Source organism: Chenopodium album, chromosome 5, assembly GCF_948465745.1.
Source record: "Chenopodium album chromosome 5, dcCheAlbu1.1, whole genome shotgun sequence".
Classification (NCBI taxonomy): Eukaryota; Viridiplantae; Streptophyta; class Magnoliopsida; order Caryophyllales; family Amaranthaceae; genus Chenopodium; species Chenopodium album.
In genome coordinates this window covers 16,861,383-17,005,561 of record NC_137838.1, presented here as the reverse complement: position 1 = coordinate 17,005,561, position 144,179 = coordinate 16,861,383, and the positions used below count along the sequence as shown (strand labels likewise).

The window sequence follows — 144,179 nt, the reverse complement described above, 5'->3', positions numbered from 1 at the left end:
ACAGCAAAAATAACAAAAAATATATATATAAATACCCCCGTGACACGGGGTTTCATCCCGTCTGACGGGGGAGGTTACCGTGTCACGGCAAAAGAGCCACGTGGCACGGTAGCTCTGCGCATTGTCAGCGAATATTCCTGGTGTTTTTGACCAGTTGAATTATTTTTCGAGGTTTTTGGACAGTTATTTTTCGCTGGAATTACGCGGAAAATTCTAATTGATACTTAAAGGGGACTAAAATTACCATTTTACCCCTAGCAAGCATCAAAGTCTATTTTTTGGTATTTTAAGCACCTAATATGGTCGGATAATCGACTTAAAGGTGTGAATCATCTGCGGCCCACGTTCGGGGATAATTGAACCATCATACACTTGCAAATTTCAGCAATCGTCGGCTTTCCTCAAGCTTGGAAAGCGTTATCGGTGGATTTTTCTTCTTGTATAGAAAACCGCCAAGTCGACTTTCCTTAAGCATGGAAAGCGTTATCGGTGGATTTTTCTTCAAGTATAGAAGACCACCAAGTCGGCTTTCCTCAGGCTTGGAAAGCGTTATCGGTGGATTTTTCTTCAAGTATAGAAAACCGCCAAGTCGGCTTTCCTCAAGCATGGAAAGCGTTATCGGTGGATAGAAAACCGCCAAGTCGGCTTTCCTCAAGCATGGAAAGCGTTATCGGTGGATTTTTTCTTCAAGTATAGAAAACCGCCAAATTCCTTTGTCGGCTTTCCTCAAGCATGGAAGGCATTATCGGTGGAATTCTTCAAGCATAGAATGACACCAAATTCATACGTCGACTTTCCTCAAGCATGGAAAGTGTCATCCGGTAGGTTTCTTCAGGCTTAGAAAACTACCAAGCTCTTCAGTCGGCTTTTCTCAAGCAGGGAAAGCGTTTCAACAAATGTCACTCGGTGGATTCCTTCAAGCTTAGGAAGCTGCCAAATTCGTTTGTCACCGATACACTGGTGCCAGATACGTATTCTATACTTTTACTCTTTTATCTGTAGAACTAACATTTTTCTGCAGGTATCGGTGTATACAGAATGGTTTAGGATCGCATAACGTCTTAAATCATTCTCCGTCCCTATCGGCTACTTTGAGTGTCGTTTTTCGAAACTGACGTTTCTACAAACTCAACCAAAGTGGGGGCTTCTGTAGACACCTAAAAATATCTCCCCAAAACCAAACCTGATGATGAATAACCTTTCACCGCCACTATTTGTCGGGTTCAGTATTTAATCCCGAGAGTGCTTAAAAAATCGTATTTGATTTAAATTCATATTTTTGAACAGTCCATGGATTAGTCTTGATGTTTGGTAAAAGCATAGTTTTTTATTTCAGCCCAAACTTATTATTTAATTTTAGCCCAAACCTTTTTATTTTATTGTTTTATTATTTATTTTTGGCCCAAACCTTTTGTTTATTTTTATTTAATTATTTTCTTATTTTAGCCCAAATAATAATAAGTCATAAAAGGCCCGAAATTATCAATCGGCACTTAAAATGCCGAATGAAATTAGGGTTAAAAATGTATTTAGACGGAAAAGTGGGCTGGAAATTCCCGCGCCACGGTAGACAGCCACCGTGTCACGGGAATCCTTCCCGTCTGACGGTGGGATTTCCCGTGACACGGGAAGTCTGCCGTGACACGGGACATTCCGTGTCTTTTCCGCGTAAACCTTTAACGCGTTTTCTATCCCGTTTTTTGAAAATTTCTCGCGTCACACTAAAAATGTACCGTGACACGGGAAAGTGTGTCGTCTGACGGTGGGACGTCCCGTGTCACGGTACAGTTTGTCGTGTCACGGGATACTTTTTTAGGGTTTTTATCATTTTAGGGTTCCGTGTGCTCCCTCAGCACATTTTTCCTATAAATACCCCCTCATTTCTGATGTACGGGGCATCAACGAATTAACTCTCTGATTTATTTTTCTCTCTTCTATGCTTTAGCCTAAAACACTAGCCTACCCTTCTTATTTCAAAATTCCTTCTTCAAGTGCTCAAAGGAGTCCATACTTTACTCGTGGTTCCATCCTTAAGCCAAGGCGTGAAAGGTAGAACTGTTTGAGGGTTTGGCCCCAAATCAACTCTACTTTATTTGATTTAATTTAATTGTTGTTTTATTATTTCCTTGAAGTTACTAACTCGTTTATTATTTTGTAGTTGCAAACAAATAGAATCAAAGTAAGAATTATGTTCCTTTTATTTCTATTATTTTCTAACGATTTTATGTTGTTGGAATTGCTAAATTGTTTCCAGTATTAATGGTAATTCTATTATATTTTTTATGATCACCATATTTCATGTTAAAGGGAATATGTAATTGAAAATCACGCCTAATAAGATAATTTGAACAACCGGTTTAGGTTCCTTTTTAATCTTGTTAATTAATTCAAGTGATCACAATATTTTAGAATTATGTGTTGCATTAATATTAAACCAATTTAGCTTAATGATAGTTTGGAGCAAATTGAATCTTTGTTTGTATGCCTTTGAGATCACAGGAATCACTTTTCACTATAAGAATCGAGTAGAGGCTAATACGGGCGAATGTGACTCCAAGACTCACTTCGTACCATCATCCCCGATCCTCCTTTCGTGGTTCCGAACCATATGGAGTTAGTAATCTCATGGATTATGAGTGGGGTGTAACCTTCACGGGTCAATTGTTGTTGCCTATCGTTGTCCCTTATTCGTGGTTGCCTTTTATGATCCGTGAACGGTTTACAAGTTCCTTAAAAACTTGTTGGCGGCTCCCTACTTTATTTGTCCCTAATTGTATTATGTCAATTCCCACTTCCTATGAGTGCCAAGCATATTCACAACATGATTTTAACGTAGGCGCACTTCGAACGACGCCTACAATAAGTGTTCTAAACGGAGATTTAGCAAAGAGAAGTGGTAAATTCCCGAGCACTTAGTTAAATCACCTTTATTTTCTTGTTTAAAAGGACTTTAATTAATTAATTAGTGTTGTTTGATCACCTTTAACATAATTAATTAATCAATTCCACATAGTATCTTGTGTTAAATAAATATTAGAATTGAATTAATTAATTGTTGTTTTATCACTTAAGACAAGGCGAATCTTGTTTATTTATTGTTCTTTCACGAATATTATTAAAAAAGAATAAACGAATTTTGCAATGTAATTCCTACGTGATTAATGCTTGTAAATAAAATCAACTAACATAATTTTAGGTATCACATTGCATATATTGTTTGGTGATGAAATTGTGAAAAAGGAAGAGCTAGTAGAGGCCGTATTAGGGTTAGAATAGCGATTCCTCCCGAAAAGGAACGTTATTTTAGTACCCATGCTCCTGAACTCATTTCTGGTTTATGTAGACCAATTTGGGCATGGTTAAACTTATGATTCGTGCTAATTATTTCATGAGCTCCACATGGAAGAAAGGCATGAACGAGGTTTATGAGTTTTCCTAAAACTCATTGGCGACTCCTACTTGTTTCTTACAAAAAAGCGTGATGAGAGTATCATTTTTAATTCAAGGTCTCCCAAACAGTCAGGAATTCAAATCCTAATACACTCTAACAAGTGTAAAGTCTTAGTGTAGACACCTAAAAATGTCTCCCCAAAACCAAACCCGATGATGAACAACCTTTCACCGCCACTATTGGTCGGGTTTAGTATTTAATCCCGAGAGTGCTTAAAAAATCGTATTTGATTAAATTCGTATTTTTGAACAGTCCATGGATTAGCCTTGATGTTTGGTAAAAGTACAGTTTTAATTTCAGCCCAAATTTATTATTTAATTTTAGCCCAAACCTTTTTTATTGTTTTATTATTTATTTTTGGCCCAAACCTTTTATTTATTTTTATTTAATTATTTTAGCCCAAATAATAATAAGTCAGAAAAAGCCCGAAATTGTCAATCGGCACTTAAAATGCCGAATGAAATTAGGGTTAAAAATGTATTAAGACGGAAAAAACGGGCTGGAATTTCCCGCGCCACGGCAGGTACCTACCGTGTCACGGGAATCCTTCTCGTCTGACGGTGGGATTTCCCGTGACACGGGATGTCTGCCGTGACACGGGACATTCCGTGTCTTTTCCGCTTAAACCCTTAACACGTTTTCTATCCCATTTTCTTAAAATTTCCCGCATCACGCCAAAAATGTACCGTGACACGGGAAAGTGTACCGTCTGACGGTGGGTCTTCCCGTGTCACGGTACAGTTTGCCGTGTCATGGGATACTTTTTTAGGATTTTTATCATTTTAGGGTTCTTTGTGCTCCCTCAGCACATTTTCCCTATAACTACCCCCTCATTTCTGATGTACGGGGCACCGAGTAATTCTCTGATTTATTCTTCTTTCTTCTATGCTTTAGCCTAAACACTAGCCTACCCTTTTCACTTCAAAATTCCTTCTTCAAGTACTCAAAGGAATCCATACTTTACTCGTGGTTCCATCCTTAAGCAAAGGCGTGAAAGGTTGAATTGTTTTAGGGTTTGGCCCCAAAATCAACTCTATTTTATTTAATTTAATTTAATTATCGTTTTATTATTTCCTTGAAGTTACTAACTCGTTTATTATTTTGTAGTTGTAAACAAACAGAATCAAAGTAAGAGTCATGCTCCTTTTATTTTTATTATTTTTCTAACGATTTTATGTTGTTGGAATTGTGATTAAATTGGTTTTAATATTAATGTTGTTCTATTATTTTTATGATCACCATATTGCATGTTTAAAGGGAATATGTAATTGAAAATCACGCCGAATAAGATAATTTGGACAACCGGTTTAGGATCCTTTTTAATCTTGTTAATTAATTCAAGTGATCACCAATATTTTAGAATTATGTGTGCATTAATATTCAACCAATTTAGTTAAATAATAGTTTGGAGCGAATTGAATTATTGTTTGTATGCCTTTGAGATCACAGGAATGCTTTTCACTATAAGAATCGAGTAGAGGCCAATACGGGCGAATGTGACTCCATGACTCACTTCGTACCATCATCCCCGATCCTCCTTTCGTGGTTCCGAACCATATGGAGTTAGTAATCTCATGGATTATGAATGAGGTGTAACCTTCACGGGTCAATCGTTGTTGCCTTCGTTGTCCCTTATTCGTGGTTGCCTGTTATGATCCGTGAACGGTTTACAAGTTCCTTAAAAACTTGTTGGCGGCTCTCTACTTTCCTTGTCCCTAATCGTGTCCCTTATTGTATATGTCAATTCCCACTTCCTATGAGTGCCAAGCATATTCACCACATGCTTTTTATGTAGGCGCACTTCGAGCGACGCCTACAATTTGGCGACTCCACTGGAGAGGATTCTTGATTATTTATCGATTTGAGTGATCGGTATTTAATTAAGATGAGTGGATGAGACTTGAAAGATTCTTGAAAAAATATTCCTGTGATTAATTTGACATTTTTGCATCTGCATAGACGTCTTAACGTCGCATTCATGTTTGTCTCGTAAGAAAAATTGGATAACTTGGTTGCGCGCGAAGGAAAACAGGGCACCAGTCAGATCTTCTGACTGCCGTGCCACGGCAAAATCTGCCGTGTCACGGTACAGTGCACCTTCTGACGGTGCACAGTACCGTGACATGGGAATTTTTGTCGTGTCACGGCAGTCCTAAAATCAGTCCGGTGGCTTATTTTCTTTCCTCACAGTCGACTTCCTTCGATTTTTCTGAAAAAACGTATGTGTTCTACATGCGTCTTAGCCCCGGGGGATTTAAGCTCTATCGACCCAATAACGCTCATGGCAATAAGGGTTCATCCGAGTTATTAAATCCACCCAAACCATGGAGTCGAGTTCGATTTCATCACGAACTCGCGGCGCCGCCCGTTGGCATACACCCTCAAGGGAGGCTACCTTGCTAACGCGTCCAAACTCTTAACCATGGTACCCTTTTGACACCCAAAGCTTGACCAATAGTTGAACATAGATCTTGACTCTAGGTTGCGAACTTTTTTTACATCATCGTGCCTAAATGCTATGTGGTTGTTTGGTGCTAACCTTCATGTGTTTGCTCTTTTGTTTAACCCATGACCGAGGGTTTTTATTCTCACATAGTAATTAGTACGAACCTAAAATCAGTTAAAATCTGGAAAAATCACAAAACTGACCTGGAACTGCGCACCGTGTCACGGCATGTTCTGCCACGCCACAGTGAACAGTGCCGTGACACGGGGTTGTCTACCGTCTGACGGTAGACTGCACCGTGTCACGACAGTCTGCACCGTGACACGGTGCCCAGGAAAGCGTCCTGTCAGTCTTTTTTTTTTTTTGTGCGAATGCTGTGTCCTGTTTGGTGTCATGTCTAGCTATACGGTCAAAACACGCGTCTATAACCTCACTTAATCACTCACATATCGTGTTCACACACTTTTTTTTTCTTTAAGTCGTGCACCACTTTTTGACCGTATTTTAGGGAAATCTTGTTTTTGTGTCATTTTTTTTCGGAGTAAGTCGGATGGTATCCTCCCATATTTTTTTTTTACAAAAAAAATAAAAGTAGAATTTCAAAATTATCGATTTTTTTTAATAAATTTTTTTTTTTAATCCGGATGGGTTAAGGTTAAGTTTGGTCATTAAAGGTTTGTTTGTTTCGGTGTCACAGCACTTGGTCAAGAATCAGGGGTAGATTGTTACGGTTCGAGTCCATACCTCAACAACCTCTTATACCAAAGAGGCGTACAAGGAAACCACCTCAATCATCTCCACAAGATCCATCTCTAGTCTACTTTCAACCAATGGCCACTAAAGAAGACATCGAGAACCTCAACAGGACAATTGAAAGATTGTCTGACATGATGCAGACACTCACCACTAGAGTCAGCACGGTAGAACAAGACAATCAAAACAATGTCACTACTACTGCAATGGACAAGATTAAGGAACAGATGAGCAAGATTTCTGAAGAGTTCACTTATGTGGAAATCCCTGTCACCTCTTCGTCCTTAAGAGAGAAGCTTCCTGAGAATCTTTCCACTGCTGACATTCCCAAATTCAAGCCTACTGATAATCCACTTTTCCATTTGAAGGCTTTTTCTGCAACTATGGCTCTTAAGGGAGTAGATGTGACACTCTTCCCTGCAGTGTTCCCTCTTTCCTTAGAGCATGCCTGTCAACAGTGGTTCTATTCTTTGGAATCCAAACATGTCACGACCTGGGAGGATGTTGCTGAAAGATTTATGAATTGTTACAAGTGTAACATCCAGGCCAAGACTTCTGAACGTGAACTCTCCATTCTCAAACAGAAAGAGAATGAAGGCTTCACCACTTACTTAAGCAGGTGGAGGGAAACAGCTGCGCTCCTGGTGGATCCCCCTAAGGAGAAAGAAATGGTTCGCTTGTTCATTGCCAATATGACTCATAAGTACAAGCAACACTTGAAGTTTCTGCCTCTGAGTACCTTTGAAGCTGTATACGATATTGGAATCAATATCGAGGATGAACTAATGAAGTCTATTGGTAGCAACAATAACAACAACACTTGGAAAAACAAGAAGAACGATACTCCTTCTTCTTCGTCTTCCAAGCCCAATAATGCTACCAACAATATCAATAGCAATGATGTACTAACCCTTAATGCTCCTCCTCAAAGATTCCAAAGGCAAAGGAGGGTTTACACGCCTTTGGGAATGACTTATGATGCTGCTTATGACCGTTTGCATGGTCAAGGACTGATTATGCCAATCGGACCATTTCCAGAACCTCGGCAAGAGAATAGGACCGCTAGCTATGACCCCAATGCTTATTGCAAGTTTCATCAAGGCAAGGGTTATAATACTGAGAAGTGTTGGAGGCTGAAGGACGCAATCCAAGACATGATCGATGCTAATCAACTTCATGTCCTTCCAGGGGGCAAGAAGCCTAACATTCAAACAGGTCCTCTTTTTGATGCTTTAGCTATCATGGGAGATGAAGTCTCCTTTGATCCGTCGATACTCATTCAACCTGTGAATGAAACTCTGCTGGAAGTTGTATTTATCTCAAGTACTAAAGAAGTGAATGGAATTTGGGATAGTGATGATGAAGACGTCTATCTCAAGGATATAGCCTGTTCATCTCTTGGCACAAGTGCATATGTTTGGGGGGACTTTGAGGTCAAGGTTCTCACCAGAAGTGGACGGTTGCAACAACCTAATCCACCTCCACCTCCACCACAATCACATCCGATAGTTGATCCCATCGACCCTGTGAACAGCGATGTGGTCAAACAACTGCAAAAGACCAAGGTGGAGATGAATGTATGGAAGCTTTTGGCCACTTCCCACGAGCATCGAAAGGCTATGATGAATGCTCTGGTGAAGATAGGAGTTGATGATGACATGACTCCTCAAGGACTGGTCAACTTTCTCACTACTGAGTTGCCAAGTACTAGCAATTTGATTTCGTTTTCTGATAAGGATCTGCCCCCGGAAGGGGACCAACATAATAAGGCCTTACACCTCACTGTGGTGTGTAGGCAGATGAATGTTCCTATGAGCCTGGTTGATAATGGCTCTGCAATCAATGTGTGCCCACTCCGTACTACAAATAAGCTGGAAATAAAGAATGAAGAATTGACTCCCTCCACTCAAGGGATTCGCGCTTATGATAATACTCGCCGTCAAGCCGTGGGTACTATCATACTGAATATAACTACTGGGGCCATTGAACGTCGTACCAAATTTCAGGTGGTGGACATTGCATTAAGGCCTCTTTCAATCTGTTGTTAGGACGCCCTTGGCTTCATGAGCTAAAGACGATTCCGTCATCGCTACACCAGAAAGTGAAAGCCATAGTTGGAGGGGTTCCGATTACTATTGATGCTTCTCCTATGCGCATTCAAGTTATTGATACTCCTATCGTCCATGTTGAACATGACGAAGAAGATGGAGATCTTTGGGGGTTTTCACTTGATGATGTTCTCGTGATTGAAGAAGAGGAAAAGTGCCATCTCGACTTCGATCCCTATTCAAACACCAATATCAATGCCATTCTGAAGAAGCAAGGTCATTTCCCTGGAATGACCCTTGGACTCAAGAAGAAAATGGCTGAATCTTGGGGCCATCCTGGTGCACTCAAGAAAGATACTTTTGGCTTGGGATTCAAGCCAACAAAAGAAGATCTGAAACAAGCTTTACTGAAGATGAAGGCTCGCAATAATGCTCGAATCACAAAGACGGAAATGGCCATGGATCCATATCCGTTCACCCTCAATGGCCAGTACATCAAAGAAGGGGAAGACTTCCCATGCTATGAATTACCTGAGCCATTCGTTCATGATGGGATCCGTGAACCAGGATTCGAGGTGTTCCTCGATTGTGACTTCATTGATGAAGACGAAGGGCTCTTCACAACCGAGAAGCCAGCTAGCCCGAACTCTGATGATCTCGGAATCAACCTCCTTTTTGGAATGGAGAAAAATGAGTCCAAACCGGTTCGTAATGATAACTCCGAGATCGTTCAAGCTGTCATAGCAAACAAGGATTTTGACCCCTCCGAGTTAATCGTCCAAGCTGACAACATTTCAAGGGGATGGCGCAAGACATTGAGGATCACTACGCCAATTGGAGAGAAGTTGGAAATAACCGCTAGCAAGGGTCCTATGTTTGATGAGTCTGAGTCGTCTGGGTCTGAGTCCGAGTCTGAGTCTAAGTCTGTAGACGAGTCCTTAGAGTCTGAGGCCGACCCTCTTTCTGCTATAGAGTTCAATCCTGAGTCCCTTGTTGAGTCCTCTCTTTCTAGTCCTAAAAATTCCGGTGAGGTCGCAGCCGCCTTGCCCCTCTTGATGTATTAGTCAATGAATTCAATAAAATGAGTACCTTTGCTTACGATGCGTGTCATTTCCCTAGCCCTGATCAATATTGCTTTGCTAATGATAAAAATGACAAAGAAATAATAAAAGCAATGGAAGAACATGAAAATAAAACAGCAGTTATCGAAGATACAGAAACAGCTAACATTTCCAATGATACGACTGTTAAAGAAGTAAAAATTGGATTAACACTAAGTCAAGATGAACGCAAAGAGCTAATTAACTTACTTTGTGAATTTGTTGATGTATTTGCTTGGTCATACCAAGACATGCCAGGAATTGACAGGGATATAGCTCAGCATACGATACCACTCATTCCAGGTATGAAGCCTATCAAACAAAAGCTACGCCGTATGAAACTCGATGTGGCTCTCAAAATTAAGGAAGAAATCAAGAAACAGTTGGCCGCAGGTTTCATCAGAGTATCCAAATATCCAGAATGGATAGCAAATGTGGTTCCAGTTCCAAAGAAAGATGGAAAGGTCAGAATGTGTGTTGATTACAGGGATCTCAATAAAGCGAGCCCAAAAGATGGGTTCCCTCTACCTCACATTGACATTCTGGTCGATAATACAGCAAACCATGCATTCCTGTCATTCATGGATGGTTACACCGGATATAACCAGGTATTGATGGCCGAAGAAGACATGGAGAAAACCACATTCATCCCGCAATAGGGTACATATTGCTATACGGTAATGCCATTCGGGTTGAAAAACGCGGGTGCCACCTACCAAAGAGCAGCTACAGCATTGTTACATGACATGAGGCACAAAGAGGTGGAGGTCAATGTCGATGATATGATCGTTAAGTCTAAAGATTGCCCAGGCCATATTATTGCACTTCCCAAGTTCTTTGAAAGACTCCGCAAGTACAACATGAGATTAAATCCAGCAAAATGTGCATTCGGAGTCACGTCAGGCAAATTACTTGGATACATGATCAGTTCTCGAGGGATTGAAATAGATCCTACAAAAGTAAAGGCGATTATGGCCATGCCACCACCCAAAAATGAGAAAGAGATCCGAGGTTTCATTGGAAGGTTGCAGTATATAAGTAGGTTCATATCAAAGCTAACAGCAATACGTGAACCTATATTCAAGAAGCTCAAGAAAAATGTCCCAGTCACATGGGATGACGATTTCCAAAAGGCTTTCGACAAAATCAAAGAGTATTTGGCAAACCCACCCGTGCTAGCGCCAGCAATACCTGACTTTCCTCTTCGACTCTACCTTACGGTCACAAGAGAAACGATGGGGGCAATGCTAGCACAAGAGATCGAAAGCAAGGAGAATGCAATCTATTACTTGAGCAAGAAACTTCAAGGATATGAGATGCGATACACATCGCTTGAGAAGTTGTGTCTCGCACTTGTATGGGTCGCACAGAAACTAAGACATTACATGCTGACTCATACAGTGCATGTCGTGTCCAAGATGGATCCTCTCAAATACTTGTTCGAAAAAGCAACACTCAATGGCAGATTATCAAGGTGGATAGTCAATCTTGCTCAGTTTGACTTGAGATTTGTGCCACAAAAAGCCATCAAAGGTTCTGCGGTTTCTGACTTCTTAGCAGACTTTCCACTAGAAGAAGATGAGTACGATTTCCCTGACGAAGATTTACTCATGACCGAAGATGATAGTTGGATGCTCTATTTCGATGGAGCTTCAAACCAAAAAGGATGTGGTGTAGAAGTCTTGCTCGTATCACCCAATGAAGAGCACATCCCAATTTCCATGAAGCTCGACTTTGATGTCACCAACAATGCCGCAGAATATGAAGCATGCATTTTGGGGTTAGAAACAGCTGTCGCCTTGGGAATTAAGAAACTCATAATCTATGGTGATTCTTCACTCATCATTAACCAAATCTCCAAGAGATGGAAAGTGAGAAGTGAAAGTCTCGCTATGTATCAAGCTCATTTAGAAACTCTCACGGAGCAACTAGATGAAGTGGAATATACGTATTTGCCAAGAGAAGAAAACCAATTCGCCGACGCACTAGCTAAATTAGCATCAATGGTGCAAATTCCAACTGATACAATCAGAATGCCATTGACCATAGAAAGAAGATATGAGCCGGCTTATGTTCACGCACTGGACAATGAACAAGAACCACAAGAAGAAGATGAAGAGTCATGGTATACAGACATCCTTAATTATGTGACAAGAGGAGAATACCCTCCTAATACTGATAAAAGGTCACGCCGTGCTTTGAGGCTCCTGGCCTCGCAGTATGTGCTCATCAGGGGAGAACTCCGCAAGAGAACTGCAATGGGAAGAAATCTCTTATGCATAGCCAAGAAAGAAGCACATAAAACCATGGAAAACCTTCATGTCGGTATATGTGGAACACACATGAATGCAAAGATGTTAGTCCAAAAGATTCAACGACAAGGTTACTGTTGGACTACTATGGAGAGAGATTGTCACGACTACGTCAAGAAATGTATGAAGTGTCAAGTCTACGCAAATTTACAGCATGTTCCACCTTCGCTTCTCTACACATATACTTCTCCATGGCCTTTCTCCACTTGGGGCATCGACATCATTGGAAAAATAACACCACCACGACAAGGGGGGCATGAATTCATTCTCGTTGCAATCGACTATTTCACCAAATGGGTCGAAGCGGCCTCATATGCTAAGCTGACAGCGAAACATGTAGCTCAATTCATTGAGAGAAATATCATATGGGGTACCACATGAGATGATCAGTGACAATGGAACACATTTCCAAGCCGAATACACGGAATTATTACAGAAATATCATATCAACCATCACCGATCATCACCTTACAGACCACAAACAAATGGTGCAGTCGAATCAGCCAACAAAAATGTAAAAACTATCATCGAAAAGATGACAGAAAATTACAAGGATTGGCCAAGTAAGCTACATTTCGCCTTTTGGGGTTATCGAACCTCTGTTCGTATATCAACGGGGGCTACACCTTTCTCTTTGGTTTATGGAGTTGAAGCTGTACAACCAATCGAACTCGAAATCCCTTCTCTTCGAATAGCATTGGAATGCCAACTAGATGAAGTCGACTAGATTAGAGCAAGATACGATGAACTGGTCTTACTTGATGAAAAACGCTTGGCAGCTTTGCATCATGTCCAAACCTACCAACAGCGTATGGCGCGACATTTTAACAAAAAAGTCAAGACCAGGAATATCAAAGAGGGTGACCTAGTGCACAAGGCACTTCGTAAACATGTGTTAGATCCAAGAGGAAAATTCAGACCGAATTGGTCAGGCCCGTACATTGTTAAAGTCATCCTGTCTGGCGGAGCGGCACAATTAGTAGACATGGACGGTAACGGCTTCCACAATTTAACCAACTTGGATCAACTCAAGAAATTCTATGCCTAGTCGCATGGGTTCATGACCCAATAGAGCTACGTTTGGCCTGATTCCTTTTTAGGATACGTAGGCAACCCCTTAAAGGGGCCCGACCACTTTAAAAAAATAAAAATCCTCCCTCTGTTGATCAAATATGCGCGTCAGTTCAGCATTGCGTCACACCATAAAAAAAATAAATAAAAAAAGGGAAATTGCCGCGACACGGGACATTCCACCGTGTCACGGTACTGTTCACCGTGGCACGGTGGCCCTGAGCGTAAAAAAAGGGGGGGAAATTGCCGCGACACGGGACATACCACCGTGTCACGGTACTGTTCACCGTGGCACGGTGGCCCTGAGCATAAAAAAAAAAAAAAAAAAAAAAAAAAGGAATTGCCGTGACTGCGGAATTTGTACCGTGTCACGGGATTTTTCACCGTGACACGGTGGAATTTCAGGTTTTCCGTTTTTTTTTAGTGACGCATTCGTTGCGAATTCATTATTTGTTCGAGATTTTTTTTATTTTCGTTCTTCGATTGCGTCCGACTCCTTGACTCGGATAAATAAAAAAATAAAAATCATTGTATTTTTTTATTTTGAAGGCTGAAATAAATATGCTATTACAATTATTGGCATCATATGCCTTATTTTAAATAAAAATTATAAATCATAAAAAGCAAAGCACTATTGATCTAATCTCTCTTCACTTTAGGAACATCCTTCTCTTGGTCAATTAGGTCGGCCTTCACCATTAATGTGTCTTTCGTAGCCCGAACCGTCACACCCCTAGTCGAACTTTCACCCATTTCACCTTTCTTGAATTTCTTCGGTTGTTTCTCCCTATAGACCATCTTTTCTTTACCCTTTCCTTTCACATAATTCTTCTTTCTTGGCATTATAAGAGTCTTAAACTCAATCCCTTGTGTTCTCGGATCTAGACGATCTTTAGGAGGAGCTCTCTTATTTCCAAGACGACTCTTCACATCAGACTTGCGTGACCCGAATCGTTCCCTCCAACTTCTAGGGTTCAACCATGCCTTGTATGCACTAGATAAAGGAGGAGGAGCTTGGTCACTTGCAGAAACGGTCCACAAAGGTCTTCCAACCCAATAAGTCTCGTACTTATGAACGTTACTTTCATGCAACAATACTTCACGAGGACTATCGTTATAGCGTGGAACTACTTGTTCAAGTCCATACTGCCGCATCAGTCGAGAAGGGCAATAAAAGGCCAGTTTTGAGATACTAGGAACACGGCAATATGGAGTATAATTCGTGCCAACCATCCTAGTAAGCCTCCACCAAGGCACCACCCAACGAATGAAATTCCCTCTTTGCAAAGAAATTTTTACAATCTTCATACGACATGTTCGCAGAGTAATTCTTTTTCCTGCAGACTAGATCGTTAGGGCTATATTTTTCAACATCGTCGGGGGCTTCAAATAATTCTAAACGCTCCATCAACCAAATCTGCAAAAAAAAAAAAAAAAAACAAAAAAACAAAAAAAAAAAATTGCAGATTCCCGTGACATGGCAGGTTTCACCGTGTCACGGTAGACATCCACCGTGACACGGTGCCTGTTTTGTGTCACGGGGGCTACTCGGAGCGTATTTTTACCTGCAACAGTACCAGAGAGCCCTTCCTGATGGCTTTCCGATCAGCTTTTGCTTCGTCAAGGCCACGCAATGTTTCTCCAAGGCACGTCGGCATAAGAGATCTTCCAGATTCGACATGTTCAAGCACAGACGCTAGACAAGCATGTCCTACCCTACCGTTTGCAAATAAAAGCTTGCTAAACATGCAAAAAATATATGCCCTTCTACGATATACATGATAAGACTCAGAGATAGGGCGATTAAAATATAAATTTGCAAGTTTTTCTAAGTCTACCTCATTACCACAAACAATTCTATTTAAATCTGGATCTGTTAGATTCAAATGGCGTTCAAAATCTTGGTAATAATATTTACGTAGGGTAGGCATGGCAATAAGATTTCTAGCAGGAAATCCAAAGATTGCACCGAATTCCTCCGGCAGGGGACAGATTTCATCATAATAAAATTTAAAACAGTGTGTTTCTGGACTCCAATAATCTAATGCTGCCCTAAGAAAATCATGTTCAATAGCTACATGTCGCAGGGCTAGAAAACCCCTGACATGAAATAATTCTAACTCTCTTTTTTCAGCATTGGTCAAAGAATAAGACCAGTCGCGCAATGTATTATCAAAATTCTGAGACATGATTATTGAAATATGAAATTCTAAATTATTTTTTGTTTCGTAATTATGCATATCATGAATATACTGGTCTTATTTTATAGCAAAAGTGCTCGACACTGCCCAGAAATTATCTTTTCGTACGCGTAAAACACACCGTTGATTAACACGCGTACCGTGACACGGGAAGTCCCACCGTGTCACGGGAACTTTTGCCGCGACACAGCAAGTTCTGCCGTGACACGGTGCACAGTGCCGTGTCACGGCACCTCACGCGTTTTCCTTTTTCATCTTTTCCCGTATCTATCCGGATTTTTTATAGTATTATATCTTCACCGTTTATTTTTCAGTTTTCTGAGAGTTTTATTTCTAATAAAATTCTCAACTTTTTTATCTCTATTATTATTTTTTTTCATTATTATTATCTTTATTTTATTTTAATATTTTGTTTCTTTATCATTTTATTTATTTTTGCTTGTCTTTTTATTTCTTTTTTCTCTTGGAGGTAATTTTATTTATTTATTTATTCATCACTTTAATATTTTATTTCTTTATCATTTTATTTCTTTTTCTTTTGGGGAAGGTAATTTTATTTATTTATCTTTTTATTTATTTTTGCTTGTCTTTTTATTTCTTTTTCTTTCAGGGAAGGTCGGTACCCTCCATTACTCCATTTACTTTTTTGTCGCGTCATTAATAAATACACGATCACACACAATGAGTCTCAAGCACACACTAACACACAATAATAAATACATAAACTATGAATAATGTATAAAAGAGTCATCATAAATAAACATGTCAAGTGTCATCATAGTATATACAAATAAAAACCCTCGGTCAAAAGTCTCTAGAGCCAGAATCAGTATCATCTCCACCCTGCGCATATGGGAACGGTGAGCCGAAGAGTCCCTCCATCATCCGAGTACGGGGAGTAGTGTCCCTACTAGTCCCTGTGACCCCAGCAGTAGTCAAACTCAAGGCAGGACCCATCCATCCGGAAAACAATGTAGACTGGCCCAAAGACACGGGAATCGTCGGTGAAGGCATCGTCCCATACATCGGAACTGAGAACAAGCCCGACACCGGTGGAGGAATCCCGGACAATGGAGCTAAAAATGAACCAGGATCCAAGGGAGTCAAAACAGACCCAAGCTCAGGCTGTGGAGGCTAAGAAAACGACTGCCGCTGCCCCTAACTCTAGCCCGAAAAGCGCTGGGAAGACTGAGGCTGCTGCCACTGAGCCTTCTGAAACGGCTGAGTAGTCTGAGGCTCTCGCTGAGAATGAGAACACCGGTGAACCTCGGGAGATCGTCTACCACGACCAAGCTCCTCCTCGTCCGAGCCTCTGTGCCTCGAGCACGAGCGGGACCTCCGTTGCTCCTAAAAGATACAAAATCAAAAGGTGTCAACAATGCAAAATAAAACAAATGGTAGAAGTAAAAATGAATGATACCTCAAGAACGTCGCTAGAGCTCCGACAACTCGCACCACGCCGAAGCTTGATGATGCAATACTTCAGGGCGTCCACCAGCTTCATGAGTCCCATCATCTCCGGGCGATTAGGCTGAGGATAAAACAAAGAAAAGTCAGTAATAAGCGGTGTTAAAAGGATGAACAATGCATCAAAAAAAACTTACCGGCTTAAAGACCTCGGGCAGAGATTCTTGTGCCTGTCTGTAACCCTCTGGCGCGTCAGCGATATAGTCCTCGGTGATACCAATCGGCCCTGGATAGCGGACAGACTGAGGAGGAATCTCGATCCTCCCCACAGGGCGAATAGTCGTCTGAAAATATGATCGAATAATCAAGTTATTCGACTATTTAAAACAGAGACTAGTAACGAAGATCCTCAAAAGAAATCATACCTCAAGAAGACGGGGTGGAGGAGCAAGAGAGGGAAGCAAATCCCGCGCATAGTCACTCTCCATGTGTACAAGCTCCTGCCATGGAAAAGTATAGCGCTCTCCCCTGTTGATCAACTCTCTGATCAAGCGTGAGTCCAGCATCGACTCTGATGGAGATGAGGGCACCACAAAACGATCGCCGCTATGCTGACGAACGACTCGCTCCCCCAAATACCAGACAAAGCGTCCGGTACCAACCAAAATGGTGCGGTGCGCGGAAAGACGCAAGGCCTCAGGTAGATCAGTCATCCGGGCCCAAGGACGTTACTGGACATCAATGGCAACCTGAAAACCATAAAAAGTTGGCGTGAAACGACGGAAACAACGTCAAAAGGAAAATAATAGGCAACAAAAGTAATCCTTACGCCAACAGAAGAGGTGCCTCGGCGTAGTAGCCCACACAGTGCAGGGATGGACTCCACCCGCGACTCTCCTCGATCACGCCAGCTGGCCCCGAAAGGGAAATCATGGACCTCTCCACGACGCCGGCGAGGAGCCAAGCCTGGGAAGTACTCGTAGAACCATAGCTGCGATGAAAAGTAATCTTTAGCACATGAGTCGAATAAGTTAAAGTGAAACAAAAAGGGAAAAGGTCATCACCTCTACGACTCTCCACAGACCATAGACGATGATGGGAGACTCGTCATTCAGCTGCCGACAGCCATGACGTAGCGATAAGAGAAGATCAGCGTATCCAAGGCTGGCCCAGCTATAGGATCCTATCTCATGGATCCTGACCAAAGCGGGGAGGTAGCAAAGGAGTACGCGTGAACTCCTATCAGGAGAAAGGGTCATAGAGATCAGGATCAGGATAAAGATCCGCACTCGCTGCTCAGCCGACGTATCCTCCATGTCGAAGCCACGAGCTAAAACTTAAGCCAGCTCCGATTGTCCGTTCCTAGGACCACCTCGAGACACTGGTCGAGTCCTGATATGCTGAACGATCGGACCCAATAAATCAGTTGCCTCAGCCGATCCCCAAGATAGATCAGACATCTGAGCTACAGCCCGATCGGTGAAGCGCAGCCCGCTAATCATACTAAAGTCTAGAGTAAAATCATACACATACATACATATACAAGTAAAATCATGGCAAGAATTTCAACATAAAACCTCAAAATTAAAAATCCCCAAATTGATTTTAAGGGTATTTCATGAAATTACTTAAAGCAAATTTGAGATAAAAATTAAGAGGAACTTACATAGATCCTTGTAGAGAGTCGAAAATGGGGAAAGTAGCAGAAAATTAGAGCAAAATTGGTGAAAATTTGAGCTCCAAAAGCTCAAAAAATTTCGAAAATCCGTGCAGCCGCCGTGACACGGTTGCGCTTGACCGCAGCTCGGTGGAAGGATGACGTGTCACGGTGAGTCTGTCTGTGTCACGGTGAGCATGAGAGGAGGCGGAGCTCCGGCAGTAAACAGCAACGGCAGTAGGCAGCAGCGAATAACAGCAGCAGCAAGTCGCGAAAATAAAAAAAAATAAAAAAAAAAAAAGATAAAGAAAAAAACAGAACCGACGTGTCACGGTTGTTGTTCCCGCATCACGGTGAGGCCGGACGACCGTCGGTTGTCTTAACCGAGGCGCGGCGATTTGTGTGAGCAAGAAGATAAAAATGGAGGAGATAGAGAGAGAAGATGAACAAGGAAATGGCGAAATGGTGAAAGAAGTGAAGCAGAAGTTTGAATTTAAAGCCAAAAAAGTAACCGTTACGCACCCCGTTCACCGTGCCACGGTTACCGTTATCGTGTAACGGTACACTGATGACGTGGCACGTTGGGATTCGTCGATAAAAAGCATAATGATTCACGCGTTGACCAATTCAAACAGCAAAAAAAATATATATATGTAAAATATTCCCGTGACACGGGATTTCATCCCGTCTGACGGGAGAAGTTACCGTGTCACGGCAAAAAAGTGACGTGGCACGGCAGCTCTGCACATTGTCAACGAATATTCCTGGCGTTTTTGACCAGTTTGAATGATTTTTCGAGGTTATTGGGCGGTTATTTTTCGCTGGAATTACGCGGAAAATTCTAACTGATACTTAAAGGGGACTAAAATTACCATTTTGCCCCTAGCAAGCATCAAAGTCTATTTTTCGGCATTTTAAGCACTTAATATGGTCGGATAATCGACTTAAAGGTGTGAATCATCTGCGGCCCACGTTCGGGGATAATCGAACCATCATACACTTATAAATTTCAACAATTGTCGGCTTTCCTTAGGCTTGGAAAGCATTATCGGTGGATTTTTCTTCAAGTATAGAAAACCGCCAAGTCGGCTTTCCTCAGGCTTGGAAAGCATTATCGGTGGATTTTTCTTCAAGTATAGAAAATCTCCAAGTCGGCTTTCCTCAGGCTTGGAAAGCATTATCGGTGGATTTTTCTTCAAGTATAGAAAACCGCCAAGTCGGCTTTCCTAAGGCATGGAAAGCATTATCGGTGGATTTTTCTTCAAGTATAGAAAACCGCCAAATTCCTCAAGCATGGAAGGCATTATTGGTGGATTTCTTCAAGCATAAAATGACACTAAATTCATTCGTCGACTTTCCTCAAGCATGGAAAGTGTTATCCGGTAGGTTTCTTCAGGCTTAGAAAACTACCAAACTCTTCAGTCGGCTTTCCTCAAGCATGGAAAGTGTTTCAACAAATGTCACTCGGTGGATTCCTTCAAGCTTAGGAAGCTGCCAAATCCGTTTGTCACCAATACACTGGTGTCAGATACGTATTCTATCCTTTTACCCTTTTATCTGTAGAACTAACATTTTTCTGCAGGTATCCGCGTATACAGAGTGATTTAGGATCGCAGAACGTCTTAAATCATTCTCCGTCCCTATCGGTTACTTTGACTATCGTTTTCGAAACTGACGTTTCTACAAACTCAGTCAAAGTGGGGGCTTCTGTAGACACCTAAAAATGTCTCCCCAAAACCAAACCCGATGATGAACAACCTTTCACCGCCACTATTGGTCGGGTTCAGTATTTAATCCCGAGAGTGCTTAAAAAATCGTATTTGATTAAATTCGTATTTTTGAACAGTCCATGGATTAGCCTTGATGTTTGGTAAAAGCATAGTTTTAATTTCAGCCCAAACTTATTATTTAATTTTAGCCCAAACCTTTTTTATTGTTTTATTATTTATTTTTGGCCCAAACCTTTTATTTATTTTTATTTAATTATTTTCTTATTTTAGCCCAAATAATAATAAGTCTGAAAAAGCCTGAAATTATCAGTCGGCACTTAAAATGCCGAATGAAATTAGGGTTAAAAATGTATTTAGACGGAAAAAACGGGCTGGAATTTCCCGCGCCACGGAAGGTACCTACTGTGTCACGAGAATCCTTCCCGTCTGACGGTGGGATTTCCCGTGACACGGGACATTCCGTGTCTTTTCCGCGTAAACCCTTAACGCGTTTTCTATCCCGTTTTCTGAAAATTTCCCGCGTCACGCCAAAAATGTACCGTGACACGGGAAAGTGTACCGTCTGACGGTGGGTCTTCCCGTGTCACGGTACAATTTGTCGTGTCACGGGATACTTTTTTAGGGTTTTTATCATTTTAGGGTTCCGTGTGCTCCCTCAGCACATTTTCCCTATAAATACCCCCTCATTTCTGATGTACGGGGCACCGAGTAATTCTCTAATTTATTCTTCTCTCTTCTATGCTTAAGCCTAAACACTAGGCTACCCTTTTCACTTCAAAATTCCTTCTTCAAGTACTCAAAGGAGTCCATACTTTACTCGTGGTTCTATCCTTAATCCAAGGCGTGAAAGGTAGAATTGTTTGAGGGTTTGGCCCCAAAATCAACTCTATTTTATTAAATTTAATTTAATTATCGTTTTATTATTTACTTGAAGTTACTAACTCGTTTATTATTTTGTAGTTGTAAACAAACAGAATCAAAGTAAGAGTCATGCTCCTTTTATTTTTATTATTTTTCTAACGATTTTATGTTGTTGGAATTGTGATTAAATTGGTTTTAATATTAATGTTGTTCTATTATTTTTATGATCACCATATTGCATGTTTAAAGGGAATATGTAATTGAAAATCACGCCGAATAAGATAATTTGGACAGCCGGTTTAGGATCCTTTTTAATCTTGTTAATTAATTCAAGTGATCACCAATATTTTAGAATTATGTGTGCATTAATATTCAACCAATTTAGTTAAATAATAGTTTGGAGCGAATTGAATTATTGTTTGTATGCCTTTGAGATCACAGGAATGCTTTTCACTATAAGAATCGAGTAGAGGCCAATACGGGCGAATGTGACTCCATGACTCACTTCGTACCATCATCCCCAATCCTCCTTTCGTGGTTCCGAACCATATGGAGTTAGTAATCTTATGGATTATGAATGGGGTGTAACCTTCACGGGTCAATCGTTGTTGCCTTCGTTGTCCCTTATTCGTGGTTGCCTTTTATGATCCGTGTACGGTTTACAAGTTCCTTAAAAACTTGTTGGCGGCTCCCTACTTTCCTTGTCCCTAATCGTGTCCCTTATTGTATATGTCAATTCCCACTTCCTATGAGTGCCAAGCATATTCACCACATGCTTTTTACGTAGGCGCACTTTGAGCAATACCTACACTTAGGCTTTTAAATGGCCATGGGCATTTAAGAAGAGTACCCCTTACGATGGGATCACCCTCCTTACAGTGGCGACTCTGCTGAGGACTTAGAGGTTACAAGGTTAGTTCGTAGTTATGGTTCAAGGTTTCCAACACTAGGTTTCCTATGGATTGTAACGATAACTAACTAGGATACTCTCTGGTTAGAGAGAGAGACTCGAACGCATAATATCTTCCTTTTTCACAAAAGTAAAAATCATACAAGCAACATTGCATCGATCATGCATAAGCATAGCACACTTTAACAATTAGGGATTGGCTCATTGATTAGGGGCTGCCAACACTAGGCTTCTATCCCAAAATCAATAACAATCATCCCACCCATATCGTCAACAAAATGTTGAGAGGGCGATGCCATAAGTCAACACGTTGAGTGATTGATTTATGCATCGTTTCTTAAGATATGGTACCTTTGGACACCCAAGCCTTGACCTTAGAATGGCATTGTATGCTTTGACGGTTCCTTTTATGTGCTTATGTGACTACATGAATTTGTGCTTCGTGTCTAATCTAACTAATTCCAACTTGTTACATAGAGATTTAATAATAAAAAATTCGCAAAAACTATGGTTCGACAAAAAAATAAATAAATAAATAATTGTTATCGTTCTTTTAGCGTTTTCGGAAAAAAAAAACAAACAAAAAAATTGTCGAACCTACCAGGTAGCACGCGCAACTGTCAAAGTTGCGCGCGGCACCTCCGCGCAACACTGTGTCTTGCGCGCGCCCACTGTTCAATTCAACGTTGACTTTGACTCGTTACGAGCAATATCATACGGAGAAAACGATACTACCGCTTCAAGGTTGATTTAAGAGTATAATTTATTTACCTTTTCTATGGTTTAAAAGGAAAATCCCGAGAACTTTACTTGGGATGATTGACTCACACAAAAAAAAAAAAAAAAAAAAAAGAGAGAGAGAGAGAGAGAAAGAGAAATAGAACGAAAAAAAAAGAGAAATAGCGTTCTTAAAAAAAAATAAAAAGAGAGAGTATGATACAAAAAAAAAAATATTATTCTCAAAAAAAAAAAAAAAAAAAGAGAAAAGATAGTGAATGATAAACCAAGAAAATGATTTAATTATTTCTTGGATTTTACATTCGGAGGCCATCATTCTTTTTAAGCAAATAGTAAAATATTATCCTTTAAAGATGAGCAATATGAGAATCATAATTGAAAAAAAATTATATAGATCTCTATTGCAATCTAAGTGATCAACAAATGCCATAGTATATTTGGTCATTTTAAGGAGTATGTTCGGGTTGATTAATATTCCTAAAATTTGATCAGCATTTTTCAATCCAACTTTCTTGACTTTCTCTTTTACCTTTTTCGAAAACAATTCATTTAAAGTAAAATCCTTAGATGACTACCTTGTTGAAGTCAACACAAATCATGACATTCAATTAATGATTGTTCGTGAATTTTTTGACATTCTTCATCAACAAACTTGCTTAAAGTGAATTCGTATTACAAGGATTAAAAAAAGAAATAAAGCAATCATTTTGACTTTGGTTCATTGTTTGAATGCTTGGCAGAAAAGGTTTAAGTGAACGCGCTCAATTTCTCGTGACACACATTACTAGATCATCTTCCACATTCGCATACTAGTCTAATCATGGGTGACAAAGCAGCATTGGAGAAACTTAGAGAGGAACTCCAAAACCTAAAGGCCCTACGAGAAGTAGAAGCCCAAATGAAGGCTCATAAAAAAGCAGAAAAGGCTAAAATAAAAGCAAAAAAAGAAAAAGAAGACATTCTACAAGAAAAGGCAAGAGCCGAAAGAGTAGAGGCCTTGGTGAAACTTGTCCTTCGAGATAACTCAGGAAATAAGTATTTCATTTATGAGCTTGCACCACAACCTAGTGGCAAGACTCTCCCAGAAAAGTTCTTGACTACGGATTTGCCAACCTTTAAGGTTGCAGACAATCCTAGGACTCACTTAATGAGCATTATTGGAATTATGGCATTAGAAGGGGTTGAGCCAAGCCTATATACATGTACTTTTCCTCTTTCATTGGACCCAACTGCTAGATCATGGTTTTATAACCTTGATGCAAAACAAACTTCCACTTGGAGTGACGTTGTAAAAGCGTTTTTAACCCAATATGGAGATAAAATCGAGCTCACACCTACCTTGCGCGATCTCAAATTGCTTAAGCAAGGGGAAGAAGAAGGCTTCATTGTCTTCTTTTCCAGGTGGCAATCAAAGGTTGCTCTTATTCCACAAAGACCTCCAGATCATGAACTTGTCCCAAATTTCATAGAAAATATGTCTCCACCATACAAGTGCCATTTACAATACCTTTGTTTAGACACATTTCAAAAAGTCTATACTGTGGGAACATAAATTGAAAGGGACTTGATAAATGAAACCATGAATCATATAGATAAACTTGATTTTTAGAGAAGATTTCACCTACGTCGGAAACGGACAAAGCTCGAAGACGCAATCTCAAGAAGTTGTCAACAATTCAAGATGTAGCACCCTAGGTCTTGTTTTGTTTCTTTACTTTGTTTTATGATAGACTAGGGGATTCATGCTGTCGAATCTACTTATTTTGTACTCTCATTAATTAATGAATAAAAAATATATTTTCAAGTACGTCTATCTTGTACGTATAAGTAGGCAATATCAAAAGCAGGTCCGTTTCTTAGATTTTGGTGGCCTAAGGGCGAATAAATAAACGAGGCCCTAATAGGTTAATGTATTAAGAAAAAAAATCGGGTGTGCAAAAAAAAAAAATTATACAACACTCTATTTAATGCAATTTTTTAAATGAGTACATAATAATAATTTCTATATCAATATGCTCTAACGTAATAGAAATTAAATAATTATATCACCTTATCCCGCTAGTTAAAGCCAAAATCCATCAATGATTTAAAAATCAATCATGAATTCCCAATTACACTACTCAATTCAACAATGTATGTAGATTTAGTAATACCTACAATTTCGTACAAGTAATTTTTAATGACACAGATTAGACATTAAGATATACAGTAATTTTTTTTTTGTTCCACTTGGTTCACCCTTTGGGCTAATCCGGATTCGGGATCAGTTCTGGGTGTTAGATCCAGTAATTGAATAATAGATACAAGTACTTAATTCATAAAATAAAAATATACGAACAATTATAAAAAATTTAAAACACATAATTGTACTAAAAAAAACAGAATATTTTTATAATAATTAAGCTTTATCATAATTCAAATAAAAATTGAAATAATCATCAATCATAACAATAGTAAAATTGAAAGTTTAGTGTTGCGGATAGTTTTAATTTCTTTTCTCTTCTCTTTGTTTTTGAAAACCTATTTTAAGAAAACAGCCAATCCAGTTTGGTTGGTCCATGATATGGGTCCAATAGTAGTGTAGTTGGATAGGGGTTGAAAAGACCTTTCCAACGATATATTATAAGCCCAATTCCGATGAATATTGAGGAAGTTATGGCCAAATTACTAAACTAGGCCCGGTTTGAGCCTTATATGCGGCCCAATGATCTGGCCTAATATGGATTTGTCATTCCTAATGCAATTAGGAATGGTTTTAGTCTTCTAGATTCTTCTAGAAGGTTCTTTTCATACCTAATTCAATTAGCATTGATAAATTGACTTTTGTTGACTTTTTAGAGTTTTAATCAGAATAAAAGAATGTTTTTGAGGAAAATACGATTTTATCCTCCTGTACGGAAATTTCTATCTGATTTTAGAAAACGCGTCAATAATGAAGTTAGCGCCAAACGCCAACATTAGCGCCTGACGCTAAGCTTGGCGCCTGGCGCTAATGTCAGCGTCTGACGCTAACCTCGTTTTACGCGTCAGAACTCTGTTTTGATTTTCTATCTTTTTGGCTGATTTTCTCTATAAATAGCCTCCTAAAAACTTCGTTTTCATTCACCAACTCTCATCAAGAAATTCTTGATTACTCTTTCTCTCTCTCTTTTCTAAACTAGCCTTTTCTCAAATACAAAATTCCGCATTCGCAAGACTTAGATACACCTAGCCATATTCGAAGTTGCCTTCGCCCTAGACGTGAAAGGTTTAATTTTTGAGGGTTTGGTCCCAAATCTATCTTTCAATAATTTAATTTAATTGTTTTGTTTATTATTTTCCTTGAAGTTACTAACTTGTGTATTTTGTTATTAGAAAAAGGTATGAGATATCCAAGTAAGTACTTTAATAGTTTTTATTGATATTATGATATAGAAATCATGCTTAGATTGTTATTTTAATTCCTAGTATCATGTCTAGGGTAACTTTAATACCAAGTATGATTAAAAGTATGATGCTTCCTATGTTCTTTCCTAATATTCATGTTAGTATCATGTTAGGGCTATATATTTGATCTTTATTGTTTAGTGACATGTTAGGGTTTGTTATTAATCTTGTTAGTATCATGCCTAGGATCGTGTTATTATTATGCTTTAACATGATTATTTTAATTTTTATGATTGTTATTATGATTATGATTATAATTATTGTTATAATTATTGTGATTATTATTATGTTGCTTGATATTTATTGTTATTGCTTGATCACACCTTTTATGCATGTTTAAAGGGAATTTGTACTTGTAATCACGCTTAATAAGATAATTAATAATCTTGTTTAGGGTTAATTTGATTATAATTCAAGTGATCACCAATAATAGATTTATTTGTGCATTAATATTCAACCAACATAGATTAAACAGGTTTAGGGTTAATCCTATTGATTGCATGTTAGTCAGAAAGCGCACATGAATACGATCAGAATAAAGTAGAGGCCTATTATTAGGGCATGTTCAATCTCTTTTAGGTTGGATTTGTACCTTCATCCCCAAACTACCAGTCATGGTTCAAGACCTGTTAGAGTTGACGATCTCTTGGATCATTAAGGGGTGTAACCTTCACCTCGTGAACGGTTTACAAGTTCCTAAAAAACTTGTTGGCGACTCTTTTGCTCTATCTTCTTTCCCTTTGGACGCCACCGTACTTTAGTGTATGATCACAGTGGGGTTCAAGCTAGGTATTAACGCTTGAAATATTCCCTACAAGTATAAAATATATTCCTGCCAAATTATTATCATAGTATAAAATATCTTCCAGCCACTAAAAATCCTCCTGCCATAAACTAAACTGAAAAAGAATCGAACCAGTTATAAACTAAACCGAAAAAGAACCGAACCAATTATAAACTGAACCGAAAAGGAACCAAACTAGTTATAAACTAAACCGAAAAAGAATCGGGATAAAAACCGTTTAAACCGAAGCGTTAACAAACTGCAACCCGTTCGCACCGAACCGTTTACTACCCGGACTGTTTACAACCCGAACCGAATTAAAACCGCTCAAGAATAAACCGAAACCGAATCGAACCGATAACTATTTAAAACGAACAGGAACCGACCCGCGAGACACTTAAACGGATTTTTAACCGACCCGATTTAATACCGAACCGATTTCAAACCGAACCGAACCCGAACTGTCAAATCGTTTGACAGTGCTATGAAAAATCAAAAAAATAAAGGTAATGATAAAATAAATTAATTTCATAGATAAAAAAAATATTATACGTGAAAAATTAAATTTAGTGGGTGAATTTATTTAGGATTATCTACTTTCCAAAATTGAAGGAGCTATTTTCTAGGAGATGATTAAATGTGATTGAAGTTTCAAGGGAATTAATTAATATTTGTGCTTATAAATTTACAATGTACGTACATAATTTAATTGTTTTTTTTATTGTTTTTGTTTTTTCTATTTGGGACTTGCATTAACATATGTGGGCTTCAAAATTTGGGGACCTAGGCGGGCGCCCCGGCTGCCCTGGTCCAAATAAGGCCTTGATCAAAAGGCATACATACTCAACACTTTAAGAATCTTGATGAGCTTTGGCTTACAAGATGTATTGAATGGAAAGAGGCCTATCTTAGGCTCACAAAGAAAGGGTATGATGATTTCACCAACACAGGAGGCAACTTGAAACTCCATAAATATAATCCCATGTTCTTAACCTCAGAGAAAATCCATCTTTTTGGCAGCCCTTTTGAGCCTCGTCAATTGAGCCTTAGTTATTCAACCTACATTATTCCATACCTTGGGATGGGAATGGTGCAAAAATACAAATAGGAAATTGGGGGAACGAAACATAAGAGGGGGACACAAAGTTAGTCTAAACCCAAAAGGAAAGATCAAATGCAAAAGAAAAAAAAATCGTTCTAAACCCAAAACAAAACATGTCAAAAAAAAAAAAAAAAAAGAAAAAGAAAAAAAAAAGATAGAGAGAGAGAGACAGGATAGATGACAAGGAAAAGTTACCTAATGTAGGAAGTTGCCACACAAAGAAGAAAGGTTTAAATTTGAGAAGCACCAAAAGTAAGGGATTTTGGGAGTATACTTGAGCCTGTCCAATGTTCATAACCCCAAGCCTAGCCATGTTACGACCTTGGATAGGCTCTCCTTGAGGTAGACCATAATCATATACCAAAATCATCATTCCATCAAAATATGGCCAATCTTAGGCCTTTGCACATATGGACCTACTATTAAGTAGTCATGCCCATATATAAAATGTATGAAGTGTTGAGTTATGATTACAAGATCATATAAAAAAATTTCAAATGATTTGGATGATTTGATAACCATTATCTTGATTACATCATGTTAGTAAAGCAATCGAATCAAATTAAAATCGATGTTTTCCATATCCTTTGCCAAAGAAAAATAAGATGACTATCACTCTAAAAAAAAAAAACAATCATCTTATTTTCTTTTAATAATAGGGCTATTTATTTCCAAGGTAATTCAAGTTCTATATACATTGCCTAGAAAGAAAAAGAGTTAATACAATAAATTGATTTGATATGTCGACAACCTCGACGTGAACTTTAGATGTCTTTTACAACTCTTGAGAATTGGTCTTTTCACTTGTCATGAGCAACTAAAATGTCCGCCTACGTGGGATATCTCCATCTTCTCTAAGCGAAGAATATTGATTGAACATGATCGCTACATGAAAAAATAATCGTTATCGCTATCACACGTATACCTCACTGCCAAGTCATCATGATGATTCAAATATTTAGTCAATAATCCTTGCTTTTCGAAAACATGTCTAATTCTCTTTCTTTATTCTTCTATAGGAGAGTTGGATTCCCTTTCCTTTTTATACAAATCTGTCTTTTTTGTTCATTTCTTTTTTAGGGGGTAAGTCGGGATGATCCCTCCCATTTGGCAACTAAAATACTCGAAAAATAGTAAAAAAATTTTGCTCTTTGCATCAAACTGGGGGCTAAAAAGCCTTGACATCCCCACTTCTCTCAATTTACAGATTTGAACACACTATTTATGCTGAAAAATCAATGGCATGCAAACCTAATTATGAACCATCTTAATAACTTTAAATGACAAAGGGAAGAATACCACTTCCTATTATTTGACCAAGATAATTAATTATGTTACTTGATCAAACAATTCATGATAAACATATGCAATATTCCACAAATTAAAAATACAAACCTTGGGGCTTCAAATAAACATGAGAAATATCCCCTAGCATGTTTATACATGAATTCCAAAAGCCACCTAAGGTTACACTTGGGGCTACAAAAATATAGGTCTCACCTCAACTTTCATTTTGAAATGAGACCATATTCTGGAAAGTGATTCGAATGAGTTTATAAATTATTCTAAAACTCCATCAAACCTAAGTTTGGTAAATATTCATTTTCAAACTACGACACCTTTTAATTGGAAGAACTTCACTTTCAATTATCAAAGTATAATGATGACAAACACTAAAAAGGGAGAGATGGCAAAATTGGATATACAAAAATTTGCTCACATTTTCATATCTTTGTTGAAATAAGTTGCAAATTACAACTTACCTTCATCAATCTTGGACAAAAAAGTCACACTCAATTACGAGCTAGACTTTTCTTTCCATTTTAGGTCCAGTTTTGAAAATAATATGATTATTTTTTTTGCCTGCAAGAAAAAGTTGCTTTTCAAAACAAACTTTCATTGGACCCTTTTCAAATTTTGAATTCTAGTTAAAAACATGTTTCTAATAAAAATAGTATTCAAAATTTCCTTTCTGAAATTTTGTTTTCTCAAATAAATAAATTTTTAGATTCTCAATGACTGTTTGGATAATACATGTATATACGTAAATATTTCCAAAATGAGTGAATTAAGATTCGACTTCTTTTTTACTCGAACTTGTTCTCGATTAGTTCTCCCGCGAATATTGGCTAAGGGATGGTAAACGAACCACCTACAAGACCAAAATCAAAGATTGATAACAACAAAGAAAATATTTGATGTTCTAAATCAACTTTGAGAATAAAATCACCGCAATGATCTTTACAAACGTCTAGACATTAGGTAAGATTACTAAACCTTGAACACAATTGTTTTTGGTTTGTAAACAAACAAAGAACTAACTTGCTTTTTTGAACATGACTTTAACTAAAATGCAAAAGCCATGTCATTATCCTAAATATCTAAAAAAAAACAAAAATAGGATATATACATAGGACCATCCCAATATCATGATTATATGGATGACCTAAACATTAGCAAGTCATTAGAAATACCCCAAAATGGGGGCTCCAAGACTTGTGAAATAGCAAGAATGCGCATAACCCGACACGTGGGGGCTCCAATATCAACAAAAAACAAAATGATATATTCATGCCACTCGAGCTACTTTCGAGAATCGCCTAAAGTACAAAGGGTTTACGTAGATCTCGAGCCTTACAATTTTCAAATGTATCACAATGATTTAATAATCATGTTGTTCCTTTGAAACCTAAGTTTGCAATTGAACTTGGCCGTTAAACAGGTTACATAGTCGAGCCATTTTCAAGTTCAACTTCAAAAACTAATCTTAGTGCATAATTGTTGTTTCAATACTTCAATTTACTCTAGAGATTAGAGAGTATGACTAATATAGAGCAAAAGAAACAAAATCATGATACATACTTGCTCATATAAAAGTTTAGTACTCAATCATTCATCATGAAAATTGTATCAAGACACTTTATTAACATAAGACAGACAATTTCATGAGTTAGAATGCAAACAAAAGACTCCTAAATTCTAAATTAAGGAGTCTGCATTTTAAATTATTCTCCATTGTTGTACACATTGGAATTTCGCAAGGAGGATAACATCTACTTTCTCGAGATTCAAAACAGTGACAAAATTTGAATTTAAAAGAAAGAATTCAAAAGTAGCAAGAATAGACGAAAAATTTGAACAACATTTCATTTTTTTTCCCCTTACTTGTTCTAATGAATGACCAATATTACTAGACATAGCAAATTTCTTAGTTAAAACTATGAAAGGTCAAAAAACGATTTAAACACACTAGTTTAATAGTTTCCAAGATCCTAATTGTTATCATAATTAGACGAAACACAGGATTTCTAGACCCATCTCAAGCAACACTAAAGGGTCTAGTTATTAAAAACAAACAAGTCATCGAAGTCACCCAACACTGGGGGCTACAACATTCGAAAACATAAAATGGGGGCTCAAAAGCCCGAAGTATAGCCAAACTATTCCAGTTCGATGATCTCTTCAAGAATTTCCTAGTTCATTCATAAAACCAATTTTTCAACTTACGCATGAAAAAATATATGAGTCGCAAGAACAAATTCATGCTATTATAAAATTTCAAAATTTTCATTTATAATTTTAATGCATAATTGTTGTTCTAAACACTTCAATTTACATTAAAAATAACAAGTATAGTCTATGTGAGCAAAACAAAAGAGAAATAAAGTACAAGCACAAAGCCAAAATTAGAACAAAAAAAACACATATATGCTTGACATGCTCATAAAGGATCAATACTTTATCACTTCACATGAAATTTGTTGCAATATATTGCTTAAACATGTCACAATGACAAACAAACAAATTAATGAAAATAAGTCAAATAAAAAACCCCCAAATTCAAAATTTGGGGTTTAAAGGTTCGAAAATCACCCAAATTCAACCAAGAATGAACGAATTATGGCAAATATGAATAAGGGACGAGATCTACTTCCTTTAGCTTCGAAAAACAAGAAAATCTGAGCTCTTTAGAGAGAGAAAGAAGCGAAAATCGTGAAGGTAGGAGAGAGAAAGCGAAATGAAAAATCGCGCTCAACGATTCTCTTTTTGCTGACTTAAATGTCGCGCGCAACTGAATTAGTTACGCGTGACAAACCAGCGCAACTCAGAACGATGCGCGCGCCTGGCCAGCGCGACCTACTGAGTTGCGCGCAAATACTGGTCACTGAAATGACAGAAATCTTGATTTTGATCTGTTTCGTCATTTTTTAACGGTTTTTGCTCGTTATTAAACGTAATGGCGAGCAAATTATCAAAATCTTTTTAAATTGCATTGTATATTGTAGTTTTTTTCTTCTTTGTTAGTTTTTTGCATCATTCTTGCATGTACATCGTGCTTTGTGTCTTCCCCAAGCATAAGTTTTGAACGTTTTTCGTAAGAGTGCCTTAAGACGTTCCGTGGTGGTGCTTTACGTAAAAGCACCCATAGACAGGTTTGTCATTTTACTGTACTAACGTTACAAATGTCCGGGTTTTCTTCTTTTTTCACGTCCGAAGCAAAAAGGAAGGCGTTTTCATGCAGCATAAAAATGCAAATGGCGTATTGTACGGCGTAGGTGTTGCGTAAAATTTCACTCAGCCCAAGCTTTGCGAGATCTACCTCTTAGGACTAAAAGGTAGAGAATTATTGTAGGCGTTAGCTCAACGAGTCAAAAGGCGCGCCAAACCTTCAAGAACAGGCACTTCTTGAATGGATACGGTGGTTAGTGCACTTACTAACTTACAGGACAGTTAGGGTGTCGAATTTATCCCCTGTATAAAGAAGCGACGAGACGATGTCGCACCTATGTAGTCACGTGCCCCAAGTCCTGAGACACGTGTACTCATCTTATGGATAAAACTGATGAGAGAGTTACTGACTTTCTTCCCTCTCACTGAATTTCGATATATGCCTCCAGTCCTGAGACATGTACTTCTATCTTGTGGACTTCCAGCTCGAATACCGAACCATTTTGGCTCTAATACCGAAAACCCTTTTTCATCTTTTACTTTGTTAAAGTCAGGCTAAAGTTTCAATGACATATCGAGGGACTTTAGACCAACGATGACACGATTGAGAGGAAATCCTCCCCTTTTATCCTTTTAAAACCAATCTCTTCTCATGACCTGACATCACCCAGAATACTTTTACTTGTAAGAGCGTTCTACAAATGCAAAGGATCAATCTAGATTCTTTAGTGCGTTAAGACTATAAAGGACTTTTTCTAGCCTTAATAGCTACTCGTTTCAAAAACTTAGCGAACCAAGGATTGCTTCAACATCCTAAAACATTACTGAAAGATTCTATATCCTTAGAGAACTTCGCAGAATGAGTCTCGGATTTATTTCCTTGACTACTTTGATCATCGTCTATTCTAGACTCGATCAAAGTGGAGGCTAATTGTACACATGTACTTTTGGCCTCCTGTCCCGACAAGAAGTGCAATGACGATAAATAAAACTATCTTCGTGATGGATCGAAGTGAAGAATACTTATGGATAACTGATTAAGCCACAAAACACAAAAGACTAGCCTCAGTTAAAGAAAAAGCCAAAACAAAGGTCCAATCAACTAAACCCGATCATAATTAGGCTTAAGCCCGTGCTTAAACCCTAATAATGACGAATTTAGAAGCGCCTAAGTTAAAACTTAGTGCTGCCATAGAAAAAGCCGCGCGCATCTCACAAAGTCGCGCAAGGTAGCCGCGCGCAACTAATTCAGTTGCGCTGCGGAAGATTCAGAATTATTCGAAATTATACGGAAAATATAAAATCGAATCTTACCATAAAGCCGCGCGCAAAACAATTAGTTGCGCTGCACATAGCAGCGCAACTCTATAACTTGCGCAGGGATGCCGCGCGCAACTTCATCTGTTGCGTGCGACACCTGCTACGGCAGAATGCTCGAAACCCTAAACCTAATCACTCCCTATAAATACGAGCTTAAACCAAGGCTTCAGCAGACGGAAATTAACCTAAAAACTCTGCCGAAATAACTTGTGAACTTCTGCAACCTAGCCCTCTTGTCCTAAACACTCACCCTTTCGATATCTTTTTTCTACAGTGGAGGTTTCCCAACAAGAAGGAGTCCATAAGTGTTCTAAACGGAGATCTAGCAAAGAGAAGTGGTAAATTCCCGAGCACTTAGTTAAATCACCTTTATTTTCTTGTTTAAAAGGACTTTAATTAATTAATTAGTGTTGTTTGATCACCTTTAACATAATTAATTAATCAATTCCACATAGTATCTTGCGTTAAATAAAGATTAGAATTGAATTAATTAATTGTTGTTTTATCACTTAAGACAAGGCGAATCTTGTTTATTTATTGTTCTTTCACGAATATTATTAAATAAGAATAAATGATTTTTGCAATGTAATTCCTACGTGATTAATGCTTGTAAATAAAATCAACTAACATAGTTTTAAGTATCACGTTGCATATATTGTTTGGTAATGAAATTGTGAAAAAGGAAGAGCTAGTAGAGGTCGTACTAGGGCTAGGATGACGATTCCCCTCTAAAAGGAACGTTATCTTAGTACCCTCGCTCCGGAACTCATTTCTGCTTTATGTAGACCAATTTGGGCATGGTTAAACTTATGACTCGTGCTAATTATTCCATGAACTCCACATGGAAGAAAGGCATGAACGAGGTTTATGAGTTTTCCTAAAACTCATTGGCGACTCCTACTTGTTTCTTACAAAAAAGCGTGATGAGAGTATCATTTCTAATTCAAGGTCTCCCAAACAGTCAGGAATTCAAATCCTAATACACCATAACAAGTGTAAAGTCTTAGGCTTTTAAATGGCCATGGGCATTTAAGGAGAGTACCCCTTACGATGGGATCACCCTCCTTACAATTATTATTATTATTATTATATCTCAAAAACAAAAGTCATACAACCTACAATAAATTAGTGGGAAGCCGAGATACAATCTGGGCCCCTACTCCTCTAGCTATAGTAAAGCCTACCCTAGTGAAAATATGAGTTGCAGCACAAGCACCAATGTCTTGCGTCGTCGAGAACCTCTGAATCCGCTTCAGCAATGCAACAGCCTCCTTCTCTAATTCCCCAAGCGAAGAAAAGGAGAAGGGAATGAAACCATATCTAATGACCAGACAACGAGCTTCATACTTAACTCGCTTCCGATTAGCCGCATCAGCCACAACCTGTCCCAGAACAAAATCAGATAGCCTTGTCTGTATCAAAGGAGAAGACCTTGTGAAGTTGACACATACATCACGACCACAATCCCAAGAATAAAGTAACAAATTGGCAGGTCTAAGGGCCCCGTCATTCCCTCCAGATAATCCTATGTAAACTTCCTTTCTTGCTAAAATCCCATATCTGTATAAAATATCAACAAAAATATCCCGAACAACATTGTGCCGATGTTTAATACCCACAATACCAGCACATGACACCGCATGGTCGCCAAATACATCCCCCGTAAAAACCCGAGAGCACGCAGAGCACGGTGTCGAGATAGAGAGCAATGGAACACCCATCCGATAACACATCACACCGATATGTATTAGCGTTCATCGTCTGACCCAATCCAGAAATAGGGACTGCTCGAAGCCAAGCAGAGGCGTGATCACCCTATTGTGACTTCCACAATGTCGATTGCCGAGGAGACAAAGAAAAGGTGGATTCTACAGAAGCGGTAACCTTTGTGAAATATATATCTGCCAATTTCTTCGTGAGTTTCGGGGCACCGACCTCATAAGGATTACCTAAAATGTTAGACCCAACCGCTACAGTAAACAGACTCAACGCATCCTCAAAAGCCTGACCCAGACCAACAATACCAGAACGACGCAGAAGTTGCGTCTGCAACCCAGTAGACTGCAAAAGAGAAGCAAGAAAAGCATAATGACAAACATCACCTACAAAATAAACACCAAGCCCGCCAAACGCAAAAGGTAAGGTGGCCATCCGCCACTGTCAATCACCAAACCCGGGCCTCGAAGCAATAACAATACGCTCCAAGGAAGATCGAAGAGCCTCATCAAATACGTGTTGAGCCGCCTCAAAAGCACTTGGAGGACAAGTACGCAAGGCAAAGTAGAGTTTAGAAACTCCAATCAATGCCCTAAGTAACAATAGCTCACACTGAGGATCATCCAGCATAGCAACCTTATCCATAAGCGCAATGGTCTTGGTCACCCTCTGCATCACAATCTCGCCACTAAACTTGGAATCGGAACTAACGGGACCACTAAGAAGCTTAACACCATGCAAAGGTCGAGCAATAAAAGGTGGAAAAACATCCACAAGCCTGCTTCGAGGGTCTTTTGTAGGCCAAAAAACTTCAGTATTTTCCACGTTGAGATGCAATCCAAAATGAGGCCCTTCCTCCATAATCAACTGTAGAACCTTCCCTACCACCAAAGTGTCGCCGATAATAGTGCCGTCGTCAAAATAACACGCCTGAAGATATACCTCAAAAGCATTTCTGATTTTACACACAAGAGGTTGTAAAACCAAAGAAAAAAGAAGAGGACCAAGGGGATCATCCTGCTACACCTCCTGAGACGACCATAAGGTGTGGTCCCCATAATATAATCTGGCTGGATTAGAGTAGCAGAATTCAACCCACCGCGAAATACCCGGACAATGACGACGAATTATTATTATTATTATTATTATTATTATTATTATTATTATTATTATTATTATTATTATTATTATTATTATTCATCCTTAACAATGTAATGAATAATAGTGAATGAATTTTTTTGGGAGAGAATTTGATTAAATGTGTGATGTGTAGAAGAATATTTTGAGAAACAAACTAAATCAAAGAAAGATTAATTTTTGTAATGAATTTTATAGTGCTGTAAGGATGTATGAGTAGAAAAATGTTATAAATTTCATAGAGAACGTAAAACAAAATGGATTGAAAGTTGATATATGTAGCAAAAGAACTAACTAGTTTTGGTTAAAAGGTTTTTTTTTAATTATTAGAAGTTATTTTTAATTTAAGTTGAATATATAGTTGAAAGGGTTATCAATGTTCATTGGTTGACTACCATATCAAGCTATAAGAGTCTATTCTATTCACCTTTTTTTCACTAATTTCAGGTGTAATAAGTTCTATTTAATTAGAAAAAAATAAGTTCTAACAAGGGTTATCCAAGTACAAATTACAACTATATATCAAATTCCTATTTCTTCTCTTCACAACACGTTGTTAGTGCTCTTACATTCTTATTAGCCGTAAGTAAATATTTAATGACACAAAATTGTTGATGTTAATGTGACACAATTGCTGAGACAATCACTTTTAATGTGGTGGTAAACTCTTTACCACCTCGTTAACAGTGGTGATACAAACTTAATGTGAACATACATGCATTATGCTGCACTTTGATTTATTTCCTTGTTATTATTCATTTATTGCAATATGAAATCAAAATCATGACTCATTATTTATGGCATTGATGCATTAATTTGATATCATATTAATTATATGTGATATGTTACCATTTTAATTATGTGATATGTTACCATATATTACATTATTATGTTAGTTACCATATATTATATTATTATATTAATTACCATATATTATATTATTATGTTAATTACCATATTATTATGTTAATTACCATATTATTTTGGCATGTTACTATATCAATTTGATATTATTGCTAGGAGGTTGATGAAAATTTATTAATTATATGTGATATGTTACCATATTATGTGAAAATTTATTAATTATTCATTAACCTCCTAGCAATAATATCAAATTGATATAGTAACATGCCAAAATAATATGGTAATTAACATAATAATATAATATATATGTAACTAATATAATAATATAATATATGGTAACTAATATAATAATGTAGTATATGGTAACTAACATATTAATATAATATATGGTAACATATCACATAATATAGAAACATATCACATATAATTAATATGGTATCAAATTAATGCATCAATGTCATTAATAATGAATCATGATTTTGATTTCGTATTGCAATAAATGAATAATAACAAGGAAATAAATCAAAGTGCATCATAATGCATGTATGTTCACATTAAGTTTGTATCACCACTATTAACGAGGTGGTAAAGAGTTTACCACCACATTAAAAGTGATTATCTCAGCAATTGTGTCACATTAGCATCAATAATTTTGTGTCATCAATTATGTACTAACGACTAGTAAGAATGTAAGAGCACTAACAACGTGTTGTGAAGAGAAGAAATAGGAATTTGATATATAGTTGTAATTTATATTTGGATAACCCTTGTTAGAACTTATTTTTTCTAATTAAACAGAACTTATTACACCTGAAATAAGTAAAAAAAAAAAGGTGAACATAATAGGCTCTTATAGCTTGATATGGTAGTCAACCAATGAACATAGATAACTCTTTCAAACTATACTTTCAACTTAAATTAAAAATAACTTCTAATAATTAAAAAAAAAAACCTTTTAACCAAAACTAGTTAGTTCTTTTTCAATATATATCAACTTTTAATCCATTTTGTTTTACATTCTCTATGAAATTCATAACATTTTTCTACTCATACATCCTTACACCATTCATTACAAAAATTAATCTGTCTTTGATTTAGTTTGTTTCTCAAAATATTCTTCCACACACCACACATTTAATCAAATTCCCTCCTCCCAAAAAAATTAATTCATCATTATTCATTACATTGTTAAGGATGAATAATAATAATAATAATAATAATAATAATAATAATAATAATAATAATAATAATAATAATAATAATAATAATAATAATAATAATAATAATAATAATAATAATGGTGATGGTAAAAGTTCATTTTTTAATGAACATGAAAACATGTCTAATTTTGAACCAATTACTTTTGGTGATCTAGATATAATTTTAAATGACGACTTTATAGTTGATTTGGAGCGAAATATTCGACTTGCTTTTTATGTTGCAATCCAAGTGCTTCTACGACAAAAGAAGCAACGGAAACTAAATTAAATGATACAATGACTACTAAAACACTATCTTATAATTGAAAAAAACAAAAAGAGATAAGACTCGTGCCATGTTTAATTTACTTCATTTTATTTTAATTTATTTCAGATCAGATTAGAAAAAATAAGTTCAAATTATATCAGAAAAAATAAGCTTTGACTTACTTTATCGTTTTATGTGTGGTTTTTTCTATCGCTAAATATTTTTAATTTTGTAATTCATAAATTATAAAAAAAAATTACGTACAAATAAAATATACATTATTAAGAATCTAACAAATTTCAACTAAAAATATTTTAGATTATCGTAGTAAAAATTTGGTCAAATTAGACAATTAGATCAAATCAACCAGATTAGATCATATCAGAGTAGATCGGATCAGATCTGAACATATTAGTTTAGATCAGTTCAAATAAGCAAAAATAAGGTAACCTAAACAAATAAAAAAAAAATAAAAAAATAAAAAAATAAAAAAAAAAACCTTAGTCTTTACACCTCTTGAGATCACAAGCAAAATCACTCGTAATAAAACTTGTAAAATTTTGTCTTTTTTTAATATAAATAATAAATTACTTAAAAAGATCCTTTATGGATTTTAATTTAAAAAATGGAGCAAGTTTTCTATTACCTGGATAAGCCAATTCTTCTCTTGGATTAATCGAACTGGATGGAAAATCGAAATTCGAGCGTTTCCTTTCAATTTCTCTACCTACGAGTTGTTTCCTTTCCTTCCATGTTGATTAAAAAACTAAAAAATAAGAAAATAAAGGATGGTGCGAGGATTCCTAAAATATTATCTCGATTTTGAAAAAGAAAATGACAACCTTATAACTAAGAATTTTGACCTCCCGCTGATTTTTTTTATTGCAAAATTTGCTTGGATGAATTATAAGAGTACAAGCAGAATTACTCGTTACTCGTTATATAGCTTGTAATTGTATCCGTTATTTGATTTTTCTATCCATTTTGGTCAAGATATTTTGATGTGGAAACACCTCTAAGATTGAACCGCGTGGATAAATATGATGGGCAATAAAATAAGGTTGATTATTTCTATATCAACTGTGATCGTTGAAATCAGAATTTGGTGAAAGAATCATACTTGCACCATTTAGTTTTAGTTGCAACGTTTACAAAATGGCATGCACTATTTTATCTGAGCGGGCGAAATATAGTCATGTTTCATGTGGGTATTGTTAAATTCGTCAAAATTTTCACAATATTAAAGTATTATATTATTTTACCTATATCTATAATTAGAGATATATAACGAGTTGAAATTATGCATTGACAAGCGTGAAAGTCAAAATGTTGCTACTAAAAGAGAACATAGAAATTATGAATAATGCAACCATTTGGATTGCGAAAACAACTTTAATAAGTTAAGTTTAACAAAAATAATGTTTTCAACAATATAATTTCAAGTTTAGCAATATTAATTCACGAAGTTTTATGTGCGGCTGGCCGCACCGTACGACCAGCCACAATTTTTAGGGTTATTATGATTATAATTCGAGTGATCACCAATAATAGTTTTATTTGTGCATTAATATTCAACCAACATAGATAAACAGGTTAAGGGTTAAACCTATTGATTGCATGTTAGTCAGAAAGCGCACACGAATACGATCAGAATAAAGTAGAGGCCTATTATTAGGGCAGGTTCAATCTCTTTTAGGTTGGATTTGTACCTTCATCCCTGAACTACCAGTCATGGTTCCAGACCTATTGGAGTTTACGATCTCCTGGATCGTTAAGGGGTGTAACCTTCACCTCGTGAACGGTTTACAAGTTCCTAAAACTTGTTGGCGGCTCTTTTGCTCTATCTTCTTTCCCTTTGGACGCCACCGTACTTAAGTGTATGATCACAGTGGGGTTCAAGCTAGGGATTAACGCTTGAAATATTCCCTACAGTACCCAATCAATCAAATTTACAGCAATACTAACTTACTTTAAAACCTTCAAAATCTAAATCAAACAACACTTTAAATCCTTCCCTTTTGTTAAAATTAAAGGGTTTATATATAGTTCTTTAAACTTTCTTCATAAAAACCTTAAAATACACTCTTATACATGAAATTACAGCAAGTTTAAAGTTTAATAAAAATCTGAAAATTATTTTAAACCCCCTAATAATCTCCCTTTTTAATGGGTGATTAAACCCTCATTATAAAACATCAAAAGTAGTACTTAGAAACTATTTTCAGCACTTAAAACTTCAATAAAAACATATATTTATGCTTAATTAACTTTAAACATAATTAATTTTATTAATCAAACTCAAGGATTATATTTTAAGTATAAAAAAACTTCGTTAAAATCAAAAATTGCCCGAAAATCATATTCAGAGGCTGAATTTGGCCACGAGAGGGTGGTGCTCACTACTAACTGCCCTTCTTAAAACGTTGTTTCCACATGGAAAACACTACTTTTTTGTCAAAATCAGATGAGTTCAGAACCTGATCAGGATTAAAACGGGATTAATATTAACGAACGGAAATCTGAAAATTAAAACACGAATTTACGTGTTCAAAATAATCTTGAATTAAGTTAAACTAATCAAGTTATAATCACCAAAATTTTAAAACATCATTACCATAAAAGCCTTAAATCAATTGTTCATAAAAACCCTAAAATCATGATCTTCAATAATTAAAAACCCTAGGTTATAAAATTTACAAAATCTGAAAATTATGACATTTATAAAACCTGAAATTATAAAGTTTAATCATCAAAATACAATTTGATACTAATTAAATTAATTTCAAACAATAAAATTAAAACCCATAAATCAATAATTATAATTACACAAATTAATAAAACAAAGGAGAAAGAAAATAAGACTAACCTTTTTATGTGGAAAAATTTTAGGGATTCATGGGGGTATTTATAGGAGAGAATTGTAGGGTAAATAGGAAGATTGGGCCTCATAAAATTAAAATAATGGGTCAATTAAGTAAACAAATGGGTTAGGCTTGTTTGATTGGACATAAATTGTAGAATAAAGGTGCATAAAATAATTTGTTTAAATAATTTTCAACCCAGATTAATAATTTGAAACTTTTGAAATTAAATTCCGGAAAATAACAAATAAATATTATAAATAAAATAAAATTTCAATTATAAAATATTTTAAAAATACGGGGGATTACATACACACTACAGCAGCATTAAAGAAACTTCTGATACTTTCTCAACTGGAACCTAGAAGGCTAGAAAAACTTCAGCCTTCAAGTTTGCTTCTTCTTTTCCCCCTTTTGGCATTATCAAAAAGTCCTGCATTTCAAGTTTATTAAGCAACTAGCCACAGCCCCACAAGAAATTTATCGAGTGTGGGAAACTGAAGGCAGCACTACTAAACCCCTTTTAGTTAGTTCCACTGTCCTGCATATGTTTTCATAATTTACAAAACACGCATGTATAGGAAAAATTCCAAATATTCATAAAAACCAAAAAAGATAATCATGCTTATCCGATTACAAAACAAAATATTTATCAAATTTAAAAACATAAAATTAAACAAGTTCATGACTAAGACAACAAATAAAAAGATTCAGGCTAGGCTAGGCTAAGGATAGGCTAGGTTTATGATAGGCTAGAGAGATATAAACTGGTCAGCTCTTAAGAAACTCTAATATTTTCTTGTTATCTTCCTTTTGATGCTCAATACTAGCTTCCAGTTTGTCTTCCAGGTTTTGAATGGTCTTCTAGAACTCCACCTTCAGTTCCCTAAGACTCTTTTCCAGTCACTATACTCCTCTCTCCAGTTTCTAAATTTTTTCCATAGCCTCTTTGAGTTGTTTCTCAACAACCTCAGCTTTGTCAGTAAGCTCAGACACCTGCCCTTCAAGCACGTTTTCATCTACATCCAACTCCAAAGGTTTTTCCATGCTTGTTTGAGGGAGAGTGCTTACTGACAATCTTCTGTTTTTTCTCAATCGCTCCCCAAAAGTTGTTCCTTCCTTCCTCTTTCCACTGGCAGTGGCTTTCTTTTCTTTCTTTTCCTCCACATTCTGTACTTTCCCATTCAATACCTCTAGGCTAATACCTAGCAAGGTTTCTTCATTAATCACATTCTCTAACTTTTCATCTAGAGCACCATAGTTCCCTTTCAGAATCACCCCCAGTGCCTCAAACACAGTTGACATAATGGCCCCATAGCCTACCTTGTTCTTGCTAGGAACACAATCAGTGGCGGACCCAGTCTTGGTCCTGCTGGGTCACGTGACCTAGCAAAAAGGTGGGTCACGTGACCTAGCAAAAAAAAAAAAAAAAAAAACTTTTTAATTTTTTTTATAAAGGCACCGAAAACAAATGAGATATTAAGATTAATTCTGGAAATAATTACACATGCAAACTTATAGCAAAGTGGTTGGAGTGATAAAGTTAAGCCCAATAAGCAAGTGGTGTAGGTCTGAGGTTCGAGGACTGTTGTCTACATTTTTGTGAATTCCTTCAATCTTTTTTTGATATTATGTAATTAATTTGATTATCCTTCAATATTATTATGTTTTGTGTTGTTAAGACATTACATTAAGTGGTTTTCTTTTAATTTGTATAATTAAATTGGATATTTTTATTTTTGTAAAAATAATCTTAACTTGGGTGGTGTAGAATGGACACGTTGCAAAAACACTGAATTAATCTATTTTTGACAATATTGGATTGTTTAATTAAACTTGGGTGTAGAATGGACACGTTGCAAAAACATTGAATTAATCTATTTTTGACAATATTGGATTGTTTAATTAAACTGAAATTGTGACTTAATTTTCATAAAAAAAATTGTGTGATATAAAAAGTTTCTTTAGTCTCAAAATGCATCCTCCTTCTCCACAAAATCATCCTCTATTGCAAAATCCACCTTCGATCTGGACCGATAGATATGCGATTCGTTGATGGGTGATGATCGATAAGTAACGGTGACCCAGCACCCTAAAAATCCTAGATCCGCCACTGAACACGGGGAGCCAGATGCTGATACATGAGTGATGGAAAATTGATTTTAATCTTTTCACTTAAACAAAAGATGACAACCATGTCCATTAAACATGCTTCACCCTTCTTTTGAGTTCTGCGTAGGATTGTTTTCTTCACCAAATTAAACAACAACTTGTTCAAGGGGGTCAGATCATTGTGACTTATGGTGTTCTTCCCCCACTTACCTTCCAAAAACTCAACAATGTCACCACCTCGGAAGTTTCCTACCTTCACAGTGGACTTTCCTTTCACATATGTTTCATACCCCTCAGTAGGAGATTTCAGAATTTTGCCTAAGGTTTCCACATCAAATTCAATTTTTATTTCATTCACTTCACTAGAAATTACCCTTTGTTTCACTTGAAAGTTCTTACAGAATTCATTCATAGCAACTAGATACATGTAATTATTTGAAGCTCTAGACGTCTTCTTTTAATAAACCATTTTAAAATGCACATTTTACGTCCATATGGTACAACCTAAATTCCATATAAGCAGCAAAAACAATAAGTAAGCAAATAACCTCCAACCTGGCTACTGGAGCAAATGTTTCCTTTCTTTGACTTGAAAGAAACTCGAGTCTGTTTACCTTTGACACATGCATGACATACTTTATCATAAAGAAACTTAATACAAGGAATCCCTTCTACTAATTCCTTGGATCTAAGCTTGTCAAGCAAGGTAAAACTTGCATGACCAAATCTTTTATGCCACAGAAGAGGATCATCCTCAATAACACTAAGATATGTTAAACTACTGTTAGGAATATTGTTGAAATCCACAGTATATGTGTTCCCTTTATGAGTTCCTTCTAATATAGTGTTCCCAGTGTCATTGTGAATGATTTTTCATTTAGTAGAAGTAAAGCTAACAGAGTTACCTTTGTCACAAAATTGTGAAATACGTAAAAAGTTGTGTTTGAGACCCTCGATTAAGAATACATTATCAATAGCATGGGAACTTGACCTTTTTACCTTTCCAATAGCAACTATATCACCTTTCATGTTATCACCGAAGGTCACAGCTCCACCATAGTAGGCATCCAGTGAGAGAAAACTAGATTTATCTCCAGTCATGTGCTTTGAACAACCACTCTCGAGGTACCAAGTGTTGTTCCCCCTCACTAGAACTTGCATGAAAAATCAAACGTTAGTGTCAGGAACCCAGGTTTCATTGGGTTACTGTGTAAAAGATGTTGAATCAGATTTCCTAACCTATATATGTTTAACATGATTTTTATTCTTTAAATTGTTCTTTTCTTTCTTAGGACATTTAGCTTGCTTATGTCCAGTTTTACCACAAAAATAACAAACAATACTACTTGGTAAGTCAACTTACTTCTTTTCTTTCTGGAACTTTCTCTTATATCCTAACCCTTCAATTCTCTTGGTTTGGGCATTAACAATCCAGTCAAGGACATTGTATTTAATGGGTTGTTTACCCTTCTTAACTCTTTCAAGTTCCCCCTCAAGATTAGCTTTATCTATTTTTAATTCTTCTATATCAGATTTTAATTTTTCAAAATTTGGATACTAATCACGAAGAGGAACTTCGGAGTTTAGAGCTGCTTCACCAATTTTAAATAAAGATAGTTTCACATTCAAAAGAGTGTTATCATGTTTTAGTCTTTCAAGATTTTCCTTCAAATTTATATTGTCATAAAAAAGACTAAAAAACCTATTTAGAATATCAAATTTCATATTGTCCATCCATTCACTGTGTTCTTTGTAAGTGTCAAGTGCCTTGTCACTTTTTGCTTTAGCTCTATGGTGTTCCTTTCAATCTTCCTGAATATCTAACACAATATGTATCAAATTCTCTATAGAGAAATGTCTCAATTCATTAGAAGAATACCATACCTCATCTTCATATTCTTGTAATTTGGACTTTTCATTTGTCTTAGACATAAGACATAGCTGAGTTGTTTCTTCTGAAGGTTGATCTTCTTCTTCTTCTGAATCTGAATCTGAGTCTCCCCATACAGCCATCATAGCTTTCTTTATGTTCTCTTTCGTAAAGTAAGACTTATAAACTTTGGACTCCTTGGCTTGTTCTTTTACTTTGAACTTCCCTTTTTCAGTTTCCTTCAGTGAACAATCCCTTATAAAGTGATCTTTGGAGCCACACTTGAAATAGGTAGTGTCTTTGGAACTTACAGCCTTCTTATTCCTATCAAACTTCTTGTTGTTCATCATCTTCTTAAACCTTCTTACTAGCATTGCCATCTCTTCCTCATCAACGTCAGATTCATCTGAGTCTTGTGCCTTAAGAGCGAGGCTATTGTTCTTGGAACTTTCAGCATTGGAGCTCAAGTGAAGTTCATGAGTCATCAATGACCCAGCCAACTGTTCCATGTTGAACTTTGTAAAGTCATTAGATTCTGCATTGCAGTAACCTTGGATCTCCATCATTCATCTTGTGGTAGACTCCTCAAGATCTTTCTAGCCTGCTAATCTATAGAGATGTGCCTCCCAAGGGAACTCAGTTCATTAATTATATCGTTAAACCTAGTGAACATTTCCTCTATGGTTTTCTTAGATTGCATTTCAAACCTCTCATATCTAGACATTAATAAATCAATTTTGGAAAGTTTTACCTCATTTGTACCTTCATGAGTAACTTCCAGTAGATCCCAAATCTGTTTAGTAGTCTTGCATCCCATGACTCGGTTATGTTCATGGGGTCCAAGACCACAATGCAAATATTTGATAGCTAAAGCATTTAACTCAATTTTCTGATAATCTTCTTTATCAAAATCAGAAACAAGTTTAGGAACTACCTCTTTTTTGTCATTGGTTGTGGTTACCTCGAAATCACCAGATTCAATAACACACTAAACTTGGTAATTTTAAGCCTTTATGAATATTTCCATCCTGTTCTTCCAGTAGGCTAGGTATAAAACTTACCATTGAACATGGGTGGACATTAGGTCGAATATCCTTCTTCAAGTTTCTATTTGTAACTCATCTCTCCTCAAGAACTTACTCAGAAAAGTTATCTGCTTACACGTGAGAACCTTGCTCTAATACCAATTGTTAGCTGATACGAACAGTACAAGAGGGGGGGTGAATTGTATGTGAGTTCCTAGTGACTACTTTTTGCATAATGTAAAACATAATATTAAGGAACTCGCAAAGCACACAATATTTTACGAGGAAACCTTCTAGGGTCCAACTAGAAGTAAAACCTCAACCCTTTTAAGGGATTTCCAAACCAAACCAATTCACTATAATAGGGCAAACTCACAATTTACAAACCTATTATAATCAGACCTTTACTCACAAGTTCCATACTGAACTTTCTACACAGTAGGACCCTATCCTACCCAATCTAAGTCCCTGACTTAGATTCACTCATACTCCCTGAGTACTACTCACTCAGCTTCAACCTAGAAGCCTACACTATTGTATGCAAAGATGAATACACACACCCCCCCAAGAACCCAACCAATTACAAAATATTGACTCTAATATATGAAATGCAAGCTAAGCTTGAAACCCAAAACTAATATGACAAGGTTATAGACTTGGCAAACTTACACAATCAAGCACACTTTGATTTCTTCACACATAAACTCACACAAAATAACGAATTCGCATTTCTACAATTTATACAAGACTTGCTTGTATAGAAAGTAAGGTTTTCAAAAGATAAACGTGTTAATTTTCCAAAATCCTAAAACACGGTTTTAAGTAAATCTATTTAGAAGAAAATCTTCTAGAAAACTTATCAAAGATAAATTATCAAAAAGAATAATATCTTTTTGATAATCGGTTTTTAAGAAAGAAAATCTTTTCCTAAAAACTTATCTTTTTAAATTTTCCAAATTTTAAGAAGCTTGCCAAGCTTTTGTCAAGTTTCTAATAAATCTCATAAGTAAACCTACTTAACATATTTACAACAATTCTAAAAGATAAGAACTTAATAAAACTGAATTGCTGCACCAATACTTTGTTTGCGTAGGATACTTGGGCTTCACGCAGTCCAGGACTAAGTTCCTGCTGTCAATTTTATTCCAGTTCCAAACTAGAACTTCGCTGGCCAAGTTCTTCCAAAACTTGTTGTCTTCATCGTAGACCAAGTCAACTCCTTAACTTCCAAACTGGAACTTCGGAGGCCAAGTTCTTCCAAAACTTATTGTCTTCATCGTAGACCAAGTCAACTCCTTAACATGTTGTCTTCAGGTTCCTGTTAGGGAACTTCGTTAGTTCCTGTGAGGGAACTCTTCTTCTATCTTCCTTAACTTTCCTTGAGTTCTCCTATGAGTCTTCAAAGCTAGGCTACTCTTCCACTTCCAAAGTCAATTTCACTTGTTCTAGTCACAACACTTAGAGAACTCTTATTAGTTTGAATTTTGCTTTGTTTAAGTTCATCATCATCAAAACCTTTAAGCTTCAACAAAGCTACACTTAAATAAAAAAGGGACTAGCTGAAAATGAGAAAGTGTTTAATTATTGATAAGGTAGCTACTTATAGGAATGCCTGTTATAATTAGTTCTTTCAGATGATGAATTATATAATTGTTCAATACCTAAATTTGAGATGACATTTAGAGTACAATCTCAATTAAATTATAAATAAATAATATACAATTGTTCAATACCTATAAGGTTCTTGCCAAACAACTTTAATTACTCCGTATTACTTAAGGTTCCCTAAATTTAATTTTCATCACCTCATAATTTAAGGCTTGAAATGTGCTAATAAACAAAACGTATAGTATATGAGTTGTGTCTATCCATTTCAATTCATCAACTCATTAAATTTAAAAAAAAAACAATCTTAAGACATCTTCCCACTAATTAGAGTAGCCTAGCTAGGAAAAAAATATGACTGATTCTTTTCTCATTCTAGATGATAGTCATTTTACTATATAGAAATTCAATAAAAGTTATATTCATTGACTGAAAGCTTAGGTGCAAAAACTAAAACACTAATTTTATCGCTTATTATATTATGAATAGTTTGATATATTTCCATTTACTCCATAGGTTATATTAGATCGATTTTCTCATTTTGATGTATGTACTATAAACTTTAATAAAATGGAATAAAAAGGACTTCTCAGTAATAATAGAAGTCTCACGAATAAAATTGAGCAAACTGGTTGATTATATATTTATTATGTAAATTATTTTGTATCCTTAGACCATTTTTTTTTATGCTGTAACATGGAAAGCTAGATTCACTAAAAGAAAAGAATAAAATAACTTATGTGAAATTTGTATAAAACTAATAATTGTAATTAGCTAGCTAGATGTATAATGGTAAGAGTCTCAATATAATCCTTGAGACCAAATAAAACCTTAAAATCATACATTTCTTTTTCCATGCATCTATGATCATGAAAAGAACATCATGACTTTGTCAACATCACTTGTACTTTTAGCTTTATAATATATACTACCTCCGTTTTTATTTAGTTGACATCTTTTTTTTTATCACCCTTGTCAACGCACTATATTCACGATTGATATATCTAATTCTCAATATTTTAAAATTAAAAAAGTGGATATTAATAAAATATATACATTAAGACGATTCAAACAAGATCTTACTTGACTATGTTTTACCGTAGCTATAAACCACAAAAGCTAGTCAAAGTGTAGTTTGCGAATAGTGTAAAAGTCAAATGGTGCCAACTTAAAAAACGGAGGAAGTATTACACATGCACACTGGAAAAACAAAAATCTCATGATAAACAGGCATATAAAGCTTTGATTTGTTTTCTCATGAAAACAAAATTAAATTACACATACAACTTAAATCACAGTTTCAATAATATATTATTTTTATTATGTTCAAAAACTCCTTTATTAAATCAGCCAATATATATAGTCTTATAAATAAAACCCTATTCTTGTAATCTCACGATTTAATTGCTATCTGTATCATTGTACTCCTGATAAACAATACACTTTGCTTGAAAAGAAAATTACAAAAAATGATTACCTATTGATAAACTCCATATAAAGTATTAGAAAAGTATACGAAACATACAATATAACAAAAGTTACTAGACTTTAAAACTAACCTTCTTCATCCAATCCTTGATTTCTTCTTCTTCACCTCGATATATCGAGATGATGAAGAACCTCTTCCTTGGATTGAAACCTCTTCCATTTAGGACTACAGTAAATCTGCATAATCACGTACAATCATCTAATTATATCATTACTTGGCATAGATTAGTACATAATCATAGAAATGTGATGAAAAGGCATAATGAAATTTGAAATAATTGTGATAAAAAAAATTGTATACAAATTTACCTTAGTCAGGCACAAATTCATATTTTTAACTTTAGATAATTTATGATAAATTTCAGATAAAAGATACGGTCCATATAAACAAACTATTTTTACCAATAAATAAACAATTCAAAGTGATTATTTTACACTGATTATATATTATTTCACGTAATAATATTTTTTCTATCTTATTATTTCATGAATAATTGATTTTGCCTTGAATTTACACTTAAATTATTTTACAATGTTTGCATTGATTAGAAAAAAAATAATTAGCTAAAAAATGACAAATTATTGAATTGGACTAATACAATTACCACATTAGTAGGGTTTGCAAAACTCCGCTCAATGTACCAGTCGTGTGGCAACCAATCAGGCCAGTCTTGTGGTGGATTGACAATAACTGGTGGTTCATTTTCTTTTGGGGGAATCTGTTCTTCAACTTTATCTGTCATTTAAAATTCATGGAAAAATATCAAGCCACTATAATTAATTATAGCTACATTAATTAAAAATGTCATTATTATTTGGAGAAATCCCTCTAATTATACAAGAGAAATATATTAATTAATTACTAAATAAAACTATGTAATTACCATTAAGTTTCCTCTTGGTTCGCCTAGGCATCGGTGGTACCGGTTTCATTGCTTCTTTAGCTAGGTATTGAACAACCTCTTCCATAGAGTGAAAACTTTTGCCTTTTGGATTTGAGTAAGACTATAAAAAAGGCATGATTAAACTTAAGACAATTGCTGAAAGATTTAATTAAGCAAATAAGGATAATAAAAGTGTACAATAACTAATGGCTCCAAAATTAAATAAAAGCACTTTACGCGCCTTTTTAAAAATAAAACTAAATAAGTGTCGTTGTACTTGTACATATCCAAGCTATATACGGGTATAAATTTAACGGCTATTTATATTTGATCCATGTTTTAGCACAAATTTGAGATTCATAGCTTGGCGATGGGGTTTTGGCTAGCAAAAAGGTCCTTAATCTTAAGAATTCTAATCAAGTTTCATCAGAATTACCAATTTTCAGTAAAAGCCTAAATTTTCAAATGTGATCTACATATATTGAGGGAATTTAGACTAACAAAACGTCATTTTCTAAGAATTAATTAGAGATAATAAACTTGTTTAATGACTTTGATGTCTCCAATTAATCAAGATACATGTAAACAATTTAAAAAATGTCTTCTTTACATACAAATACAATAATTTTGTATCAATCATTATAAATAAATATAATTTTTAATACAAAAAAAGTCTTTTTTAATGGTATATAGACAGAAAGATTAGTTTTTTATGCATGAAAAAAATGATAAAATTAAACAAACGATTAAATCTAATACAAAATAAATTACAATTTAAATTAAAGAGAAAATAATTACCATTTGGTTTTCTGGAGTGTTGATGTCTCGATGAATGCACCAATCATTTGGAAGCCAATCAGGCCACCTTTGATTGTTTTGATTATAAACCAAGACATCATCCCATGAACATCTTGGTTCAGCCATTTTCTTCTCGTTGAAGCGAGTCTTTGTTTCTTACAATACTCTGTCACACTTTATGCTAGTGATATCTATTTTGCTTCAGTATTTATGTATTAGTCACGTTGATTTTATGTCTAAGAGAGATGTTGAGCTCGTAACAGTTACTAATACTACAAACCTATTTATGTTTTCTAAGAAAACGAGGGATAATTTTGACCGGGGTATATGATATGGTACAAGAAATAATGTAAGGATTTGTTGTATATGTCATATAAGGTAGAATATCATGTGAAAAAGATGTGTTCATATGCATTATTGGAGTATTTAATACAATTGATTTGAGTGTGGAAAATATCATATATGATTCGGGTAGATCATTTGAATATTTTGATTAGACTAGGTGGATTAAGTATTTTGACATTTATTGCTGGCTATATCAAATTGGCTCAGACCATTCGTATTCAAATAAATCGATACGATACTATTTCATTGGTAAAAAAGTATGAACGTGTAATTAGTTTAACTTTAAAAAAAAAAATTGACAAAGAAGAAAAAGGGACAACGTATTACTGTAGTGATTAGAAAAAGAGAATGATTAAAAATTGAAATCATGCATGGAGAAATTTAATTAGTGAAATATTTTTAAAAATTATTTAAAAAAGAGAAAAGTGTAATAAATGTAGACACATTTATTAGTGGGACCATGTATTTATCTCTATCTAGTACGGAGCAGCAATTAAAGATAGACAACTTAAATAAAGGAGGAATAACAATTCGGTCCACACTCTTTTCAAAAAAAAAAAAAAAAAAAAAAAAAAAAAAACAAAAACAATTCGGTCCATACTAAACCAATTAACGATACGTAGAATTACTATGAATAACAATTCTAGTTTATAAAGTGATACCATCTCTTCTTTTTTTCCAATGTGAGAGTGTGAGACACTCATATAAGAAACTAAAATACACCAAGTAATGATACGGAGTACGTAGAATTTTTTGAAAACAATGTACTACCTATTAAGAAAAATTTAAACATCAAGTCATTTATGTGGCCACATTTGTTTATAAGAATAATACTTATTGATTTAGAATTTTAGATGAGTAACCGGTACACACACACGGTCAATATTACGCTATGCCGTAATAACGGTTAACCTACATGGATTAAAGAAGAAATACAAGGCCACATGTTTTGTAATCCTCCAATAATTCAAATCAAAATTCAAACTCCGAAACACAGAACTCGTCAGTGTTTCCAGATACTTCTTATTTCATCCCATCAAGAAACTAATCTCATCATAAAACAGCACACAAAAAGCTAAACACAAACAAAACCCAGAAATCAGAAGAGAGAGAAAAAGATGTCGTGCTTGTTTTCCTGCTGCGCATCTCTTGCGTGCGGGTGTTGCACATCAGTAGCTTCTGGGATCACAAAGAAGTCTGCTCGTATTGCTTATTGTGGTCTCTTTGGTGCTTCTCTTGTTATTTCCTGGGTTCTTCGAGAAGTCGCTTCTCCTTTGCTGCAGAAATTCCCTTGTATGTTTTTGTCATTTTTACTGTTTAATTTCATCTGGGTATCTCTCACTTTCCTTCAATTATGTTTGAATTGCAATTTTTTTTATTAATTCGTTGGTTTTTTTGGGTTTAATTTGTTGTTGATTTTATGGGTTTTGTGCTGGAATTTGGTGTTGATTGCCCAATTTGTTGAATTGTCATTTTTTTTTTCTGTTGATTTTGCTATCTATTGTTGAAATTTGCAATCATTTTTTGATGGTCATTGATTGGGTAAAAGGGGGTAAGAAGTAGTTTATGGGAACAGAAGATTTAGTCTTGAGATGGAAAATTTTGTAGAAGAATTAGTACAATTTGGTGGGATTTAAGAAGATGATAATATTCTTCTTATGTTGCAAATAGTATAAATATGGCTGGCTAACTTAGGCATAGGGAAAGCAACATGCTAAAAAAAGGGGGTTATACCCTTAGGTAGGCTATCACAATCGGAAGAATTTGAGTTGTGCTTGAGCTGATGCAGTTTGGAACAATAGTATCTGCATTGTGACAGAAGAATGGTTTCGTGGCATGGATTTTGTATATTTGATCAGATGATCCGTTATATTGTAGGCAATAATTCTAACTGAAGCCGTCTTATAGAATTAGGTTACTTTCTGTAGGAAGTTCAAATTTTGAAAATTTCATATTATACCTGATGTATTCATTAACTGAGAACCTGAAGCAAATAAGCAAAGATTAATCTTTGGCATGATTGGGAAGTAAATTCAAATAGGGAGGGTTAGTTATGATAATCTATTAAATATGTTAAAAATGAAATTTTATCAAATACGAAGTATTTATTAGGAATGTATGGAGTATCTTTTATATATCTTGGCTGTGCCGGTGGGTTGCAGATATAGAGCTGTTTTTAGGGGTGCAGGCATAGTGATTCAGGAATTTAAAAACTTAAGAGGTGAACCCGTAATTGAAACTTAATCATGATCTTCTCCAATAGTTGACCAACTGGTGATGGGTTTCCATTAGTAGTCTTTTTGTTTTCTGGCCACCAATAATTGTGTTGAATAAAGCCTTTCCCCCTTTTGCACCCTAAACTCCTTAAGTAGGGCACTTTTCTCAAAATGCAGGCTTTGGAAACAAGACTTGTCAGAATTCAGCACACGGGTTGATGGATTTCTGGTGAACCCAAGAATGGGGTTAGTTGAAGTAGAACGTTTTTAGGGTAAAGAATGTGCCAACAGTTTTTTTGGTTGCACGGCTTGCACCTATACAAATGCACACTCTATTATGACTGTCTTCGGTGATGTGATCTTGTTAGATGCACCTCAACATATACTTTAGTTTATCAACTCTGTAAAAATTTTACTTTTTAACAACAATATATATTAATGGTTGAATTATGCATTAACAAGTTTGAAAATAAAATATTGCAAATATTAAAAACGGGGAAAGTATATGATGACATTGGAAGTCTGGAAAAAAGTAGGAACAACAAGATAGATTTTCGGGGTGTAAGCAACCACAAAATTTTTCATATTATACTTGATGAATTTACAAACTGAGAACTTGAAGCAAAGGATTAATCTTTGGCATGATTAGAAGTGAAACTTCAAATAGGGAAGGTTAGTTATGATATTTCTGTTGAATATCTTTTAAGCAAATCTTTATCAAATAAAGCAGGAATATTGATTAAGGATGTATGGAGTATCAAGAGCTCATATCAGGGGTGTAGGCATAATGATGCAGGGATTTAAAATCTTAAGAGTTGAACCTGTAGTTCTAACTCGATTCGGATCCTTTCTAATAGTTAACCAGCTGGCGGTGGGATTTTAGAAGATGATAATAGTCTTCTCATGTTGCAAATGGTATAAATATGGCTGGCTAACTTAGGCATAAGGAAAGCAACATGCTAAAAATGTGGGGTTATACCCTTAGGTAGGCTATCACAATCGGAAGAATTTGAGTTGTGCTTGAGCTAATGCAGTTTGGAACAATAGTATCTGCATTGTGACAGAAGAATGGTTTCGTGGCATGGATTTTGTATATTTGATCAGATGATTCGTTATATTGTAGGCGATAATTCTAACTGAAGCCGTCTTATAAAATTAGGTTATTTTCTGTAGGAAGTTCAAATTTTTAAAATTTTATATTACACCTGATATATTCATTAACTGAAAACTTGAAGCAAATTAGCAAGAAAATCTTTGGCATGATTGGGAAGTAAACTTCATATAGGGAAGATTAGTTATGATAATCTATTAAATATCTTAAAAATGAATTATTTTTTTTATCAAATACGGAGTATGACTTACGAAGTATTTATTAGGAATGTAGGGAGTATCTTTTATATATCTTGGCTGTGGCAGATGGGTTGCAGATATAGAGCTGTTTTCAGGGGTGGAGGCATAGTGATGCGGGAATTTTAAAACTTAAGAGGTGAACCCGTGATTCAAACTTCATTATGATCTTCTCCAATTGTTGACCGACTAGTGGTGGGTTCCCTTTGGCATTAGTAGTCTTTTTTTTTCCTGGCCACCAATGATTGGGTTGAGAAACCCTCTCCCCCTTTTGCACCCTTAAGTGGGGCATGTTTCTCAAAATGCAGGCTTTGCAAACAAGACTTTTCAGAATTCAGCACACTTGGTTGATGGATTTATGGTGAACACAAGAACGGGGTTGGTTGAAGTAGAACATTTTTAGGGTATAGACTAATGCCTCCAATTTTCTTAGTTGCACTTATACACTATTCACACACACTATTATGACTGTCATCGGTGAATGGGATCTTTTTGGATGCACCTCAACATATATTTTCAGTTTATCAACTTTGTAAAAAATTTACTTTTCAATAACTATAGTTATTAATGGTTGAATTATGCATTGATAAGTGTGAAAATAGAAATTTGCAACTATTAAAAACGGGGAAAGTATATGGTGACACTGGAATTCTGGTAGAAAGTAGGATCAACAAGATAGAAATGGCAGGTGTAAGCATTAAGCAACCACGTTCATATTATACTTGATGAATTCATTAACTGAAAACTTGAAGCAAAGGATTTATCTTCTTTGGTATGATTGAGAAGTGAAACTTTAAAGAGGGAAGGTTAGTTATGAACTTATGATATTTCAATTGAATTTATTTAAAGCAAATCGTTATCAAATTAAGCAGGAGTATAAATTAGGGATGTATGGAGTATCAAGAGCTCATACCAGGGGTGTAGGCATAATGATGTGGGGATTTAAAATCTTAAGAGTTGAACCTGAAATTCTAACTTGATTATGATCCTTTCTGATAGTTAACCAGTTGGCGAGTTCCTTTGGCACTAGTAGTCTTTTGTTTCCTGGCCACCAGTAGTTGGGATGTGGAAACCCCCTTCCCCTTTTGCGCCGTAAATGGGTCATGTTTCCCAACATCCAGGCTTTGCAAACAAGATTATTCAGAATTCAGCAATTTGTTGATGTGTTTATTGTGAATCCAAGAATGGGATTGGTTGAAGTAGAACATATGAGGGTAACCATAAAGCCTCTGTTTTTTTAGTTGCACTTCTGTTTTTTTCTACTATGACTATATTTGGTGACATAGGGAAAGACATAGTCATATGAGATCTTGTTAGATACACCTCAACATATACTTTCAGACCATCAACATTGGTAAGATTTTTTTTTTTTTTTTTTTTTAATTTTTTAATTTATGAGTAACTAAAGATTTTAATGGTTGAAGTTGTGCATTGACAAGTGTGAAAATAAAAATGCCGCAACTATATAAAAATGGAGGAAGTATTTGGTGATACTGTAATATTGGAAAAAAGTAGAAACAACAAGAAACATGTGGCAGGTGAAAACAACCACAACTATATACTTCGTATAATTTCACGCAGATCTAGGAAATGTGAAGAGTTATATCTGTATCAGCATAATCACTATAATTCGGGCAAATTGTTGGGATGTATCCATGTGCATGTTTAGGACTTAATTTTTAGCTCGAGATAGAAGATGTGAGCTAGATATAATGTCTGCATGCCTGCTGAATTAACTTTGTGTCTTACATCTGTGTCTGACACTCTGACATATCAAATTGATTTGACCTTGAAGGGATTAACAATGCTGATCATACGAAAGAGTGGTACCAAACAAGTACAGTTCTTCGGGTCAGCTTGGGGAATTTCCTGTTTTTCGTGGTGCTTGCCATAATAATGATTGGTGTGAAAGACCAGAACGATCGACGAGATTCTTGGCATCATGGAGGATGGATGGGGAAGATGATTATTTGGTTTCTACTTATTGTTCTGATGTTTTTTATGCCAAATGTCGTCGTAGATATATATGGTAAGCTCATCATGGTAAACAAACTTTTATAATATCTTTTGCCTCCTGATATATACTTGGCTGCATTTTCAAATCATTTGACTTGCAGTACATTATTTTAGCAAACTTACCGTTGCCTTTCAAGTGAAGTTTCCTAACTCTTCTAAAATATCGTCACTTACTCCCCTGATCTTAATTAAAATTGTAGGGATTGGAGATCTGTCTGAAAAAGTATTAAAACCCTGTCAACTATGAGTCGGATAAAGGACGAATTTACACATCAAAGTAGTACATTTTAGCCTAATTTACTAAACTAGGGAGTAAATTATTATATACTCAATCTTGTACTTGCAAATTAAGTAATAGTGGAATATCTACTGTGAGACTCAACCAAGTTTTTTCTTTTTAGATTTGTGTAACTCCTTGAAGTTATTATGCTCTAACATTCACCTATTTTATGGTAGCTATTTGATTATAGAGGATTTTATGGGAAACTAATACTGTAATGCTGCCGATTAAAAGGGTATTTAAGCAATTTATATATTCTTTTGTGGATAAATGAGCATGTTTGTCAGGGTATGACAAAACAAAATGGTCTTTTAAGGGGCACATCGAGTGATAACAGGGTGTAGAGTCAGCATGCATTGTTCTGTTCGTATCACAATTTTATCTTATCATTCCTCCGTACTTTGCAGGTATTCTGTCAAAATTTGGTGCAGGACTGTTTTTATTGGTTCAGGTTATTTTACTATTGGATTTCACTTACACATGGAATGATGCTTGGGTTGAGAAAGATGAGCATAAATGGTATACTATTGTAAATTAGCAACTAAAGCTGTTACTTATCTCTGATATTCTTGTCTGAAGAAAATTTTATTGATTTTTCAGGTACATGGCTTTGCTTGCAGTATCAGTAGGTTGCTATATTGCTGCTTTTACTTTATCTGGAATTTTGTTCATTTGGTTCAACCCTTCTGGCCAAGACTGTGGCCTCAATGTGTTCTTCATTGTGATGACCATGATACTTGCTTTTGCATTTGCTGTCATTGCTTTGCATCCAAAGGTGAGGCTCATGCTATCTCTCTCTGTTTAATCATAAGGCAGTTAATTTGGCCTTTTTGGCCCTTCCTTACATTGTACTTTTTATTCGCTTTGTTTAGTTTGTTATATGTTAGTTATTTGGTCAATTCTGGCATCAAAGCTTCATTTGCTAACTCAAAGGACACTATGCTGACAATTATAGGCTTGAGAGTTGAGACTGTGGCTAATTGGAGGTGGCACAGATAATATGCAAAACCATAGTATTACTTTTCTGTAAGCTTAGTAAACAGTAAGACAACTATGATCTTATTTTAGGTGTCATTTACACATTATTGGCAACAGTGAATTCTTCCAACCGATTCCATATTTAGGAAATATTGATGGAAGGAGAACCTAGCATAATATGGACTTGTGAGAGTGTAATAACAATTAATTTGATTCTAGATAACTTGTTATGTGGTGGAAGGGTGGAATCACCTGTCTTAGTCAGAATTAGCCTTGCTACGCAGGCAACTAAGTTAAAGGGTGAAGTAGAAGCTATATCTTAAATGTATTACTTCCTCTGTTACATAAAAATTGCACCATGGGGGAGAGAAAGGCAAATTGACAAAAGTGTCCTTGTACTTTTGAGGAATTACTTTTATTCATAAGTATAGGCAAGTGGGTGGGGGACGTATTACATGGGTTTTAGTACGGGTAGATTGGTAAATGCACTAGGTAAATATGAAATTCCTAATAAGGTGAACGATGCAATATTTGTGGAACAGAGGAAGTATATGAATTTTGAGACTTTGAGAGATGGTGAATATGAATATGATGTCAAAATTATATTTCGTATCACGGGGAATGCCTCTTGTTGCGGGAACCTATTAACTTAATGTATATTGATGCTTTGTACAAGTCAGGTTATTATGTGTGTTTGGGGGGGGGGGGATCGGATGCCATTTGTGTCACGTGTTATCTGAATCCGTTGAACCAAGATGCAAATCAGCTATTGACCCATATCAATGTAATTCTTTTAAATCTAAGGGCTAAAGCCAAAATAATAAGTACAATTTTGTAAACACTTTAGTTTTGAGTGATTTTATTTTAAAATTTTTTTTTCTCTTTTTTAAAGTTTGGATTAAAAGTGAAAGTTGTTAGAAGTCCCGTCAACTTATTTTAGTGAATTGTTTTATGCTGATTTAGGAAGATTCTTAATCTAATTGATATTTGTTGGACCGGTATTGACTTATAAAACTTTACTGTTTATATTTGTCTTTTTCTAGTTTTCATTTTTGTAATAACTAATAACAGTATTTGTTTGGAATCTTCTTTATACAGTTATGTGAATGGAATCTAGTACTTGCTTGATACTATATTTCCATTACATATATTTTTTTTTCAATCGCAATATTTAGGATTTTACACTATCAAACACGCGCACACACACACACACACACACACTCCTGAGTAGGTTCAAAACATTAATATTTTTAAAGAAAATTTGTGAGAAAGCACCTTATCGCAAAGTCTTATAAAATGCACACCTTGATGGGCTTTTAACTACTAAATATGTGACCCCCCCCCCCCCCCCCCCCTCCCCCCAATAATCATGTAGCCATGTAGGTAAGTCCATCAAGTATGTACAACTCACATCACCTAAACCTAGGACATTGACTTAAAGGATATTGACCCAAGTCAAATAAGGGAAAGGGAAAAAGAAAAAGTTGCCAAATGACCTGTTACAAATAATCTAATTTGAAGGATTATGTAAACACAATGCTAATTCTTACACAGTGTTTACATGTATGGGCTTTAGCCATTGTTTTAGTAGATTTGAAACTTTTGTCGGTGCTTTTGTAACATGCACTCATTTGTCAATGGATATAATGTATGATTTTTTTTTTTTTTTTAATAAAAAAAGTAGCATTTTTGTGCTATTATAATGCCTCTTAACTTCAACATTAACATCTGTAAGTGCTTTGGAAGGTCTATCTAGAAGGTCCAATAGGAGGGCAATGACCCCCCCGTCCCTTTTTTTCTCCCAAGCCTCCATTTATATACTTTTTTATATGTGCCTTGCCACATTATAAGGCTATGGAACCGTTTATAGTCACAGTTTTCAATTGTTAGCTATTGAGTGATAAGGGTTGCAGAACAATTATAGTTGATTTGAATTTTGAATTTTCTTTGACCAATCGATATTGGGTTTATGCTTTATGAAAATCCTACACATTTCACTCTACAACAGGACTTAGTGTCTTGTTTTGCATTAATTCCAGCTCCACATTTGTTCGAAACCCTTTGGATTGAAGAACTGTAGGACTTGTATCGAAATACTCAGTCTAAAAGATACCACTAAATTTCTGGTTAGATTTTTTATGTCTTCATGCATCAGGCTATTATGTTCACGTTCATCATATGTCTCACCATTGGAATTGACCATTCTGCAAATCAGAATGAAAAGGACATAGAACCTTTGTCTTGCTCATGAAAACTGAAGAGCTTGATTGCTTGCATTACACCTCTTAGTAACCCCTTATCCTTGTAGATTTATTTCTCCTGATCGCCAAGCTTACTTGTACCCTTGTGGAACCAATTTCTTTTTTAATTATCCTTGTGAATCAGTTTGAATTGTTATCTTATTCCCATAGGAGATTCCCATGGTAAGATGTACAAAAGTATTGTGCAATATTCGAGTTCATCTGAAATTAATTGGCCTTTAGTTAGGTTTGTATAATTGGATGCTTTCTCTTTCTCTCTGAACAGTGGATGTTGAATTGGCTATGATCTCTGCACAATTGGCCTTAATGGCTTGATGCCAAGATCAGCATTTATGCATAATGTGCGAAAGTTGCTTTTATCTATTTAGGATAATTTTTGCGTGGAAAGACTATTCTGATTAAGTTAATGACGTGTTGTTTAATTGTGAACAGGTGAATGGAAGCCTCTTGCCGGCCTCAGTAATCTCTGTCTACTGTGCTTATGTGTGCTATACTGGTCTTTCTAGTGAACCTCGTGATTACATTTGCAATGGCCTACATAACAAATCCAAAGCTGTTTCCACAAGCACCCTTGTCCTTGGATTGGTCACAACCGTGCTCTCAGTCTTGTACTCAGCTGTTCGCGCTGGCTCATCAAAGGCATTTCTATCACCCCCCTCATCTCCAAGAGCAGGTATAAATACCCAAATACCCAAATGTATTCACAGAAATTCAATGCTTTATGTACGAGTAAAGGTAAAATACAGTCCCTAAACTTTTGTATTTGTGCACTTTTAGTCCCTGTCAACTTTTTTGTGCACTTTTGGTCACTCAACTATAGGGGTGAGCATACCCGGGTACCCGGTTGGGTATTTTGGACCCGGACCCGGAACTGGTTACACCGGGTCCAAAAAATCTGGACCCGGAACCGGAACCGGTTATACCGGGTCCTAAATATTTGGATTTGGTATTGGATCCGGATGGAACCGGTTCCAAGACCGGGTACCCTGTGACTTTTTTTAACAATTTTTTTAAATTTTGTTCCTACTTAATTGCTTATATGCTATGTTTCTATGATAATGTAAAACCCGCAACCTGTACAATCTTAATTTATAACACACAATATTATACACATAATTATTAAAAGGAGTACACATTAAAGCTAAAAATACATATAAATTACAAATTAAAAGTTCCTCGAAAAAGTTTCATAAAATTAAAAGCTTATACAAACAACCAACTAATATAAAAGTCCACTACATAATACAAAAGTAATAATACAAGCTCCAAGCCATTTGATTAATCCAATGATGGATCCAAGCACAAACCACACTATTCTAACTCCCTGTAAAACAAAAATACAACAAAATTAGTGAGTAAAAAATTAATATAGAATAAAATTTTAATAAGAAAGAAGATAATAAAATAGACATTTACATCAATTGTTTCCTAAAATATCATCAACTTGTGTAAGCCCACTATCATCCAACTCTGTAAAAATAAAAATTATAAACACGATTAGTAAGAGACTTAATAATTTAAGAGATAAATTAAAACATCTAAGATAAATGGCAATACCTTCTTCATATTTTTCAACATCCTCTAGAAAGCGCTCAATGTCTACACTTATATTTGATGCTCTTAGCCAATCTTGAGCACAAACTAAAGCCTCCACAGTTTTGGGCCCCAAACTACTACGAAATTGATCAAGTTCACGACCCGATGTACTAAATGCGGACTCACTAGAAACCGTAGAAACCGGTATAGCCAAAATATCCTTAGCCATTGTTGCTAATACTTTGTATTTCTCACTTTTTTCCTTCCACCATTGCAAAATATCAAACATATCCCCTTCAACCCTTTTCTCTCGAACTTCTTCAAGATAATTATCCAATTCACATTTTTCAACCAAACATTCACCTTCCTCATCAAATTCATCATAAAACTTTTTCATTTGCTCATTATTTGATGAACTTGAATTTTCTTGACCATTATTATCCATACTAAAAAAATTAGAATCACGAGCACCATTCTTGAAAGAGGAAGAAGCAACAATAGCATCATAATGGTTAAACAATTTCTGGAGCATATCATACAAATCATCACACATAACATCCACCTTGGCATAGTCATTAGGATAAAGCTTTTTAAAGGAATACTTCAAAAACCTAAGCTTATACCGAGGATCTAAAACAACCGAAACTAACATCATGATATTAGTCTTACCAAGATCTCCATAATACTTATCAAACTTTTTCCTCATTTGCTTACCCATAACACGAATATCTATATTTGTAGAGGTTTCCCATTCTATTAAAGAGTTTAACACACCTAAAATCTCATGAAAATGCATGTTTGAAGTGACATACAAACTTCCCGACATCTTCTTTGTAGACTCATAAAATTGCTTCAAACACAAAGCCAACACTTTAGCATTTACCCAATCTTCTTTCGTGGGAACTCCATCCTTAAGTTCCTTACTAAAATCGGGATCATCTTCCTTAAACCTATTAAAGGCTTTTTCAAACTTCAATGTGGTTTCAAGCATGATAAATGTAGAGTTCCATCTAGTTGATACATCAAGACAAACCGAGCCCTTACAAGACACTTTAACAAGCATAGAAGAGTGTGCAAACAATTTAGCTCGAGAAGGTGAACTCCTCACATATCTAACGACACTACGAATACGAGCAATTGAAGTCTTTATACTAGATAAACCATCTTTCACAATCAAATTTAGAACATGACAAGCACATCTCATATGAAAAAGTGACCCATCTAGAAAAAGTTTCTCATGAAAATTTGTTTTCAAATATCCAATTGCCACATCATTAGAACTTGCATTATCAACGGTTAAAGACATTAATCGATCCTCAAGTCCCCATTTAAGAATGCATGCCTCAACAACTTTCCCAATTTCTTTACCTTTATGACTATCCATTAACCGAAAATTCAAAATCCTTTTATGCAACTTCCAATTATCATCAATGAAATGAACAGTCAAACAAAGATAATTAAAATTCTGAATTGAAGTCCAACAACCAGTTGTTAAAGAAACTCTTGATCTCAAACCTCTAAGAGTGTTCTTCAATTTTTCACTTTCACAAACAAATAAATTTTTCACATCTCTTGCAACCGTAAAACGTGAAGGTATATGAAATTGAGGGACAGCAACATGACAAAAGTATCTAAAACCTTCCCGTTCAACTACAGAGAATGGTTGCTCATCAACAATAACCATTTTAGCCAATGCAAGTCTACATGAATTTTGATCAAATTCCCAATTAGAGACTATTGTAGTATCGGATGGAGAAGCTCTAAAAACAGAAATGAGTTTTTGCTTCTTGTCTATATTAGCAGGGAACTTTGGACATGAATTAAGGTGCTTTTTTAGTGATGAAGTGCCATTATTAGTATTACCTGTTAAAAGTTTCTCACAATACTTGCATTTGACTTAGAACAATTTTATTTGTTTCCGGATCTCTAATATCCCAATAATGGTTCCATAGCTCTGACTTCCTCTTGTCACTAACCTTTGGTTGTTTGTTTGTTGCATTTCCATTTCCACCGACATCACTTTCATCATCCATAGGGCCTCGTTCATATTCAGATTCGCTCATTACTAGTTTGAAAAATTATAGTTAGTAACAAAAATATACAATTTTAGTAAGGTTTCCACTAGTATAGATATTCAGATTCCAAAACCTTACTCTGACCGACAATAACTAGTATAATTATAACAAGCCATAAAGTATAATTCATAAATTAGAAAATAAAATGTAGGAAAATTATATTAGTGGACATGAAAAGTTGAAAACACTTGACTAAACCTACGCACAAAGCAAATTCGTATATACTAGGCAAAATTTCTCAACTCAAATCACAAACAGATTCATCTAATCTCGTATACTATAATAATTATAACAAATTTTTGATATTAAATTTGTTCATCTAATCTCATATACTAAGCAAATTTGTATATTATTCACCTCAAATCATCAACAACAAATTTTGTTACAAATTAGAACAAACATTATTAAACGGACAAAGGTGAACAACTAAATATCAAAAAAAAAAAAAAAAAAAAAAAAAAATTAGATGAACATATTTAAACGAAAATGACTTGATAAACATAAAAAATTCAAGTAAAACAAACATAATTAAACAAAAATTACCTCGAATTCGCTTAGATAACCATGGGAGAGTGTATGACGTCGATGAACAAAGATTATACTTGAGATTTTGAGAGATCTAGGGATTAAATTTTGAAAATTGAAATAGCTAGAGAGAGGAGAGAGTGTGAAATGAAGTGATGGTGGCTGAGAAATGAACTAGGGTTTTTCCTCATATTGGACTTTTTAATAAATGGGCCAAATTTATCTAGATTCTGGGTAAGTGGGTATAAAAAAATCCTACTTAGATTTTAAAAAAACCAGTACCAGTAACCGGGTACCCGTTATTGTTGGATCCAGTACCCGGTACCGGAATTGGTTTAACCGGGTACCCAGTGGGTACCGGGTCCAAAAAATTTGGACCCGGAATTGGAACCGGTTGCTACCGGATCCTAAATTTTGGAACCGGAACTGGAACCGGTGGTACCGGGTCCGGGTCCGGACCCGCCGGGTCCTAACCGGTTCCAGTTCCAAGATCGGGTACCCGGAATTTGTGCTCACCCCTACTCAACTACCACTCTTGGTGTTTCTGACCAAATAGTTTAGGGACTTAGCCTAGTCAGCATAGTTTAGGGACCATGACTCATATTTTTTTGTTTTTCCTTTTTTTTTTTCCTTCAGAATTTATTAAAAAATTCCCAAAACACCCATTAATAATTTATTTAAAAAAAAAAACAATCCTTTATTTTTTGTCACAAACACACTAATAAAGTAATAAGCACAAACAAAAAATCAATCAAAATCCTTCAAATTTCTCGATCTAAAAATTCCCCAAAAATTTCCCAATTTCTCTCTCCTCCGATCACCATTTTTCCGATCAATTGCCGGGAATTTGAACCCTAATTCCCAAATTCAACCACCATTTTCACCCAGATCACGACAATTAATCGGGAATGGCTTCTTCGGACTCCGATTCCCGGCTGAAACAAGTGCTGGTGCCTTCTCTTGAGAGAGAAAATTGGGAAGGAGGAGAGGGAGTTAGAAGCCATGGGTGAAGGGAGGAGAGAGAAAAAAAAACAATCCTTTATTTTTAATAAAGAAAAGTATTATTTTTAATTACTTTAGATTTATAATTAAAGCTGATTTTAAAAATACTGATGCTGCGTGTTTTGGTGATGATACAATCGGCTTTGGGAGGTGGTTCGTGACTCAACTTGTTGGAATATAAATGGAGAGTTTGATGTGGAAATTGGTGAAGCTATGGCAGCTCGACATGGTCTGTCAATTGCTATTGAAGCTGGTTTCAGGCAAATTACTTTGGAGACTGATTGCTTGAAGTTAGCCCGTTCTCTTCAAAGCAGCAAATCTGATCAATCAGCTTTTGGTTTGATTATAAACTATAAAGGATATTCTTTCTCTTGCTAAGTCTTGCTCAAGGATTAATTTCACTCATGTAGGAAGGGAAGGGAATGGGGTAGCACATAAACTTGCCCATATTAGCAAGAACTACGACTCTATGCGGGTTTGGTTAGAAGAGATCCCTGTTAGTGCTATTGATGTTGTAACTTTGGATGTTTTGAACTTAAGCTAATAAACTCTTAGCATTTTCCGTAAAAAAAATAATAATAACAAAAAAAAAATAAAGTAAAAAATAATGCTGCCAAAAAAAAAGGAAAAATGACAAAGTAATTAAAAGATTATTTTTTAATAAATTCTGAAGAAAAAAAAAATGGAAAAACAAAAAAAATATGAGTCATGGTCCCTAAACTATGCTGACTAGGTTAAGTCCCTAAACTATTTGGTCAGAAACACCAAGAGTGGTGGTTGAGGGACTAAAAGTGCACAAAAAAGTTGACAGGGACTAAAAGTGCACAAATACAAAAGTTTAGGGACTGTATTTTACCTTTACTCCTTTATGTACGCATGATTAGATCTTGCAGGCTTGTAAGGATTTCTCAATCCTACAGTCACCTGGTCTTCTATGTTCTCTCATTGCTGTCTTACCCTTCTGCCGACTAGAGTAAAATTTAACTGAATTCTGACACGTTTCTTGACTATTCACCAATTCTTGAATTTGGTGTCCATTGCAGGTGCTACTACCCCTCTTCTGACCTCAGACGACCCAGAAGCTGGCGACAAAAAGGATTCGGAATCCCGTCCTGTCAGTTATTCATACACTTTCTTTCATCTGATATTTGCCCTCGCTAGCATGTACTCTGCCATGCTGCTCTCGGGATGGACCAGTTCGTCTGACAGCGCAGATCTAATTGATGTTGGTTGGGCTTCTGTCTGGGTGAAAATTTGCACAGAATGGGTGACTGCAGGACTTTACATTTGGTCTCTTTTGGCGCCTATACTGATGCCAGATCGCGAATTCTTTAGTTAATTTATGAGAATTATGTTCTTTAATTCTTATATAGCTCACCATGCCTATCAATAGCTCGATTCTCAAACTTTCATGCCAATGACTGTTTGACGTTTGGAGCTTGAGATAGGTAAGAAAGCATGTACAGTGTTTAGGTAAGGCTTGTGTAATTATGCCCTCTTAGACTTCATGTGTCAAAATTATCCAGTAGAGCAAATCTTAGATCTCGAATAACGATATTTGTATATAAATCTAGTGTGTAAGGAATGTGGTTTGCTACAAGGAATGACATTTTCTTTCCTGGGAGATTGTTAAAATTTGGCAAGATATTTTTATGGTTTGGTTCTTTAAATTTGAAAGAAAATATTTAGACAATGATAATTATTTGGGTTTACAACATCACCATATCATGTCTTTCTTCTCTATTTATTTTCTTCTATTTACACTCCGTCTTTGATTTCATTTATTAATCCTTTAGCTTGGTTGGTCATACGGACATATGGTATTATGGTCCCATTATTTTTGGTGCATACTTTTAAAAATGGAGAAGTATAATAATATTTATATGGATTACAGCAAGATATAATTGAATATTGCCATAGTTGGAACATCATTATGGATACTTGGGAGGAGTGATTCTTTTGATACGCGTTTGCTTTCGGTTTTCAAATTTTAGAAAACTTACAAAATTGATCTTTGGGTTGCATGTGAATAAAGTTTAAAAGGTTAAACTAATTTTCTGTTTATTTTAAAGAGGACCAATTAGTATCCTATATAGTTGAGAAAGCTAAGGTTCACCCATTATTAATATGACATAGAATTCATATTTCTCACCAACCATAAAGAATACCCCATAACATACTTATTAGCTGTATCCTTTCCCTGCTTTGTCTTCTTGAAAAGTTTGCTGTAAAATGGACGTTGCTACTGCACTCACTGCTGCTCAGACGTTGTTTGCGACATTGCAGTGTGCAGAAGTGCGAAAGCTATGCTCCATCTGTAATTATGAATATGAACTTCAGAAGCTGCTCGATACTGTCAAAATCATCAAGAACTGCCTCCTGGATGCCGACTCCAAGTCTCAGGAGCTCACAAAAGAAGGGAAAAACCGGGTCGAGAACCTCAAGGATGCTGTCTATGAGGCTGATGATCTGTTGGATGAATTCAACACCATTGCTCACCAGTTGAAAAGAATGCCTGGTGGTAAGATTTTCAAGAAGGTACGTCGCTTCTTTTCTTCTAGTAACCAACTGGTATTTGCTGTTAATATGTCAAAAGACATTAAGAAGCTTAGGGAGAAATTAGATAGCTTGGCCAAAAACCATAGTGATTTTGGGTTTAGTGAGCTGTATAAGCCTGTCAAGAGTAGAGAGGAAACCTGTTCTTATGTTTATGAACAGAGTATTATTGGGAGAGATGCAGATAAGGAGGCCATTGTGGATTTGTTGTTAAAAGATGACTCGGAGAATATTTCTTTTGTGACTATTGTGGGGATTGGGGGATTAGGAAAAACTGCTCTTGCCCAACTTGTGTACAATGATCTTCGGATCAAAGAGGCATTTCAAAAACTGTATTGGGTTTGTGTGTCGGAAAATTTTAGCATGAAAGATATCCTAGGTAAAATGCATAGCGAGTTGGAGATAAATAAATTCGAGGATCTATATTTAAAAATTCGAGAACAGATAGAAGGGGAAAGGTACTTACTTGTTTTGGATGATGTATGGTCTGAGAACAGTAAAGAATGGGATGTGTTGAAAGACTTCTTGATTTTAGGTAAGAAGGGAAGTAGGATCTTGATAACTAGCCGCTCCAAAAAGGTGGCTGGAGCTATTGGAAGTTATCCAATACATGAGTTAGAAGGTCTCTCAAAAGAAGATTCTTGGGAATTGTTCAAGAAAATATCTCTTGGACATAGGGAAGACGAAGCGGTCACTAGCCTAGTTAGAATCGGCAAAGATATTGTGATAAAATGTGCCAATGTTCCTCTTTCCATAAGGGTGGTTGCTAGTTTGTTGCGCGGTCAAGATATAACCGTTTGGCAGTCATATAGAAGAATTGATTTTGCTAAAATGCGTGAAGATGAAGATGACTTGATGCCAACTTTGATGTTTAGCTATTACCATCTTGATCCCGCCCTAAAAAGTTGTTTTAGCTTTTGCTCAGTCTTCCCTCAGGATTACTGCATAGATAAACAAGAGTTGATTAGTTTATGGTCAGCACATGGCTATCTTGTTCCGAGTGGAACAGATAATAGCATGGAAGATGTAGGGGAAAGATATTTTTTAATTCTATTGCATAGATGTTTTTTCCAAGATATTGAGCGTAATTACTCTGGTGGAGTTAAGTCAGTCAAAATGCATGATCTTATACATGACCTTGCCCGAAAGATAGCTGGGAAGGAGTCCTTGACATGGACTGCTTCTAGTACTCATGAAGCTGAAGGGAAAGTTCGTCATTTGTTTGTTGGTGCGAGTAACGAGTATTTGGCTAGCTGGTTAACTTCAAGTAAAACATTGCGTACCTTTTTGAAGAATGGGTGTATTCAGATGAGTGATGTGGAAACAATTATTTCAAAGGGTAGTTGTTTAAGGGTATTATATTTGCAGTCTATATTGAATATTAGGAAGTTACCAGACACACTAGGTAGATTATTACACTTGAGGTACCTTGATCTGTCAAATAATTATAAGCTGGAGATGCTCCCTAAATCGATCACCAAGCTTCACAATTTACAAACTTTAATATTGCTTAGATGTAACAATCTAAAGGAGTTGCCGGAGGACACAAGCAAACTGGTAAATCTTAGGGTGCTAGATATATATGGATGTTCGAGTTTGAATCATATGCCAGCAGGGATGGGTAAATTAACGTGTCTTCACACACTAGAAATGTTTGTATTGGGTAGGGAAGATGATGAACTCAATCAAGATAAAATTGGCAAGTCCATAGATTTGAAAGCTCTTATCAACAACCTCAGAGGTACTCTCTATGTTGGAGATCATGGGAGCTCATACAATAACATGCTACTTTTCGATTGTTTTGATGTCCATATAAAGTCTATAGAGTTAGATTGTAAGCTTCGTTCTCATCACAAAGAAGGTCAAACGTCATTGTTAGAGAGCTTGTTCTACAATCACCAAATTTACGAGACGAGGGTGAAGAAGTATGCTGGCACCGTATTGCCAAGTTTGGCGTCAGGGCTTGTAAGTATCAAATTGGTAGGATGTAATGAGTTGCAATATCTCCAATCATCTCTGAGTCAACTTTGTCATCTCAAATATCTTGAACTTGACCATTTGAATAAACTTGAGTACATAGAGAGCAATGCACCATCTTCGTCAGCACAATTATTCTTCCCATCTCTTGAGGAGTTAATATTGAATAAAATGCCAAACTTAAAGGGGTGGTGGAGAGATATAAGATGGACGGAGAAGGAAAGTGTATTCATTCCGTCATTTCCTCAGCTCCATAAATTGACTATTTACTTTTGTGAACGATTGAAATACTTTCCTCCCTGCCCACATGTAAAAGAACTAAATCTTTTTCTAGTCGATGAAGAACTGACATTTTGTTTCAGAGATCAACGCGTTCCATTCTCTTTGGAAAGGTTACATATTGATGAAGCACGCATTTTCAATTCCCTACCTAGGGAGTTTATCAGAAGTGCGGTTTGTATCAGATTGTCGACTATAGAGTTAGGAACAATTAGGGAGGGAATACAGAGCTGCTCCTCTTCTCTTCGAGATCTTCAAATTAGTTATTGCAGGGGAATGGAGAATCTGGGAATAGAGCATCTCACCAACCTGAAATCCCTCACATTAGAAAGTAATTTAGAAGGGATACCATGGGAATCTCTTCACTCCCTTTCTTCCTTGGAAATAGCTGATCAAAAGGTAGTTATACTGCCAAAGGGGATTCAGTACTTGACTTCCCTCCAATCCCTCATTTTGCATGACTGCTGTAACTTGGAGGAGCTTGGGGAATGCATCAACTACCTTACATCTCTGCAACTTCTTCAACTTTACTGGTGCCGCAAACTAAAATCGTTGCCAGAAGCAATGCGACGCCTGTCCCTCACTACCCTTAAAATAAGACTTAGCCCTCAGCTCAAGGGTAGATGCCGGAAATCAGACGGGGAAGACTGGCCCAATATATGCCATATCCCGAATCTGGATATTTCTTGACGTCTATCGTCATCAACAAGGAGTCAAGGTAAAATAACTCGTTATATCTTTTTAATTTATTTAGTTATTTAAGATGTGCAAATACGGATTTATTTAATTTGAACAAAAATTTTTTTTTCCTCTTAAAATTAGCTACATTCTTTGTAACTTATGTTAATCAATAAAATTACTTGTATGTTGGAGACAAAGTATTGGAATAAAGATATTTCCATTAACCATTCTTCCAAAAAAAAAAAAACAAATAATAAATAAATAGCATACATTTTATTGAGCTCTTTGACCAGAGCTAACATTAATATATTATTGATAAATAAAGGAAATTTTGTCAAAAACCTCATTTAAAAGCATGTTTTTGTCAAAAACCTCCTTTTAATTTATTTTTTTTATTGTAAAATCATACCTTAATCAAATTTTTTTTTACAAAATCATACCTTTAGACGGAAAACAGGGATCGTTTTCAGGCGTTGACCACCCACGTGTTCAACGGAAAACCACCCAAACCCACCAATCCACCACCACCACCTCCTACCAGCGTCTAGGGTTTCTTGTCCCCCCCGCCGGCGACGCTATCCCAGCCCCAGAACCCCGTCGACGACCCTCACTCTCCTTCCTCTTCCCACTGCAACCAGAACCCTCCTAACACGGTGGCTATCTCCGCGCAACCACATCACCACCACCTGCTCCTCTGCACCACCTATCTCTGCGCAAGCACAACAACATCAATCCCCAGAAGCCTCCATTTCCACCGCTGCAACACCGCACCAATTGCAACCCCAATCCACACCAATTAAGCCCCAAAATCCCTAGCAGCCTTCATCTCCATCGCCTAGGGTATTGTCGCCGCGAAGGGAGTGGTTGGACAGGTGGGGGTAGGCGAGTTGCGAGGGTCTGGTTGGCTCGAATTGGTGGCGATTGGAGGTGGTGCGTGCGGTAGTTGGTTCTGCGGCTGTTGTTGGTGTCGATTGATGGGGTTGTTGGTGTTTGCGTGGGTGTTGTGGGGGTGGGCGTGGTGGTTGGTCTTTGGTGGTGGGTTAATTTTGGTGGTGGTTTTCCGTTAAACATGTTGGTGGTCAACGCTTGAAAACAGGGTCAAAACCCGTTTTCCGTCATAAGGTATGATTTTGTAAAAAAAAAATTGATTAAGGTATGATTTGACAAAAAAAAAAAAAATTATAAGGAGGTTTTTCACAAAAAAAATGTTTTTAAAAGGAGGTTTTTGTAAGATAATGAAGTTGTGTGATTCTCCTCAGAGATTGCATTCTCATTGCCAGATTATATAGGTCCAATATTACAACCTAATTATGAGAGAATACATAAAGCTACTCAATAATAATTACAAGAATACAAAGGGATGAAGGAATATTAAGCATATTCACTAACACACCCCCGCAGTCATAGCGGGAGGAGGCCGAACGCATAGACTGTTTCTGAAATCCAAGAAGAGCTGTCGAGGTAAACCCTTTGTGAAAATGTCCGCGTATTGGTACGAAGAGGGGACGTGAAGCACACGAACCTGACCCGAGGCAACCTTCTCACGAACAAAAAGGATGTCCAATTCGATGTGCTTTGTTCGTTGATGTTGGACGGGATTGCTAGACAAGTACACAGCCGAGATATTATCACAGTAGACAAGGGTAGCCCGTTTAAGTGGGCAGTGAAGTTCGAGCAGCAAGTTGCGAAGCCAACAAGTTTCCGCAACAACATTAGCGACGACACGGTATTCAGCTCGGCACTGGACTTAGACAAGGTAGCTTGCCGCTTCGCTGACCAAGAAACAATGTTATCGCCAAGGTAGACGCAATAGCCTGAAGTCGACCGCCTAGTATCCGGACAACCGCCCCAATCGGCATCCGTATACGAGACAAGGCTGCTAGGAGCAGACCGGTAGAGGTGCAGTCCATGGTCGGTAGTCCCTTTGATGTACCTAATGATGCGTTAGAGGGCATTGAAATGAGGCTCACGAGGGTCATGCATGAACAAACAAATTTGCTGAACGACATATGCGATATCCGGACGTGTGAAGGTGAGGTATTGCAATGCACCTGCAAGACTACGGTACAGAGAAGAATCAGCGACCGGTTTGCCAACAAGAGCACTCAATTTGGACTTGGAATCAACTGGGGTGGAAACCGGTTTGCAATTCCCCATATTGGCACGAGTAATAATCTCCTCCGCATACTTTTATTGACTGATAAACATAACACTAGGAGACCTCGTCACGGAAATTCCCAAAAAATAATGGAGCTTACCGAGATCCGACATATCAAATTCAGATTTAAGGAGCCCAATAATCTCTGACTTTAGAGCCTCCGAAGATGTGGTAAGCACAATGTCATCAACATACAAGAGTAGGTAAGCAACATTCGGGCCATGACGGAAGATGAATAGTGAATTATCACTTTTGCTACATACAAACCCAATCCGAAGGTGATAATTAGCAAATCTTTGGTACCATGCCCTCGGAGCCTGTTTCAGTCCATACAAAGATTTTCGAAGCCGGCATACATAATGAGGAAACCGAGGGTCCACAAAACCCGGCGGTTGATGCATGAAGACAGTTTCTTTGAGATCCCCATGAAGAAACGCATTTTTGACATCAAGCTGATGAATAGGCCAATTTCTCCCCATAGCAATGCTTAAAACTATACGAATAGTCGCCGGTTTTACCACCGGACTAAAAGTTTCATCACAATCAACTCCAACCTGTTGAGACTTGCCATTTACAACAAGTCTCGCCTTGTGTCTCTCCAAGTCACCATTTTCCCTGTATTTGTGCTTAAATAGCCACATGCATCGAATAATGTTCACCCCCTCCGGTCTTGGAACAAGTTCCCAAGTTTGCTGTTTTACAAGAGCATTAAATTCCTCATTCATGGCGGCATTCCAATTCGGATCAAGTTTGGCTAATTTGGGATGTTTAGGAATAGAGGAAATAGCTTGAGCCGAGCAATTATACTTCAGATTAGGCTTAAAAATCCCATTCTTAGCACGAGTAGACATAGAATGTGTTTGAATAGGAATTGGGTTTGTTTGAGGAGTTTGGACAACATTTGTGGGAATTGATCCAAATTGGATGATAGGAGAATTGGGGGAAGTAGGCGAACTGGGCTGTTGGGGTGTGGCCTGCTGGGCCGAGCCGCGGCCCAACTGATTGGAGTGTGAGGGCGAATTTTGTGGGGAAGTAGGTGGGGTTTGTTGTGGTGAATCTGGGCCGGCAGTGGTGGGCTGACCTGCTGGGCCAAGGTGAGCATGGATTAGAAGAGGTGCTGAAATGGGAGGAATTTGGGATTCTAAAAATCCGTAATCTGATTCACGAAACTTGGAGAGGTTAGAGAAGGGGAAAATGTCCTCTACAAAGGTGACATGTCGTGAAATGGTGATTTTGTTAGATGATAAATCATAGCATAGATAACCTCGATGGTTGGAAGGGAACCCCAAAAAAACACATGGTTTTGAGCGAGGAGCTAGTTTATGAGGAGCGGTGGCACTCAAGTTTGGGTAGCAAAGACATCCAAAAATACGAAGATGGTCGTATGTTGGCAATCTACGATATAAAACTTCGGTTGGTGTTTTGTTTTGGATGGTCTTTGAAGGTAGAATATTAAGAATATAAGCAACCATATGGATTGCATAAACCCAAAAAGAAGGTGGAAGAGAAGCATGAAAGAGAATTGTGCGGGACATATTGTTGATAGTGCGGATTATTCTTTCGGCTTTTCCATTTTAGGAAGAAGTGTTAGGGCAAGAAAGTCGAAAGACCATGCCATTTTTCGCACAAAAGGTAAGAAAGGGAGAATTATCGAATTCCCGACCATTGTCACTTTGGAAGGTTTTAATTTCCCTTTCAAATTGTGTTTTCACAAAAGTACGGAAATTCAAGAAAATGTCATAGACTTGGGATTTGAATTTTAGAGGAAAAATCCAAAGAAAATGAGAGTAGTCATCAAGGAACACCAAATAATATTTATGACCCAATTTGCTAGTAATAGGGGAAGTCCATAAGTCCGCATGAATTATATCAAAAGGGGAAAACGTTACAGAAGTAGACGACTTGAAGGGGAGTCGTACATGTTTTCCTAGAGGACAAGAATAGAAAAAAGGAGTACTAGAATGCTTATTACAATTTATAAAATTGTTTTTCCTAAGATAATCAAAAACTGGTGCGCCGGGATGGCCAAGTCTATGATGCCAAGTTGAAGGAGATATTGCAGCTAAAGAGAGTTGAGTATTGGAAGCGAAAGTAGTGGATAGAGGATAGAGGTCCCCCACACTATTGCATCTCGCTAGAATTCTCCCCGAATGAAGGTCCTTCACAAAAAAACCAAGAGGGTCAAATTCAACAGAAACAGAATTATCACAAGTGAATTTTCTCACAGAAATAAGGTTTTTAATGATGCTAGGAACATATAGGACATTGTTGAGATGGAAAGAGGAGTTAGGTGGGGGAGTAGTGGTGGATCCATAGCCATGAATTGGAATGCGGTTGCCATTACCGACCAAAATATATTGAGGAATGCTCAAATTATACAATTTAGAAAAATTACCCGAATCACGAGTCATATGAGAAGTGGCCCCCGTGTCCATGTACCATCCGTTGTCGGGAGTTTGGAAGCTCATGGAGCTATAGGCTTGACCAAATTCAGTGGGAGTCATGAGAGGACCATATCCGGATTGACTTGGGCTAGCAAAGTAGGCTTGATTCTGATTTGGTCTTGGGCCTAAAATAGATGGTTGGGGCTGCCCTCTAAATTGCTGCATTGGGCTTGTAGGGAATGGGCAAGGGGGGGAGGCCCACTGGCCAGGTTGGGTTTGCTGCCAAATGGGCTGCCCTCCCCATTGAGGAGCCTGTTGGGCCCCAAATTGTGGGTCGTTGGACTGCTGCTGTTGTGAGGGGTTCGAATTACGCCCCCTTCCACGCCCCTTCCCATTCTTGATTTGTCCTCTGCCACGACCCCTCCCCCCACGTCCTGCCCCACCACGGTGGTTATCGGACTGCTGCTGTGGAGGTGGCGGCGGTGCACTGGCGGCAGGTGGTGGTTGTTGAGCAATGAGGGCTTGTTGACCATGCTCATCTTGCTTTGACTTTCGTGTTTCCTCTAGCAAGAACATAGAACGAGCCTTGCTAAAGCTTGGGGTTGGTTCGGTTTGGGAAATAAGAGCGGCAACCGTGTCATACTCCCCTTTTGGTAAACCAGAGATCATTTGGAGAACCATCTTTCTATCGGAGACCGGGTTGTCGACGTTGCTTAATTGATCGGCAAGAAGCTTGATCTCTTTGCAATAATCTGCCATATTAGCAAAATTCTCAAGTCGAGTGTTGTTGAATTTCTCCTCCAAATACACGGCCCTAGTGTGCTTGTTGTCATGGAAAACCTCTTCAAGACTATTCCATAATTCAAGAGCGGTTGCACCTTGCTTCATGATGGTGTGAACAAGGTCTTTGGAGATAGTACTGTAAATCCAACCTTTCACAATGGCATCTAACCTTGTCCATGTCGCATCATCAATATCCGTTGGCCGAGAAACGGAGGCATCAATATGGTCAAGAACGTTGTACGCACAGGCTTGGATATGGAAGAGCTCAACCCATGTGGCGTATTGCCCTTCTTCTTGATCAAGGGTGATGCTAATTAGATTTTTGATGTTGTTGACGGCATAGGCGGGTTGGAAGGTGTTAGGGGGAGGTGGAGGAGTTGCATCATCGCCGGCCATCAATGACGGAAGGAGAGATGATGGCTGTTAGAATGCTACGGTAGGCTAAGGGTCGAGAAAGGGATGAAGAGTCACCCGTAGGCAACTGATACCATGTAAGATAATGAAGTTGTGTGATTCTCCTCAGAGATTGCATTCTCATTGCCAGATTATATAGGTCCAATATTACAACCTAATTATGAGAGAATACATAAAGCTACTCAATAATAATTACAAGAATACAAAGGGATGAAGGAATATTAAGCATATTCACTAACAGTTTTTGACAAAATTTCCATAAATAAAAGAATTTTAATAATAAAAATCTATTGCATAATTAAAATCTCAATTCCCCATAACTCATTCAAAATATTTTTTTGCATGATTTAGGTGATGGGTGGTCTTCAAGCCTGACTGATATGTTGTTGGTATGGGTCGCAATAGATGCTCGGAAAGGGAAGATAATCTGATGTTTAGAGGTACTTAAATATATAGCTCATCATCAACCAAATTTGAATTTTACCACAAAATTAAACCAAGTAAGGAAACTGAGAATTCTGAGTCTAAAAAAGATAACACTAAGTTTCTGATTAGATCTATTATTATATATGTACATGCATCTCGCTATTATTATGTTCACGTGCATCATTTGTATCACCATTGGAACTAACCAGTCTGCAAATCATAATCAAAAGGACATAGAACCTTTGTCTTGGTCATGAAAACTGAAGAGCTTCACTGCTTGCATTACACCTCTTAGAAATCCCTAATCCTTGTAGATTTATTTCTCCGTATTGCCCAGTTTGCTTGTACCCTTGTGGAACCAATTTCTTTTGAATTGTGGTCTTACCCCATAGGAACTTCCCATGGTAAGATGTGCAAAAGTATTGCAAAATTCGACTTCATATGAGCATAATTGACCTTAGTTAGGTTTGTACAATTGTATGCTCTCCCTCTCTCTATGGACAGTGGATGTCAATTCGGCTATGATCTCTGCTCGATTGGCCTTAGTAGCTTGATGCCAAGATTAGGATTTATGCATAATGAGAGAATGTTGCTTTATCTATATAGGATAATTTTTGTGTGGAAAGACAATGCTGATTTAGCTATTGATGTGTTAAATTGTGAACAGGTCATTGGAAACCTCTTGCTGACCTCAGTAATTTCTGTCTACTGTGCTTATGTATGTTACACTGGTCTTTAAAGTGAACCTCGTGATTACATTTGCAATGGCCTACATAACAAATCCAAAGCTGTTTCCACAAGCACCCTTGTCCTTGGATTGATCACAACCGTGCTCTCAGTCTTGTACTCAGCTGTTCGTGCTGGCTCATCAAAGGCATTTCTATCACCCCCCTCATCTCCAAGAGCAGGTATAAATACCCAAATGTATTCACAGAAATTCAATGCTTTATGTACGCATGATTAGATCTTGCAGGCTTGTAAGGATTTCTCAATTCTACAGTCACCTGGTCTTCTATGTTCTCTCATTGCTGTCTTACCCTTCTGCCGACTAGAGTAAAATTTAACTGAATTCTGACACGTTTCTTGACTATTCACCAATTCTTGAATTTGGTGTCCATTGCAGGTGCTACTACCCCTCTTCTGACCTCAGACGACCCAGAAGCTGGCGACAAAAAGGATTCGGAATCCCGTCCTGTCAGTTATTCATACACTTTCTTTCATCTGATATTTGCCCTCGCTAGCATGTACTCTGCCATGCTGCTCTCGGGATGGACCAGTTCGTCTGACAGCGCAGATCTAATTGATGTTGGTTGGGCTTCTGTCTGGGTGAAAATTTGCACAGAATGGGTGACTGCAGGACTTTACATTTGGTCTCTTTTGGCGCCTATACTGATGCCAGATCGCGAATTCTTTAGTTAATTTGTGAGAATTATGTTCTTTAATTCTTATATAGCTCACCATGCCTATCAATAGCTCGATTCTCAAACTTTCATGCCAATGACTGTTTGACGTTTGGAGCTTGAGATAGGTAAGAAAGCATGTACAGTGTTTAGGTAAGGCTTGTGTAATTATGCCCTCTCTTAGACTTCATGTGTCAAAATTATCCAGTAGAGCAAATCTTAGATCTCGAATAACGATATTTGTATATAAATCTAGTGTGTAAGGAATGTGGTTTGCTACAAGGAATGACATTTTCTTTCCTGGGAGATTGTTAAAATTTTGCAAGACATTTTTATGGTTTGGTTCTTTAAATTTGAATGAAATGAAATTATTTAGACAATTTATATATTGACAATGACAAGTTTGGGTTGCCAGGTGACAGACGTATGGAATGAATGAAATTTGGTTTAATCTGTATAAAAGTTGTATTCGCGTATCAGGAATCAAAATGTTCATACCATATGTACTAACTGTGGCTTATTTTTTTTTTTTTTTATGGTTTTCCTTACGTCTTAAAAGATTCCTAACACAATCCACCAACATGGTCAAGAATCACACAATAATTGTTATTTATTATGGTGATGGATAACGAGACACATAAAAAAACATTGTAAGATGGACAAGTTCAACACTTCAACATCAACAGAATGATTAGAGCTTTATTTATTATTTATTTTCCATGATAGTGACAAGATGAAGATGTTACTAAATAAGCAAATTAAACGAAAAATACTTATCTCAATGTTGTGTAGGTCAAATGGACAATTGCCGCGTCGTGGTAAACCACTGACCTAAAAAACGATTCCGCGCTACCCCGGTGCAGTAGACATCGAGCGGTCGCCCTCCAGGATAAGCACGGCGCCGGAATTTGTGTGCACTCACAAACCCGACAGGAACCAGAATACTTGCCCAAAAACCGAAGGGATAAATTTAAAGAGGGTAAAAGATAGCTGATTTTTCTGTGTCTTATGGAACCCAAAGAAGCTTGAATATATATATGTAGAGAAGACAACGGCCAACCTTAATAAGTGGAGTATTAAGTGTCATTGACCAACTAATGAAATGAGTAATCAAGGAGGCAACGGCTAGGCATTTATAATCGACTGTGAATGAGCGTAACCCCCGAATTATCAATGACATTCTCAACGACTTAATTCAAACGAATAGACCATCAATATTGTAATAGATACAATATTCCAATAACAATAAACCGTCAATAATAATGGGTATTAAGAGATATATCCATAACCCACTTACCGCTTCTCAAACAAGTAGTACAAAACTACTCCAATGAATAAACGACATAAAGCTTTGATAAATTATCAAAGTGGGACTACCTCTTTTATTTCCTCTCACCTTTCTTTGTATTTCACTCAAGAACTTCCAACAATCCCCCACAGGTTCGAAGATGTGAAAGAAAGAAAGAAAGAAAGAAAATTGGTTTTGGGCAAAACAAAACAATTGCATAAGTGTCAATGTCTCGCGACTTGAATTAACACATAGTGGACATCAAGCTATGATCCCTCACCTACCAAGTGACCTTCGTCTTGAACTTAATAGGGAGTTAGGAACCCGTCACTTTGAGCCACACAATTGAGCATGTATAATATTCTGAAATTCCGCGAATAAAGGTGACGCATTATACTGGCCATACGTCCAGCCTGGATGCTCATAGGTGCTCTAGAGTATAAGCCCACGAAATACTCATAGGAAGCGGCCACACTTCCACACCTAAGTAGGTGAACTCCATCAAGTGTGAGCTACAACACACCTCCAAAAATATGGATATGGGTTCATTAAGAGTCGTATGCTCAACCTCATTCTCATTTGTAGCTAAGCACAAACAAACATCTAGAGATGGAAAAATAAAATAAAAATGTGCTTCCGAATTATGACATAATGTTCCCCTTTGAACTCATGGTGAGTAGGAGTTCACTATTTCACAATTCATACCACGGGCTTTAGCCCCATCTCTTCCGATGTTTCCAAAACTAGTTTTTTTTTTTCCATAGGCCTTTAGATAACGGATCCGTAACATTTTTAGACTTTATGTAGTCTAGTGATATCACCCCATTCGACAAAATTATCTTTGACATCAACTATTATAGGCATGGTTCAATCAAAAGTAACCTCAACTTGCAAATCATAACAAATTCCCCTATAATGGGATATTTGCAAGCACATTTGCTCATAAGAGCCCTGCACTCTTGACCATCTTGCCTCATAACCTGTCAATTCAAGAGAAATAAATTAGATTATTCCAAAACAAACATAACAAAACAAGATTGCTTTGCACAATTTCCAAAACATAGTTTCACCACTTAGTGGTGCAAACATAACCGCTTGAGTTTGAACTCATTGTCGAACTTCAAGACCTCATGGAAACTTGCAATAGTGCAAACTCTTATCTTTTGTACTTTTCAAGTACCTATGCAACCTCCTCAAAACTATCCGATGGTCATTGCTCGAGTTAAGAGTATACTTGCTTAATCTACTTACATAAAAAGCAATATCAGATTAAGCATAGTTCCCAAGAAACATAAGACTACCAAATGGACACTAATTTCTCCTATATGATCAATAAGATAAAAAACTTTATATTATAGCAATGACTCATCCATCACAAGTTTAGCCTTAAAGACTTCCAACGATAACTCAGTGAATTAGCAACACAATCCATAGAAGAGATATTAAGCATCACAATCCCAGGAAAAAGACTGTAAAAATCTATACATAGTTAGACATAATCTAACTAATATTCAATGACTTCTTCCACAGAAACAATCATTCATGATATTTCACTGCTTTAAAGTAAATACTCTAAAGACATAGAGATACCAAAACAAACTTGTAAGGAAAACTCAATCATAAACCATCTTTAGCTCAATTAACCACTTTTAGGCTTTGCATTAAACAATAGAAAATTTTAACATTAATGCCTCTCATTCCTACTAGAGTCAAGTAATCCAGCTTGGATATCCAACCACTTGAACCATAGTAATAATACACATATATGCTCAAAGACAATTTATTCAATAAAGAATCAATTAGGATATGCAATTTATCAAGCAAAAACTAAGCAAGACTTTGAGTCCAACACTGATTCTTTATTACTTCCCCCACATTGGACAACAAAGTCTGATTCAAAACCCTTACCAATGCACCCACATTCTTAATGAATGAAATATTTGGATATAAAAACCCCCACATGAAAGGACAAGGTTCAAATACCAAAATAGAGCATAAACAAATATATGGTTGGGAAAAATTCACAACTATGTCATAACACTGGGTATAATAACATATAAGGTGGACAAGAGCAGAGATCTTTGAAACATTGAATTAATCAAGGATAATAATTCAACAATACCTCAAAATATTAACTCCCAAGCCACCATATAAAATTCAAGGCATTTACAAATTACTCATGCTTTATTCATAAAGAATTATAACACAATAAAGAGTCATAGGCGGTAACAATAAACCATCATAAAATATTAGAAAATCGTAGTCAATTCCCAAAATACTTTACTCGAAAATTCTCCAAAGAGAAAGCCATACAATCTCCTTAAGTAAAATTATCACATAATTTCCCTTCACAAAACTCAACAAGTTTGAGAATTATAAGTTTCACACAAACATGTTAAACCGAGGATAAAGTAATGAGATCAATTGAGTTATGAATAAAGCTTCTCAATACGAGTATTTCATATCATGGATTCAAGCAATTGACATATATAGTACATCTCAACTCTATACTCAACACATACATGAATCATGATAAAAGTAGTACTCGGAGTACATACATGCACCTCAAAAAAAAAAATTAAAACATTGCTCAAAAGCATCCTACTGAATAATAAGTTACTCCACAAAATGTAGAACCAACAAATTAACGGCAACTGATTATGTGCCATATATTGTCATACTTATAAAATATCGACATTATAACTTTTACTTTCTATTAATCATTCAACAAATATTTAATTGACAAATTCAACATTCAACGTACTTTGTCAACACCCACAAAAGCATATATTTGTTAAGATGATTACTAGGAATTAAACCAGATGATAAACATAATAACACGAGACTTGGTTTAGAATGAACCTCCCTTGAATCAAATCAAGTAACATGAGTAAGACCTCTATGAGATACCCAATCGTCCTCATTATAAATATGAGCTTCAAGATGCCATCGTAACTTCAATTGACTGCTCTCGAAATTCCGTGGACAACAATATAATTGAAAAATCCCAATATCAATGACTTCCTGACCAACAAAAATGTACTAACAACTTTGGCCTCCTCAATAGTTTGGTCAGCAAGAATGGCATGGGAATCATATAAGTACCATGCATGAATCACATGATAATCGTTAACTATTTAACTTTGTGTATCCCAAATAAAAACTAATAATGCAGACCCTTCAGGTTCTAACACATCAACTGTAAGCACACCACAATTATCACAAACCAATTAAAGATTAACCCAAAAACATAATCTAAATAGATGTTACAAATACTTACAGAATATGAAAGCACTACTAAGCCTCAATTAGTCACAGTATACATGCCATAAGTCATTAGTAAAATAAATTTAGTACTAGACATATAGATCATTAGTATTGCTCATGTAAAGAAGCCCAGCAATAAACCAAACAAAATTTCCATTAAGAAAAGTGGAGAATTGATAACAAAATATAAAGGTCCAATTACTAAATAACATAAGGTATACTCATATACCTCGTAGTATACTCTCACATGCTCATGAGTAACCAAGTGGACATATAAAATAAGTCAATAACCAACATATTTGCCATTATATTAATCATTGCAAATAAAATTAACATTCATATATAACATGGACATAAAGCAATATACTCTACAAGCTTTAGCATTACCCACTAATTATAAATTATAAATCAAAGTATAGAACAAATACTCTATAAACACATGATAACTAATAACAAGAAGATGGTTCTTATTTCAATACAACTCATCTCGTCACATACGCAACAAATGTACAAAATATGGTCCAAGTAAAACCAAAACCTTATATGATAATTTAAATGATTCAACAAATAAGGAATAACCGAAAAATTCTTTCAGATTAGTCAACTGCGAAATCTAGACCAAACTTTCCATTATACATTATTCACATTATAGCCCTTCTCATAGTAACGGACAACCATCAATTTAATAAATTCTATTCCATGAAATTATTCATCATAGAATTAGTACACAAGTACACAACACAAAATTGATCCAAATAAAACCGCATCCTAACTAACATGTGAAAGCTCATAATTCTTAAAACAAAGAATTTGCAATTTCGACATATAAGCAATCATATATTTGGAATCAATACATCGTCTTTTAGATTGTTAGTAAATAAGCAAATTAAACGAAAAATACTTATCTCAATGTTGTGTAGATCAAATGGACAATTGCCGCGTCGTGGTAAACCACTGACCTAAAAAACGATTCCGCGCTACCCCGGTGCAGTAGATATCGAGCGGTCGCCCTCCAGGATAAGCACGGCGCCGGAATTTGTGTGCACTCACAAACCCGATAGGAACCAGAATACTTGCCCAAAAACCGAAGGGATAAATTTAAAGAGGGTAAAAGATAGCTGATTTTTGCGTGTCTTATGGAACCCAAAGAAGCTTGAATATATATATGTAGAGAAGACAACGGCCAACCTTAATAAGTGGAGTATTAAGTGTCATTGACCAACTAATGAAATGAGTAATCAAGGAGGCAACGACTAGGCATTTATAATCGACTATGAATGAGCGTAACCCCCGAATTATCAATGACATTCTCAACGACTTAATTCAAACGAATAGACCATGAATATTGTAATAGATACAATATTCCAATAACAATAAACCGTCAATAATAATGGGTATTAAGAGATATATCCATAACCCACTTACCGCTTCTCAAACAAGTAGTACAAAACTACTCCAATGAATAAACGACATAAAGCTTTGATAAATTATCAAAGTGGGACTACCTCTTTTATTTCCTCTCACCTTTCTTTGTATTTCACTCAAGAACTTCCAACAGAAGATTTATAGTTATAATGTACTACTATGTATGATTTTGGTGAAAATTCGATTCCAAACCACCAACCTGTTAATCCAAACTTGTCATTGTCAATATGAGGGGTTGACTCGTATCATCAAGGAGATTGAAGGGTTTAACAACACGAGAAACTCCCCTGTTATGTCCTTGATTAACATTCAGGTGAATATAATAACACGTAGCAATCGTTGTTATAGAGTGAGTGATAATGCCAGGGTTCTCTTGGATGACAAAGAAGTCAGCTAGGATCGCCTATTGTGGCCTCTTTACTGGCTTTGTTGTTCTCTCCTTGATTCTTTCACAAGTTGCTGCTCCCTTGTTGCAAATTTTCCCTTGTATGTTTTTCCCGTCTTATCTACTTTAATCTTAATTGTTCATAAGCTTGTGAATATTTTTGTGATATATGGGATTCATTCATTAGTTTTTTTGGGTTTAAATCCTTAGCTTTTTTTGTCTGTTCAACTTTCTTTCGAGGAGGAAGTAGCTTATGGAAGATCAATCGAATATGTTCATAATGATTGCAACTGTGCCTGAGTAAACGCTGTTGGAATTTTTGTTACTCCCTCTGTCCCTTGTCGCAATAATCCACTATAAGGATAGTCATGCAATGTGTTAGCTCTCTTCTCATTATATTCTTTTTGGTAGCTATTGCTTTGATCATCTAGTGAGTCCAAATGAGCGGCGACTTGGAATGTTTGTTACTTTGATGTTCCTAAGCTAGGATTTCAATCTTTTCCCGGAGTACAAGGATTTAATGTAATCATGTAGTATGCATTCTCCTGATGTTTTAGTCCATTTCGGCCATCCAACAATGTTATCGTATGAGGGATGAGTTCTTTCATCACTCCTCTCTGAACTCCCAGCATCGGACAGCAAAAGTGAATAAAACAGTTAGTGAGATGCTTGAGTTTCTTCTATGATGACAAACGTTTTCATTATCTAACATTGTTAACTTGATTTGACCTTGAAGGGATACATAATGCTGATCACACGTCGTTACTTTGACTTTCGTTTTCGAAACTTGCGTTTCTCCAAACTCAGTCAAAGTGGGGGCTTCTGTAGACACCCATTTGTGTCTCCCCAAAACCAAACCCGGTGATGAGTACCTTTCACGTCGAATCATAATCGAATGAAACGAAAGTGTGGAAAGGTCTAGTGTTGCGAAAAGTTTTATTTCTTTTCTTTTCTCCCTGTTTTGGAAAACTTTATTTTAAGAAAACAGCTAATCCAGTTTTGTTGGTCCATGATATGGGTCCAATAGTGGTGTAGTTGGATAGGGCTTGCAAAGACCTTTCCAACGATATATTATAAGCCCAATTCCGATGAATATTGAGGAAGTTATGGCCAATTTACTAAACTGGGCCCGGTTTGAGCTTTATGTACGGCCCAATGATCTAGGGGAGGGCCTAATATGATTTATCATTCCTAATGCAATTAGGAATGGTTTTAGTCTTCTAGAATCTTCTAGAAGGTTCTTTTCATTCCCAATTCAATTAGCATTGATAAGTTGACTTTGTTGACTTTTCAGAGTTTTAATCAAGATCAAATAGCATTTTCGAGGAAATTATATTATTTTATCTTCCAGTACGGGAATTTTATCAGATTTTCGAAAACGCGTTGAAATCCAGTTTGGCGTCCAACCCCAGGCCTTGGCGCCTGGAACCAGGCTTGGCGCCGGGCGCTAGCCATTGGTGCCTGGCGCCAGCTAGCCAGGGTTGGCGCCAATCCTGTTTTGCGATCGCCAGACTCTGTTTTGTTAAATTATCTTTTTTGGCTGATTTTCTCTATAAATATCGTATCAAAAACTCCGTTTTCATTCACCAATTCACCAATTCACGAATTCTCTCATTCTCAAGTATTCTTTAGCATTCAATTCTTTCTTGCTTTTTCATACAAAATTCCGCATTCACAAGATCTAGAAACACCTAGCCATATTCGAAGTTGCCTTCGCCCTAGACGTGAAAGGTTTAATTTCTGAGGGTTTGGTCCCAAATCTCTCTTTCAATTATTTAATTTAATTGTTTGATTTATTATTTTCCTTGAAGTTACTAACGTGTGTATTTTGTTATTAGAAAGAGGTACGAAGCATCAAAGTAAGTACTTTAATTGATTAATTGATATTATGATGTAGAAATCATGTTTACATTGTTATTATGATATTCCTAGTATCATGTCTAGGGTAATTTTAATATTAAATATGATTGCTATGATGTCTTTTGTTCGATCTCTTCCTAATATTTATTCATGTTAGTATCATGTTAGGGTTAAAGATTTGATTTTTATTGCTTAGTGACATGCTAGGGTTTGTTATTAATCTTGTTAGTATCATGCCTAGGATCTTGCTATTTTTATTATGCTTTAATATTAACATGAACATGATTATGATTATAATTGTTATAATTTATGATGATTGTGAATATTATTGTTATTATTATTTTGATGATGATTATTTTATTTATAATTATTATTCATGATATTATGATTATTGTTGCTTGATATATATTATTTTATATTTATTGCTTGATCACACCTTTTATGCATGTTAAAGGGAATTGGTACTTGTAATCACGCTTAATAAGATACTAATAATCTTGTTAGGGTTAATTTGATTATAATTCAAGTGATCGCCAATAATAGATTTATTTGTGCATTAATATTCAACCAACATAGATAAACAGGCTTAGGGTTAATCCTATTGATTGTATGTTAGTCAGAAAGCGCACATGAATACGATCAGAATAAAGTAGAGGCCTATTATTAGGGCAGGTTCAATCTCTTTTAGGTTGAATTTGTACCTTCATCCCCGAACCCTTATTTGGTTCTAGACCTTATGGAGTTGACGATCTCTTGGATCGTTAAGGGGTGTAACCTTCATCCTATGAACGGTTTACAAGTTCCTTAAAAACTTGTTGGCGACTCTTTTGCTCTATCTTCTTCCCTTTTGGACGCCACCGTACTTTAGTGTATGATCACAGTGGGGTTCAAGCTAGTGGATTTTAAAGGCTTGAAATTATTCCCTACAGTTTTTTGGCGACTCCACTGGGGAGGGTTTCTATTTTAATTCCTGAATTTGTTTCGGCAATGATTTAGAATGAGTGGATGAGACTCGAAAAGTTCTAAGTATTTCATGTGCGTAATTTTGATTAACATTATTGTCATATGCATAAAAAGGTTCTCATTGGAAAGACCATCCATAATGAGTAAAAAACATAGGATTTTACACGTAGGAAATTTGAGAAATATCTTTCACAACTAGGACCGAAATAACATCGCGCGAAACTGGAAGATTTTATCGAGCACAGAAAGCTGCTGAGGCATGTGGGAAGTAGCGTCAGGGGCCAGAGCTTGGCGCCAGACTTTTGGCCGTAGCGCCAGACGCCAGCATTGGCGCCAGGCGCTACAGTTAAAATCTGGCGCCAGTCTCTGTTTGCTGGCGCCAATTTCCCCCAATACCGAGCCAGAAATATGCGTTCTAATTTCGACCGGTTTTTCGTATTGTTTGCTCGATCCTACTTCCTGATTGAATTTTTTCTCACTTTTCTGAAACCCATATGTGTTCTACATATGGACATAACCCTCTGGGAATTCATGCTCCATCTACCCGATTGAACGCTCCGTGCAACAAAGGGTACATCCGAGATGTTGAATTCACCAAACCATGGAAGCGAGTTTTTTTCTAAAACTCGCGGTGTCCCATCCACTCGCGCCAACCCTTCACGGTTAGGCTTCCGCGCGGTGCATCCGGACAATTAACCATGGACCCTCTATTGACTAAACCATATCCCGAACTTTAGAGAACTAGAGCCATGGTTAGGTTGCGAACGCATTGCATCATATTGTGCCTACTTGACTAATTGTGCATTATTTGTTGTGCATATATATTCTATGTTTCCCTTAATCGTTTGTTGATTTGTGTTGAGAATAAGTAAATTAATGACTTAAAGAACTTTGCCTAATTAATTAATTAATTTGAGTCAATAAAGTCTTTTAGTTTTCAATCGGAATTGACCTAGTACGACTTTAGGCATACCCCAGCTGACTAATAATACCGAAAATAGTCCCAGACCGAAGTTCCACTATTGGCGCCAAAGTCTGAGCTGTAGCGCCACACTATGGTGTGTAGCGCCAGACGTTAACTAAATTGTCTGGCGCCAACCACCACAGTGTGACGCCAGTTCTGTCGCTTGGCCGACAGTTTGGATTATTTGTCGAGTCGTCACCTAAAGTCTAATTAACCAGTTTACTAATTAATTCGGTTAATTTTCGCTGTCAATAACACCTTGTCAAGTCATTAATCGAGTCTTAGTCACATAGTCTAGCCACATGGTCATGACACGAGTCTTAATATATCACCTACACTCACTAGTCTTAGCACACACGTTGAGTACATCACCATGGCCATGTCTTAGGTCCATGCATGAGTCGGTCTTTTCCGTCATTTGAGTTGGGGGGTACATTCTATTCCTAATTCTTCATATCCCTCCATCTAAATCTTCTTTCGCATTCTTCCATCTTTCTTCACTTCCTCCATCCATTGCATGTTGAATAAAGTTTGAGTCAAATAATTAACAATAAGTATCCCCAAATTCCTTTTCCACAGTACTTGGTCGAGGAGAGAAGGGCGATTAATCAAGGACAACACCTTTGTTCAAGTCTTACTTTTTGATAAACCGATTCGTCAAAAGAGAAAGGCTAAGAAGATAATGGCAATTCAAGAGGAAGTTAATGAACTTAGGAGTCAATTGACTAACGTGACTGAGACACTGAAACTTCTCGCACTTAGGGTCGATGATCCCGTGAAGCAACAACAAATGAACCTCATGCAAGAGAGTCTAAGCAAGCTATCTAGTGACTATAAATTTCAGGGCATGAGTTCACAAGGGGTCTCGCTGGACAAGGAACTTCTTCCGCATAAGTTCAACGCCACTGACATCCCTAAATTCAAGGCAACATATAACCCTTACTTCCATCTAAGAGCTTTTGAAACTATAATGAGCATTAAGGGTATCGATAAGAAGGTTTTCCCCTCTCTGTTCCCACTATCTCTTGAAACCGTTTGCCAACAATGGTTCTTCTCCCTTGACAAGGAGAAAACCTCTACCTGGGAATCGATAGTGAACGCTTTCGTTGATAGGTACAAGTGCAATATCCAAGTTGAAACCGACCATAGACAACTTGAGATGCTAAGACAAAAAGAGAATGAAGGCTTTACTTCTTTCTTTAATAAATGGAGGGAAACTTCCGCTAAGATGATTGAGGTCCCCACCGAAAAGGAGTCTGTGAGGATGTTTATCAAGAATCTCCAAGAAAAGTATTCAAAGCACTTAAAATATCAACACAACTTGAATACTTTCAAGGCCGTTTATGACATCGAAATTGAAATCGAAGACGACCTCGCAAAGCAAAAAACTACTAACAATAGTAACCACGGTGGCTGGAAAGGAAACAAGAGCGACAATCCTTCTTCTTCCGAAAACGCCCACTCTAGTAATAATGTTAGTACCTTTGACCATAATGATGTCTTAGCCATGGACAATCAAGGATCTAAAAGGAAACCCAGGCGAGAGTTCACATCCATCGGAATGACCTACGATGCTGCTTTCGATCGTCTCTATGATAGAGGATTAATCAAACCTATTGGCCCTACCGAGGACCCAACACCAGAAAATCGATCTTCGAGATGGAATCCAAATTCCTATTGCAAGTACCATCGAGGAAACGGTCATACCACTGATGAATGCTACAGGTTTCAAAATCTCATTCAAGACCTCATAGAAGCAAACAAGGTCCCATTGCCTCTAGCTAGCGAGAAGACTGGGTGATGATGAAGTGAATGACACAAGACAAGAGGCGAGCTTCAACGACAAGATCTCATGGCCTCTTTTTCTATTCTTTTTCATCTTTTCTTTCCCCAATAAGTCTAGCATAAGCACCTTTTCCTTTCGTTAGATTAATTTTGTAGATTCTTTATTTTCTTTTAATAAAATGAGCATTTATTTCCTTGCATATGATCATCACATTACATTGCATCGTAAAAAATAAAAAAAAATAAAAAAAACCATGTCGAATTAAGCATAAGGTATACCAATGATTTGAGGCACCCCTTGTAGCCACATCATGTCACCTTTCACCCTTCAAATATGCGATCCTTTCTTCATAAACCACTTTGAGCCTCGTCTAACGATAGACCCTTCTTTTTTCAACCTACATCTACCTAACCTTGGGATGGGATGGTGTGCAACTTATGCAATTTTCAAAGAACAAAGCTTGAGTGATTTGACTAATTCAAAAGATAGCAAAAATAGCAAAAAATAAATAAATAAAAGTGTACAAAAGGGTAAGTGTTCCAATGTCTTTGATATGAAAGTATCTTTGATAAGAACACGTCTCAGATTGCGTCTCTTATCGAGTGCTCAGTACCGTGCCTGAGAAACATGAATGCCAAGTGAGTGAAAGACCGCATGATCGGGATTGCCCACACTTGCAAAAATAAAATAAATGCTAAAGCAAAGAGAGCTAAAAAAGAGTAGAAACTCAAGCATAAAAATATAAAGATTCAAAAGCGAGGTTGCACACCTTGGGGGCTTATCTAGGGTCTTGAGCCTTTATCCCCCTTCTTCTTCAGCCTTTAGCCTAACCACGTTACAACCCTTAAAAAGATCTTTTTGAGGTATACACACTTGTGCGAGGTTCGGCTAGAGCTATGTTTGGCCTGATTACTAACGGATACGTAGGCAACCTCACATCGAGGTGCGGCCGTAATAAAAATGCATTCATATTCACATTCACACACTTTTACCATGATCATATCAAGGGATTTACTATGCTCATCCCTTTTCACTTAAAGCTAGACTTGGGGGCTTGATCCCTACATCATTAGCTTACCTAGCCTAAGAGTCACCATTATTTGGCTCTTCTAACAATAATATTTTCCCACACACTTAGCTCTTGCGGCCTAGCTTTAGTGTCACTTTCACACACTACACAGATACATGACCAAATATACTTCCCTTAGGAACCCTTTGTCATGAAATCTTAACACAACGCTGAAGCATGCCTTGTCATATCAACATCACTCATCAACCATAATGGTCATTGCATCACGAAGTATGAAGTGCTTAGCCTCCGTGCCTAAGTTACCCAAATACTTTCATCATGGAGTCAACAGTTGAGATAGCCTAGGATGAATTAATCCTTGAACCTTGAGAGATAGTATCAAACAACATTTGACTAAGCTCATTCAACATGCATCTTCAAACTTTTGATTTTCTTTTTCGCGTCTTTCTTTTTCGGGAGAAAGTCGGTACCCTCCACAAAAATGACGGAAAATTTTTGCTTTTCTGCATTTTCGAGTCGCACGATCACATTACAATGCACACACAAGTTATGTACACACTGAGTCATGTCGTGTCATATCACTTTGATTTGAGTCTAATACATGTGTCAAACACTTTGAGTCGAGTCAATCACAGCGAGTCAAGTTTATGCCTTGAGTCGTGTCAAGTCGATGAGTCAAGCAATGCTAAACATTAGGTCAACCCTAAGATAATTAAAGAAATTGACAAAGTTCTATAGTCAAAAATAAATACAGGTGCAGCAGAATAGGGAAGACCCTACTCCAATTCTTCACGCCAGAGATATCTCAGCAACGACAGAGCTCGAAGCCTCCCAGAAAGGTGATTTCGACCTCATGCAGCAATTTCGGGTTCCTTGGTACGCCAGTTAGCCCCTATAAGCAATTTGGCATGATTAGTAGTCGGCTCGATTACAATCGTAGTAAGTGATTGACCTGACAAAAAAAATCGTCTCGCTTAGCTTAAGCGCCTAAAACACTGGCTCATTACAATCGGTTCAAAAGCAAGCACTTAAACGACAATATTTCCAAATATGGATTGTCGCGCATTCTTATTAAACGACAAAGTTTTCCAAAAATTGGATTGTCATCCCCAACTGACAATATTTCCAAAAATGGATTGTCGTGCATCTTCTTCAAACGACAATTTTTCCAAGATTGGATTGTCATCTCTGGCAAGGTTTCCAAGCGTGGATTGTCGTGCTCCTTCTTTGTTGGCAAGTTTTTCCAAGTTCGGATTGTCATACATTCATAGATCGCTGGCAAGTTTTCTGAGATTGGATTGTCATACACCCAGTTCCCTATGGCAAAATTTCCCAAAGGATTGTCGTAGGTCTCTACTCATCATAAATTTCGGCAAAAGTTCCTCAACGTGGATTGTCTTCAGCAAGTGGCAAATTTTCCCGAAGTGGATTGTCGATCGACTCTTTTTTGCAAATGTTCCAAGACGCGGATTGTCAATAGTGGCAATATTTTCCCAAAAGGATTGTCGCACAACGTTGGCAAATTTCCAAGGTGGATTGCTTTCAAGAGTTATATTCCAAGATGTGGATTGTCGATCGTAGCAAAGTTCTTATGAAAGATTGTTACGAAGCATTGGCAACTTTTCCAAAAATTGGATTTTGGCAAATTTTCCGAGATACGGATTGTCGCTTCATCGTGGCAACATTTCCAAGGATGGATTGTTACGTGGTATTGACAACTTTCCCTAAATCGGATTGTCATACATCATACAAGAGTTGTGTTGGCAACTATTCCCAAAGAAAAGAGGATTGTCATCACAGCAAAAGCACCGACATACTGGTTCACAAGCAGCAAAGCGCCGACGTACTAGCATGGCAGCATTAAGGATTAAAGAGCGGTGATCTTTTCGAAGACTATCACAGCGAAAATTGGATTCATATAAAAAAGAAGCTCATTGTTCAGAGACGAGTGAACATCGAAACAACAAGGTGGCGTTCCCTGGATCGTGGAGAGTTGTCACAAACAACTGAGGATTGTTTCAAGAGAAGCAATCTTCGATAGTATTCCTTTGGACGTGGAATGTTATCAATACGGATGAGGATTGTTTCAAGAGAAATAATCTTCGATGATGTTCCCTAGGATGTGGAATATTATCATTACGGAGAGGATAGTTTCAGGCGAAGCAATCTTCTAATTTGGAAGCAGTTACAGGCGTAGCAGTTTTCAAGCGGGATGGCATTCTCTAGCTTGCAGGAGGTCATCAAAACAACAGTAAAGCGGCAGCAACAATCGGTTACTTTCAGAGACGTGTGCTCGACGGTGCAAGATACGCGTTTCTTAACTCTTTTATCTGTTTAACTAATGCTAGTTTTGCAGGTATCGGCGTTACAAGATTGATTTAGGATCGCAGAACGTTCTGAATCATTCTCCGTCCCTATCGTTACTTTGACTTTCGTTTTCGAAACTTGCGTTTCTCCAAACTTAGTCAAAGTGGGGGCTTCTGTAGACACCCATTTGTGTCTCCCCAAAACCAAACCCGGTGATGAGTACCTTTCACGTCGAATCATAATCGAATGAAACGAAAGTGTGGAAAGGTCTAGTGTTGCGAAAAGTTTTATTTCTTTTCTTTTCTCCCTGTTTTGGAAAACTTTATTTTAAGAAAACAGCTAATCCAGTTTTGTTGGTCCATGATATGGGTCCAATAGTGGTGTAGTTGGATAGGGCTTGCAAAGACCTTTCCAACGATATATTATAAGCCCAATTCCGATGAATATTGAGGAAGTTATGGCCAATTTACTAAACTGGGCCCGGTTTGAGCTTTATGTACGGCCCAATGATCTAGGGGAGGGCCTAATATGATTTATCATTCCTAATGCAATTAGGAATGGTTTTAGTCTTCTAGAATCTTCTAGAAGGTTCTTTTCATTCCCAATTCAATTAGCATTGATAAGTTGACTTTGTTGACTTTTCAGAGTTTTAATCAAGATCAAATAGCATTTTCGAGGAAATTATATTATTTTATCTTCCAGTACGGGAATTTTATCAGATTTTCGAAAACGCGTTGAAATCCAGTTTGGCGTCCAACCCCAGGCCTTGGCGCCTAGAACCAGGCTTGGCGCCGGGCGCTAGCCATTGGTGCCTGGCGCCAGCTAGCCAGGGTTGGCGCCAATCCTGTTTTGCGATCGCCAGACTCTGTTTTGTTAAATTATCTTTTTTGGCTGATTTTCTCTATAAATATCGTATCAAAAACTCCGTTTTCATTCACCAATTCACCAATTCACGAATTCTCTCATTCTCAAGTATTCTTTAGCATTCAATTCTTTCTTGCTTTTTCATACAAAATTCCGCATTCACAAGATCTAGAAACACCTAGCCATATTCGAAGTTGCCTTCGCCCTAGACGTGAAAGGTTTAATTTCTGAGGGTTTGGTCCCAAATCTCTCTTTCAATTATTTAATTTAATTGTTTGATTTATTATTTTCCTTGAAGTTACTAACGTGTGTATTTTGTTATTAGAAAGAGGTACGAAGCATCAAAGTAAGTACTTTAATTGATTAATTGATATTATGATGTAGAAATCATGTTTACATTGTTATTATGATATTCCTAGTATCATGTCTAGGGTAATTTTAATATTAAATATGATTGCTATGATGTCTTTTGTTCGATCTCTTCCTAATATTTATTCATGTTAGTATCATGTTAGGGTTAAAGATTTGATTTTTATTGCTTAGTGACATGCTAGGGTTTGTTATTAATCTTGTTAGTATCATGCCTAGGATCTTGCTATTTTTATTATGCTTTAATATTAACATGAACATGATTATGATTATAATTGTTATAATTTATGATGATTGTGAATATTATTGTTATTATTATTTTGATGATGATTATTTTATTTATAATTATTATTCATGATATTATGATTATTGTTGCTTGATATATATTATTTTATATTTATTGCTTGATCACACCTTTTATGCATGTTAAAGGGAATTGGTACTTGTAATCACGCTTAATAAGATACTAATAATCTTGTTAGGGTTAATTTGATTATAATTCAAGTGATCGCCAATAATAGATTTATTTGTGCATTAATATTCAACCAACATAGATAAACAGGCTTAGGGTTAATCCTATTGATTGTATGTTAGTCACAAAGCGCACATGAATACGATCAGAATAAAGTAGAGGCCTATTATTAGGGCAGGTTCAATCTCTTTTAGGTTGAATTTGTACCTTCATCCCCGAACCCTTATTTGGTTCTAGACCTTATGGAGTTGACGATCTCTTGGATCGTTAAGGGGTGTAACCTTCATCCTATGAACGGTTTACAAGTTCCTTAAAAACTTGTTGGCGACTCTTTTGCTCTATCTTCTTCCCTTTTGGACGCCACCGTACTTTAGTGTATGATCACAGTGGGGTTCAAGCTAGTGGATTTTAAAGGCTTGAAATTATTCCCTACAAATGGCTAACTTTTTTAATTTTTGGTTAAAAACCACCACTCAACCATCCACCTAGCCACCAGCGAACTACACTGCTACCTATTGTCGGCGCTCCCAGATCTCTTCCCCCGGTGCCACCTTGACCTCTCTCTCTTCCCCTTACCTAACCACTGTAACCTGACCCTAACTAGGCCAATCTCGTAACCAAAAGTCCCAACCTCCACCCTTCGAAAAACCTAATAATTCGTTGGAAAAATCCGGTCGCCCCTCTCCCACACCTCGATAAGGTCGAAGCTATGGGTTTGTGTGTGTGGGGAGGGGCAACCAGAATTTTCCAGCTTCTTTTAGGGGTTTTTGATTGATGGGTGTTAGGATTACGAAATTGGTTAGGGAAAGGGAAGGGAGGGAGGTTGGGGAGGTGTCGACGCCGAGGGAGAGGGTTTAGGGTGCGCCGGCGCGGGGGAGGGGGTTGTGGCGCGTCGAGGGCAGTGAGTACATCAGGGGCCGGCTACCGTGGGTGGCTTTACTGGTGGTTTTCTTTCTTTCTTTTCTTTTCTTTTCTTTTTTATTTTTTTTTATTTTTTAATTTTTTTTTTAATTTTTAACCAAAAACTATAAAAGTTAGCCAAAAAATTAAAAAATGGGCACTATGATTAATTTTTAAAAACCTTGGTGCCACTTAAGAGAGTTGGAAATAAAAAAAAAAGTTGTTCTTCCACGTAGAAAAATGGAATCCTTAAACCTACCATTAGGGATGTCAATATTAAGTGGATATCCACTAACCCGCTCCACCCGCAATAAATAAATGGATGAAAACCCGAATTAAATGGATGAAAAGCGGGTGACGGATGAAGCGGATGATGGATCGGATCGGATATGGATGATACTTTTTTCACCCGCTAATCATCCACCCACCCGTTTAACATATATTAATTTTTTAATCTAAGAATTTTAATAATAAAATATGAAATGTGCAAGAAAATTATATGTATTTTTTTGTTGCAAATTAATTTTTCAAACAATATATTGTTATTGTTTCCTTTTTAATTAATAAAATTAATAAAACTATTGTACAAATAACCGAAAATTAAAGTTATTGAGTTTTTTTTCAACTTTAATACTCATCCATTAGTCATCTGCTCCACCCGTTTCATCCGCGGATGATGGACGGATGGATATGGATGATGGGTGAAGCGGATGATGGATGAATGTGGATGGAGCGATTAGAGTAATGGATGGATGCGGGTGAAGCTCCACCCGATCCGAATTCGATCCATTGCCATCTCTACCTACCATGTATAATTTTCCTTTTTATTATTTTTTTTTACAAACAATATATCCCATGAAATAAACCATTTAAGTACAAGTGTACTCTTTACTTGCAAATGTCATCACAGTTTAGATTCTACTCAACTAAATTTTCACTAACATGCGCCCCATGTCTTTCCCCTCTCTCCACCCAACCTCACCACAAATCTCAACCCCCCAACTTTACAAAAAAAATTGACTCATATTTTTTTTCATTTTTCACGGGAAAAAAATCACTCATTCTAAGAACAAAAACAAAAATAACTAAACCACCCCCCCCAAAAAAAAAAAAAAAAAATTTCCCTGAATTTTATTTTAGGTAATTTAAAATGAAATCAAGTTGGGAATTTATCACAAAATCACGCGTAGATCGGTGCAATTAATGCTACTATATCCTTATTTTTTTTATTTAGCTTTTTATATGAGAGATTGTTATATATTCCTAGGTGTACCGTACACCGACTAACCCATTGTTGATTTTTGTTTTTAATTTGATGATTAGTTAAAAAAAACAATTATCAAAATGAGAACAAAATATTTATGGGTATACGGTGCAGCCGGGTGTATATAACAAATTCCACTTATACACGGAGTCATAGAGTATATGTTTATCATTTTCCTTTTATTTTTATTAATTTTTTTTTTTTTTAAAAAAAAAACGACCCACCTTCCTTGTGAATAATCTCACATTCTCACCCCAAAAAAGCCACTACCTTGACCCATCACCCCACCTCCATTTGTTACACTAACATGCGCCATCACCCTCCTCACCTTCACCCCAACCCACACCCCATTTTCTCTCTCCTCACTTCCATCCCCACCACCATTACAACCATGCCTCCTTCTTCCTCCTCTTCTCCTCTCTCCAAACCCCGCAAACCATCTTCCTCTTCCTCCACCTCCTCCGCCGTCAACCACCACTCCTCCACCCTCTTCTGCCGGCACCACTCCCCCTCCGCCACCGCCACCCTCGATCTCCTCATCCTCATCCTCGTCCTCTTCTCCGGCACCTTCCTTCTCACTTCCTACTTCTCCTACATCTTCAACTCCCTTTCTCTCCTCCTTCCTCCCCTCTTCATCTCCCACTCTTCTCTCCTCCACCAATTCCCTCTTATTTACCTTCTGGGTTTTCTCCTCTCTTTCGCACTCGTTGCTGTTTCCTTCGAGATTTGCTGTTGCGGGGGATTTGGGTTTGGGTTTCGATCTCGGAAATGTCATAACCCTAAGTGTAAAGGGTTGAAGAAGGCTCTGGAATTTGATTTGCAGTTGCAGACTGAGGATTGCTTGAAATCGGGGACGAATGATATTGATAAATTGCCGTGGAAAGGTGGGACTGAGTCTAATCCTGATTATGAGTGTCTTAGAGCTGAGTTGAGGAAGATGGCGCCGCCTAATGGTCGTGCTGTTCTTCTTTTTCGTGCTAAATGTGGGTGCCCGATTGCCAAATTGATCGGTTGGGGACCTAAGAAAGGACGGAAGCATAAAAAGTAAGTGAAATTTTCTTTCTTTTTGGTTTTTGATCATGGGTTTTTTGTTTTAGATATTGAAATTTTGATTAATTGGTTAGTTGACTATTGATATAATTTTGGGGTTTTTGATGGATTGAAGAATCAGTGGATTGATAGAATTATGTACTGATTGATTTTTTTTGGAAGTAATTTGAGTTTTCCAATTGAACTTATATTTGATGATTTTGAAATATATGTTGATGTGGTTGTAATATCATATTGAGGATTATTGAAATCTCTCTGTTGATTGTGTTTGAAATGAATAATTTATGGGATTCTTTGCGGATTATACATTCATGATTGACCTGCTTTCAGAATGAAAAAAGCCAGAAACTTGTGTCATAACTTGTGTTTTGTTATTTGATGAATATTGTTCAGTGGTATTTCAATAGTTACGTAGGTTACATAGTTACTGCTTATCTAGTTCAAATTCATTTGGTAACCTGTAGAGTGGTGTAGTTTAATTATAGTGGTTGCCATTAGTTGTATTGTTATCTCAAAAATGCGGTTAAGGCTCAGAATGTAAAGCTTCTAATAGGTCCGGCCAGTAAAGTGTTGCACTACCCTAAAGCAATGCTTTGGCAATTTCATCACTGAAACTATCTGCTATCAGCTTGTTGGCTTAAGTTTTGTTAGCCCATGTAGATTAATGACAGTAGGATTGATGTTTGGATTCTTCATCATTATATCCATTCTAATTGCAGTCGTTGCAGAGAGGGTGTAGTGGAGTCAGAGAACTAACGTATTTTGTTCAATCAATCTTATCATTTGAATAGTTAGTTTTTAGCCTTCTGTTTCTGTCTTCAAAATACCTAACTCATTCTATGTGAACAATCCCCTCCCTTGTGCCCTCTTTGTCTAATGAGACCAAGAGATTCATTTTATTTTTTGTTTGAACTACCAACTGGCGTATCATTTCTATTTATATTACTTGGTGTAGTCGGTTGATATTAAAACAGAGTTGCAGAAACAGGTTACAGAGCATATTGTACTTGACAGAAATGGTGCTAAAGTGAAGTTGTTTGTTTTTGATTGGTTTTGACTGACTACCGGCATTTAGGGCTATTGTGCTGTGACCTGCTGGCTTTTAGAATTATTTGTGTACTTCTTGTGACTACTAATAATCGTTAGTTTCTCTTTCCCTTAAAGTTAAGGTGTTTATGCCAGTGATTGGTGTGGAAATCAAAGAGGACTGCAGATGACAAATGAGCTTTTGCTATTGCACCAATCTTCAGTTACTTTTAAACCTGTTTTTATCTCACTCTCAATTCCATATCCAATCCGGACCAAGTTTGTAATAACTTGATGGCTTTCAGTTACACTGCTCCACAGGTTTCCTTGTATTTTTTTATTTTTAATTTTTTTATTTTAGAGTTAGATTGTGCTTGAAATAATTTTGTTCATGCTTATTTCATCCTTTGTGCCTCCGCCATATATTCTTCAAGCTCATCCATTATTCGTCATTCCAACACCCATCAGGGCAATCACCTATCAAGTAAACCTGATGTTATCTCACTCTTACTTCCTTTTGTCTCCTGAGATGTGAGATGGCCTTTATATCAGCTCCATCAGTGTCTAAGAACAACACAAATTCCTTTCCCTTTCTTTCCCCCCTTTTCTGATGGTGTAGTCAAAATCTTGCTGTTAAAAAAATCTGTTTTTGCTTGTTCACTGATATATAACAAATTAAGTAATTATCCTTAATTCGAAGACCTCTATTTTATTTTATATTTAAAAATATGTGCTTTGTTGTTATCTCATATAAGCTTGAATTCTCTGTATTTTGTCAAGTACTGTAGTCACCAGGGCTCTCCTTGGTGTTAAACTAACGGATGGGACATAAAAGGGAACTTTCTGAAATATCTACTTGAAACACAAATTCCTGAGTGTGCAATTTTTACTGCTCCCTGTGATGGCACGATCAATTGAGATTTTGGTTGTGGCTGTTTCTTGAGGTCCAAGGCTGGACTGTCAGAAATCTTTTTTTTTGGTGGTTAGATCAGGTATCTTAACTACTTGTTAAGAAACTGTGAGTTGTTGGAGGGCTTGTGGATTGGAATGAGATCATGAGAGGGACAGAGAATGGAGTAGTCAAAATATTGATTGAACTGGTTGTTGTATGATGAAGCATCCAGGGGGATAATAGCCGAATGAACTGCACGCAGTCACTTGATTATGGGCATATGACAGTTGTATTTAATGGGTATGCAGGTGATGAGGATTGCTTTGGGGTTATTTTGCTGTAGAGCCTGGTGGGTTATGGTTTTGTTTGACTTGATAAAGTATGGAAGTTGCTACCATCATGTAATTATAATTAATAAGAGCTATCAAATGTGGTTGGGGGCAATGATAACTATTAGCTCTTGATGATGTATGGATAAAGGTCATATCTCCAGTTTGCTTCTACACTCGGCATCATGCTTCCAGCTTCTCTTTATGTGTTACATAATACATGTCAGACTTGAAACTGTATGCTCTATTGATGCTAGGAAAAAACTTCGTAGTCAGTTCAGATTTCTTGAATGAGTTTGGTACCGTAACTTTTGGAAATAACTATTAGCTATAGGATATATCATCTTCTGAGCACCGTTAAGGCGATCCTTGATTTGAAACTGCCTATGACTAACAGAAAATTTTTAGTGTTATCATATACTACCTCCGTTTCTTTTTAGTTGGCACGTATTCCTTTTTAGGAAGTTTTTTTAAGTTGACACGTTTCCTTTTGGGGCAACTTATTTACCTTGCATTTACTAGCTACCCCACTTGCTTTTACATTCTCTCTCACTCTCTCTCCTCTCCTTAATATATGTGTCTAAATCAAACGCGTCAACTAAATAGAAACGGAGGAAGTATAAGGTTGTACATTGAAAAAACTGGAGGAGGAGGTTCTGGCGTTCTGCAGTAACTGTTTTTAGTCTTAGTTTTTGTATGTGTGATTGTGTGAGTGGGGATGCGCTTAAATGCATTTGTCTGTGACTGTGGATATGTGATTTTGAATTAGGGTGTGGAGGAGGGAGGCATTAGCTATTTTTAGATGCAGTTTCTGTTTCTTAGTCTTAATATGTGTGCACAAGCATCAAAAGATGTGTTCCTGCATGTTTGTATTATTTGCATCAGTACTCTTTTCTTTCCAGGACTAATACTTTGTACTACAAAATTTATTTGGCACCAATCTCCTAATTTCTTTTTTCAAATGTTATTGATATAGGAAGCTTTTATGTCTGTGTAGTTTTCCTGTCCTCTTTTATTGTTGGACTGAAAGTTATTCTTTTCCCTCTTTGTTGGATTTTCCATTCCTCCTGGGGCAAAAGAATATGTTCTTTTGCAATCTGTAAAGAAAGGTTATTATTCTCCTTTGGGCTTGTCAAATCGAAGATATATTGATGCCTTTTAGTTGCTGCTTATTGATGGAAACCTGATAAGGCTCCAATATTCTTTTAAAATTAGGGACATACTTTTTATTGACTATCAAACTAAGAATGATGCAATAATTGAGTATTGATAAGTATTATAAATTTCATAAGTTAATCTTTGGTGTGGTAAACTATCATTAGCCACCAGCTGGTTGAACTGTTGAATGATATAGCTGCTGTAAAAGAAGTTGTGTTTGATGTTAATAGCAACTTTTATCTGTTTGTATGAGAAGTAATATGTTAGAATGGTGGTTCAGTTGAGTGCTACTTCTGCCTGCTTTGATCAGAGATGATATCTGTACTATGCTAATAGTGCCTTGTAATATAAGGTAATTACTGCTATAACACATTTTAAGAGGCTGTACTTTATATTGGCAAAATCTGAACAAGTTTTGTAGCTACTGGAATTTCTTTTTTATTCACTTATGAGGGCCATAAGGCCAACAATCATAGTGTGTAGAGCTGTCAAAAGTAGACCTGACGTGTAAAATTAACCCAAACCAGACTTGGACCTAATATGACTTAACTTGAAATCAACCTGAGACCTGGGTTGTCCTCCGAACTCGAGACCCAAACCCTGAACCTTATTAGACCAATCAACCTAACCCAAATTACTGATTTGAACCAAACCCAACCCGAACTCGAGATGACCCAAACTTAACCTGTTGAATACTAAATTCAAACTGACCTACTCAACTTGTTATTGACCTTGTTCAAATTCAACATGGCCTATAATTGACCCAACTCGAATTCATCTGGACTTGTCAATATTACAACCCTACTCAACTCTAATATAACCCAGATAGCCTTTATCTGATACAATTACATTACTTACGTACATGCTCCTTTTAGAATTTGTTTAATACTATATGAAAATGTACATGGATGATGACCCAAACACCTAATGACGCTACCTAAACTTGACCTGATCCAAATTTAACGTGATCTGACAATGACCCAACCCAAAATTGACTCGAACACGATGATGATCTGGCCTAAAATAACCTGCTACAAATTCGTATCATACTCGAATTGAGTCAACCTGAGCCCAATTTAACCAACCCAAAGCCAATAGGATACATGACCTGAATCCCACATTGATGAACCCAGTAATTGTGGAGGTGCTTGACTGGTTAATCAATAATTCAGCATCTTGAATTTAAATGTTCTGATCAACACTACCATTTAGAAAGGGAGAATCAAAGTGTTTCCTGTTACATCAAATTCTAATTTCACTCAATTTTTATAAAGTGACTGAACTTTGTGAATTTTTTACCCTTCCCCCCAAGCCCTCTCAGTTTCACTTTTCCTAACTCAACTCTTCAGTCTTCCTTGTATTACATGGCCTTTTCGAACAATTCACCAGAGCTTCTCCCCATCATACATAATCTGATAGGTGCTGGTTGAGGTTGACAGTTGTGATAATTTAGTCAAATTTAATCAACTTATTTGTGGTCTAGCTTTAGGAATCCCATGGTATGGCTGATATGCCTTTCTGCTATTGTTTATTTTCAAATCTATATGTCATATTGTAATAGCATCCTCTAAATTCGTTGTCTTAGTTGATAAATTGTTGGTATTCACATGCCCTTACATTCTCAAGATATTATCACTGGCAGTACAATGATAATTTTGTTCATTTGAATGCTGATATGATCCATTAGTAATATTCTGTATTTCACAGGTCAGGGCTTTTCTGTGACACTTTTCTATAGATTATTATTTATATGTTTGTGGTAGAGACTGCATGTAAGACCCAGTTGTCCCTGGATGAGCAAAGTTGATAGCCTTTACTTCTTACTTCATATATGTACCCTTTTGTGTGTGTTTGTGTCTGTTATTTCTTACCCCGAAGTGGATGGTTGATAATCTTGATATGTAAAGCAATAAATCACAATAGTTGGACTGTTATCAGGCCTGTGTCCTGTGGTACTTGGACTCTTTATCTCTTAAGATAGCTAGATACATCCCTTGTCTGGCACGATTTAGCCCAAGTAACATTCTACTGACTTTAGGCTTCATCAGCGTTTCCCTTTCATGCACAATAGCATATATTATTTTATCTAAATTGATGATGTGTGGTTCTTGCAGGGCTTTATCTAATTTAACAGCCAACGGAGATCATCGCTGATGGCTCGTAAGATGGCTGTGGCCTGTGGCTGTGCTGATACATAGTTGATATAATCCTTTCGTGCTACTAAATCAGCTGATTTGCCATTTCCATGGAAGTTGGATGTTGGAGGACCAAACATCTAATTGAAACTGGCAAAGGGCAGCCTTCCATCTGAAATGCATTTACTGTATGAATGTCATTATGTAGAACTGAAAGGATAAAATACTGTTTAAAATTTCATTATGTTATTATGGATTGTTAATATCAATTTAATGCCGATAAATAAATGACAAAATTATTTCCTTGTTACTGCCCATACCTTTTGATCCACACCAGATATTTGACTGAACATAATCAGAAATTATCATCGATAAATAGCCAGGCCTTTTGATCCACATATTCCAAATACAGGGTAACAAAACTTTGGGTTTTATCATTTCATCATTCAGGGAATCACTGGCTTACAGTTGTTTCTTTTGAAAGTGATAAAGGTGGTACTTCTCCTGTTCAAAATCAATCACTGTAACATATTTTGACTTCTGAATTATCTACTACTTCCGTCTCCAAAAGTTTTGACTCTTTTGACTTAATTTTAGTTCCAAAATTATCGATCCATTTATATTAAAATACCCATTAATTTGCTACAATATTTGTGCAAAATTAGCTTCTCCATATAAAATTGGAAAAATTATTGGGAATAATCCGACCTTTGGCTCATCCGCCCAAAATAATCTCACCTTTCGGTTATTTTTGAATAATCCGACCTTTGATGTCAATCTGCTTTAAATGGTTCCAACCGGTCATTTGACTTGCTATAGCAAGTTACATGACACGTGTCGACATTTAATTGGTGGAAAAAATAAAAAATAAAAATAAAATATAAAAGTTATTAATTAATTACCCCAATAGCCCGACCACCTTCCACGGCCACGCAGCCCCTCCCAGCCCGACCCCAAGCGTCGCGCTATACACCCTCTCCCTCCCCCTCAACTGCCGACTCCCCTCCCCTCACAGTCTCACCCTAAAACCACCAACCACCCTCGAAAACCCCTTCCCTCGCCCCGATCCCAGTCCTCCTCCCCTGCCAATCCAAATTCCGGCCCTTCCTCCCTTTGTCCGTCCTGATTTCAACCCCCTTTCCCGATTTCGACACTCTCTTTTTCACCCGTCGCGATTTCGGTCTCTCTCTCTTCCTACGCCCCAATCTCGACCTCCCTCAACCTCCCCATTTCAATTTCAACCTCACTCATTGTCCCCACGTCAAAATTTCTGCCACCCGATTAGCGGCAGCTTGTCTCCGTCTATATGGGGTTAGAGGGTTGGGTTAATGGGTAAATGGGCTTGGCTTGGCTTGGTGGGATTCCGGTTAGCGCGATAGTTTAACGTGTGGGTGGGATGGTGGTTCTAGGGTTTAGGTTGGGTGGTGGTGGTGGCTGAATTGGTGTGGCTTAGGTGGTGGTGGTGTTTTTTTACTACTTTTTTATTTTTATTTTTTTGACTAATCAAGTAGCGACACGTGTAAATTCTACTTTTAAAAAAAATTACCTATTCAACCGGTTCCAAGTAAAATGGGACCAGTTATAGCGGAGTGGGTATAAAGGTGGGATTATTTAAAAATAATCCAAAGGTGGGATTATTTTTAGCGGACGACCCAAAGGTGGGATTATTTCGGACAATTTTTCCTATAAATTAAAATTTTGGTTTTCCATGTATTTTTATTACTTTTCACTCTATTTTTTTACAAACCCAATATAAAATTATTTTTCTAATATTATACTTTTACTCTTTTTATTTAACTTTCTTAATACTAGTGAAATCTACCCAAAAGGGTCGTTCTTTCGGGGACGGAGGGAGTACATACTCTGCTTGGCAAACTTCTGGGAATTATAAATAGAGTAATAAAAAAACATGGTTATGTGATATAACGTGTCATTTAATTTGGGTTCATCCAACTCCCGTTTATGTGTCGGACACCATGTCAGACATCGACACTCGTGGGACACACAACGATATGTCTTAGACCGTATCCATGATATAGGTTGTTCAACCTTTTTTTATTTTTTTATTTTTATTTTTTTTATTTTTTTATGAGATATTTTAAGTAGAGTAAGATAAATAAGGTAATTGTTAAATAATATGGGTGCCTTCATATATAGCTCATTGTTAATATGATACAATATTTTTTTTTGAGAGCTAATATGATACAATATGATCTAATGAGAGGATGGAATGACAAATATATGGCCAAGTTCTTTTTTTTAAAAGTATTTTATGAATTTTAACATCCCGTACCCGTGTCCCTTATTTTGAGATAGACGTTTTTCCGTATCCGATTCATACCCGTATCGTGTCAGTATCCGTTTTTGTGCAACCTAGATACGCAGTATATTACTTTTAATTATGAGGTTTGTATTGTTTATGAGATCTTTTATTTTATTGTTATCACCAACCCAACAAAAATGATTTTGTTGTGTTTGAACTTTGGAAGGTTATCATTGTAATTTTGCTACTAAGATTCAAATAAAAAATGATAAGAATAAGAGGGGGGGGGGGGTGGTTTGATGTAAATAAGGCCTTGGTATAGTACTTTACGGACCAAGCCTGCCTTGATAAACAACATGAAGTGGAATATTGAAACATTTTATAATTAAAGTATATTGTCCTCAATGTATGATCATGGAGTGGTTAATTTCACGAAAATTCTTGTCCTCTGTTGAGACATTTTCAACTTTCTGAATTATGATGTTCTCTGTAGATATACATCGTAGCTCACTTATGCTATGTTTGGATAACAAATTAGAAGGGAAATGAAAGGGAGGGAAATAGGAGGAAGGGGAAGGAAGGAAAAGTGGAGGAAATGATGAGCTCCATTTTCCCTCCAAATCTCTCCAATTTTGAAGGGATGGTCTTTATTAAAGGAGGAGGGAAAATGGATCCCTCCCTCCCCCTCCCCTTTCCTCCCCCAACATATTATCCAAACAAGGAACTTTGTCTCCCTCCCTTTCCCTTCCCTTCCTTTCCTTCCATTTTTTGTTATCCAAACATACCCTTAGAATAACATCCAATTAAGATTCCAATTATACCTTTTGGGGATAGGACACGGGAACCTGAGGTAAGATAAATAGTACAAGCAACATATGTATGTACTAACATTGGGCTTGGCAGCCTTGGTTGATGATATTTTTAACAGAAATACAATAGAAAATCAATCAGACTAGAATGCAAAATCCATCAGTTCTGAATCCTTCTGTTGGAGTAATTTGAGCAAGCACATAGAAAAAACATAGGAAAACCTTGGATAGTCCTAGATAGAATGCAATTGTGGGTCTCCCTATTCAATCTGATGCTCGTGAATCGTGATAGGTTATACATACAAACATAGCCCGATTGTAAGCCTACAAGTTCGAGACATATCTACACCAGTAGACACTACAAATTTCAACATCAGGCATTACATAAAGCAGCATTGCTGTATTTATTCTCACCTGTACAAAGCATCAGAGGGACAGAAAACCCACCTTCTAGGAAGGGTTGTCAACTGCCCCCACATCATGTGCTTAGGTGAAAGCGTAAAACTAGAATATAAGCACTTAAATTTGCAAAGAAATTACAGAAAGCTAAGATGAGGTAGCTCTGCATCATCTGATAGGGACTGATATGGTAGCACCGCGCAGCAACAGCTCAACCATGATCCACTTCAAATGAAAACAGGTAATCGTGCATCAGTGAACCATCTCTTCATCAGGTACAATTGCATCATGTAGGAACAGGTCACCATGTCTATCAACACGAGCAAGCCGGCCAATAACATGAGCATTGAATGTCAGAAACACGCTGCTAGAACCACAGTTGCTGACTTGCTGAGTCTAAAATTGTTAGCATTATGGTCCCAAGTTTGCAACATGATCTCCTAAGTCATTCAGAGCAGTAACATCATTTCCATTCCATTATAAACTGTCAAGAGCAGGGAAATTGCTATCCATCAGCTGAGTTGTCAGGGATTTCTGTGTGAATGCAGCTGGACTGTCCATTGTACAAGCGCATGTAAATAGTTAGCCATATTTCACATTTTAAAAATTAAAACTGTTAAGTAAATATTTGACAGAGAAAAAACAAATATCGAGAGCTTCTTAACCTACATATTTTCGTTGATGTTAGCTTTCAACTCGTCCAGTTATCATGCGGCAAGAGCATAATCAAAATCAATAGGAATCCAATGCTTTAGGGCTTCCAATATAACTATGGTAGAGACGTCCACATAACAACACTTTTAAGAGTTATGCCCAGTAACGCGGAGATGAATGTTGCAGGAGTGACCAGAAAATCAGTAAATCTATCAATGTAAACATATGAAAACCAATTCAAGTAAAACGTATATGTTCTTTGGACTTACATAAGCTAAAAGGTTCTGAGAAAATTTATAGCATCTCTTGAGGCACTGCAAAAATTAAAATTTTATGTAGTTTGAAGTATATATTTTCAGTTGCAGCAATCAAATTTTTAAGAATAGATGCCTACATGTAAGAAGAGAACCTTTGTTTACCTGCATCGCGCATCTCCAACTCATTCTCTTTGGAATAATTATAATCATAAGAGCTGCCTGCAGCAAATAAGTGTCATTTATCCTCCAGTTCTAAGGCTTCATTTCATATTACAAATGGAAAACCATTGCATTAAGAAACCACTGCAACATAATGTCTTTGCAAAAGCTCACAAAAATAAAAGTTAGTACTAAATACTTACTTACACAATAGAGAACAATTAAACAGATAATAGGAGCTTATTATGGTGCATATGCTTTGCAAGAATCGCCCATCAATGATTGAACAATATTTAAAAGTCATTTAATGATTGTTGATAAATTTTGTAACGAGAATACCTTCAGAGTTCAGACTGGTTTATCTTCTCACAATTCCAATATATACTTCAACCAATGCCAAAACCAGACAATCAGTCAAGTCTACAGACCACCTGTTTGATTCAAACATGAGCAACATTCGACACCAACTAGCTATGGAATCTCTCTTAAATATCGCGAAGACAGATATTTTCAAGCCAATATCCCCCTGTTTTTTTTTCTTTTCCCCTTTTTATCCTCTTTGTTGAGGGTTAAAAGGATTACATACCAACACAAATCCCAAGGTTTTTCTTCGATTAACAAAATCTGCGATCACCTAAGTACATCCCCTTTTAGGGAGCTGCAAGAAAAGGACATGCATACAGTATAATCTTCAGTTGCAGTGACAAATATGATAAAGCAGCTTTATGTGAGAGGGCAAGAGTTTCTTACCAAGTTTATCACTAGAATATTTCATCTCTTTGCTGCTCAAAATATCTGCGACTTCAAATTTAATGCCCAATAACCATTGCCAGCAGAATTTTGCAGGAAATGCATCAGAGAGCAAATGGTTAATTTCCAAGGCAAAACAAATCATAAAATCAGTTAAATTTGATTGATGAGGAACTATGTATTTAATTACCTTTCGACATCAGAACATCTTCTCTTTTGGAGCATGACTAGCAGCCAATACCATCATCCAATCAATCAAGTATGAAGATCACCCTTGCCTAACTGTTGCAAAATTAAAGAATAGAACTAATTTGAGGAAGACAATAGTTAAGGTAAAAGCCCAGCATTATGTTTCATTTTTGTTCCTGTTTATAAAGGGTATAACAAACAAAACAAAGCCTGAGATAGTATGCTAGTGTACATTAATTAGGCACCACAACAAGATATTTTAACAATATCCATAATGTTCATTACATTATAACTGAAGGAATGACTTACCCCATGTCGAAAGCTATTGGTCATAACCCCAAAACTGTATCTGCTTAAGGAGTCGATTGCCTTATTTAAGATGATACAGAGCAGATATTTTCAGTCAACAAGTGTACAGACTGTCCCTTGTCTGATCAGAATTGAGCTAGTAACATTCAACACCAAGTAGCAAGGGAGTCTCTGAATTATCAACAAAAGAGGACAGATATTTTCAAGTCAATATCAGTCAGGTATGAAATACACAAGTTAACCATATTAACCACATCCCTCTCTGCTCTCTTTTTTTTTTTTTTTTTTTTTTTTTTTTTTTCCTTTTTCTTGAGGGTTAAAAGGATTACATACCAACATAATCCCAAGGTTTTTCTTCGAGTAACAAAATATGTGATCACCTAAGCACTTCTCCTAAAAGGGAGCTGCAAGAAAAGGACATGCATACAGTATATTCTTAAGTTGTGACAAATTTGATAAAGCAGCTTTATGTGAGATAGAAAGAGTTTCATACCAAGCTTATCACTAAAACATAAGCTCTCTTTGCTGCTCGAGATTTCTGCAACTTCAAAATTCTGCCCAATAACTATGGCCAACAAAGTTTCTGCAGTAAAATTAAACATTCGGTTTGATAGATGCATCAGAGTGCAAATTGATATGTTATACTAATGCAAATACATATGGCCCATGTAATATTCTCAGTTCCCATGTTTAATTTCCAAGTCTAAACAAATCTTAAACTCATCTAAATTTTATTGATGATGAACTTATTTAAATACCTTTAGATATCATTACATCAGAACATCTTCTCTTTTGGAGCATGAATTGCAACAAATTCCACCATTTTTGTTCCTGCTTGTAAAGGGTATAAGAAACAAAACACTACCTGAGATAGTATGCCAGTGTATATTAATTAGGCACCACAACAAGATATATCATAACCATATTAGAACTGAAGGGCTGACTTACCCCCATGTCGGTTGCTTCTAGTCCTAATCCCATAACTGTATCTGCTTGAGGAGTCAATTGCCTTGTTTATGACCATACAGAACAGACGTAGGTGTTATTGGAGGTTATGTATGACATCCATAAAGAAACTGTGTTTAGACTCGAGTGGAAATGTGCATTACCTAGTCAACAAGTGTACAAACCGTCCCTTGTTTGATTCAGAATTGAGCCACATTCAATACCAAGTAGCTACAGAGTCTTTCTGAAATATCACAGGAATAGAGTTATTCATTTATACAAAAGGAGTTATTTTTAAGTCAATATCCCCCCTCTATTTATTTATTTTTTTCTCCCCTTACTTGAGGGTTACAAGGATTACATACCGACATAATACCATGGTTTTTGCATCAAGTAATACAATCAGTGATCATTTAAGCACATATCCTTTTAGAGAGCTGCAAGAAAAGAACAAGCATAAAGTCAATTCTCAGTTGCAGTAAAAATATTTGATAAAGCAGCTTATATGTGAGAAAGCAAGAGTTTCTTACTATTTACATCAGAGAAAGCAAGAATTTATCTCTTTAATTACTGCTCAAAAGTTACTGCCAATTAACCATTGCCAACAGAGTTTGTTTCTGCAGATTCATAAAACAAAAACGTTAATTGATGCATCAAGAAGCATTTAGAGATGTTATACTGATGCAAAAACATATGACCCAATTTTCTCAGTTCCCTTGGTCAAATTTCCAGGAAAAATTAATTTTATATTCATACAGTTTTAATTGATGATGAATTATATATTGAAATACCTCTCAATGTCAGAAGATCTTCTCTTTTTAAGCATGAATAGCGATCAATAGCACCAGCCAGTCAGTCAGGTATGAAATGCACCCCTCACCTAATTCATGCAAAAACGAAGAATATACCAATATTAACCATCAATAAAATAGAACTTATCTGACAAATGCAAGTTAAGCTAACAGCCTAACATACTTGGTTAGTATGTTAGTGTACATTAATCAAGCAGCACAACAAGACTTGATTTGTATATTTACATGAGATCGAACTACATATACAGAATGTTCACTATAATAGGACTGATGAGTGACTGGCTTTACCTCATGTCGGGTGTTACTAACCCCACTCACAAAACTGTAATAGTAAGGCCATATATACATAGAAGCTGCGATGTAGGTGTCGCGATCAACACAGTTAAAACATCCATATATACATAGAATTACGAAGCTCTATTGGAGTAGAAATATGCATTTTCTTCTCAATAATGAGCATAACTTTTAATGTTATCGAATAGAAAACGAGAAAATCCAAGTTAAACAATTTGGGCATGCTCATAGAAAACAACTAATGAGTAAATTACAAACGGAGAGTGAGGGATACCTCAAGTGTTTAGACTTCTTCTCTTTGATTCTCTAAACACCAAAAAAAAAAAAAAAAAAAAAAAAGTAAATTACAAACAACAATAACCTAGTTTAGCGATAAAAACATTGCTGAATAAATAAATAAATTACATACACAAAATGGATATATTACCTTACGATATTCCGAAAAATCTTCAACATATATATTAGGGATGTGGCATATTTTGAGCCAGTCTTCCCCGTCTGGTTCCTGGCATCTATCCTTGAGTTCACAGCTGGGCTCTTTTATTTCTAGTGTATTGAGGGAGGTAAGGTGTTTTATTGCTTCTGGCAGTGATTTCAGTTTTGGGCAATCATCCATTACAAGTGTAGTGAGGGAGGTCAGGTGTTTTATTGCTTCTGGCAGTGATTTCAGTTCGAAGCAATCACGTATTACAAGTGTAGTGAGAGAGGTGAGGTGGCAAATTTCTTCCAGCAATGATTCTAGTTGAACGCAACGGCTAATTTCGAGGAAATTCAAGTTGGTGAGATGCTTTATCCTCAGATACCCGCAATAATCAATTCTAAGGTGTTGAAGAGAAGCGCAGATTTGAAAGCCTTTAATTAGAGATCCACCGCGGCTAACATCCAGTTCTTTTAGATGTGGACATTGAGGAATGTACGTCAAACTCTCGCAAGCCCAAATATCCAGCTTATAGAGCCGAGGAAATGATGGAATGGAAACAATTTCCTTCTCCATCCATGTTTTATTTTTCCACCAACCCTTTAATTTCGGCATATTAATTAGCTGTAACTCCTCAAGACACGGAAAGAATTTCGTAGACGGAGATGATGCATCGGCATCACTCTCTATGTACTCCATACTCTGCATATTCTTAAGGGTAAGATATTTGAGATGGCAAAGTTGACTCAGTGATAATGGCAGATCTAGCAACTCCTCACAGTCTAACCGGATACTCACAAGCCCTGACACCCAACTTGGCAATTTGCCGAATTCGGTACCAATAAGGCCCACAATCGATAACTCCCGAGCTTGCCTATTACAGAACAGGAACTCCAGCAATTTCTTCTGACCTTTCTGATCCTGATCAATATCATATTCTATATTAAGAGAATCGAGTTTTACTTTCATACAAATATTCCGTTTATCATTGCCGAACTCCTTGAAGCGGAGAACACCTCTTAGGTTATTGATAACAGGTTTCAAGTCTATGAGGTAATCATCATCCCCACACACTCTAAACATCGTTAATGTGTGAAGACTTGTTAAATTGCCCATCCCTGCTGGCATATGAGTCAAGCTGTCACATCCATTTATATCCAACACCCTAAGATTTACTAGTTTGCTTGTGTCTTCTGGCAAATGAGTCAAGCTCTCACATCCATTCATATCCAACACCCTAAGATTTACTAATGTCCATGTGTCCTCTGGCAACTCCTTTAGTTTCGTGCAATTAACTAGTTTTAATGTTTGTAGATTGCAAAGGTTGGTGATCGATTTAGGGAGCATCTCCAAATCAATATTATATGAGAGATCAAGGTACCTCAAGTGTAACAAACTACCTAGTGTGTCTGTAAATCTATAGAGAGATAAACGCTGTATAGACAACACCCTTAAACGACTACATTTTGAAATAATTGAGCTCCAAAACTCCACATCACTAAAGTCTACAAAATTTGTACAGAAAGTACGCAATGTTTTACTGGTACAATTCCTTGAACTTGACCAGTTAACCAGGCATTCTTCACTATCAAAAAACACATGACGAGCATTCCTACAAGTTTTCAATGTCACGGACTCCTTCCCAGCTACCTTTCGAGCAAGGTCATGTATGAGATCATGCATTTTGACTGAGTTAATCCCGCCATTATCATTCTTCTCAACGTCTTGGAGAAAACACCTATGCAATAAAATTGAAAAGTATCTTTCGCCAGTATCTTCAATGCTATTATCTGTACCACTAGGAACAAGATAGCCGTGTGCTGACCATAACCTAATCAACTCCTCTTTAAATATTCTATAATCCTGAGGGAAGACCGAGCAAAAGCTAAAACAACTTTTTAGAGCGGGATCAAGATGATAATAGCTAAACATCAAAATTGGCATCAAGTCATCCTCATCGTCAGGCATTTTAGCCAAATCAATTCTTCTGTACGACTGCCAAGCATTTATATCTTGATCACGCAACAAACTAGCGACCACCTTTATAGAGAGAGGCACATTAGCACATTTTTTCACAATATCTCTGCCAATTTCATCAAAACCAGCAATGACTTCGTCTTCCTTATTTTCAAGTGATATTTTTCTAAATAATTCCCAAGAATCCTTTTCAGAAAGACCTTGCAACTTGTGCATTGGATAATTTCCAATAGCTGTTGCCACCTTTTGACTGCGACTGGTCACCAAGATTCTACTTCCCTTTCCACCTAATTTCAAGATGTCTCTCAGCTCTTTCCATTTTATACCTCCCTCATGCCACACATCATCTAAAACAAGCATGTACCTTTTCCCTTCAATCTGCTTTTGAAATTTACTATTTAGATCTTCGAATGTACGGTACTCCTCCTTAAGTATCTTACTTAGTATATCTTTTGTATCAAAATTAAAAGACACACAAACCCAGTACATCTCATCTTTGAATGTTGCTTTAATCCTATGATCACTAAACACAAGTTGAGCAAGAGCTGTTTTACCCAACCCTCCAATCCCCACAACAGTCACAAAAGATATATCTTTGTCTGAGTCATCTTTCAACAATAAATCCACAATCTCCTTCTTATCAGCATCTCTCCCAATAATATTATGTTCATACACATAAGAATATGTTTCCACTCTACCCTTGACAGGCTTATACAGCTCACTGAACCCAAAATTCTTATGATTTGTTGATAAGCTATCCAACTCCTCCCTAAGCTTTTTAACCTCAGCAGACGTTTTATAAGCAAATAATACCTGGTTCTTAGAGGAGAAGAAACGGCGTACCTTCTTAGAGAGTTGACCACCAGGCATACCATTCAGCTGCTGAGCAATGGTTCTATATTCATCAAACAGATCATCAGCATCATACACAGCGTTTTTCAGGTTCTGAACCCAGCATTGGCCTTCATGGCTGAGCTCCTGCCACTTAGAGCTGGCATCAAGGAGGAAACTGTTGATGGTTTCAACAGTTTTGAGTAACTTCTCAAGCTCCGATTCATACTTAAAGACTGAGCATAGCTTCCGCACTTCCGCACACTGCAGTGTTGCAAAAAGTGTCTGAGCAACACTCAGTGCCGTCGCCACGTCCATCTTCAAGCTAAGTTTTGAGGTAACAATAAGCAGAGAAAAAGTATGAAGGTAAGAGAGGAAGTATGTAGGGTGTTGTTTTGGTTGGAGTGTTGTAATTGTAAGGTCTGATATTCTCTTTAAACAGATGAATAATGGGTGGTCCTCTTAAGAGCGTGAGCAAGGGGGGAGAACTATGTCCTATTTTCCACTAATGCTTAGTTGCTTACAAACTCTCTTAATTTTGTTTTTTTTCTTGTAAAAAACTTTAATGTGGATATTTTATGGTAATCCATGATTGATACTTGTTGAATTATATCCTAGCCAAACAATACGTATAAGTAATCCTTTCTTTTTATTTTTTATTTTTTATTTCTTTTTATTATTATTATTATTATTATTTTCTACTCTCATTATTATGGGATGAAACATCGTTAGACCTTATTTTGGTGTTTAGAGAGCCACAAGGGTGGGGGTAAGAATCGATCTCAAGATCTTCTGAAACCGGAAGGGAAGCTCTAACCACTTGAGTTATCCCTCACTCTCATCGTTAAACCTTATAAATGTACAATGCTTGGTCCCTGCAGGCGCCGGTACAGAGTACCGTACCGACCATTCAAAACGACAACACTTTGTAAATAAAACGCGGAGGTATTTTGGCTGCTTTGGTTAATAAAAAGGCGGAAAGAACATATACTATGAAACAAAAGAACATGGGTGTTTAAAGTGAAGGAGTTATGTCTTCGTCGTGTGCAATTGCTAGATATATAATTGGATCAAATTATGGAGATAATTAAGTTCGTACTTTTGGGTCGTCGTTTTGCCATAGCTAGAGGTACTAACGATCTTTGGACTAGTAAAATAGGCCAAAGCCCAATTGGACGGATCCTATAAGGTCACACAAAGGGGCTAGATCGAGCATTAGAGGACGAGGCCCATCACGGGCCTCATCACTCTAGGTGGCCGGCCATATGGAGTGGACAAGGGAGTTTTGGGCTTCGTGCCCTAGTCTAATTATAATGAGATTATAAATAGACTAGGTGCCTAGGTTTGCAGAAGTAAGCAATTAACTGATCAGTGTGATCAAACCCTAATTAGCAAACACGAAACCCAACCCTCTCAAAGTCCTCTCTCTCACACGGCTCTCTCCTCCTCCTAGGCGCCGGTGGTGTGTCGCGGTGGTGGTAGTTCGTGCGGTGGTCGGTTGTCCGTAAAGGTGGTGATCGCGGTTTTCCTCAATCACTCGACCAATCTAGTATTGGTGGACGGCTCGTTCGAATCTCGTGGACTAAGTAGAGGAGCAACGCTTGGGGCTCTATTCTCTCCCTGATTTGCCTGTCGAATAGCTTCGTGGAATTCACGCGTCAAAGGTACGATTATGTGTCTTGTGTGTTATGCATGTGATTCTTGGGATTGGTACATGATTGAATATGATTCATGTTTTTCCGCTGCGTAGTACCTATAAACTCCTACAGTGGTATCAGTTAGCCTCTTGCATGAACGCGCTAGATCATAATAATACGATTATTTGATGTCCACGTTAATTTTATAATCAATTAAGAGGGAGAAATCAATTTAATTATGGTTCAATTATTATATTTAATGTGATTAAACTTTTGGAATTGATTAAATGTGATTTAATTATGCTCAAAATAGCCATGAAGAGACCGAATTAAAGCCCTAAATTGTTCGAAATTTTCGAACCCCCTCACCCTATTTTTCGAAATTTTCGAAAAACCTAGCCCTAAAATATGATTTTTATGCTTGATTTTGATTTAATTCGATTTATTTTATGATTCATAATTTTAATCAAATTGATTTATGCATAAAAGTGTTTTGTGTATGATCATCAATTTAATTTTAAAAGTTAGAATTAAATTGGGATTAATTTTATGAAGAACCCTAATTTTAGAGTTGAATATGATTTAATTTTAATCTTTTGGACTGATTTAATTTAATTTTAATAAGTGTTATTTTAATTAAATTAAAACTCAAAAAAAAAAAAATTGTTTTAAGTGGTCGGCAACCGCGGCTGGGTGGCGCAGCCACGGCGGCTGCCGACCGGGGTGGCAGTCCGAGAGGGAGGGAGGGAGGGCAGGCGGTATGGGGTGGCTGTGGGCAGCAGCGTGCAAGCGTTGCACGACTGCTGCCACGGCTGCCAGAGCAGCTGCCCGCTGCTGCCTTGCGGCAGTGGCTGCTGTAAAGGCAGCCAGCCACCGTGGCTAGCTTCGGCTGGCCAACCACGGTGGCCGGCGGTGGTGGCTTGCGGTTTTAACTAAAAAAAATTTTTCTTATCTTATTTTAAAATTATTTCAAGATAATTATGAATTATTTTGGGATAAAATCAGTTTTATTTTGGATAGGATAAAATATTTTGAAAATATGATCTTTTATTTTTAAAAGATAAAATTGGTTTTATTTGGATAAAATCTTTTATTTTAGGATAAAATCAAATATTCAAAAGTTGTTATATTTGATATTATCCATGTTTAAAGTTGTTAAATTGGTAATTATCCTAATTAAAGTGGATAATTTTGGATAAGATTGACTAGGATATTCTGAGCATATTCCAAAAGGTTAATAATTGATTTAAATAATGTGATTATCCCATAATTAGATTAGGATATAATTGATTTTAAAATTATTTGATTGGCTAGTAATTAGGATAGAATCTCCTAAATTTGTTAGGATAATCATGAAAGATTAAATATGATTTATCTTTCTAGATTAAAATATGATTTGATTCTATCTCATGACTAAATTAAATATATGATATTTAATAAACGGTCATGAATAATATATGATATTATCTAATTATGATTAAAATATAAGATATTTTAGGAAATGCGTTGACTTTATAATGAACATTCGATGCTGTAGTTTAGACAAGCATGTTGAGTGATTTATTATATGGCAATTTTATATATAATATATGATATTATGTTGCTATATATAGACTAGTATGGCCCATAGATTCTTAAATATGATCTGCGCATCGTGATGTATTTTTGTAATCTAAAATACGGTCTGCGTACCGTTAAGTATTTTTGTAACTTTTATTTAAAGTAAATAGAATAGTTATTTAAATAGTGTTAGTCCAAAGAAGCCCATGAAGTGAAGGCCCAAAGGAGTAAGGTGGATGGAGATCCATGATGATTCAAGTTGAAGCCTTTTCATTTCTAGTTTTATTAGGACTAAGGGGCCATACTATGTCATGATTTATTGCATTAGTAGATTATGCATGTTAGATTTTATTTATGTTGATTGATGATGCGCTAGAGTTCACTAAATAATCACAACATAATAAATCTAGGTCCCAGTAATATTGAGATAGCTTTTCCAATTAAAAACCCGATGAAACCTTTGATATTTATGATGGGTCATGCCTCAGCTGGGTGTCATACTATATCTTAGGGGAGTGGGGGTAAATCACGTTTTACACTTTTAATTGGTTATACTCAACAAGGTTACCTAAAGAGTTTAGAACCTTGAAGCTAAGTGTAATAATTAAGCATGAGATGATTAATTATTCAACCAAGAGTTACAAGAGTTGTAATCAGTAAAGAGTTTACTCACCTTGAAAATGTAATGGTTGATGGTAGGGCCTCAGTCCGGTCAATTATTGCACAATAAAGGATCTCGGAATCACTTAAATTCAATTGGGATCAATTAATTATTGAATAAAGTGTTTTAAAGTTACCAAATGAATGCGTTTATGGTACTTTATTTTTAAATTAAACATAATTATTAAACTTTGCCTTATTTTGACATAGATGGGTAGCCGTAACCACAATGACAACAACGTTTACAACCTTCGACCATTCCTTGAGAAGGATAGGTTGACAGGGGAGAACTTTTCCACTAGGGAAAGAATGCTAAGACTTGTTCTTAAATCTGAGGGTAAAGAGGATATCATTGATACCCCATTACCAGGACCTCTGCCAGAAAATCCAACTGCGGTAGAGATCAAGAAGCACAAGGAAGCTTATGACAGAGCTATACCTATCACTTGATTAATGATTGCTACCATGGAACCTAGTCTACAAAAGCGTTTTGAGGACCAGGATGCCTATTCAATCATGCAAGAGCTCAAAACTTTGTTTAAGAAACAAGCTAGAGTTGAAAGGTATGAGCTCCATCGTGAGATTCTGGATTGTAGGATGGAGAAGGGAGCCACAGTTCATGATCATGTTTTCAAAATGATCGGCCTAATTCAAAGTATGGAAAAACTGGGGCACCCATACAGTGATGATTTGGCAACAGACATCATTCTCCATTCACTACCAGAAAGTTTCAACCAGTTTATCATGAATTTTAACATGACTGCCACTGCAAAGACTATTAATAAATTGCATGCAATGTTGGTTAGTGCTGAGAAACAAATCCCTAAGGAACCTAAGAAGGAAGTTCTTATGATTCAAAAGGGAAAGAGGTTCAAGAAGAAGGGGCAAAAGGCTAGTGCCAAGAGCAAGGGCAAGCAAGTTGCCAAGGCTCCTGAGAAGCCTAAGACGGCTCCAAAGGCCAAGGCTGCAAGTGAAAGTGAATGCTTTTACTGCAAGAAGAAGGGGCATTGGAAGCGAAATTGCCAGAAATACCATGACTTCCTCAAGAAGAATGGAGCATCAACCTCAGGTATAATGTTATGAACATTTTAACTTTCACTTAGGTATATGATACCAAGTTGCAGTGCTTAACATAGTGATGTTGCGCAGGAACTGCAAATAAGAGAAGCTAGCAAGGAAATGGAGCTTGAAGGTTCACTAGAAGTGTTTGAGTGGCCAAAGATAGCTTCATAGTTTTAAAATTTTGATTAGTTTATCATGATTTTAGAACAATTTCCAGTTTTGATGAGACAATATTTCGGTTTTCTTGTTTTGAATACTGAATTTGGTTTACTTGGCTTGGACAAGTGTTGATCCATGACCAAGGTAATAAATTATTTTCATTTTGCTAGATATGAGTTAATTTTGTTTTATGACATTGATATAAGTAGATCACAAAAGTAAATTTAGATGATTTAAAGTACACTTACTTACAACAAAGTAAGGATAGGTCACATTAACCATTTGCACATCTAAAGTTTTGGATAGACTCTCATTCTTATATGATTATGAATCACTTGAGAATTAGAAGTCATGCTTGATAAAAGTTAAAATGACCAAGTTGCCTTTTAGTAGAAAGGGTAAAAGAAGCTAAAATGACCTTTTGGTACTCATACATATGATGTACGTGAACCAATAAGTTCAAAATTAGCAAAGAGATTTAACTATTTCATTGCTTTTACTAACGATTTAAGTAAATATATCGATAATTACTTAATGAAGTAAAGCTTAGAAACATTGAAATGTTCAAAATTTCCAAATGAAATGTAAAATCAGTTTGAGATAAACAATTTAACACCACAATATGATTGTTGTGATAAATATTTAACTCAAAAAGGAATGATCATCTAAAGGGAATTGTTGAATTAATTCACAATCCAGAAACATTACAATTAAATTGTATGTTTATGAAGAAGGAATCAAACTTTGCTTGCCATTGTTCGATCCAAGATTTAATGATTTACAAATATCATTTTGAGGATATGCATTCGAACAACAACAATTACGATAAACTAAACAAGAAACTTAACCAAAGCAGTAGAAAAGATGTCATAAGAGTTATGATTTGGAAATGTTCCAAGAGTTATCTTTTCTAAACAGGATTAAGGGTTATGAAATCAATGTAAAATGTTTACAAAGATAACATAATACACCCTAAATCAGAAATGTAGTTCTTCATGGGTCTTCTCATGGAGACTAAGAGGTATTATTCCTACAATCGCGTAGAAACAAAGTGTTTGTTGCTCGCGATAGTGTCTTTATAGAAAGAATGTCTTCCTACAAAGCCAAGTGGGAGTAAAGTTAGATCTCGATAAGATTCGAGACGAGAAACAAATGAATGTGGATAACACTACATCAGAGACGAAGGCATATGAAATCAGCTAATTTGATAAACCATGTGTAGAAGCAAGCTAATTCCACTAGCGAGGCTTCTATCGTTCCACTAGAATGAAAGACTTCAAAGAGTTGAAGAGAATAATTCTATTGTCGCTCATACCTATCGTAGGTTACTTGGGATCAAAACAAACAGTTTGTTGAAATTCTGAGAAAAGGTGGATTTTAAAATTTTCCTATTGGAATGATTGGAATCCATGGCCTACAAGCAAGCTTTGGACAAATGCCAACTCAAGAGATGGCTTAAAGCTATGAAATCCAGTATGGACTCCATGTTTGTAAAAATGTGTTAGTCCATAATAGTCTTACAAATAGGGTCAAACCTATTAGTTGGGTAAGCCTATTCAGATTATTCTAGTTATGGATATCAAAGTCACTTTCATGAAATGTTCTTGATGGTGAGAATGTATATGATACATCCTAAGAGTTTTGAAATCCAGAAATTCCTAGAAAGTTTTGCAAACTTCATAAATTCATTTTATGAATTGAAGTAAGCATCAGAGAGTTGGAACATTCGTTTTGATTAGGCAATCAAACAGTTTAATTTCCTTAATAGAACAACGAAATCTTGTAGAGACAAGAAGTTTAGTGGGAGCAATTGATCTTCTTAATCTAGTATGTAGTTGACATACAGTTCATATGAAATGATATATCAATGCTTGAATAAGTCAAGCAATGGTTAGAAAGATTGTTTCTATATGAGAGACTTAGGAGATGTTGAGTACATATTGGGAATTAAGATCCATGAAGTGAATCTTGAAGAATGATTGGAATGAATCGAGAGACTTATGTTGATAAGGATCTTGACAAGTTCATGAAGCAAGACTCTAAGTTAGGGTATCTTCCCATGTTTCATGGTATTACACTCAGTAAGACTCAGTGCCTTCAAAAGCTAATAGAGTTGAGTTGTATGGATAATGTACCTCTTGCTTTTGCAAAAGGGTCCATTACTTATGACGTGAAATGTACAAAGCAGGATGTTGCATGTGACTTGTGCATATGTAACAGTTTTCAAGCAAATTCAGAATAAGCATACGGAGAATTACCAAGAACAGATCCTTGATTACTTCAGAAGCACTAAAGGAACTCTTCTAGCTATTATGTTAAATGGTAATTTAAGCAAGTTGTCAAAAGGTTACACGAATGCAAGTTTTTCAAACAGGCAAGATGATTCTAGATAGTGATCTAAATGCATATTTGTGTCTGGATGAAAAGGACAGTGAGCTTGAAGAGTTCAAAGTAGAGCACTGTTGCATACTCAATGTCAGAATATGTGTATTAAACTATAGTCGGATAGTTACAGAGGAAGTTTGGATTAGAATGTCATATGACTAACAGGTCACCTTTGCCAAGAACAAAGGAGCCAGAGTCACATCACAAATCCAAACAAAAGGATATGAGATATCACCTCAATTATGAGATCATTGACCAGCGGAAGGTCGTGTTCTGCAAAGTTTTATTATGAGTGAGAAATCACTAAACCCCTTCCATGGACTAAGATATGAGAGTCATATTAAAGTCTTAGGATTGAAGCAAGTTATGTAATTTAAGTTGTATATGTTTTGAGAAAACATATTACATGAGAAATGCATCAATTTGCAGAATTATGTTTAAAATAGAAATTATTATTTCTCTTATTTAATTATGGTTTTGGAAATTAAATAAAATGTCTAAAATAATTATGAATTGATGGGCTCATCAGGTTGATGACCTGGTGAATTGAAACCCCACAGGTGAACAAAATTCATATATTATTTACAGTTCCTAATTCGAGATCATTAAAGTGGACATAAATGATTTCAATAAAAGAACTAGCATGTAAGATTGATTGGATAGCGCAGTTTCATGGGCTATAGGGGCATAGTGATGCTCGGTCAATCACTTGGATATGCATGAATGATGCATGATCGAACTATTGACCTACTTTGAAGTTCAAGTATAGAGCTTCCGTATATATTAGTGGATTCCTTTGACATGAGTGGAACATTGATTTCATTCAATGGATGTTGTGACTATGGTACACTCAAACGTCTAGCCGTAACTGGAGATTATAAAGGGTGTTTCCCGGTTATTTCAGAAGTTGAGTGGGAGTCATGTTGCCACAAGATTGGATAAAGTCTACCTATTAAATTAGGAAATGTGTCATGGCCGCTTGAAGAGGGAGAATTCAGAAAATACGTGGCCGCGTTCAAATGCATTACACAGTAATCATTTGGTTTTGTAATTCTAACTCAGATTTCAAGAAACGATTTGTAGATTAATATGATCTCGACATGTGATGCAATCATATTATCAAATTGACACATATATTGACTTAAGGAATTTGAATATTGCACCCTTGTCTTAGACAAGTGGGAGATTGAAGGAGTTATGTCTTCGTCGTGTGCAATTACTAGATATATAATTGGATCAAATTATGGAGATAATTAAGTTCGTACTTTTGGGTCGTCGTTTTGCCATAGCTAGAGGTACTAACGATCTTTGGACTAGTAAAATAGGCCAAAGCCCAATTGGACGGATCCTATAAGGTCACACAAAGGGGCTAGATCGAGCATTAGAGGACGAGGCCCATCACGGGCCTCATCACTCTAGGTGGCCGGCCATATGGAGTGGACAAGGGAGTTTTGGGCTTCGTGCCCTAGTCTAATTATAATGAGATTATAAATAGACTAGGTGCCTAGGTTTGCAGAAGTAAGCAATTAACTGATCAGTGTGATCAAACCCTAATTAGCAAACACGAAACCCAACCCTCTCAAAGTCCTCTCTCTCACACGGCTCTCTCCTCCTCCTAGGCGCCGGTGGTGTGTCGCGGTGGTGGTAGTTCGTGCGGTGGTCGGTTGTCCGTAAAGGTGGTGATCGCGGTTTTCCTCAATCACTCGACCAATCTAGTATTGGTGGACGACTCGTTCGAATCTCATGGACTAAGTAGTGGAGCAACGCTTGGGGCTCTATTCTCTCCCTGATTTGCCTGTCGAATAGCTTCGTGGAATTCACGCGTCAAAGGTACGATTATGTGTCTTGTGTGTTATGCATGTGATTCTTGGGATTGGTACTTGATTGAATATGATTCATGTTTTTCCGCTGCGTAGTACCTATAAACTCCTACATAAAGAACATAGCTTTAGTTTATAAACAACGCGAAAAAGAAAGAGGTAAAAAGTTAGAAGTAAATTATTTTTTTACAGTATAATAATTTATCTAGAATTTTGACAAAAAAATAGTTTCTCTCTCTAGAAATGTTTTTCTCTCTCTCTAGATTTTCTCTCTCAAAAAGTTAAAAAAAACCCCAAAAAAACTTCAAACTTCAAAACCCTAAGCAATTTTTGAAGAAATTTGTACTTCCAAATCAAAAATTCTTGAATATGGAGGACAAAAACTGCAGTTAAGTATAATTTTCGCAATGCCTAAGTGTTTAATTTGGAATTTGTTTGTTTTTTTTTGCAATTTATACGGAAATTGTTTGCTCCACTTTGTTACTTTTTTTGTTGATTGATTTTCGATTTTTTTTTTTTTTGCAATTCGTTTGATATTTTTTGTGATTTTGGGTTCATTTGTTTGTGCTACATACAGTGATAAAAAAGTTGAAGATGAAGAAATTGAAGACAATCAACCCATTAAAATATATAAGAAGACTGGAAAAAAGAAAAAAGTGATAAAGTTGCAAAGATTGTTGAAGATCCAAAAGAAGCTAGCTATTGTAGACCCATCACTTTTACTAGAAATTAAAAAGGAAAGCAATGTTCATTGTATAAAGTATTGATGTTCTTTGTATATAAAACTCCTGTTCATAATAATATATATTCGCATGTTGCTTTTAAATAGGTAGACTGTACTTTATTCTAAATGCTTGATTTTATGAATTTAATACTAATGTTTTTTTAAAAAATTTATATAATGTTCTTTGCATTAAATACTCATGTTCTTTAATGAATTATGCCTCATTTGTTTTGCAAGAAAGAAAGATAGATAGGAAGTTGCTTAGATTAGAAAATCATCTATCATATTTTAATTATTGTTTTGCTAATCATTCTAATCAAGCCGTTGTTGTTCAATTATTGTGAGTGTATTTTAATAATTCATTTTTCATGCTATTTTTTGTTCTGTGCAACTTTTTTTTTTTTTTTTTTTTTTTTTTTTTTTTTTGTCGTAAAGGGCAACTATGTTGTTTTATGGCATGGTTAGCACCATTAGTAGAAGAGTGGGTTACTTCCTCAATAGACAAAGCTGACAATCTGATTTTGTTTCAAAATTTAGTTGAAATTTGGCACCATCTCTATTAGTGCTAATCAAACATACCTTTAGAATGTCTTTATGACCATAAACACATTTAGAACAACATGAAACCAGAGATACGTTTTCTTGCTAAGAAACACAACCATGATTGATGTTGGATTCATATAATTAGGTTTTCCTATTATGATATTTGTATAAAAAGAGCATGTTCTTTTGATTCATACACTATGTTCTTTTCATTCATGCAGTATATTCTTTTAATTCATGCAGTATGTTCTTTTAATTCATACACCATGTTCTTTTGATTCAAACAATATCAACTTTATATGATATCATCTTTATATGATACAATATGTTCTTTTAATCACATAGAATGTTCTTTCTTGTATAATGCTATTTAGTCAATTACAAAAGGAATTGTAAAATAATTAAAGTCAGAGATAGGCGAATTTTAAAACTTAAAATATAATAATGTTATCTATTACAAGAATTTCAAGGTAATATACTATGAAAACTAAAAGAATCGTTTGAAGGAATAAAGTCATACTCCTTTGTTTTCCTTTAAAAAAAGTAACAAATCAACTATTTTGTGTCACAACCATCAAACTCCTTTTTTTCTCTACTTAAAGCAACATAAAGATCTCTTTGAAGAAAACTAAGATTGGCTTCACCACTAGCTTGATCCCTTATAAAACGATATGCATCAGCAACAGGTATACCATTTTCAGACAAACTAGTAATCATGGCAAGCTGATCACCATTGACCTGTAGATAGTATATTTTAACACATGTTCATTATCGTTTCACACAATGTACATTGAAACAAGTCATAATGTTCTTTATCATATACAGACATGTACATTAATTTTGAATTACAAGAATGACCAAAAGAAACGAATGTACATGTAAAATTACAAATTGTTCATTACATATATGAATTATGTTCATTAAAATAATATATAATGTTCACTGACTTGTATATAATATATTTTAACACATGTTCATTATCGTTTCACACAATGTACATTGAACAGACCATAATGTTCTTTGGCATATATATACATGTACATTAATTCTAAATTACAAAAATGAGCAGAAGAAACTGATGTACATTATAAAGAACATAGAGTTTAAATCAAATGTACATAATGTTATACAATAAATAACATTATAACCATTCTAAACGAATAAAAAAAGAAATTGAATAAAAGAACATAATTGCAATTTAGAATGAACATCATCTGATCTTCAACCTTTGTATAATTAAAAAAAAAAATTTAGAGTACAATAACATAAATGCAATTTAGAATGAACATCATCTTCTTTATATAATAAAAAAAATAGTAGAATGAGAATTAGTGCAATTAAGAATGAACATCATCTTCAGCCTTTGTATTTAAAATTAAAAAAAAAAAACAGAGCATAAACTAATGCAATAATAATTGATTAAAATTTAACATATATACAAAACAAGGTCGGGATTCAATACAAGGGACAAGAAAAGATAAATGTACATTATAATAAAGATAAATATAACTTTGATGTATTGCTCATTGTATAATATTATAAAGAACATAGAGTTTAAATTAAATGTACATAATGTAATACAATAAAGAACATTATAACTATTATAAAAGGACAAAAAAAGAAACTGAGTAAAAGTACATAATTGTAATTTAGAATGAACATCATCTTCAACCATTGTATAATTATTATAAAAAAAAAAAACAGAGCAGAATGAACATAAATGCAATTTAGAATGAACATCATCTTCAACCTTTGTATAATTAAAAAAAAAAACAGAGCATAAACTAATGCAATAATTATTGATTAAAATTTAACATAAATACAATAACAAGGTCAGGATTAAATACAATTATATATATATATTTAGCAATTAATTAATAATTTGCATAAAATTCAATAAAATTGCCAATTAAATTCATCAAATTCAATAAGATTACAAAATCAATGCGAAAAATAAATTTACCTTTTCATTCGATTACAATATCATCAAATTCACCACCATCATCATTCTCATGATCATCATCACCAGCAAATCAACGATCTAAATCAGGTCTAAATTCTTGAGCAGCCATTTTCTCTCTCCAAAACTAGAAATTCTCTCTCTATCAATGAAGTTCTCTCTCTAGAAAATTCTCTCTCTAGAAATTCATATCTAAATTGAAAATATTATTTCTAATTTATGAATATCCTAATTCAACCAAAATATATATGGAAAGATCCTCTTATTAAAAACAGAGGTTGGGTTTTTTTTTTTTAAAAAAAAGGAAAGTAGCTGCTGTGATTTTTAAAGAGATGTACCAAGCAGCATACCACCTGCTGTATGGTAAAATTTTCAATAAATGTACCTTTATTTAATTTTTTTTTATGTCATATTTGTTGTTCTTATGTTGTAAAATAAAGAGAATTTGGGAGAAACTAGATCTATATACCATAGAGTTTGTTTGAAAAATAATAAATCTTAAACTAGAATATTTTGGAATAAAAGGTAAAATGATCATCTAAAAATATTTTATAACACTTTCCTTTGGATGTCCATTATAAAAAAATCATGCCTAGTTAAAATCTTATTACAGAAAATATGACGGGATAAAAATTTAATGAAGGAAAGAATGCCTCGTTAAAACCTTTGTGTGCACTGATGAGCAAGCAGATTTGATGAATGTGGTGGCAAGCTGGAAATTAAAAGATCGAAAGAAGGTGTTGAAAGGGGCTGCTCTGCTTTGGTTCATATAGAGAAGGAGAAACGACCTTATTTTTAACAATAAGGAGGTGTCGCATATGGTAGTCTGTGAAAGAGTGGTGAGGCTCGTTGAGGAGTGCAACAAGTATGCTACGAGGATTTACTTACTCCCCAGCAAAAAGAAACCAAGGAGCCCGAAAGTTTGGATCCCCCAACCTGATGATTTTGTGAAAGTGAATTGTGACGCTTCTTTGAAAGACAGTGGTTGGGTTGGTCTATCATTCGTAACAAAGATGGCGAGATGTTATTTGCAGGGGCAAGAAGATGCAGGGGTGGCAAGCCACCTGAGATCGCGGAGTTTAATGCTGTCTTATTTGGGATTAAACTAGCAAGTCGCTATGGTTTTAAGAAAGTCATGATTGAATCCGATAGCCAAATTATCATCTCTTACCTCTCGAAAGCAGTCACTTATTTTACTGATTTAGATTCCATCTTAGAGGATGTGCTTTCTTCTTGTAGTTCTTTTGATTTTGTTAATTGGTTGCTCATCACCTTACTAGTTTAGTGTCATTTGGTTGTGAACAGGTTTAGGAGAATCACTATCCTTCTGTTATTGCTCCCTATGTACTTATGGACACTTTGTCCATTGATTAATGAAATAGCTCCTAAACTTTCCCTCAAAAAAAAAAAAAAAAAAATATGGCATTGTTTGATAAGTGTTTGTTTTGGGGCCTAAAAATATTATATTTTAACATTTCATTTAAAATTCAAACCAAAATTTTAAACCAAATTTAAAATCTGATTATCTGATTTGTATTTTCTAGACATAATTAATGCACCCAATTTCCCAACCAACCCATTCTCTATCCTCCCTTATTTTTGGCTGATTTTTTTAGGTCCAATTTTTCTCTCTTCTCTCTTCTCTCTCTTCTAATGTTCTTGTTTTTCGTGTTCTTATGTTCATTTTTTTCCAGATTTTTTCTATCACTTAATTTTTTATGGGCAACAACTCACAAGTAGTGCTATCAAATTTCAAACCGAAACCGTTTAACTGCTTGAAACAAACCGACCCAGATGAGAACCGAACCGATTAAAAACCGTTTTTTTAAACAGAAAACCGACCCGAACCGTATGTGAATGAACCCGAAACTGAACCGATCCGAATAACGTTACACCGTATAAAAATCTAACCCGTTAATGAAACGAACCAGTTCTAAACCGAACTGAAATCAAAACGAACCGAAAAATAATCGAACTGTTTCTAATCCGAAACCGCTTTCAACCCGAAACCGTTTGAAGTGGGATAAAAACCGTTTACACCGAACCTTAACAACCCGCGACCCGTTTGCACCGAAATGTATATAAACCGAACCGCTTGCAAACCAAATCGTTTTATGAACCGGACCGCTTATAAACAAATCGGCTACAAACTAGTAACATCAGTATGGCTAAACTTTAAACAAATTATGATATGTATTTATAAAATCAAAGAGATTTTGTATATAATATGATGCCTAAATATGAAATGATGGAGTCTCGACTTAATATAAAACTTGTTAACCAACAAAACATTAGCAAGTACTATCAAATAAATTTCAAACCAAACCATTTAACCACCCGAATCCAAACGACTCAATAAACAATTGATTTTTTGAAACTGAAAACCAACTCGAACCGTAATTTAGTAAACTTGAAATGGAACCGATCCGAATAACGTTAAATCGTTGAAGAATCGAACTAGTTATAAAATGAACCGAAAAAGAACCGAACTAATTATAAATTGAACCGAAAAAGAACTGAACTAGTTATAAACTGAACCGGAAAAGAACCGGATTGTTTCAAACTAACCTAAAATCGTTTTCAACTTAAAACTGTCTGAATCGGGATAAAAACTATTTACACCGAACCATTAACAAACTGCAACCCATCTGCACCGAACCATTTACTACCCGAACTGTTTACAACCCGAACCGAATTAAAACCGCTCAAGAATTAACCGAAACCGAATCAAACCGATAACTATTTAAATCGAACTGAAACCAACCTGCGAGACACTTAAACCGATTTAAAACTGACCCGATTTAGTACCGAACCGAACTCGAACTGTCAAACCGTTTGGACAGTACTACTCACAAGGTATCAAATACTCCCTCCGATTTTAAATACTTGCTCCACTTTCCTTTTCCGGCCGTTTTTAAATACCTGCTCCATTTTCTTTTTTGGAAAGTTTTTATAATATTTAATTCATTTCTCACACCTAGTGGACCCTACATTATACTCTCTCTCCTCCTATTCTTCCACTACTTTTGCTTTTTATAATTTTTTATTCTCTTAACTATCACACTATCTCTATATTTTATTACTTTATACAATTTCTCATAAAACTCCGCGCATTGAGAAATGGAGCAAGTATTTAAAAACGGAGAGAGTAAACTTTTTGGTATACAAAGTTTTATGGGCAACAACTCACAAGGTATCAAATAAACTTTTTTACGAATTGTCCTATGAGCTAAACCTCTTTCACAAAAATTATTACTCCATACTGAACAAAAAATATCAATGAGGCACCACGAGAATTTCTTGGTCTCTACTAAGTTGAGTCCACTTTGGACTCAACTATATTAAAAAAAAAAAAAAAATATGAAAAAGGCACAATGAAACAAAAAAGCTGAAAAAGAGAAAGGGACCACTTTGTACTCTTAGATTCTCCTCTCCAAAATTTCACCAGCCACAACAATGAATCTATGGCGGGCAAAAAAATCCCTAAAATTTTCCCCAATTTTTTCCCTCCTAAATTTTGGTGAAATAATTTATGGGGTTCCCTCCCTTACCCCCCCACCCAAAGCAAAGATAAAAACACAAAACAGTAAATTGAATCTCCAAAGGGTTGTACAGTCCCAAAATTTCAGAGAAGACAAGCTCTTATATTTTGTGAGTAATAAATTTCTGAAAATTGAGCCAGCTGCAATTGTGGATCTGAAATAGAAGAAGATTAGGCCTCAATTTTGTGAGAAGCTCGACTCTTATTATTGGAGTAATTAATTTGTAAAAATTGAGTGAGCTGCAACTTTGGGTGCGAGTTTGTAGGGGAATGGATTTTTGTAATTCGGGGAACAAAGACAGTGAGATGAATGAGGTAAGTTATTTTTTGATTTATTTTCCTTTTGTTTTCCAAAAAATGTAATTGATTTTGATTATGGTAATTCGGTTTGCTGTAATTTCATCATTGGATATAAAGAATGTTTTGATAAATTGTAATGCTGAGAATTGTGACATTTGTTTGTTATTGAACAATATAGTGAAATTGATCAATATGTGTGATCAAGTGTAATTTTCAGTAATTGATTAATTTGTAGTTATCTTGTTTTTATGCTACCATATCATCTACATGTAGGAACAATCAAAGTGTATGTTAACCTTTGTATACCATCTACATGGTTAATGGTACGTAGTTGTAATACCAACAACCATGCATGAAATATTAGGAGGAATTGTCTACTATTTGTTGTTTCATGACTTCTATTGATCTTGTTGTGGTGTTCTTTTCTTGGTTTATTATGATTGCAGAATATGTGTTCATTAACTTTGTTGTTTGGTTTGGTTAGGAGTGTAATGTTGTGCACCCGAACCATAATACACAAGGAGGCACATACCTTAGCTGCAGCTCATATAGTAGTTCTGACAGTGATGAAAGTGATCATTTTGATTTGAATGATGATTTGAACATTGACGGTTTGAATAATGATATAGGGGAGGGTTTTGACTTGAATAAAGACCCTGCTGAATGTACCATTACCGAGGGCGAATGTAGTGTGGATTTACATAATGCAAGCTTAGAAAGTTCAGGTAGATGTGTAGTGGGAGGAGTAGTGCCCCCAGAAGTAGGTATGGAGTTTAGAACTTGGGATGACATGAATAATTATTATCGTAGTTATGGCAAGCAAGAGGGATTTGGTGTTGTGCGTATAGGTGGTGGGAAGACAAGAACTTATAGCACTTATGTTTGGAAGTGTGAGTGTTACGGTATGACAGCATACAGGAGGAGGGTTAATGGGAAGAGGGTTGTGGTTTATGATGAGCCATCTGTGAAGAAGAAGAGTAAAAAATGCAACTGCCCAGTTATGATGTATGGGCAAGGCAACGATGAATTTGGGTGGCATATCAAGAAAGTAGTGAATGAGCACAATCACACAGTTAGTCCCGAGCTGTCAAGACACATTGCAATGTATAGGAAGGAAAAAACCACTAAACATTTGGAGCATAGGATTGAAACTGACCATGCATCTGGCGCCCCGGTAAGTCAAATATTTAACAACTTGGCGGGCCAAAGACATGGTGTGGAGAATGTGGGATTCACGAAAAAAGATATTCATAATTTGGTGAATAGAAAGAGGAGGTTGAAGTTAAAGAATGGTGATGCCACGGCTATGTTGGAGTATTTTGATAAAATGACTGCGGATAATCAACAATTCTTTCACATGCATCGCCTTGATGGAAAGGGGAGATTGAAAGACATCATGTGGGTGGATGCCCGGAGTAGGGAGGCGTTTCAGTATTTTGGGGATGTTGTCTGCTTTGATTCAACATACTTGACAAACCAGTATAAGCTCCCCTTTTCAAACTTTGTTGGGGTGAATCACCATGGTCAGACAATCCTACTTGGATGTGCTTTTGTTTCCCATGAGAATGCCGAGACGTTTGAGTGGCTATTCAAGACTTGGGTTTCTTGCATGGGTGGAAAGCCCCCAGCTGCAATCATGACAGATCAGGACCCTGCAATGAGGAAGGCAATAAGAGCGGTGTTCCCAATGCCGCAAACACGCCATCGGTGGTGTTTGTGGCACATCATGAAGAAGTTTGGTCAAAAACTTGGTGCTATTGCTAATTACGAAGATCTTAAAGAGGAATTGCAACATGTCATCTACAATAGCATTACTCCAGAGGAGTTTGTTGATTCTTGGTGGGAAGTTGTCAAAAAATTCAAGCTAGAAGAGTATGAATGCTACGAGTGGCTGGAAGGTGCGTTTGCCTACTGTAATAATAGCTAGTAGTTGTTAATATTGATGTTTTGCTTATGCTGATGGTATTTTATTTTCTGTCTGCTTTAAGAAATTGTTTGGTTGATGAAATTTAGGTTGAAATTATTTTAGTAATGGTATTTTTTTTATTCGGGTTCTTACTCCCTGATTTGTTTATAGGATTTGTGTTGTTACCGAGTTGTTTAATATTTAGTTATTATTAGTTTCTATTAAAGCTTGTTGGTACATAAAATTCACATGAAATTGATTGTTAAAATGCCATATTTATCTGGATAGGCTTATATGAGGAACGAGAGATGTGGATTCCCGCATATGTGAAAGGTGTGTTTTGGGCAGGAATGCAGACAACTCAAAGGGTTGAGAGCATAAATAGCTTTTTCGATGGTTATATTAAAAGGCACACCCGACTATGTGAGTTTGCTCCTAATTACTGTAAGGCGATGGAAAGCCGAGCAAATGATGAGAAGGAAGCGGATGCAAATTGTACACGTTTTGTGAGGCCATTGATATCAGAATTTGGGCTGGAACGTAAATTTCAGAAGTTGTACACGGATGCAAAGTTTGTAGAAGTGCAAAACCAATGCAACCGATTCGCATATGTTACTCTTGTATCAAAGAAGTCGGTGTCACATAAAGAGGAGGAGTATGTGTTCTCAGACCGTGTATGGATATATTGCAAGAATAAAAAGAAGGAGACTCCTCTCAAAGGTCGGTTGAAGGACTATACGGTTTTGTACAACACAGAGAGACAGGAGGCGTACTGTGATTGTCGCCACTTTGAATGTCATGGGATAATTTGTAGGCACATAATCAAGGTTTTAGACATGAGTGGAGTAACTAATGTCCCTCCCATGTACATACTAGACAGGTGGAGAAAGGATATTAGTAGGAAACACACTTTCGTTAAAGTTGCCTGGTTCGAAGATATGATAAGTTGATGTTAGCCCTTGAACCTGTTGTATTGCGTGGTTCGGCATCAGATGAAGCTGTTGAAGTCTTGATGGACTTGATTCAGCTAATGAGCATTAAGGTGGATGAACTTTGTGTGTTGGCAGAAGGGTCGGGCCAAGGTTCCGGTGGGGATGAAAGGCATAATGTTGATGTGGAGGCAGTGAAAGATGCTACACCTCCAACTCCCAAAACCCCAAGCTCAGTTAATAAAGCAAGCGTTGCAGGTTCCTTAGACACACCCAGTTCCACTTGTGTGAAAGATCCAAAACCTCGAGGAGGTAATAATAACAAAGGCAGACCTTGAACAACACGTCTTGTATCCCCAGCAGAAAAGCCCAAATCCAAGGTTCCAAAGACATGTGGTAAAAAGAAACAGGCCAAGGGGCATGATGATCACTTACAATATGATCATGGGACTATGTAACATCATCCCTCTGAGTTCCTGCAACATTCGGCGGAGTTCCAACAAGTAAGGTTTTCTGATTTGGGTATAATAAGTGTATCATGTATGTCATATGTTCATTATTTTCATTAATCAGTATTGTTAACAAAGAGTATTGCGTGCAGGTTTGTTTCCCCAACAACGTGTTACCTACTCAGCATTATCCCATTTCTCATTTTAGGGGGGATATGTTACACCTCCAACAGCAGCATAACAATGGTTTAATTCACAATAGTCAGGTATTTGTCGGCTAGTTAAGTAATACATTCAATGTCTTACCTTTGCGTTTTGGTTTTGGTGTATTAGATGATATAAATAAACATTTACCTCATATGTGTAGGTCAACCAAGGATATTATGGTGGAATTGGGAGCAGGGGGCCTTCAGCGTTGAACGGAAGGGTATTAGCTTGTGGGATTCATATCAATCCGCAAAGTGAGGCGGTTGGTTACTTTACTAAGAATGCGTACCAAGGACAACTGGATTTTGGGGATGGTGGCCAATTTATCAATCCTGGCTTTGTCCCCAACACGCCCATACAAACTCATTCTAATTTCTCTAGGAATAATAATTGATTAATTACTTAATTTGCTTGTAACAAATTCATTTCACAAGCTGTTGAGTACTGTTAGTACTGACATATTGTTATTTGTACCATATTTATGGATTGGATAGTACTGAAATTTTGTAATTGTGCTCTATTTATGGCTTCGATAGTAGTATGAACTACAAAAAAAAAAAAAAAAAAAAAAAAAAGGATTTTTGGACAGGAAGATGACTTAGTTGTATGTAGTAACTCAGGTTTCATTAACCATTCACATTGCCTTTATCAATCTTATTGCCTTCATCTGTAGTTATACAATTTAAGCTCTCACTCCTAAATACCAAACATAGGATCTAATGGTATAAAACACATACCAATATATTGTGTGATGGTATGATGTAAATACCAACATATGGTTGACGTTATGATGTAAATATCAATTTATGGTGTGATGGTATATGATTAATACCAACAATAGGTTTTTTATTACCAACATACTGAGGCATTATTAATTGTATAACAATAGTTGTGGTTATAACAATAGTTGTGGTTGTATTCATTCATTTGAATTTGAATCATGTAACAAGTAAGTCTTGTGATGGTTGTATTGAATTTAATCACATCAATTTATTCACTTATGTTTCGGTTTGTTTATGATTTGGAAACCAACACACTTAATTCACGTTAATGAAATAGTTGATGGTGTACAATATATACGAAACATATAGGTCCAAGTGAAATTAAGAATTACAACAAACATATTAATTAAGAATTACAACAAACATATTAATTAAGAATTACAACAAAATATTTAGCGTATTATGTTTCTGTAATACTAAGGAACATTTTGTGATATTGAATCTATTATCTCCTACACTATAATTTCATAATATTTAGCGTATTATGTTTCTGTAATACTAATACATTGCCTATAAATGGCATCACCCATTAGTGTCCTTATTTTAGTACCATTCATGGTTGGATGGTAGTGTAATAATACAACATACCTACCCTTATCTAGTATTGTAATTGATATACTTATTTAGCTATATTTTTCTAATTTAATCCAATGTTGAATACCATCCTAATTGCATTAGGTATAAGTTAATACAAACATCAACACCATCCTGGTTTTAATTGGTATTGGTACAGTGGGCACTGTGACGGATGCGAACTCTTTCAGCACCACCACTAATACGGATGGGAGTGAAGAAATATAATCATGCGTTTTGATGGTGTTTACAAGTTAATCATGGAATTAATTACACAATTAATTACTCCAAATGTTTGTTGGTGCAAAATTTTCCATTTGTAATGGTTGTTATGTTTTGTAATGGTGTCACAAGACGATTATTAAAATACATTGCTTTATCATATAAATCCACAATACTATGTTTACATAAATAGTATGATCATATGACAAAATATTGGTGTGAATTTCAAGATTTCAACTAACACCATCAATTTGTAATGAAAGGTACCAATGTAAACCGTAATGGTATGAAAGTTAGATACCAATATTTCTTTTGTTGGTATGGATTTCAAGATTCCACGCCAACTTACACCATCAATTTCACAACTACTGGTACCAATTTAAACCGTAATGGTATGAAAGCTATAATTCATTGGTATATGCTATTGTGGATTCATTCATAACACAATGCTAATATTTGTACACATAATTCCTAACATAATATAATTGATACCAATATTTAATTGATCATCATATAAATTGATACCAACTAAAGGAATTAATTGTGTTAATATGTAATATAAATGGGACTTAATTAATTCCTCCCTCTCATGAATTAATTGTAAATGTGTTAAGTTTTCAAAGTTACAACTAAAGGAATCTCAAATGTGTTAATATGTAATATAAATGGGACTTAATTTGGTATACCTACAACCAATAAATCTCAAACATATTTTCACATACATATTAACAAAATTATCAAAATGTGATGCATCGTAACCTGAAATTATCACCGATTACCATAGTAGTACTATCAAAATATATTTGATTCTATTTTTGTATACCCATCAAAAAAACAAGGCATCACCTCTACTCTTAGGAAGCATCCATGGGTTGAGCTATATATTAACAAAATCATCAACCCATGGGACAATATACCAACTGAGCATCAAAAAATACCATATGTTCTGTCACTGGGATACTAACGTAACCTGAACCCATCATCATCTAATACCATGATGTAAACCTAATAGCCTTCATAAACTACAAATGTATCGGCACCCAAAATAATTACACGCTGCACTACACTAAGGAAATCAGTTTCCTACGTTGGTATCCCAATCTTGCACTAACTTCTGAACCTCCGCACGACGTTCATTCGATGAGCAACAAAGGTCACCCAACAAAAGTCTCGCTCTACCAATTTCTATTGTCTCCTGCAGAGCATTTATAGACAAGTCAAATATTATGTTACTACTCCTATTTTGAAATATTAAGTTATTACTCCTGCTATATAATATTCATGGACTTGTATAATCTTAAATAAGAGACAAAAACAAACTGTTAGTGACTCACCCAACCAAACTTGGTTTCAAACCGTTCCACAGAGTTTTTTATGCAAGCTAGCATTAATGGGCCGTCACTGAACCTGTAACATCGGCACGTGGGAATGAAATAGTAACATTAGTTGGCGTCAATAATCAGCAACCATACTTAAAAAGTTAGTTGGTTACAAAATACAAAAAATTTCCTTACTTATCAGTAGGTTCTTGGATGTTAATAGCTTCTACGACCCATTCCATCATAAGTCCTTCTTGCCAGTCGTCGTCCAAGTACTTGAGAATTTTGTCCATTTCGCCCCTCTGATTTAATGAAAAAATGTTAGTTACCATTTCAATATTAAAAAATGAAATCAATTAAACCATCCCTTAAATTTAAATACTCACCAAATCATCTAGGACGTCATCGTGGATGAAAGCCGGTTCAAAATGAGAGGAATCTATAAGCCAAATCTTTTCATCCTTCAGGTGAAAGGCTGCACACCACCAGTGATCTTCCTCGAGAACAGGAACAAATACCTTTTCCAAATGTCAGGCACATCAATCTCTTCATATTAGGTATCTTAATATGGCATATAGTAATTCATTTATGAGAACTATAAATAGAGTATACAACTCACAACAGCAATATTCTTTGTCAAGACACCACGAAAAGCATCACAATATTTGTCAGTTATGTCTTTAGCCGAACCAGACTTATCCATTATGGTCATCTGCAAAATTGATACCCAACAAAAACAACCTTATATAAACTATTGTGAATATAGCACCAAAATAAACGTAACAACATATAGAAATGCCACGTACTGCAACCAAAGGATCGAACATCAATCTGTGACTACGCCCCTTGAACTGCACAGACCACTCTTTTGTGTACATCTTTGCAGCTATCCTTACATATTGTGTCCCCACATGGCTGGATGGAGTAATAACACCATGACAGAACTCCTTGCATACCTCCTGGCCTTCACAGGCAATCAAAGTAAGACCACTGCAAACATAGGACGCAATTATATTTTGTATATTAAGTCTAATGAAAACATACATCAGAGTTGCAGAAGTGGTCCAATACCTTCCCATATCTGGAGTCCATGAACGGAAATAGGGGGATGTAACAGGAAGCTATTAAATATCATGTATCTGATATCTTGATTCAGTTTTGGCTTTTGGCATCATCATTTAATGAAAAATGCTATGGCCACCTATAGTATTGTTGGAAATTTTAATTAACAAAGTTGAACAATTTAACTAAACCATAACAGATGATAACTGATGATGCATAAACACTAGATTAGACATTTATAATTTTTTCACTTTGATTCCACTCTACCCAAATTAAAGTTCAATATCCTTTTTGCACACATACTTAGAAAAAGATTATAGGTTTGGTTAATTAAAGGTGAATATAAAATACTAATATAGTGGGAGTTTTTTTTTTTTTTTTTTTTAGGGTGCATAAAGGGTAGGGACTAGTAAAGTTTTCTACCCGATGCAATTTGGCTAGGCACAATCGGAAATATGGTCTGTTATTGGCAAGACAAGTTAGGGATACAAAGTGGATTTCTCTAAGGAAATGTGCGACTTCTTTACCATTTTAGCCACATGCACCACCACATAGGAATCTGGCTTTTGGAACTTTTATTTTGCACATGATGTGGTGAGTTTGGAATTGGAATTCATCTGTTTAGAGAATCTCTAAGGTTTCATGGATATACTATGCAGGTTAGCAGTCATACCAGACACTTGTAAATAGCTATTTAAATCTTAATGAAAATATATTCAAGTGACATCTTGTTAGATTCTTTTCAATGTCTAATTTATTAGATACCATACCAACACAACATAATTACCATACCAACACAACAAAATTACCATACCTACACAACATAATTACCATACCAACACAACATAATAATCATACCAACACAACAAAATTACCATACCTACACAACATAATTACCATACCAACACAACATAATTACCATACCAATACAACATAATAATTATACCAACACAACAAAATTACCATACCTACACAACATAATTACCATACCAACACAACATAATAATCATACCAACACAACATAATTACCATACCATAAGTACCATACCCCCATCATGTCCTACTACTAAATAAATATAGTTTGCCTACCTCCTTTGCAATCGTGACTTCAAAGGGCTCCACACTGTCTCGCGGGACCCAAGGATGCCTCTCCCCACACGCCACATCCAATGACTACAAAAACAAGTGCACCACAATCAACACTAGCGGAAAACACATAAAATAACAACATATTACCGACTTCATTACAAACGAACTACTTACTTTCATCAACCCATAGTCTTTGGTTTTCCTCACATCCTTCTCATATCCTTCTCTTATCTTCTCCACAGTCCATACCTCAATCCTCGGATACACAACCCACCTCATCGGAGTCATACAAATCCGATCGAGGTAGAAAATCTTAAACGAATTTACAAAATCTCAGCCTTTAAAGAGTGTGTGATATAAAATAACAAAACCCAAAGACGGAGAAACACCATTTGCATAATCATGGTTTAAAAAGTAGCCTAGTAAACTATGAAATGTGAACGTAAAACCAATATATAAACTAAATAAACTACTATATAAACAATAACTAACCATCAGAAAAAGAGAACAACCACCCGCCCCAGGAGCGTAACCATAAGCTTCAAATCTTGTAGAAAAGTCCCTAGCACATGTCATGAGCCACTCATGCGCCAAAGTGCACCAATCATAATCCCGTGCTTCCACTCCAACACAAACTGGAGGACCCAGGGAAGCTGCCAAATGTTTTCCTCCTGTAGTCGGGCATATCAGGCCCCCCATCATTGCTACCAAAAAACCAATCATGAATTCATCTTGATCCTTCCGCGTAATTACTGGCATTGTCAGAATTTTCTCAACAGCAAGGTCCACAGACATTCCACACCTACCATTCTTGTCTTTAACACCATACAATGTATTAATCACAAAAGCAAATTTTTCTTCCAATGCCAAACCACCATCACTTACTTTCCTTGGAAGATCCTTACTTCCGGCAGGAAGACCTAAGATGCAACGCCATTGTGTAGGGCAGAGCGGCACCATCCTTCCATCACCCATTTCAAAAAGTCCTCTCTCACCATCAACCCTACTCATTAGCCAATAAGCAAACCCCCGACAAAATTTTCCATTCTGCAACTTAATGACATGGAAAAGATCACCGAAGCCACATCTTTCAGTTATAGCAAGCCTATCCTTATCCTTTTTCAACTTTTCCAACAATCCACCCATTGCATCAACTTTGCACATGAAGTTTGCGGACTGTGGAAGAAAATATTACAAATGCGTCATTAATATCATATCACAAAGCCACCTAAAAAGATCACTAAATTACGAAATTAAATAAAAGATTGACTTTATACCTTCCTAGAACAGTAAGTTTTTTGTGTAACAACAACTATGCCTTTTTGTTTCACCATTTGACCTTCAGACTGAACACCTTGGCCTTGTGGCTGAAACAGTTGAGGCTGAAACACTTGTGGCCAAAAATCTTGGGGTTGAAAACTTTGAGACTGGAAACCATGTTGTTGTTGAAAAGATTGTGGTTGAAAATCATGTGGTTGAAATCCTTGTGGTTGAAACGCTTGTTGTTGAAAGCCTTGTGGTTCAAACCCTTGTGGATGAAATCCTTCTTCCTGCAACAACAAATAGCACACATTTAAGCTATCAACCAAGTGATAGAATATGTATTCTCTATACAATAAAAAGAACTATACTAGCCATAGGGCATAATAAATTGACAGATATAGTTCACAAAAGACCACAACTGAAAATAATTCATGCACATTATTCACAACACTAGGATGAAGCACAAGCAATTCAAGATTTGATTCCCTTACTTGCGAAACCAACAAAACTTAGCAAACCCCAAAACATAAAGACAACTCCCATATTATCCCAAATAATAACCTCAATGTAAGTAATGTCTATAAATAAAAAAAAATAATAAATTTAAGTATTGTAATTGATGATCACAAGCATTTCATATTTCTTAATAGTCTGCAGAATACGAGAGGTGAAACAACATTGGGGACATATTTATTGTCATTGAAGACATTGACACTGAGAAACCAAAAGATTCACTCACATTAATTAAAAATCTGATATATGTCAGTAACAAAAAAGATAACAAAGAAAGAAAAAAAAAAAAAATATATATATATATATATATATATATATATATATATAACAGTTTAAGTGTATTGATATAGCAAATTAATAACCACCAATCTTTACATAGGACTAAAACAAATAGTCCAATTGAACCAGGACATGCAAACGGGGAAAGCATAGCTACATCTTACAGATGTATAAGCAAAACCTCTCAAGAACAAAACTCATATTTCCACTCACCATCTACCATTCAGATTACAATAATAAAACTGTATATTTTACTTGATCAGAGGAGAGCTGAGTTCTTACGAACACCCCATATTCAAGCTGTCATTAAGTAATAGCATATGTAGAATCTAATGAGCTCTAGTACCTCAACATTGATGGGTCTACCACAAAAAAGAAAGCTGACCAAAAGCTATACTTTTAATAACCTAGTTTCAGGTTCATGTTACCTAACTTACGGAAGATTTGCCTCCTAGTTATCTTTTTAAAAGAGTATCAATGTATGAGCCACATACCAATTCACATGTTTAAATTAGGCAGCACTATTCACTATTCAGGATTATTGAACCACATAAAGCTTCTCCAAAATAAATCAGCAATCCCTCCTTAAGAAAGAAACTCAATGTCAACATTCATAGACATTGTATAAAGCTCGAATCAGTCTTCCAAAATTGCATCCAACTTGTCTAACAAATCTTAATTCGTCACCCAAAGAACATAACAGCGAGCTAAAAGTGTTTCTTTTGATCAAATATGCCAATAATAAAGTTTACCATAAAAACACAAAAACTCCGAAACCCACCTTCTACAACAACCATTAATCAAGACTAAAACTTTATCAAACTTCATCAACCCAACTACTTTCCTATACTTAAATCTAATAAACCTATCTATTCTCAGCATATTCCTCAATCAAACCAAACCAAATAAAAGCTCAATGTAGCTACAATCTCCAATTAAATCATATAAATTCTACAGTACAATGGCTGATATCAAATCTCCTAAACTACATTGTTTAACATTGCATCAAAATCAAACCAATAAATCAATTGAACAAGACTTAGGCATCACTAAATTTAACCTAATATCAAAAGTAGCAAATAAAAGAATCCACACATTTAGTTTCTAACAAAAATAAAATGGCTTCAAATCAGCGATAATGTACTACCACCTAGTGCAGAAACAAACAAACAATAATGTACAGGTAGTTCACACACACCTCGC

At 36.2% G+C, this 144,179-nt stretch overlaps 7 protein-coding genes, 2 long non-coding RNA genes and 1 pseudogene across 13 annotated transcripts; 5 read left to right on the top strand and 5 right to left on the bottom strand.

Moving 5' to 3' along the window:
* Positions 1-52,894: 52,894 nt before the first annotated feature.
* Positions 52,895-67,809, top strand: LOC145631990 (uncharacterized). The gene is made up of 6 exons (XM_081684233.1): positions 52,895-53,231; positions 57,297-57,530; positions 58,205-58,316; positions 58,398-58,572; positions 61,469-61,709; positions 67,218-67,809. The coding sequence occupies exons 1-6, from the start codon at positions 53,057-53,059 to the stop codon at positions 67,511-67,513; spliced, it is 1,233 nt and encodes a 410-aa protein (XP_081540359.1). The 5' UTR covers positions 52,895-53,056; the 3' UTR covers positions 67,514-67,809.
* LOC145631991 (uncharacterized) lies at positions 62,209-65,341 on the bottom strand. 4 transcript variants are annotated; one of them, XR_014112440.1, is made up of 4 exons: positions 65,191-65,341; positions 64,436-64,637; positions 62,594-62,890; positions 62,209-62,506 (listed from the first exon to the last, which is right to left on the bottom strand). XR_014112440.1 is itself a non-coding variant. In XM_081684236.1 (3 exons), exons 1-2 carry the CDS (start codon positions 63,102-63,104, stop codon positions 62,454-62,456), a joined length of 564 nt encoding a protein of 187 aa, XP_081540362.1. In that variant the 5' UTR covers positions 63,105-63,109; the 3' UTR covers positions 62,209-62,360; position 62,453. The 4 variants fall into 4 exon arrangements, 2 of the variants coding, with proteins under 2 accessions (XP_081540362.1, XP_081540361.1); XR_014112439.1 differs by lacking the exon at positions 62,594-62,890 and having other exon boundaries at positions 62,209-62,360; positions 62,453-62,506; XM_081684236.1 differs by lacking the exons at positions 64,436-64,637; positions 65,191-65,341 and having other exon boundaries at positions 62,209-62,360; positions 62,453-62,506; positions 62,594-63,109.
* A 597-nt stretch (positions 67,810-68,406) lies between the features above and the next one.
* Positions 68,407-71,676, top strand: LOC145632675 (putative disease resistance protein RGA1). Its single transcript, XM_081685022.1, has one exon. The coding sequence runs from the start codon at positions 68,407-68,409 to the stop codon at positions 71,674-71,676; it is 3,270 nt and encodes a 1,089-aa protein (XP_081541148.1).
* Positions 71,677-72,242: 566 nt separating this feature from the next.
* Positions 72,243-77,388, bottom strand: LOC145632674 (uncharacterized). Its single transcript, XM_081685021.1, has 3 exons — positions 75,999-77,388; positions 73,926-74,981; positions 72,243-72,376 (listed from the first exon to the last, which is right to left on the bottom strand). The coding sequence occupies exons 1-3, from the start codon at positions 77,386-77,388 to the stop codon at positions 72,243-72,245; spliced, it is 2,580 nt and encodes an 859-aa protein (XP_081541147.1).
* A 2-nt stretch (positions 77,389-77,390) lies between these two features.
* LOC145632673 (membrane protein PB1A10.07c-like) lies at positions 77,391-79,549 on the top strand (annotated as a pseudogene). The gene is made up of 3 exons (XR_014112585.1): positions 77,391-77,414; positions 78,500-78,740; positions 78,956-79,549. The product of XR_014112585.1 is annotated as a membrane protein PB1A10.07c-like (transcript).
* Positions 79,550-98,628: 19,079 nt separating this feature from the next.
* LOC145630529 (uncharacterized protein At5g19025-like) lies at positions 98,629-105,285 on the top strand. The gene is made up of 2 exons (XM_081682785.1): positions 98,629-99,420; positions 104,946-105,285. The coding sequence occupies exons 1-2, from the start codon at positions 98,684-98,686 to the stop codon at positions 104,983-104,985; spliced, it is 777 nt and encodes a 258-aa protein (XP_081538911.1). The 5' UTR covers positions 98,629-98,683; the 3' UTR covers positions 104,986-105,285.
* Positions 105,286-108,276: 2,991 nt separating this feature from the next.
* LOC145631988 (uncharacterized) lies at positions 108,277-109,812 on the bottom strand. Its single transcript, XR_014112437.1, has 4 exons — positions 109,511-109,812; positions 109,361-109,405; positions 109,107-109,234; positions 108,277-108,990 (listed from the first exon to the last, which is right to left on the bottom strand). It is a non-coding gene; the product is annotated as an uncharacterized LOC145631988 (long non-coding RNA).
* Positions 109,813-109,946: 134 nt separating this feature from the next.
* Positions 109,947-112,298, bottom strand: LOC145631987 (uncharacterized). Its single transcript, XR_014112436.1, has 11 exons — positions 112,231-112,298; positions 112,066-112,137; positions 111,865-111,944; positions 111,704-111,764; positions 111,514-111,586; positions 111,249-111,338; positions 111,089-111,159; positions 110,756-110,926; positions 110,448-110,539; positions 110,258-110,308; positions 109,947-110,165 (listed from the first exon to the last, which is right to left on the bottom strand). It is a non-coding gene; the product is annotated as an uncharacterized LOC145631987 (long non-coding RNA).
* Positions 112,299-112,491: 193 nt separating this feature from the next.
* On the bottom strand, positions 112,492-116,350 carry LOC145632672 (putative disease resistance protein RGA4). The gene is made up of 3 exons (XM_081685020.1): positions 113,234-116,350; positions 113,081-113,112; positions 112,492-112,580 (listed from the first exon to the last, which is right to left on the bottom strand). Exons 1-3 carry the CDS (start codon positions 116,348-116,350, stop codon positions 112,577-112,579), a joined length of 3,153 nt encoding a protein of 1,050 aa, XP_081541146.1. The 3' UTR covers positions 112,492-112,576.
* Positions 116,351-132,353: 16,003 nt separating this feature from the next.
* Positions 132,354-135,239, top strand: LOC145632671 (protein FAR-RED IMPAIRED RESPONSE 1-like). The gene is made up of 3 exons (XM_081685019.1): positions 132,354-132,398; positions 132,868-134,281; positions 134,578-135,239. Exons 1-3 carry the CDS (start codon positions 132,354-132,356, stop codon positions 135,237-135,239), a joined length of 2,121 nt encoding a protein of 706 aa, XP_081541145.1.
* Positions 135,240-144,179: the final 8,940 nt, after the last annotated feature.

What these genes read in the sequence shown, in the direction of transcription:
- LOC145632674 (XM_081685021.1), bottom strand. Translation starts at nt 77,388, where the DNA reads ATGGCCGGCGATGATGCAACTCCTCCACCTCCCCCTAACACCTTCCAA. An exon ending in TGTTGAATTTGACCCTCTTG is followed by an intron (nt 74,982 to 75,998) that starts GTTTTTTTGTGA and finishes TTCGTGAATCAG; the next exon opens with ATTACGGATTTTTAGAATCC. An exon ending in ATTTGATATGTCGGATCTCG is followed by an intron (nt 72,377 to 73,925) that starts GTAAGCTCCATT and finishes GTGCTTGCGCAG; the next exon opens with AGATAGGTGGTGCAGAGGAG.
- LOC145632671 (XM_081685019.1), top strand. Translation starts at nt 132,354, where the DNA reads ATGGATTTTTGTAATTCGGGGAACAAAGACAGTGAGATGAATGAG. An exon ending in AAGACAGTGAGATGAATGAG is followed by an intron (nt 132,399 to 132,867) that starts GTAAGTTATTTT and finishes TGGTTTGGTTAG; the next exon opens with GAGTGTAATGTTGTGCACCC. An exon ending in ATGCTACGAGTGGCTGGAAG is followed by an intron (nt 134,282 to 134,577) that starts GTGCGTTTGCCT and finishes TTATCTGGATAG; the next exon opens with GCTTATATGAGGAACGAGAG.
- LOC145631990 (XM_081684233.1), top strand. Translation starts at nt 53,057, where the DNA reads ATGTCGTGCTTGTTTTCCTGCTGCGCATCTCTTGCGTGCGGGTGTTGC. An exon ending in GAGAAAGATGAGCATAAATG is followed by an intron (nt 58,317 to 58,397) that starts GTATACTATTGT and finishes TTGATTTTTCAG; the next exon opens with GTACATGGCTTTGCTTGCAG. An exon ending in CCCCTCATCTCCAAGAGCAG is followed by an intron (nt 61,710 to 67,217) that starts GTATAAATACCC and finishes TGTCCATTGCAG; the next exon opens with GTGCTACTACCCCTCTTCTG.
- LOC145632672 (XM_081685020.1), bottom strand. Translation starts at nt 116,350, where the DNA reads ATGGACGTGGCGACGGCACTGAGTGTTGCTCAGACACTTTTTGCAACA. An exon ending in ATTTTTCGGAATATCGTAAG is followed by an intron (nt 113,113 to 113,233) that starts GTAATATATCCA and finishes TTTGGTGTTTAG; the next exon opens with AGAATCAAAGAGAAGAAGTC.
- LOC145630529 (XM_081682785.1), top strand. Translation starts at nt 98,684, where the DNA reads ATGCGCCATCACCCTCCTCACCTTCACCCCAACCCACACCCCATTTTC. An exon ending in AAAGGACGGAAGCATAAAAA is followed by an intron (nt 99,421 to 104,945) that starts GTAAGTGAAATT and finishes TGGTTCTTGCAG; the next exon opens with GGCTTTATCTAATTTAACAG.
- LOC145632675 (XM_081685022.1), top strand. Translation starts at nt 68,407, where the DNA reads ATGGACGTTGCTACTGCACTCACTGCTGCTCAGACGTTGTTTGCGACA.
- LOC145631991 (XM_081684235.1), bottom strand. Translation starts at nt 63,104, where the DNA reads ATGCTCCAGAAATTGTTTAACCATTATGATGCTATTGTTGCTTCTTCC. An exon ending in TGTTGAAAAATATGAAGAAG is followed by an intron (nt 62,507 to 62,593) that starts GTATTGCCATTT and finishes TTATTTTTACAG; the next exon opens with AGTTGGATGATAGTGGGCTT.